The 144179-nt window shown below is 42.9% G+C and overlaps 3 protein-coding genes across 10 annotated transcripts in view; 1 reads left to right on the top strand and 2 right to left on the bottom strand.

Annotated features, from left to right (window-relative positions):
• Positions 1–3104: 3104 nt before the first annotated feature.
• On the top strand, positions 3105–24208 carry MRPS25 (mitochondrial ribosomal protein S25). Of its 3 annotated transcripts, XR_003118029.1 has the most exons (5): positions 3105–3379; positions 7067–7173; positions 13032–13119; positions 13861–16755; positions 23428–24041. XR_003118029.1 is itself a non-coding variant. In XM_025374750.1 (4 exons), the coding sequence occupies exons 1-4, from the start codon at positions 3246–3248 to the stop codon at positions 14051–14053; spliced, it is 522 nt and encodes a 173-aa protein (XP_025230535.1). In that variant the 5' UTR covers positions 3105–3245; the 3' UTR covers positions 14054–24039. The 3 variants fall into 3 exon arrangements, 2 of the variants coding, with proteins under 2 accessions (XP_025230535.1, XP_025230536.1); XM_025374750.1 differs by having other exon boundaries at positions 13861–24039; XM_025374751.1 differs by having other exon boundaries at positions 3118–3379; positions 16531–24208.
• Positions 17187–117678, bottom strand: NR2C2 (nuclear receptor subfamily 2 group C member 2). Of its 5 annotated transcripts, XM_025374748.1 has the most exons (15): positions 117308–117678; positions 61499–61609; positions 60856–60912; positions 51657–51857; positions 49173–49275; positions 44551–44730; positions 41840–41987; positions 40645–40738; positions 38123–38256; positions 36211–36388; positions 33904–34025; positions 31600–31739; positions 28286–28423; positions 27215–27320; positions 17187–23616 (listed from the first exon to the last, which is right to left on the bottom strand). In XM_025374748.1, exons 2-15 carry the CDS (start codon positions 61568–61570, stop codon positions 23442–23444), a joined length of 1848 nt encoding a protein of 615 aa, XP_025230533.1. In that variant the 5' UTR covers positions 61571–61609; positions 117308–117678; the 3' UTR covers positions 17187–23441. The 5 variants fall into 5 exon arrangements, with proteins under 5 accessions (XP_025230533.1, XP_025230534.1, XP_025230530.1 ...); XM_025374749.1 differs by lacking the exon at positions 60856–60912; XM_025374745.1 differs by lacking the exon at positions 117308–117678 and having other exon boundaries at positions 61499–61696.
• A 13920-nt stretch (positions 117679–131598) lies between these two features.
• FGD5 (FYVE, RhoGEF and PH domain containing 5) overlaps positions 131599–144179 on the bottom strand; it is a 116411-nt gene continuing 103830 nt past the window's right edge. Inside the window, exons 15-20 of one of the 2 annotated variants that reach the window (XM_025375709.1) lie at positions 143768–143905; positions 143141–143270; positions 142195–142325; positions 140137–140265; positions 133362–133519; positions 131599–132965 (exon numbers count right to left, since the gene is read on the bottom strand). In XM_025375709.1, the coding sequence (XP_025231494.1) occupies positions 132929–132965; positions 133362–133519; positions 140137–140265; positions 142195–142325; positions 143141–143270; positions 143768–143905 (723 nt within the window). In that variant the 3' untranslated portion in view covers positions 131599–132928. The remainder of the gene's footprint in view (positions 132966–133361; positions 133520–140136; positions 140266–142194; positions 142326–143140; positions 143271–143767; positions 143906–144179) is intronic. The other variant, XM_025375710.1, reaches the window with a different exon arrangement.

Below are 144179 nucleotides of genomic sequence, written 5' to 3' on the forward strand. Positions count from 1 at the left end.
ATTGCTTGAGCCCAGGAGTTGAAGACCAGTCTGGGCAATATAGCGAAACTTCATCTTTATAAAAAATACAAAAATTAACCAGGCATTGTGGCACGTGCCATAGTCCAAGCTACTCGGGACTGAGGTGGGAGAATTGCTTGAGCCTGGGAAGTAGAGGCTGCAGTGAGCTGTGATTGCACCACTGTACTGCACTCCAGCCTGGGTGATAGAACAAGACTCAAAAAAAAAAAAAAGAAAAAGAAAAAACCTTGTATAGGTCACAGCCCAAGGACACAAGCCCACTAAAATGCTGAGATTTAATCATAAGATTATAGAATGCTTCACCTCCCCCATGTTTTTCCACCATATCAACAGGACTCCAGGATAGTAACAGTGAGTTACAGCTGGAAGAGCTGCAAGACATGGACTCTCTCAGGAGGAATATCCAGGGAAGCCCAAAGGCAAGAGGAGATAAACACAAAGACACTAGAGGAACTGGAAGCTTCTGACACCTACAGCTATGGCAAACATTAAACACAGCTCTCAACTCTGAGTCAGATTAACATAAGTTCTCATTCTAGAGGCTTATTTACCCCAGTTCTTATGGCCCAATAGAGTGGATATTCTACTTTCAACAAAAAAAATTATAAGCATGCTAAAAGGCAAGGAAAAAAAATAAACCCAATAATCAGATGAAACAAAGCAAACATCAGAACCACACTCACATGTTGGAATTATCAGACAAGAAATTTAAAATGTGGTCTGTTAAGGGGTCTAATGGTAAAAGTAAACAACATACAAGAACAGATGGGTAATGTAAACAGAGATAAGAAAACTAAGAATCATGCCGGATGCAGTGGTTCACACCTATAATCCCAGCACTTTGGGAGACTGAGGCAGGCAGATCACTTGAGATCAGGAGTTTGAGACCAGCCAGGCTAACATGGTGAAACCCTGTCTCTACTAAAAATATAAAAATTAGACTGGGCACAGTGGCTCATGCCTGTAATCACAGCACTTTGGGAGAGGCCAAGGCAGGTGGATCACCTGAGGTCAGGAGTTCAAGACCAGCCTGGCCAACATGGTAAAACCCCATCTCTACTAGAAATACAAAAATTAGCTGGGTGTGTTGGTGGGCAGCTGTAATCTCAGTTACTCAGGAGGCTGAGGCAGGAGAATCACTTGAGCCCGGGAGGCAGAGGTTGCAGTGAGCCAAGATGGAGCCATTGCACTCCAGCCTGGGTGACAGCGAGACTTCGTCTCAAAAAAAAAAAAAAAAAAAAAAGCCAGGCATGGTGGTACGCACCTAGAGTCCCAACTAAGAGGCAGAGGTAGGAGAATTGCTTGAGCCCAGGAGGTAGAGGTTGCATTGAGCAGAGATTGCGCCATTGCACTCCAGCCTGGGCAACAGAGCGAGACTTTGTCTCAAAACAAACAAACAAACAAACAAACAAACACCCTAAGAATCAAAAGGAAGTGCTAGAAGTTAAAACCTTAAATGAAAAATGCCTTAATGGGCTTATCAGTAGGCTGTCCACAGCCAAAGATTCAATGAATTTGAAGATAGGTCAACAGAAACTTCCCCAGTAAACTGCAAAGAGAACCCTCATCCCCCTGCCAGAACATTCAAGAACTATGAGGCAATTTCAGAAGACATAAAATGCATTTAAGTTGAATACTAGAAAGAGAAAAGAGTGAAGAAAAAATACCTGAAGCAATAAATGGCTAAGAACTTTACAAAATTAATGAGACACGAAATCACAGATCCAGGAAGCTCAGAGAATTCCAAGCAGGACAAATACAAAACATCTACAGCTCTGCATTACCTTATTCTAACCCGGTAAACCAAACACCAAGAGAAAATTGTGAAAGAAGAAGCTAAAGGAAAAAGCCATCATACCAATAAACATAATTACAGCTAATTACTTGTTTGAAACCATGCAAGCAAAAAAAGAGTGGAGTGAAGTATTTAAATTGTTGAAAGAAAAACACCAGGATTGGGCACGGTGGCTCACGCCAGTAATCCCAGCACTTTGGGAAGCTGAGACGGGCGAATCATCTGAGGACAGGAGTTCGAGACCAGCCTGACCAACATGGAGAAACCCCGTCTCTACTGAAAATACAAAATTAGCTGGGTGTAGTGGCGCATGCCTGTAATTCCAGCTACTCAGGAGGCTGAGGCAGGAGAATCGCTTGAACCTGGGAGGCGGAGGTTGCAGTGAGCCAAGATAGCACCATCGCACTCCAGCCAGGAAGGAAGGGAGGGAGGGAAAGGAAAAACACTAACCTAGAATTCTAAATCTGGCAAAATTACTCTTCAAAAGAGAAGGAGAAATAACTTTCAGATCAAGAGTACTTCAGAAATGCACTTTTTTTTTTTTTTTTGAGATGGAGTCTTGCTCTGTCACCCAGGCTAGAGTGCAGTGGCGCGATCTTGGTTCACTGCAATCCCCGCTTCCCGGGTTCAAGCGATCCTCCCACCTCAGCCTTCTGAGTAGCTGGGACCACAGGCGCTGCCCCTACACCCGGCTGTTTTTTTGTATTTTCGGTAGACATGGGGTTTCGCCGTATTGGGCAGGCTAGTCTCGAATTCCTGACCTCAAGCACTCTTCCCGCCTCGGCCTCCCCAAAGGCTGGGTTTACAGGCAGGAGCCACCGCGCCTGGCCCTAGAAATGCATGTCACCCATAGTTTGTTTATGAGAAAATTGAGGTCCTGAGTTGTTAAGTGGCTGAACTTAGGAAGCAATTGATCCCAAACCATTTTTTTTTCTTTTGCTAAGAAGTTTAAGTCAATGTCAGAAAGTGCAGTGTGAACTCTTCATGTTAAAGCTGGAGATGTTCAGGGAGAAAAATGGACTTTAGGTTCAATAGAATGTTATCAGCTGATTTGATATCCAAACTCAGTTTTCCTGATTATTTCTTATTGCAATGTCTGACATTTAGCCTATGTAAAAATATTTTCCCGTTAGTGGATGGGGAAATTACTAACTTACAGGACGCGAAAACCTAAATCTTCCAAGCGGAAGGAGTCCTAAAGCGAAGATGCACACGCCGGCTCTCGCCGCGCCAGGTCGAAGGCCGCCTACGAGTCCCAGGGTGCTCCGCGGCGTGCACTGCCCTCCGGGAAGCGTCTCCTGTGCGTCTGAGCGGGAGGTGGAACCTGGCTCTGGGGAGAAGCGGCGTGAGATCCGCGCCGGGTGCTAGCTAGTCCTTCTCGTCGCTGTTCGGCGCGCGCAGTGGGGTCGGCCCCGCCACCGTCGCCGCCATGCCCATGAAAGGCCGCTTCCCCATCCGCCGCACCCTGCAATATCTGAGCCAGGGAAACGTGGTGTTCAAGGAGTCCGTGAAGGTCATGACAGTGAATTACAACACGCACGGGGAGCTGGGCGAGGGCGCCAGGTCAGTCGCAGCCCCGGCAGCCGTAACCTGCTACTCGTGCCAGCCTGCTGGTAACGTGAGGTCCCTAGTCGCGCTGGGCGCCCGCTCAGCCCCGGGGCGGGCCCCCCAGGTCGGCGCTGTTACCCCCATTTTACAGAGGTCGAGACTGAGGCGGACGGCGGGGCCCCCGCCAGGCCGGCTGCAGTCGTGAGGAGGTTTGCGGGGCGGAGGACAAGAACCCCCCTCCTAGATCTGCTTCCTCCGGCGCGGTGGGCGAGGCTGACCCGAGGGAGGCCACCGGTTCCCTTGGCCCCTGTGGCCAGCAAGGCAAGCGCTGGGGAGGGGCAGCCGCAGATCCTTTCGGGGTGACGGGAATGACACCCCTGCCCCAGAACGAATCTGAGAATAAAATGAGAGAAATAACAGCTGCGAACACTGATCATGTCTCGCACAGTTCTGAATGCTTCTCGCGCTTTCTCTCTTCTGATGCCTACAGAAACCCCAGCTTACCGCCACTCTAAGGCTGGGGAAGTGCACAGAGAGGTTAAATAACTTGCGGCTCCCCGAGACACCATGGCAGCCAGTGAGCGGTGAGCCGGGCTGTGTGGCCAGGAGTAAGTGAAAGCGCTTCCTTCGGGACTCAAGGTTTGGAAGTAATTAATTATGTCAGCTGTGCAGCAGCAGGCCCTACCCCGACTAGAGGGAACTATAGGGGACGCCTAGGATGTCTTTCAGCTTGGAACAGAGCAGGGACTCATTGAATGGCAGTTGGCAAGTGAAAGGTTTGGATTGACCCTGAGGCCGCGTGCCTTAGGCTCTGCAGGTATGAAGTCTACATTTATTGAGTACCCTCTGAGTGCTAGGCTGTGTGCTGTGTGCTGGCAGTTCAGCAGTGATGGGGGAGACGGCCTTAGCCCGCAGAAACTTTGGGACTGGGTGTATGTTGGATCAAAATGAGGCGTGGAGCAACTCCCTGTGGGGCATGGTCCCCTTGGTGACGGACCTTCACTGCATGGCCCTTCAGGAGAGCCGGAAGCCACTTCCTAGCCATTTGCTCTGCGCAGGTGAATCTGAGAACTTGGACCTGCTTGCCTGGAATCAGCTGGCTTGATGGCTTCCTGGAAGACTTGGTCTTGGTCTTAGGGTGAATGGGCACCCAGACACTCCTTCATAACCTACTGCACGACTGTGCACACCTCTGTCCCAGGGCAACTGCCAGGCAGATAATGGGAAGGGGTGGGGGTCTCGATGCGGCCCGCAGCGAGCTGGAGAGCACTTGCCCTATCCGGAGGGCCCTTCACTGTTTGGCACTGTGGGCTCCGTGGAGAATTTCTGATTTGTCAAGAAGCTGAAATCCAGATTTTTATGTAAATCTCTGGCTTTTAAATGGTCAGCCAATCAAAATAAGCCTGTGAGCCTCTTACATTCTCAAATATTTTAATATTCTGTAGGTAAATGGGATATAAAGAACCATTTGCTGTTTCTTTGTTCCTGGTGGTAGGGACTGGCCTGTGTCACCTGTGCCCTCTGTGATCTTGTGCCCATGGGTTGGAGTCTGTCTGCCTTGCTCTGGCTAGCCGCACTCCTCCCCCAATCCCCAGCCCTTGTTTGTTCATGTGCCCTCAGCATTTCAGCTGCCCCACTGGGACCTACCTCCATCCCAGGTGCCTGCGACCGGTATGGCCAGTCTTTGGGTACCTGCTGGGGGGAGTGGGCAGGTGCCTTATTTAGTATCTGAGGGCCAAGTCCCTACTCACCCCTGCCAGGTGTTCTACCCTTAAGAAGTGGCCCCAAGTCTCAGGGTGAATTTGATGGTGACAGAACAGTGTGATGGAAGGCCACACTAACAGCCCAGTTAGACCTGGGTCAGTTTACTTAACTTCTGACCTCAGTTTCCTTACTAATTGTAAAATCCCACCTTCTGGGGTTGGAGAGTCAGGTGCCTAGCAAAGTGTCTGGCATATACAGCAGGTGCCCAACTTAAGGTTCCTGCCATTATTTACTTTCCTCCTGTGTTTCAGCAAGAACCATTTTAAGATCTCTGTTGCATTTCTGTCCTAGTAGTTTAAAGTATGGGACCGTCTCACCTGGCTGTGTCCTGGTTTATTTGTAAAAAGTTCTGTGATGCTGGGATACTCTGCAGTGGGGTGGGAACTGATCAGAGGCTTCCTACGCCCCGGAAGGTAAATTCAGCCTTTGAGCTCCCAGGCCTGTGTGCTGTGGGGGTCTCCAAGGCCTCCATTCCTCCACTAGAGGCAGCAGTTTTCAAGGCTTGACTATTTAATTTGAGTCTTATACCCATATAGTTAATAACATCCTCAGAGAGCCACTTTTTTGTTTGTTTGTTTGAGATAGGACCTTGCTCTGTCGCCTAGGCTGGAATGTGGTGCAATCACAGCTCACTGGCTCACTGCAACCTCAAACTTCTAGGCTTAAGCGATCCTCCTTCATCAGCCTCCCAAGTAGTTGGGACCACCGGCATGTACCACTATGCCCAGCTAATTTTTTATTATTTTTTTTATAGAGACAGGGTCTCCCTATGTTGCCCAGGCTGGTATCAAACTCCTGAGCTCAAGCAGTCCTCCTGCCTGGGCTTCCCAAAGTGCTGGGGTTACAGGTGTGAGCCACTGCACCTGCCTGAGAGCTACTTCTTGTTTTGCTTTAGGCCTTATCTGTGGACTTGTCACTATGGAACGTCTCTCACCACCATTGCTACTTCTCACCCCCAAAACCTCCATACTCTTCCACCCACTCCTCCCAGTATCATTATTCCAAATTTTGTATAGGATGATATTCAGCATTCAGATTAATATTACTTTGTAAATGCTATACACAATTGAGCCAAATAGAATACTATGATTATGCATTTTTTTTTTCGCAAGGCCTTTTGTTTTCTCTGGAGTATAAATCTATGTTTAAATCTTCTAAGTTTAAAGGTGTTCCTCCACTCCTGAATTGTAAAACTGTTCCCCCATGTGTAAATACATTGGTCTCATTATTTAAAAGTTGTGGTATAACCTAGATACGGTGCACACCTGTAAGTATACTACAGCTCCATAAACTGCCACTCATGTTTATACCTTGTCTTCACCACACAAATCACGACGTAGTACCTTTCCTGGTTTCATTTTCTTTTTTTTTTTTTTTTTTTGAGACGGGGTCTTGCTCTGTCACCCAGGCTGGAGTGCAGTGGCCGGATCTCAGCTCACTGCAAGCTCCGCCTCCCGGGTTCACGCCATTCTCCTGCCTCAGCCTCCCGAGTAGCTGGGACTACAGGCGCCTGCCACCTCGCCCGGCTAGTTTTTTGTATTTTTTAGTAGAGACGGGGTTTCACTGGGTTCGCCAGGATGGTCTCGATCTCCTGACCTTGTGATCCGCCCGTCTCGGCCTCCCAAAGTGCTGGGATTACAGGCTTGAGCCACCGCGCCCGGCCCCTGGTTTCATTTTCAGTGGTGCTTTGGCATTGGTGTTAAGTTAGCTTGCGGTGCAGGTTGGGATACAGATTTCTTTCCCCTCAAATGCCTGCCCAGGAGTCCCCATGCCATTCAGGGAATCTTCTAAGAGGATCCCTGCGAGTTGTTTTTCACAGCCTTTTTGGGTCCTCTGAGAATCTGATGAAAACACTGGACTTTCTCCCTAGAAAAATACCCATGCATAAAATTTTAGGCTAAAAACTGTTTCATAGGTTTCATTTCTTCCCTTTTGCAGGAAATTTGTGTTTTTCAACATACCTCAGATTCAATACAAAAACCCTTGGGTGCAGATCATGATGTTTAAGAACATGACGCCGTCACCCTTCCTGCGATTCTACTTAGGTGAGTGGGGCCCTCGCCATGGTCCAGGGGCTGTCCAGACATTCCTGGAGAGACTGCATCCTTCCTGCGGGAGCGTCAGGACGAGCTGCAGCGCGAGCTGTCATGCTGTGTCTGTGCCTCCTGGCACCTTTGGCTTCCCCATACCTAGGCACTCAGCGGCCACTGAGGTCTGGACTCCGTTCCCTCTCCAGCCTCATCTCTTATCCTCTGCCTCACACCATGGGAGTAATTGTTCCAAAGTTCCTTGTCACACCAGACTGTGATGCCTTTGCCCAAGCTTGTTTCTGGCCTGAAATCCGCTTTCTACCTGCGTTTGCTTATTTAACTGAAAAAAAAAAAAAGTTCCTTCAGGGCTCAGTATGGGCACCACTTCTAGGAAGCCTTCCCTGCATCCGAGAGTGACCTCCCATATGCCCCCAGAAGCCCTCTGTCTTAGTGCTGTGTGTGTCCTCTCAGGACTGTGTGCACTTACACGATGCTGTTCATGTTTGGATCAGGCACTAAGTGATGTTTATTCCATTAAGTTTGGCTCCATGCTGGAAAACCAGGAGGGCAGCTGTTCTGGCCCAGCTCTCAGACACTTTGATCCTGAGCAAGTAATAGACCCATTTTAAAATCTGTCAGCTGAAGGCAAAATGTCTGCCATACATGGCTATGAGAATCAAATGAAGTGTAGGTTGGGAAATGCTTCAGGAAACAAAATGACCATGTTTTTTCATTCATTCAACAAATATGTAACACATGTTCCCTAGGACCAGGTGCTGGTCCGGAGGCTGGGATTATATCCAGCAGAGGGAGACAGAGAATGAACAAGTAATTTTAACAAAAGATTAGGGCCAGGCGTGGTGGCTCACACCTGTAATCCCATCACTTTGGGAGGCCGAGGAGGGTGGATCACGAGGTCAGGAGATCGAGACCATCCTAGCTAACACGGTGAAACCCCGTCTCTACTAAAAAAAACAATTAGCCAGGTGTGGTGGCAGGCGCCTGTAGTCCCAGCTACTCGGGAGGCTGAGGCAGGAGAATGGCTTGAACCTGGGAGGCGGAGCTTACAGTGAGCTGAGATCGTGCCCCACTGCACTCCAGCCTGGGTGACAGAGCGAGACTCCGTCTCAAAAAAAAAAAAAATTAGTGCTGTGGACCTGGCGGTGCAGTGGCTCACCCCTGCAATCCCAGCACTTTGGGAGGCTGAAGCAGGTGGATCTCGAGCTCAGGAGTTCAAGACCAATATGGGCCACATGGTGAAACCCCATCTCTACAAAAAAATATTTAGCTGGTGTGGTGGCATATGCCTGTGGTCCCAGCTACCTGGGGGGCTGAGGCAGGAGGATTGCTTGAGCCTGGGAAGCAGAGGTTGCAGTGAGCCAAGATTGCACCACTGCATGCCAGCCTGGGCAACAGAGTGAGACCTTGTCTAAAAAAAAAAAAAAAAAAAGATTAGTGCTGTGAGAAACAGGACAAACAGGCAAGGTTAGAAGGGTGGCCCTGTGGCAGTTTGTGCATGTGAGCTTTGCTTATGTTTTTAAAACCAACTTTATTGAGGTGTAATTTACCTCAGTGTGCTGGTAGTGGCACACCCAAGTAGCACGTGCACCTGGATGGGTACTGGCCGTTGTTATATACCTGTACACTTATGTACATGCCCCAAGATGCAGAATGCCCCAGGACTGCAGGAAGTTCCTTAGTGCCACTTTCTAGTTAATTTCCCTTCCACCAGAGGCAACCCGTTATCCTTCTGTCACTATAGATGCATTTTGTTTTAGAATGTCATGTAACTAGAATCTCACAGTATGTGTTCCCTTGTGCCTGGTGTCTTTTACTCATGTTTTGAGATTCACCCAGGTTACATGTTTCGTGGTTTTTCCTGTTTCTGGCTGGGTGGTATTCCATTCTGTGAACGTACCACAGCGTGTCCACTCGCCTGTTGATGACTCTTTAGGTTTTTGTAAGATGCCGAGAGAGTTAGAAGTATGACATTTATGAGAGAGAAGACCTTGAAAGAAACCGGGAGAGTGAGGAGGCCGGGCAGGGAAGGTCGCCAGAACCACAGATGAGGACGCAGCTGTGGGAGTGTTGGCCAGCGCAGCGGGACATTCTAGCCTTGTGTTGGGTACTGAAGGCCAGACCCTAGGCCCTGGCCAGGGAGAGTACGGGCTGCCCAAGTGCTGCGCAGATCCCAGCAGTACTCCACAGGGCTCTCAGCTCAGCGGCTCCTCCTGGGAGGTCCTTGCTTGAAGGGAGGTTTGAGCGGCGGCCTCCTGGCTGCCAAAAAGAAAGCTACAGTAAAGGTGCGTGTAGGCTGCGCAGGTCTCTGGACAGAGGCATTCAGGCCTCCTGGGGGTATACCTGAGTGCAACTGCCGGTCACAGAGCAGCTGTGTATTGAAGGTTCTCAGGCACTGCCTTTCCAAAGCAATTGTGCCGTGTTGCACTCCAGTCACAGGGTGGAGTTCCAGCAGCTGCACATCCTCGCTCACGCTAGTATTGTTGTATTAATGTCCCAGGGCTACTGTAACAATTAACCACCAACTTGTTGGCTTCACACAAATGTATGATCTTGCAGATCTGTGGGTTAGAAGTCCAGCATGGGCTGGAATCAGTGTCAGCAAAGCCTTCCTTTCTGGAGGCTTGAGGTGAACCCACGTCCTTGCGTTTCTTAGACTCCAGTGTCTGTCCACATTCTTTGGCTTGTGGCCTCATTCTACCATCTTCAAAGCCAGCAACCTTGCATATGCAGCCGTCCCTCCATCCTTCCACCTCCCTCTGACCACAGGTCAGGTGCTGCAGTTGTAAGGACACATGGGGTTAACCTGGGCCCGTTGGATGATCCAGGATCCTCTCCCCAACTCAAGGCCCTTAACTTGAATCACATCTGCAGAGTCCCTTTTGCTGTGTAAGGTTCTGGGGGTTAGGACGTGGACATCTCTGGGGACCATTATTCTGCCCATCAAATTGTCTTTTCAAGTTTAGCCATTCCGTTGGGTGTATATCTCATTGGAGTTTTAATTTGCATTTCCCCCAAGTTTCTTTTCCTGCGCTTATTGACCATTCAGATATTTATTTTGTAAAGAGTCTGTTTGAATCTTTTTTCCATTAAAAAAAAAAAAACAAACCGGGGCCGGGCGCGGTGGCTCAAGCCTGTAATCCCAGCACTTTGGGAGGCCGAGGTGGGCGGATCATGAGGTCAGGAGATCGAGACCATCCTGGCTAACCCGGTGAAAGCCCGTCTCTACTAAAGAAAATACAAAAAAACTAGCCAGGTGAGGTGGCGAGCGCCTGTAGTCCCAGCTACTCGGGAGGCTGAGGCAGGAGAATGGCGTAAACCCGGGAGGCGGAGCTTGCAGTGAGCTGAGATCCAGCCACTGCACTCCAGCCTGGGTGACAGAGCGAGACTCCGTCTCAAAAAAAAAAAAAAAAGAAAAAGTGGGGGGGCCGCTTTCTTATCAAGTTCTTTATGTGTTCTGGGGTGCATTTCCTTTGTCGGAGATAATGTCTCATGACTGTTTTCTCTGTTTGTGGCCTGCTTTTCATTTTCTTAGTGGTGTCTTTTGAAGAGCAGAAATTTTAATTTTGATGAATTCAGTTTATCATTAAAAAAAATTTTTTTTAAAGACGGAGTCTTACTGTTGCCGAGGTTGAGTGCAGGTGTGTTCTATCCTAAATTCACTTTTTTCCAGTAGTTTTTATTTTCTAGATTCCTTAGGATTTTCTACATGCACTGTAATAATGTCATCTGCAAATAAAGACAGTTATACTTCTTTTCCAATCTTTTTTGTTTTGCCTTAACTCACTGGCTAAAGTGGCAGTAATATTTTGCATTTCTACTCGCAACGTATGAGAGTTCCAGTTACTCTGCATCCTCACTAGCACTTGGTATTGTCTGTGCTTTTACAATTTTAGCCATTTGCATATCTTGTTGTGGTTTTAATTTGCATTTTCCTAGTGACTAACTGAGATCTCATTTCGTGTGCTTATTGTTAGCCCTTTAAAAATTTTTAGTTACATGTTTATTCAGCGATGTGGTTTGGATCTGTGTCCCCACCCAAATCTCATGTTCAGTTATAATTCCCAATATTGAGGTGGGGTGTGATGGGCCTGGTCCGGTCACCATGGGGGTGGTGTCTCATGAATGGTTTAGCACCATCCCCTTTGGTACTGTGGTTGTGATAGTGAGTTCTCTTGAGATCTGGCTGTTTAAAAGTGTGTGGCACCTCCCCCTTCTCTCTCTCGCTCCTGCTCCCACCATGTGAGACTCTTGCTCCCCCTTTGCCTTCTGCCATGATTGGAAGCTTCCTGAGGCCTCCCCAGAAGCAGAAGCTGCTGTGCTTCCTGTACATCCTGCAGAACCACGAACCAGTGAAGCCTCTTTTCTCTATAAACTGCTCAGTCTCAGGCATTTCTTTATAGCAATGTGAGAGAATGAACTAATACATTAAGATATTTCGCCCATTTTATTAGTTGGATTGTCTGAGTTGTAAGATTTTTTTTTTTATATATTCTGGATATAAGTCCTTTATCAGATATATACATATTTTCTCCCAGACTGTGGGTTATGGTGTCTTCTGAACTGTAAAATTTTTAATTTTGATTTTTCAATTTATAGAGTTTTTTTTTTCTTTTATGGATTATGTTTTTTAATGTCATCTCCAAAATATATTTGCCTAGGTAAGGTCATGACAATTTTCTCCTGTGTTCTCTTCTAGAAGTTTTATAAACGTTTGAGCACTTACATTTAGGTCCCGAATCCATTTTGAGTTTTAATTTTTTTTTCTGAGGTGGAGTCTGGCTCTGTTGCCCAGGCTGGAGTGCAGTGGCACGATCTCAGCTCACTGCAACCTCTGCCTCCAGGGTTCAAGCGATTCTCCTGCCTCAGCCTCCTGGAGTTTTACTTTTTAAAATTTTAATGTTGTGGGTAAAAGTCTAAATTCACTTATTAGCATATAGATAGCCAGTTGTCCCAGTGCCATTTGTTGAAAAGATTATCTTTCTTCATTGAATTATCTTGGTATCTTTTCTGAAAATCATTTGACCTTATAAATAAGGGTTTATTTCTAGACTCAGTTTTGTTCCATTACAGCATATGTCTATTCTTTTTTTTTTTTTTTTTTTCCCAGACAGAGTCTCGCACTGTCACCCAGGCTGGAGTGCAGTGGTGCGATCTCCGCTCAGTGCAACCTCCACCTCCTGGGTTCAAGCAATTCTCCTGCCTCCCGCTAATTTTTTTGTATTTTTAGTAGAGACGGGGTTTCACTACGTTGGTCAGGCTGGTCTTGAACTCCTGACCTCATGATCCACCCGCCCCAGCCTTCCAAAGTGCTGGAATTATAGGCTTGAACCACAGCGCCCAGCCATATTCTTATATTAGTACCACGCTGTCTCGATTATAGTAATTTCAATTTATTGTAAATTTGAAATTGGAAAGTAAACGTTCTCCCATTTTCTCATTTTTCAGAATTGTTTTGGCTCTTTTGGGTCCTTTGCATTTCCATATGAATTTTAGGCTTACCTTCTAAGTTTCTACAAAAACACCTCTTGGGATTTTGATAGGGATTGATTGAATCTATGTACATCAGTTTGGGGAGAATTGCCGTCTTAAGAATATTGGGTCTTTCTATCCATAAACATGGAATGTCTTTCTATTAAAATAGCATGCTTTTTTACATATCTAAAGCTTATGCTTGCTCGGGTCTAAAGAAAAATGGAAAAAGGAAGGGTAGTATTATGTATTATGTAAACAAATATATCTATTTTATTATTAAACTGTTTCTGCCACTAAAATCAAGTCCCAAATTACAACTTTCTGAGGCTGAGTGTGCTGAGAGTTCTGTTTCTCTTCTGCCCTGTGCTTTCCGTTTCCAGATTCTGGGGAGCAGGTCCTGGTGGATGTGGAGACCAAGAGCAATAAGGAGATCATGGAGCACATCAGAAAAATCTTGGGGAAGAATGAGTGAGTTGTTTGGTTTGACCTGGAAGGAGCAAACTTCTCAGCCCAGAGAATTTGAGGAAGAAAGGGGTGTGTGGGAAGGGTGTTGAGAGGTAAGATTCTCTGACAGTGAACCCCAGACACTACAAGAGCTGGGGCTGTAGAATCAGTTCTTTCTGATGTTGCTGTTCACCAAATCACGAAACCTCTGTAAGCTTTATCTCCCTTGGCTGTACAGTGTTGAGAAGTACCTCTCTCCCTTTTGCAGGGGACGGGAAGCTGAAATGCAGCTGACTTGTGGCCCTGTGCAGCTAACCCTTCTCTCCTGGGGATCTCAGCTTGGAGCTAGTAGATATCTAGCCCCAGAGCTCCTGGTGACAGGTCTTTCTTTCCATGAATGAGAGGAGACAGAAAGGGAGGGAAGCCGACGAAGTCTGTCTTTGAGAAACTGCACAGAGGTCTTTTCAGGCTCCTTTATCCTGTGATTGATTGTCGGCGCTGTGGGCCCCACCTGTGGCAGCAGATAGGCTGACCACACTGCGTAGGCTTGCTCCTGTGGTCTGAGGGGACAACAGCAGGCCTTCCTGCAGTCCTCTCCTCAGGGGCCAGCAGGGAGAGAGGGATAGGCTTTGGCAGTGAGGATCAGGTTAGAAGGCAGGAGATCCAGGTGTCCCTGGTGGATGGTGGGGCTGTCTCAGCTGAGAAACTGCCCTGTGCCTGCCACTCAGTCGCCAATGCTTGGTTGCCATCTGTGCACTTTGGCAGGGAAACCCTCAGGGAAGAGGAGGAGAAGAAAAAGGAGCTCTCTCACCCAGCCAACTTCGGCCCTCGAAAGTACTGCCTGCGGGAGTGCATCTGTGAAGTGGAAGGGCAGGTGCCCTGCCCCAGCCTGGTGCCATTACCCAAGGAGATGAGGGGGAAGTACAAAGCCATTCTGAAAGCCAGTGCCCAGGACTAAGGCCCATGGTCACTGTGGGCTGGAGTGATGGTGTCTGACCAGTGGGAATATTGGAATGGGATTACTCTGGCCCAGGGAAGCCCCTGGTTCTGTCCCTGGAGACTCTGGAAATCCTTTTGCATTAAAAGGACTTTACACACCTGTGTAAAAGGACATGGGAGAGGAGGGTCTGAAGCTGAGCGCTAAATGAATATCCCTGCTCCACTGGTCAATAAAACGCTTCCTAACAGCAGCTTGGTGTGTATCTGGTCCTAGTCAAGAGGAAGGCCTGTGTAGTAGAAAGGCTTTGGGCCTGGGAGGTTAAGGCCACAGCCTGTTGACACCTGTTTTGGTCCTGTGACGCTTTACTGGTCTCCACTGGCTTTGAATCTTCCTCTGGGCCCTACTCTGGAGAACATCAGGGTTGCTGTGGTTGAGTCTGGCTAGCACTGTCTGTGGTTGGCAGTGCGGACACCCCTCCATTCAGTTCCTTGGGTATTTTTCAGAAATCCAAAGGTAACCCTTTGTGCACCGCTCACTTTTGTAAGTATAATTGATGACCCTTGCCTGCTGGGGAGCCTAGCCATGGGCCAGAGATGGAAGAGCCCCAGTGGCTGACAGGCCAGCCTCACCCAGGCACGTACCTGCTGACTGCCCAGCCACTGTGTGCATTAGCAGGGAGGTTTGTAGGCCTTGGAGGAAAGGAGGAGACACCACCTGGTGGCCACATCGGGGCCTGCTGGGGGGATGGTGTCTATAGCTGGTCACCTGGCTCTGCTGGCTCCCTCAGGCCCTGCTTACCAAGCTCTGGAGGCGGGAGTGCTGCATTACTGAGCACCTTCCTTGTTCTTTCCTCATAGGACACTGATGTTACTGTCATTGTAGTTATGCTAAAGTGGAGGTTTCAGCCTCCAGAAGACAGCAGAGCCCTCTAGGGTCACCTTAAGAATAGGTTTAGCAAGGCTGGGTGTGGTGGCTCATGCCTGTAATCCCAGCACTTTGGGAGGCTGATGTGGGTAGATCAGTTGAGCCCAGGAGTTCGAGACCAGCCTAGGCAACATGGCAAGACCTTGTCTCTACAAAAAATACAAAAATTAGCTGGGTGCGGTGTTACGCGTCTGTAGTTCCAGCTATTTGGAAAGCTGCGGTGGGAGGATCTCTTGAGCTTGGAAGGTCAAGGCTTCAGTGAATCATGATCATGTGCTACTGCACTCCAGCCTGGGCCACAGAGCAAGACTGTCTCAAGAAAAACAATTTTTTAAATAGGTTTAATGATAAAGTGAAGGACCAGTTGGACCATGGCCCCCTAGAAACTCAACCAAGGAGACTTGACTTGTATCTGATACAAGGCGGCAGTGGTTAAAAGAATTAAAAAAGGATGGTGGTGCTTGGAAGAGCAGAACCAAAGTTTTCACTCCTCTACCTACTAGGGCCTTGGCCAAGTCTTAAAGCTTTCTGGGTCTGTAACTGGTTTTGTCTGTAAAATGGGGAAAAGGCTACCTTTTCTGCCACATGAACTAGCCGCCTGGTGAAATGATGTCATACTACAATGTGTTTCATTAACTGTTGGAGATTATCACATTAAATTGAGCAGATTTGGGTCTTTTACATTTGATGCTCAAGTTTGATTCTGTACCAGACCTGTGTTCGGGGTGATGGCTTGTCAGGGGTGGGAGGGGAAGGTGGGCAGAGACTGATGTATAATGGACAGGTGTTCCTTGAGTGACCACAGACTTACGAAGGGAGTGTTTAATTGCAATCTCTGCCATCAGCATTTTGGCTGGGTGGAAAAAGCTCTCCTCCACTCAGAGCCCTCCCATGTCTGCTGGTTTCAGTTCCCCACCCAACTGACTGAAGTCTTGACCTTGCCACTAGCTGCCTGGGCATTCTACTTGGCTGCAAGGGCTCTTTAGAAAGCACCTAGTTCCTTTTGGCTTTCATCTGCAGTTTAGGTCTCCATAGCTAGTGACACAGAAAGCCTTATGAGAGTATTCCTTCCCTCTAGGGCCCAAAGAGGCTACTCACCAGCAGGAATGTCCTGAACCAAAGGAGTGGTGACCCTTCTCTAGACAGAATAAATGTCTGGTCCCTAATGGGACAGAAAACTAGGGTTTGAGTTCAGGCTTGACACAGGAGTGATGGGCAGTAAGGTGGACAACCCAGACCCAGAAGGGACGTGTGTGGAGACAGCAGCATTCCTGTGGTGCAGTTACTGCTTGTGTGGCCAGCTTCACAGGCAGCAGATAATTTGTGGAAGTAACATTATTTTCTTTTTTTGTCCCCTGTAGGCTACTTGATCCTGGATAGTTTCTCTTTAAACCTTTGTCTTTCCCTATTTTGTTTAGTAGTGATGAAAGATGGGTTTAAAATATACAGAAATGGGAGAAAATTAGAGAAAATATGAAGATTTTATAATTTATACATGTTCTTAATTTTATTTGCACAAGCAGTGTTCACAGCCTTATTTTTCTGAAGTGACCACTTTTATTCTCTTTGAGGCACTACCTGGCAGCACCATCTAAACCTGTATCTGCTGTGGTCCCAGTTACTCAGGAGGCTGAGGCAGGAGGATCGCTTGAGTCCAGGAGGTTGAGGCTGCAGTAAGCCATGACTGTACCACTGCACTCCAGCCTGGGTGACAGAGTGAGGCCCTATCTGGCTGCCAGTGAGTTCTGTTGTGCATCAGACTTTGGACCTCAGAATTTTCACCTGGAACATGAGAGGTCAGATGACATAATGAGTATGTTCTAACTTTTGAAACTTCTGGAGCTTATTTTTACTCTTGATAGCACGTATCCTTAAAGAACAAGCTTGTCAGTTTAAGGCCTGTCTGTAATGGCATCTGGTGGTCCAGCAGCCTAACGGTGCTCTGCTCCAGAAACATCTGTGTGGCTTCCCTACCCCTACACCAAGGAGCTGCCCTCCTGGGTGGATGTAAAGACTGTTCTGCCAGGGTTTCCCACTAAAGGTATTAACAAGTCACATGGACCACAGAGGGCCCAATCCCCCTTGGCCGCTAAGGCTAAGGGTTGGAGCCGGAGAGCTGTAGGGACCGGACCACCAGGATGCTTCATCTCCACAAAGGAGAGTGCCGCGCTGTCTGGGGGCCGGGCGTCACTACTATCATGAAGAAAAATGAGGAGTAGGATGCATGTTAGTCTTTAATTCACTTTTAATAGTATAAACCTCATTTAGGTAGTAGTATTAAGCCACAACAATAATGCCATATTGAAATAGCATTTAATAAAATGCATAAAGCTAATTCATGCACTGCAATACTCTATATACAAACACAACAATGCAAATTCTTCTTCAAGACTGAAGACATTGATTAGATATAAAATTCAGTTTAAAAAGAACATGCTATTTTTTAAATGCCATCACATAAACAAAGTGATTTCACAGGGAGAAGAAAGCTGTATAAAGCTACAGCTTTCAACAGGTTTTAAACCTGGCATTAAAATGTAATGGCAAAACCAATATTTTCTATATTGTGAAGGGCAAAGGTTACAGAAACGGTCCCAAGAAAATCTAACACCCAAATTTTCCTTTGATAGATAAGATGCCTTTAAAAGGGCTGGTAATGCAGTTGCATTCTAACAGAGAAGTCCAAACTACAGGTAAAAACTACGGCTTGTACTGTGAAAAATGTGCAGCTTTTCAGTTATAAAACTAGTTGAACACTGGTTTATAAGACAATCCGTAGAACAGAGAGACTGTAGAAAAATATTCCAGCACTTGAGTTGTGTGTGGCAGCAGCATTTGAGTCCATGAATGCTATGGTCGTTAAAATAACTGATTATACTTTCCTAAAGAAAAGCCATTTTTTAATGCAAAGTCTACTACTTCCAAATGTTATTCCAAACATTAAATTTTAACAGTCTATCAATCAATAAATGTTGAACATTTTTTTCTATTTTGCATGTATAAATATCAAGACGCCAAAATTATTTATAGCTGGGCATTAAAAAATCTGACATTTTTCTCCCCCCAAAGATACTTTTCTTAAGCTCACACTTTGTTTTTAGACTGCTGTTAAGATAAATAGCCCCAAAGGAAACTTTTTATTTTAATTCATTTAGAGACTGTCAAGTTTCCAATTGCATTTTAACTAGAAAGCCACTTTCAATAGCGTGATTGTCACGACAGGCTGTAACAGGGAAAGGTCGCACAATCTTGTGGGATGAGGCCAGTGAAATAGAAGCTTTCTCTACATCAAAAACAGGGAAGCTGAAAGCTAAATGACCCACCATCTCACAAAAGGCACTGAGTACTATGGTCTCATAAAGTGTTTTTAAAACATTTTGATAACTTATTTTAAAAAGAAAAAGAGTAACCTGTGGATTATGTGAGTTTTTGCAGCGATCTAGTGATTCTTTCCAGCAGGCCCCTGCTTCCCAGTTCTATGAGCAACTACTGCTGGGCCAGGCCCTGGCTCTCCAGGGCTGAGTTTCAGTTTAAGGCCAGATTAAGGGGGAAAATTCATCCGAATAGACCTGGACAAGGAAAATTTGGTATCTGTAGCTTTTAAGGGCACATACATCCATAATAAAATGCAATTCTTATCTGAAAATTTAAAATCATAATTTATAGAAACGAGTTAAAGTCTGTGGATTTCATTCACATGCTTACTGTTAAGTAACTTGCTATTTGTAGCTTATATGCCGCAAAAGTTAGCCATCAACATCCATGCTTAGTTTTAAAGAATAATACTTGGTAGGTTGTTTACTTTTAACTGGGGATAGAGAGATGGAAATTACTATTTGTTCAGTCACAGGACAGTGCCCCAAATCTTGCTGACTGAGCACAGAGCAAGCCTGGGAAATTATTACCATCTTTGGGAGTCAGGCCTCACTGACACAGACCGTTCTGAATCTCTGACCGTGACGCCTGTCTCTGGGCTACTCAACAGAGCTGAATAGCTGGGAAGGCTGATGGCTCAACCCAACTGCCAAGTCCCTTCCAGGTAGTGCCATGAACAGGTGCACGAAAAGGTTAAAAATTCCCACGTAGTTTTGGATATTAAAACTGTCTTCCAGCTTCCTGGCTCTTGTCTGAACCTGGAGAATACAGGGAAATGTCACCCTGTCAGAACCTCTTCTGCCTGGAATTCTTCCTTTTGCAGAGTGGAGATTCTGACTTCATGGCCCTTCCCAGGCAGGCTCACCCAAAGGAAAATGGAGTGAAGAAAATCACCAGCAAATCTTCCCTGCTGAGGGACCTTGCAACACCCACATTAGTTTACATTAGCAACTTTATCAAAAACTCTCTTTAGAACATAAGGAAAGTCTGGATACATGTCTGTATACATAATATACATCTATGTACACATACACACACTATATACACTGTACATAGAGGATATAAACACATGTACATTCATTCAGTCTTACAGCCTAAAAACCTGTACACGCACGACGCTGCTGAAGGGACCCAGGGCCGGACATGCGAAGTGCACGCTGGTGGGAGGCACACAATGAGAAGGTCCAAACCCTGCGTACAAAAGACCCAAACCAACCCTGTCTTGATGAGAGGCTGGCTTTAAAAATTTACATCAAAGTTAAGACATTTTCAAAGAGCCACATAACCGAGAGAATGGAAGCTGGATAAAGGAAGCACGTGGGGCGTCTGCTCTGCTGGCTCAGGCATTCCCAGGGCCTAGTGGGCACTGCCCTCCCTGGGAGAAAAGTGGCTATCAGATGATGAGACTTTCCATGACCTGGACTAAGAGAAGAGTTAAAATGTTACCAATGACCCCATTGCATGTAAAGTCATTTACACTAGAAAGTGAGCAACAAACTTCCGGACTCCAATGAGATCAGGTTCCAGAACATGGATGTACAGACATGGCATGAACTACTGATTGTGGCCAGGGGCTGGAAGCCCTGCAGAGGGCGGGCTGTGAGCAAGAGTGCTCTGCAGGAAATATCCTCAAAGGACTATGAAAGTAAAAGCACTAGAAATAGCTAGAGTCCTTAGAACTTTTTGTTCCTTGCCGTAACTATCCCCCAAACAAGACAGACAGCTAAATACGTGTGTAGCGTGGCTATTGCCTTGAGATTAGGGAGCCAAACGCATCCACTGTTACCACCATGGCTGGTGTCCTAACTGCCTCAGAAGAGTCCACATTCAATACTGACAATGACAAGCTAAAAATCAGTCCCTCTTGAGGGCAATTACACATCTTAGAAGTGACTACACCTGAAATTAAATATAAAGCCCAGAACAGCAAAAGAACCTCAAACCACAGCCTTATGGCAAGGATTAGACAATAAATAATGTAACCCCTCAGGACACACATAGAAATGTCAAATTAGGAGAGTATGGTAGGTAACATACTTCCTTAAAAACACCTTCCAGGAGTAACTTGAAAAGTATTACTTGCTCAACTAATTTGGTCTTTCAAAAAATCTCTTCCTGTCCTGTTTTACGCTAATGTGTAATGATCTCCACCATTTTCAACATCTATCTGTCTTAACCCAACATTATATGAGATACTTCTGGAAAAGAGTCCACTTAACTAAGAGGTGACAGCATGTGTCTGTCCCACCTCTCTGAGCCAGCTACCTCTCCTCACTGAGGGAGGAGCGGCCAGGCCAGTAGAAGAGGGAGCATGACATGGCTCCGTGGAGTTCAGCAGCCAGAGGACAGGTCTCACTTCATGAAACCCAAAGTTTCACAAACTGCTAACAAGGGCTATAAGCCCTGTGAAAGCTGGAGCCCAAATATTTGGTTTGCATCTCTTTAAGTAATTCTTGACTTTGGGCTGACTTTCCTTAACCAACCTGATGGGAGATGAAATGGACCTGCAGTCAAAGGCTTGAAATGAGTTCAAGCAACAAGAATTCAGGTTATGCGGACATGATCCTTAAAGAAAAGGCCACTTCAAAGTAAAGCCAAGAGGATCTCAGAAACCAACCAAGAGGTGTTCAAAGCCAAAACAGTCCCTGGAATCAGCCATCACCAGCAAAGGGACTGAAAGAGCAGGCCCAGGTTAGAATCAGCACCTTTCCAAGCAAAATCATGTTTTCTGCAAGGCTGTTTCACCAGAGCCCAACACTTCCTCATCCAACGTGAGTCTAAGAGGCCTACTGGCTGCCACTGAATGACCTGGAAATGAGAGGAGGGGCTGGTGGAGACCTTTTCACCAACACCAAGAACTGGGATCTGAAAGCTATTATGCTTGTATTCCCAGGGAACTGCAACATGGCCCTCATGGTCACTCTCAAGAATCAAAATGACAGAAGGCAGGCAACAATCTGTGTTAGAGGCACGGCTGAGCTTCAGAATGCCTGCTACTAAAATCCTTCACAAACAAGAAATGAAACAAACCTGCCCTAATTCCATTGTCTCAGCTGGTTTTTTGTCTTAATTTTGAAACTGAAAACATCAGGGTTAGAAAAGTAAAAAATTACTTTAAGCTGGCAAAATTAAATCCTTCCCATCATTTTATAATGGCCACCCCCACTACTCCCCAAAATTTGTTGCCACGGCAAGAATTATAAAATGATATAATTAAATCCAAATAAGAATTTAGAAGTTGGAGACAGTGTTCTCACTTACCCTACTAACAATGACTTGCATAAAGTGCTGCTAACCCTTCAGGATCAAGCATCCTGTTCTGCCTTGAGCCTGCGGCAGCTTCCATTCTGTCCAGTGTAGCTCCACAGGGGCATCTGTAGCTGGCTAGACTGCACCCCTGTGGAGCACATGTGTGGCACCAGCCTCAGCCAGATCAGAGCCCCTGTGAGGCAGGGGAGTGTCCAGGGATCTTTTTGGATATCATCTGATTAACAAATCAAGAGGGGCAAATTTAACCCAACAGGGTGTATTTTCTTAATCTGGACTATTTAAAAAGAAAAGACAAAGCAATTGACCTGGTCTTCCACATGCCACTTTTCTCAAACAGGAAAAGCTTGCTATACATTCACATCCATGGGAATTTATGGGTGTTTGCAGTTAGACATAACTGCCTTTTAAGCACGTATTCTGTTCTTGCTATAAACTCTGGTTGCTATAATTTATGAGGAGAAAGACTATCACCGTGGAAATTAAGGGTTGTTTTTAAGGAGCAAGCAGTCTGCATTTAAAATGCTCCAGGGTAGTCGGCAGGCACACACCTGGGGGAACCAAAGTGCACAGAGTGCTGGGAACATTAACAGACTTGCCAGCAGAGATGCCAAGTCTACACACATTTTTAAAATCTCTGGTATTTAAGGTCAACAGGAAGAAACTGTCCTGAAACCTTCCATCCAGCTTTACCAGGCCCTGACCACTCTGGCCAGCCCCACAGTTCTGATGGAGCTGCAGAAACACAAGTCCTTTTCAAGGGGGCATTTGGAGTGGAAAGCCCTGGGAAGGTAACCCTCACACTCCAAGGCCACACTCCTCCATCTGGACAAACACGCAAGCACCCCCAATTGTATTGGAAGTACTGTCAAGGGCTCAAAATGCCCACCTTGCGCTTTTTGGTCACAAGGCTCCATCTGCCACGAGCAGTGGATGTGACTTGGGGATGTTTTCACTTGCTGGAGGAATTGTACATCTCATTTGGCAGTTAATGTCTGACTAGTTGCAATCCAATTCAGATAACCAGTCATCAGAGGAGAACCCCAGGTTCTAGAGGAGTCTGCAGATGCCCATCAGAGACCAGGACCAAGTAGTCAGGGAACCTGACAAGTGTCTGCTCTATGGCTAGAAGCTTCTGGACTGGGTCACCACCGACTGTGCTACCACACTCCCACTTACTGCATGATGCAAATGAGCCACGTTTCCATTCACAGAATTCAGCTCAACTCCACAACATGTGCACACAATTAGGAATGATGCCTTCTTTTCTTAAACATAAATGATTGTCTCCTGTACCCTAGTGAGTTTTCACAGAAACCATTAGCATTTCAGCAAAAGACATATACAGTTTTCCATTTGCCCTGCCCACAGGCAAGATGTTGCTAACATTACACATTGATAAGTGCTTAGAAAGTGCTAATATTATTACCCTGGTAATTAGTATCTATAATTCCAAGGACATTTTTTATATATATATACACACATACTATTCTCTTAGGTTCTTTCAGTTTTCTTTAATACTAGTCTCTGACGTTATAAAACCTTTTTTTTTTTTTGTTTTTTGCCCTTTGAGAATTTCTAAATACAAATTGAGTTAAAAGATTGCTCCAAAATCTGCTGCTTCATCAAAAGGCATTAAAACATTTCTTATGTCAGGAAAGGATCCTAACTAGTCTTTTCATTGCCATTGTCTGGGATTAACAGATAAGAAGAAACCAGACAGGAAACGGCTAACATATGGAAATATTTGCACATACCAAAATACCACTACTTTTCTTTTCTTTGTATGTGAACGGTCCCGGTAGGATTCTGTTGCTCCTTGGCAGATGTGTGGTGTGTACTATAGACTGGCTCCGGTGATCTGGCCATTATACTCTGCTGTCTCCATCTTGAGGATGTAGGGGATTATGCTGTCTATCGAAACATTGCCAATGAGGCCAGTAAAAAAAAGTTCTTCTGTTATGTTGGAGCTCATCAGCCTGAGTGCCGGCAGGCGAACGAGGATCCGGGCCAATCTGTAAAAGGGAGCGTCATTAGAAAAGGAGACTGTTTGATGCCCTTCAACCACAGCTCAGCACAGGCTCCTGGGGCCCTGTCTGTATTGCACAGAATCAAACCAAATGGATCCACCATCCACCCACCTCTTTTTTCTGATTTCAACAGTTCCTCTAATAGAAATTTATCATGAGAAAAAAACCAAACGAGTACAAAATGTATGTACAGATATGTTCCCTTCACTCTTGTTTATTCCAACTCTCCTCACCCCCACCGAAAAGAGAAAACCTGGAAATTCATCAACAGAGGACAGGTTAAAATAAACTAGGAGTCTTCATATGATGAACTGCTAAAGACTCATTTAAAAAACGATAATACAAATCTGTATTTACTGATCAGGAAAGACATCCATGACATATTGCTCAATAAAAATTTAAAGGAGATTATAAAACAGCAAGTATAGATGTGTACATAAAGTACTGGGAAAATGTTCACCACAATGCTAACAGTTGGGCTCTAGGTATTGGGATTTGAGGTGATTTTTTTCTTATTTTTTGTACTGCCCTAATTTTCAGTGTCCCTTTAGCATTATAAATAAAGCAGTAAAATAGCTTTCATTTTGAAGAAACTTGGGGTGGAGGGTGCACCACGACACTGCCCTGGAGGGCCACTGAACACTGTGTATCTCAAGTGTCCCATGTGACCAGGCCATTTCCCAGCCAGGACTGCATCCCAGGCGAACAAGTGAAGCATGTGCCAGGATGCTACTGCAGAGTCATGTGTGACAGCCCAAACTGGAAACACCCTACCGTTTCATTAGCAGGGTAATAGGAACCACAGAAAATGAAGACTCTTCGTTATTGTATATTACATGAAAAAAGGTTACAAAACCTTTGGTATTTTATGATCCCAATTATAATACATAAAAAATTTCTGGAAGTGAATACGCAAAATGTTAATAGTAGGTATCTCTGGATAGTGCTTTTTTTGTTTTTGTTTTTTATTTTGAGACAGCGTCTTGCTCTGTCATCCAGGCTGCAGTGGAGTGATGTGATCACAGTTCACTGCAACCTCAACCTCCCAGGCTCAAGTCATCCTCCCACCTCAGACTCCTGAGTAGCTGGGACTACAGGTGCACACTACTACATCTGGCTAATTTTTCATTTTTTTCTCGTAGAGATGGGGTCTCACTATGTAGCCCAGGGTGGTTTCAAAGTCCTGGGCTCAAACAATCTTGCTGCCTCAGCCTCCCAAAGTGTGGAAATTATAGGTGTGAGTCACCATGCCCTGCATGCTTTTTTAAAAAAAGTTTTTTAATAGTGCTTTTTAAAAAGTTTTCTTTTCCCTTTCTAGAACATTCTAAGTTTTTCTACAGTGAATACTACTTATTTTTAAAATGGGAAAATGTATTCATACTACGCAGGTAGCATTCCAGCATCAGCATCCATTCACTCAGCCACAATGAGTCACTGTGCTCCAATCTTGCAGGGCACACAAAGGTGTAAGAGACCTGCCATTTCAGCTGGGCCTTAGGGGCTGGCTAAGATTTCTATCAGCAGAGATACAAAGAATGGGGAGGGATGGGAGGTATTTCAGGAGGAATAATCAATATGAGAAAAGGCACAAGGATGGGGAAGAGTCAAAAATGGATATTCCAGATAGTAAATACCAAGATAAAGAGAAAAATGAATATGCAAATAGGATGGAAAACACTCTAGGGCCTTTTCTTTGAGAACTCTCTCTGAGTGAATTTCTGAGCCCTATAAGAAAGCCTCCCTTATCATTTTGGGCTCCAAGTAACCTGTCATCACCCTAACCAACCCTGGGTCCCTGACTGGACAGGAGTGACTCATGTTTTCAGACATATTATATCTACTTTCCAAGGCAACAGAATTGCTGATGTTAAAGTGATTCTAGAGCGTGCTGTGGCTCTGTCAGCAGCCCCAGAGGGCCATTTCCAGCCATCTTTTGGCCATGGGAACTGTGGGTGAGCAGGCCTGTGGCCTCCTAGGAGGACAACCTGACTGCACACTTGGCTAGATGTATAAATTCTGGGTGTGGGTGCATTCCCTGACAGTCCCATTCTCTATGTATTGAGGCTGAAGTTATTCTAGATTCATGATGAAGTCTTCGATGATTCCAGTAGAAAATGGATCTTGCTTTTGTAAAAGCCACATCTGGGCAATAGAAGTATGCCAAAAGGAGAAGCAGGCTCTTGTCTACCAGCAGGACCAGTCAGCCATAAGACACCCCCAGTCACACCAGAGAAATGGCTGGGACTATCCTGGTTTTAGCGCTGAAAGACTAAGAGCTGGTTACTCTGCTGGGGGGCAAAATCATTTCTTTTGAGAAGCACTGGGCCAAAAGGGGTAGCCCCCAGGGGCATCTCTGTTCCATGGGGCTCCTGGAGACTGAGGTCTGTGCAGAGGACACACGTCTGAGGAAGGTGGGCCCGTGTGTCTTCCCAGGCTGTCAATTTTGTTCCAGTGTTTATTTTAGGGGGACATTGGGGAGGGAAATAGGAAATACTTTACTTGAAAGGGTCTCAGAAATTCATGTAGCTTCTGGTGGGTCAGAAGTTGTCATAGGAAAGCACTCTTCCATCTTTGGCTGGAAAGCCTGCCAATGCATTCTGACCTTTGGCAGATCTGAACAATTTTCCTGCCTAAAACGGCATGAGAAAGGCTTTTTTTTTTTTTTTTTGAGACGGAGTCTCACTCTGTCGCTCAGGCTGGAGTGCAGTGGCATGATCTCAGTTCACTGCAACCTCTGCCCACCCCGCCAGGTTCAAGCGATTCTCCTGCCTCAGCCCTCCCCAGTAGCTGGGATTACAGGCGCCTGCCATGGTGCCCGGCTAATTTTTTTTTTTTTGTATTTTTAGTAGAGATGGGGTTTCACCATCTTGGCCAGGCTGGTCTTGAACTCCTGACCTCGTGATCCACCCGCCTTGGCCTCCCAAAGTGCTGGGATTACAGGCGTGAGCCATCACACCTGGCCCTAATTTTTATACATATATTTTTGCTGCACATTAATTACAAATACTACCACTAATTTTCACCCAAATAAACTTTTTTCCATCAGTTTATCTGAGGGCAAAATGACTTTATGTAACTCATCCACTCCTTTATGGGGTCAGATTTGATTTCTGTCACTAAGAACTTTTCTGTCAAGTACTCTAGCACTGCCTCTTCAATGGATGCTGACCAGAGAAGCAGACCTGTCAAACTATTCTGGACAAGGGAATCTCCATGAGAACTCAAGCCTCATGTACAGTGTTAGCCCTAGAACAGGCCACGTAGCATCTGCTCCAACTCCTCCAATTAAAGAGTAGCAATCTGAGGCCTCGCTCACAGTCACACAGCAACACTGGAATCAGCCACAGTCTTGGCCCTCCTGCTGGCACCGTCTACACTCTACACCACCTCTAGCATTCAAGAATTATCTCTAGCTCTTGGGAGCTAGGAAAAAACAAAGAAAACTCAAGAATTAGAGTGTGATCCACTGGAGGCTCTATCAGGCTGCTAAAAATGGAAAGGTTAACATAATTTATATTAGAAACTACAAACCCAGCCACATTCCTTGCGGCCCCAAGCAAGAGTGCATGCCTGAATGCCTCACCGGTAGGTGTCTTCCGAGTAGGTTTTCTGAACATAGTCCTGCAACTCCATCTGTGCCTTTTCTTGGAATTTTTCAATCTGGCTTGTGCTGGTCAAACCTGGATGATCTGAAAACAGAAAAGTACCCCCACCCAATTCCCTTTGTATTTGAAAAGTCTCATTTGCAGACTTCTTAGTATTTTTAGTCAAACATCTTAAGTATAACAAGTTGAACTCAAAGACTGATCTAATTTGGGTATTATTAGAACGCTGGCTTTTCCTCTGTTTTCTGCCCAGGCCTGAAGTTCCTGGGAGGGGGTTGGGGACCCTGAATGGATGCCAGTCTGAGCAGCCCCACATGGATGGTTCTGGACATCTGGCTTCCTACTACCTTAGAAAATACAGTTTTAAAAACTATCGCATAAAATTAGAAATTGTCATTTACTTTCTAAATATTTAATTATATAATTTGTCCCAATTTTACTAGCTATTTTGTTATTTGTGAGTGGAGGGCTGGGAAAGGACAGAAAAAGGTTAAGCTGTGTCCAACCCCTACTGTGAGGTGAACAATGAGCCTAAGTAACTTTTCTAGAGGCCTTGAGAGGAGTGAGGCTGCCTCTTCATCTCCTGTGAACATACCTTTTAGCATGCTCTGCAGCAGCTGCTGCTACTGCTATACACAGTCTGTGGGCAAACAGGTGGAGCTTCAATGTGTACTGGATTATATGCGCTAACAAAGCTTTGAAACTGGCAAAGGGCCAAAAAAAATAAATAAAAAGAAAGGACATCGGGTGGTAGCACACTTTTGTTTTATATGGTGTAATCTTGTTTGGCCAATGGTTTCATTAGGACACAGATTAAATCTATTCAGTGTGTGACATCATCAGGCACTGCAGCATATTTCTTTGGGGCTATAAAGGCAAGAATTTAAAAACGTTTATGTATTTAGCTAGCAAAACATCTATCGTAAGAACACTAGGTCACATATAATCTGCAGGCCTCTTTCTACACCACTGATGGCAACATGTTCATGTTCAGAAACATCAGTAGATACAGGTGGAAAAGGGTCATGCGTCCCCACCGCATATCTTACCGGGGCTAAAGAGAACTATAGCTTTAAGGTATGCATACTCATAGCCATCTATATCCAGCTTCGCCATGCTGTTACAGAACTCCTGCAGCTTCCAGATGTGCTCCATGACTTGCTTTATCCGGTCACCAGAAAGTTTATCTAGAAACCAATATCACAGATCCTCTGAGAAAGGCTGGTAAGAACAATAAAACCAGCTTATTTGAGGGACCACAGATGGAAAGAAATGGGACCATTTCACTTTTTAATGAAAAAGCAGTAATCTCAAGATGAACAAGAGCTTCATTTTCCAGCTGCAGGTGAAGTGACAAGATGTACCCAAATTCTGCTCCAATATGGGTTCTGCCTCAATAACGAACTCCTAGACCAGTGATTCTCCCTAGCCGTGCTGCCAGGCAGCTGGCCTGTAGGTGTACATTGTGAATTCCTTTTATTCTGTACCTGAATAACAATTTCTTTATTCTGAAGACTCACAGCTTACATACTTGGTTAGGTTTTTTAAGTCTCTGCAGGCACCTGAACATTAAATGCTGGTAATTTTTAGTTATCAAAACAATTTTTTTTTTGAGTTGGGTGTCTTACTATGTTGCCCAGGCTGAACTTGAACTCATGAGCTCAAGTGATCCTCCCACCTCAGCATCCTGAGTAGCTGGGACTACAGGTGTGCATCACCATGCCTGGCTTCAGAACAATTTTATATATTTCATTTAATCCTCATGACAATACTGGCAGTATTAGTACTATTATTCTCAGTTAAAAAAACTGGCTAGTTGTGGTGGCTCATGCCTCTAGTCCCAATGTTTCAGGAGGCCAAGGCAGGAGGACTGCTTGAGGCCAGGAGTTTGAGACTAGGTTAGGCAACATCATGAGAGTCTGTCTCTACAAAACAACAACAACAACAACAAAACACCAACACCAAAAAACAAAGAAAACTAAAGCTCATTTGTGAACAAATCTTACTTCAATAAAATGTTGTAAGGGTTTTTTGTTTTTATTTTAAGTCTCACTCTGTCCCAGGCTAGAGTGCAGTGGCACAATCTTGGCTCACTGCAGCCTCCGCCTCCCAGGTTCAAGCGATTTTCCTACCTCAGCCTCCCAAGTAGCTGGGATTACAGGCACTCACCACCACATGTCTGGCTGATTTTTGTATTTTTAGTAGAGACAGGGTTTCACCATGTTGGCTAGGCTGGTCTTGAACTCCTGACCTCAAGTGATCCACCTGCCTCAGCCTCCCAAAGTTCTTGGATTACAGGCGTAAGCCACCACACCCAGCCTGTTATAGGGTTTTTAAAACTTCACCCTTACGTAAGTATTCCAAGGAAATAACTAGAAAAACAAATGTATGACTAGGTCACTCACATTCCTAGATATCAGATACCCGGAATGCCCAATTAAAAGTGAAGTTCCAAGCCAAGGCAGCATGGCGAAACCTCATCTCTATTAAAAAAATATAAAAATTAGCTGAGTGTGATGGCACATGCCTGTAGTCCCAGCTACTTGGGAGGCTGAGGCAGGAGGATCACTTGAGCCCAGGGGTTCAAGGCTGTAGTGAGCTATGATTGCCACTGCACTCCAGCCTGGCAACACAGAGACTCTGTATCAAAAAACGAACAAACAAAAAACAACAATACTTTCCACTTCAGCTACAAGTGTAGATTTTCAGTGTTACTTTGAATTCTGGGCATGACAGCGGTCTTCAGAGTGTCGCAGACATGCTACACATGGAGAGACTACAACGGCTACCTCCTATTCCTGACACTGCTGGTGTTTTGAACACCAAATACTAGATAGTTGCCGCAGATCTCACTAGAAAAGTCATTTGTTCATTCTTAAGGAGCAGCCTGGGTGAGGTACATATGTTCTGTACTAGGGGGGCAGCATGATGCAGGCCTGTGCCCTAGTTTTTTGTTTTTTTTTGGTTTTTTGAAACAGTCTCGCTCTGTCACCCAGGCTGGAGTGCAGTGGCGTTATCTCAGCTCACTGCAACCTCTGCCTCCTGGGTTCAAGCGATTCTCATACCTCAGCCTCCTGAGTAGCTGGAATTACAGGCATGAGCCACCATGCCTGGCTCATTTTTTTTTTTTTAGAGACAGAGTTTCACTCTGTTGCCCAGGCTGCAGTGCAGTGGCACGATCTTGGCTCACTGTAACCTCCGCCTCCTAGGTTCAAACAGTTCTCCTGCCTCAGCCTCCCGAGTAGCTGGGATTACAGATGCCCACCATCACGCCTGGCTAATTTTTTGTATTTTTAGTAGAGACAGGGTTTTGCCATGTTGCCCAGGCTGGTTTCAAACTCCCGAGCTCAGGCAATCCACCTGCCTCAGCCTCCCAAAGTGCTGGGATTACAGGCATCAGCCACCGCACCCGGCCTTTTTTATTTTGTATTTTTAGTAGACAAGGGGTTTCACCATGTTGGCCAAGGCCAAGCTGGACTGTCCTGACCTCCGGCGATCCCGTCTTGGCCTCCCAAAGTGCGGGGATTACAGGTGTGAGCCACTGCACCTAGCCTGTGCCCTAGTTTTTGTATTTACTGTTTCATTTGGGGCAAGCCAGGGACCTTATCAGGGCCTCAGTTCCTCCATATGAAAAAATGAGGTAATAGTCCCTACTTTATAGGGTTGTGAGGATCTGTGAACTATTAGACATGAGAAAAGTAACTTGTGAATGTCAATGAAGATGAAATATCAGCTGTGATTATTCTGCAAACATTACTAAATGCCTAGCAAGAAGCTGACCTTTTCCATTTTTTTCTTCGTATTAATCGTATGAAGAGGACAGTTGGGCAGAAATTTACATATTCTAACTGATAAGCGTCCTGTAACATTCATTCATTCATTAAGATGAGATCTTGCTCTATTACCCAGGCTGGAGTACATGGAATGATCACAGCTCACTGCAGCCTCAAACTCTGGGCTCAAGCAATCCTCCTGCCTCAGCCTCCTGAGTATCTGGGACTATAGGCAGATGCCACCAGGCCTGGCTAATTTTTTGTACTTTTTGTAAAGACAAGGTCTCGTTATGTTGCCCAGACTGGTCTCAAACTCCTGGGCTCAAGTGATCCTCCTGCCTGGCCTAACAAAGTGTTAGGATTACAGGCGTGAGCCACCATGCCCAGCCCAAAGGTTCTATAACTTAACAGCCAAACTTCTCTCAGCCTATGGATGTTGTGGGACACTGAGGCTATCCAATTTGCTATGTTGCCAGCCTGGGTTGACAAAGGTGTCTCTGACATGGGCCTTCAACCAGGGGGCTAGGCTCTACTCCACAGCCACAAGACTAGGCCAAGACACACCCCAGCCCCAAGTCCCTGTGCCCTACCTTCCTGGATGCTGTTCTGCAGGTGGTTGACGATGGCAGCCAGGATGGTGGAGAGACTCATGACCTGGGCACACTGGGCCAGGCCGAGGGTGAAGAGCTCATTCCAGCAGGCCCGCACCAGGCTGGTGTTGCAGTCCTGCCTAGGAATATAGAGAGGGGCCTGAGTGTGGTGTGTGCTGGCATTTCTCCAAGGTTGTGGGGCATCCAGGCACTAAGTCACAGCATTTCCCGAACAGGTGAACTCAGTAAGTGTTTGTTGAAGTGCTATCCAGGATCATTCTTCAAGAAAAAGATGAAGTCTATGAATAAGTCTATGACTGTTTTAACTAAAGTCCTTCTAATGATCAACTATTCTCTTAAAAAACATCCTTTAAATAAAAAGTTTTAATAGGTATGGCCAAATCATCATTTCCTACAGTATTCTAAAGCCTCAGCATCCTGGATTGGCTCTGTCCCAGGAGATGGTATCAGTTACTTTGGTCCTGCAGCCAAGGTCACGAGAGGCTGCGGGGACCAAAAGACTAAGAGCTGAGTACAGATTCTGAAGGGCAGAAACATGCCCTCCAAACCTTGCAGGGAAGGAGGCAGGCTTTGTGCTGGATCCAAGACAGAAGCAGGGAGGATGAGGGTTCAGCTAAGGCCGCTTCCAGCCCTGCCCTGGCTAATTTCTACTCAGGTTAGTCAGTAAAGTTGGCACATCACAAAACAATACATCCTTATTCTCAGAAACTCCTAAATTGCATTCCCTCACCTGTCTCAAGATTTCAGGAGGCTGGAGAAACTGGGCTGTTTTGACAAAGCTGTTTCCTCCAGTTGCCTTAAGTGTGGCCCAGCCAGAGGAAGGCAGTGAGAACCAAGACTACTGCACTGTGTCATTCCCAAATGCCCCAGATGCACGTCTAGTATTTTACTATGATCACTGCCCTGAACAGTAACTTATGAAAAACAGTACATGAAATGTAACTGAAACCACTTTAAATGTGGTAGCTCATTTTATCTAGCCCGGACTGAGAAACTCTGTGGAGGAGGTTCCAAATTATCCAACTAGAAAAAGTACACTCAGGGCAGTGGGTGGATCATGTTTCAACCTCATTTAAAAAAATCTCAGGTACCTATCAGTACTATTAACTGTGGACTGTGGTGTTACTAAAAAAAAAAAAAAAAAAAAAATGCCTGAGGTTACACCACGTACCAGATACCAGCAAGGGGTAGGCAATTCTCCCAAAGAGCTAACAATGAAACTCCTAATACTTGTTTAGCAGTCACTACCTGTCTTGTTCTCCCTGGAGAATGAGACAATTCTCTCTGCCTTTCCTTTAATCATGGAGGGAGGTGACCATTCTAACTACTCAGGACACATCCCACACCACCTGACCCACAGAACCACACTGCCTTCTGCTGAGTCCCTTGCATGCCAGGCACTGGGTTAAAAGGTTTATAGATCTTAACTCCACGCAAGGATTCTACAACGAGAAACTGGAGGCTCAGAGAGGTAAAGTGACTTGCACAAGGCCACACAGCTGACAAGCGCTATTCTTATGCCCGACAACCAGGTCTGTTTGCCCCAAAGACAACAGTGTAAACTACTAGACAACGCTGCCCTCCATTCTAGTGTTTTCCACATATTACCTAAGGATGGTTACTCTGCAATATGCAGTAACTTTCATTGCATTTCCATTTTTGTATGGTTACTTATCTTTCAACCAGACTGCCAGTCACCTGATGGCACGATGGCAGCCGCACCAGCTGCACAGCACTTGGCACACTGGCAGAGCTGATGATGGGATTTAGAGGAGAAACATACACAAGTGGTACTCCAGAAAGCAAGAAAAGGAGGGGGTTTCCTGTAGAGATGACACCAGGGTCTGTACTACTCAATGTGCCAGTTGGCACTGTGGCTTGTGTGAGATTGTAAATCCATGTCTGAGGAAACAGCTGATTCACATTCACCTTATTAAGGCCTAGGCACAGTTCCCGGCCTGGCTTCAGTTTGTGAGTCACACTGTGCATAGCACAGTGCTGGGGACTACCCCTTGCCTTCTACATTCTTCTCCATCCCCAGCTCCCAGCAGCAAATCCTTGGTATATCTAGGAGGCTCCATAAAGGTTAGAGGAACACTGCAGAACTGGCAACTGGTAATCCTGCTACCAGTCCACTAACTATATTTAATAAGAAATTCAGGGTCCTTTGAATGAGGTCATTGGAACAGTCAAACTAGATGGGCCCTCAGAGTTCTTCCAGGTCATTCCTAGGGAGAGGAAGGCCCCTGCCCAAGGATATATGCACAGAAAGTGGCGACTTACCCAAGTGCCTGAAAGGCTGGGATTGACCGAGCCCAGTGCATTGAGAGGAAAAGCAGACGGGATGCAGACTCACAGATGTAGTGCACGTTGAGGTACTCTGGCATTGGGCTGGGCATTGTTAGCTGGAAAAGAGGAGGAACATGGCACAGGAAGTGAACGAAGGACAGGGGATGGCTTTGTCTATCAACATGTATCCCTGTCGTGCTTCAACAGCAGTGGCATCTAGAGTCACTGTCTCTGATTCTGAAGTCCCATGCAGTCGGGGAGCTTGCACAGACTCCCCATGTTTTCTTGCTCAGTGAACTAGGGTCGAAAGGGCCTTGGAATGTGGTCCATAAGCCTAAGGGGATCTTCATAGCCCACCCCCATAAAAACATACTCCTCAAGTCTTGCCTCAGCTAAACTGTTATTTGTTCTATGGCAATTCCATTTTGAGCCATAAGTTAAGGTCTAAATTAAATCTGGGGAACAGGGGCCAGGTGCAGTGGCTCATCCCTATAATCCCAGCACTTTTGAGAGGCTGAGGTAGGCTGATCACCTGATGTCAGGAGTTCAAGACCAGCCTGGGCAACACAGTGAAACCCTGTCTCTATTAAAAATACAAAAATTACCCAGGTGTAGTGGCGTGCACCTGTAGTTCCTGCTACTTGGGAGGCTGAGGCAGGAGAATCGCTTGAACCCAGGAGGTGGACGTTATGGTGAACCAAGATTGTACCACTGCACTCCAGTATGGGTGACAGTGAGACAGTCTCAAAAAAACAACAAAAAAAATCTGGGTAACCGGGGCCAACTTCATGGACTAGCAGGCATTTTGGGAGATGGTCTTAAGGTAGCAGTAACCAAGAGCCAAGCAGCTCACGTGATAGGAGGATGATATCCCATGACTAGAATGTTGTGCGAGGCTCCAGGAATTCCATTGTCTAGAAGGGGCTCCAATGCTTTTGAAGCTGGAATCACACTGGTGACCTGTCTCTTAGGCACCTTTGGGAAACTATGAGCAGGGATCTAGCTTCCTAAGTGACTGGCCATATCTCTCTAGTAAAAATACTGGGTCAGGCACAGTGGTTCACGCCTGTAATCCCAGCACTTTGGGAGGCTAAGGTGGGAGGACTGCTTGAGGCCAAGTGTTTGAGATCACCTTGGGCAATTTATCAAGGACCCCATCTCTACAAAAAATAAAAATAAAAATTAGCTGGGCATGGTGGTACATGCCTGTAGTCCTAGGTACTCGGGAGGCTGAGGCAGGAGGATCACCTGAGCCCAGAAGTTTAATCCCAGGAGTTTGAAGTTACAGTGAGCCACAATCACATCACTACACTTCAGCCTAGGTGAGTATCCATAAAAAAAAAATAAATAAAAAGAAGAAGGAAAAAAAAAAAGAAAAAATACTGAGGGAACAGGAAGACTCAGCAGTCTGGAGACCTAGAGACTGAGAGAGCTTTGGGTGCCCTCTGAGTGTCCTGTAGAAAAAGCAAGACCAGTGAATGACAGCACGGGGAAGACCCGTGAGGTCTTAACAGCACTCTTCAAGGGATCTACTTTCTGTGGCTCTAGAGGGCAGAGTAGCCAGGATCAACAGCTGGCTGCCTGCTTGTTGCAGACTTTATATGAGGGTTTCTATGACACAGAGAAGAGACAAAAGTGCCTGCCTGAGTCCATGGGGCAGCCAGGCTGTCACAGAATGGCAGAGGCAGAGCATTCAGCCCTCAGCAGTTACCACTATGTCAGCCTGTCTTAGTAATGATGGCCCACGCCTGCTTCAGGGTTACCTTCAGAGCCAAATGGCACTGTGAGCAAAAGACAAGTGAAGATGCTTTGTAATGGGAATATCATTCTGGAATACAAGATCCAGTTTGAAGTCATAATGTCCAATACCACAGTTTGAAGATGAGCTCACTCCAAAGTTTAATTTTTATTTATTTATTTATTTTTGAGGCGGAGTTTTACTGTTGTCGCTCAGGCTGGAGTGAGTGCAGTGGTATCGGCTCACAGAAACCTTTGCCTCCCAGGTTCAAGCAATTCTCATGCCTCAGCCTCCAGAGTAGGTGAGACTACAGGCATGTGCCTCCATGCCTGGCTAATTTTTGTATTTTCAGTAGAGATAGGATTTCACCATGTTGGCCAGGCTAGTCTTGAACTCCTGACCTGAAGTGATCCACATGCCTTGGCCTCCCAAAGTGCTGAGATTACAGGCATGAGCCACCCTGCCTCGTCCCAAGGTTTGATTTTTAAAACTGCAGACCAGCTTTGGTACAGAACCTCTCCCCCAGCAGGTTGGGGGCACATGGTTAGGCTGAATCCACTCACCTTAAATGTGACGTGTGTGTCTGAAAGGAGGGGGCCTTCAACCTCAATGATGGGTGTCGACTGGTCTCGGCTGATGACGTGGATGCTTCCTCCTCCACTGGTGTCTATCCCATCTGCCAGGCTTGGAGAGGAGGAGCTGTCTGTGGTATTAAGTGCTTTAGCTAAGGTATCAAATGCCCTGTAAGCAAAAATGAAGCATGTAATTGTTGTACATCTACAGCTTTTAGGGGGAACAGAATTCTAGCTGAGATACGATTTAGAAAAACTACAATGGGAAAAGATTAAATTAAATTCTACCTAGTGAGGGAAACGCTAACAATGAAAGCTTCTTTATTTTATTTTTTTGAGATAGCACAGGCTGGAGTGCAGTAGCAGGATCTACCTTCCTAGCTTCAAGCAATCCTCGTGCCTCAGCCTCCTGAGTAGCTGGAACTACAGGCACACGCCACCACACCCAGCTAATTTTTTTCATTTTTCAGAGACTGAGTCTCACTCTGTCACCCAAGCTGGAGCGTGGTGATCTTGGCTCACTGCAACCTCCGCCTCCTGGGTTCAAGTGATTCTCTTGCCTCAGCCTCCCAAGTAGCTGGGACTACACACGCTGGTGGCACACACCACCATGCCTGGCTGTATCTTTTGTATTTTTAGTAGAGATGGGGTTTCACTATGTTGGCCAGGCTGGTCTCAAACTCTTGACTACAGGTGATCTACCTGCCTTGGCCTCTCAAAGTGCTGGGATTACACACGTGAGCCACCGCATCCGGCAAACAATGAAAGCTTGTATGTATTATCAACACATCATGTTAGGCACTGAGCTATGTATTACCTAACTTCACGGACAATTTCTTTCTCTCTCTCTCTCTCTCTTTACTTTTTCAGAGATGGGTCTCAGCTAGTCTCAAACTCCTGGGATCAAGCGATCCTCCTGTCTCAGCTTGTCTAAGTGCTGGGATTATAGCTGTGAGCCACTGCAACTAGGCCCAATTTCTATTTTTCACAAGTACCCTCCAAAGGTAAAAATTCTCTTCCATTTTACAGATGTAAATGCTGAGCTTACAGTTGTTAAATAACTTTTCCAAGACCATCCATACAATAAGTGATAGAACCAGAATTCTACCTAATTCAAATCCCACCCTCTTTCCACTGGACCTAGATCTTGTTATCAGACCACAAGTTAACAAGGGACTGGAACCCCTGAATAGTCTCCAGCTTTGTATCTGGCTGGTCTGGCATGTTAGGAGCAGAGCACAAGAGCCAAACTGCAGAGAAGAAACATCCTTAGCAGCAGTTATTGATGTCTGGCATTAGCTCATACTATCTATCAGCCACTATCAATCTAGTTACCCTGGTGGATTTAAGCTCTGAATTCATTACTCAGAAAAAATATACATGAGGGTTGGGGGTGGTGGCGCACACCTGTAATCCCAGCACTTTGGGAGGCTGAGGCGGGAAGCTCACTTGAGCCCAGGAGTTCTAGACTAGCCTGGGCAACATGGCGAAACCCCATCTCTATTAAAAAATAAAAATAAAAATAAAAGAAGACGAGAAAAATAGGTTAAAATAGAAGTAGAAAAGGGAATAAACTCTTAATATGCAGATGCATTATTAAATAGTAATTAATACAAATAACTGCTGTCCACTAGAGGTTTCCCCCTACTTCTACTGATTTACTCAATTTTCTTTTCCAAGGCTGGGAATGAAAAGAAGTTTTGATTGTTTTATACTGTATAACGTAAGTGGGTCTATGTTCCCATAGTTAAAATTTGAAAGAAGACAGATGTGCAGGGTCATTGTAACAATTTTATCATCCTTAGTTAAATACAGCACAGGTACCAAAATGCTGTTTTCCACCCTCACAATAGAGGGAGGGTGTCCAGGCCAGGAGGGGGCCTCCACCCTCATAGGCTCGTACCGAGTAATCTCACTTGCAGACTGGTCCTCTGGTTGGATTTCTGAAGTGTCACCGTTGTTCAAAGATTCACTTAGGTTGGCAAGCGAGGTCACTACATTTGCCAGTGTGCCCAGAGCTCCCTGGCTTGTTTCAGCCTATTAAACAAAAAATACTGACATTAAAAATGAACACAGATATGCAAATGACTCTCAGGCCAATGAAGTTACAATGCTGGTTCAAAAACAGCTTAGAGGCGAGGGGAATGTGACTACAAAGGGGCAACATAAGGAAGATCTTTTTGGTGATTTAACAGTTCTGTATCTTGGTGTGGTGGCATTTACACAAATCTAGATATGTGACAAAGTGACAGAACAAAAACAGATAAATTACACTTCATTAAAATTAAAACTGTTGTGCTTCAAAAGAAATTGTCAAGAAAGTAAAAGCGCATAAAACAAAAGGACAATTCACAGAATGAAATATTTGCAAATCGTATGTCTGACAATGGTTTAGTAGCCAGAATATCTAAGGAACACTAACAACTCAATAATAAAAAGACAACCCAATTAAAAAATGGAAAAAGAGGCCAGGCGCAGTGGCTCATGCCTGTAATCCCAGCACTTTGGGAGGCCAAGGCAGGTGGATCACCTGAGGTCAGGAGTTCAAGACCAGCCTGGTGAATATGATGAAACCCCATCTCTACTAAAAATACAAAAAATTAGCCGGATGTGATGGCAGGTACCTGTAACCCCAGGTACGCGGGAGGCTGAAGCAGGAGAATCACTGGAACCCAGGAGGCGGAGGTTGCAGTGAGCTGAGATTGTGCCACTGCATTCCAACCTAGGCAACAGAGCAAGACTCTTACTCAAAACAAAACACACAAAATTAGCTGGGTGTGGTGGCACATGCGTATAATCCCAGATACTTGGGAGGCTGAGGCAGGAGAATTGCTTGAACTTGGGAGGCAGAAGTTGCAATGAGCCGAGGTGGCACCATTGCACTCCAGCTGGGGAAACAAGAGTGAAACTCTCTTTTTTTATAAAAAAAAAAAAAAAAAAAAAAAAAAAAGAAAAAAAAAGAGGTGCATCATTTCGCAACAAAAAGGAACGAAGTACTGATACATGCTATACATTATGACCCTTAAAAACATTACGCTAAGTGAAAGAAGCCAGCCACAAAAGACCATATACTCTATGATTTCCTTTATATCAAATGTACAGAGTTGACAAAACCATAGAGTCAGAAAGCAGATTAGTGGTTGGTAGGGTTTGAGAAGAGGGGGAAAAAAGGAGTGACTACATAATACGGTTCAGGGTTTCCTCTGAGGTGATGAAAATATTCTAAAATTAGATAGTGGAGATGGTTTGTACAACCTTGTAAATATACCAAAAATCACTACATTGCACACTAAAAGGGTGAGTTTTATGGCATGTGAATTATATTTCAATTAAAAAAGAAAGCCAGGGGTAGTGGCTCACGCCTGTAATCCCAGCATTCTAGGGGGCTGAGGTGGGTGAATTGCTTGAGTCCAGGAGTTCAAGACCAGACTGGGCAACATGGTATCTGGGCTTCACTTTCAGGCTTATGCTTTCTCTGCATTTGACCGTGCAGTCAAGAGTCACCGTCCTAGAATGTGTGCTAGTGACAAGCTAAGCCCATGTGATTCATCAGCTCCCATCATGCATATGGCCCCTGCCCAAAGACAGAAGGTGCAAGGCCCAGCCTGAGGACTAAGGCACGCAAGGCAGCTCTCCATGACAGGCAAGGCTCTAAATTTTGTCTTCTCTTTCCCAAAAGAGAATGCCCTGTGATGCCCTGTAATGCCCTGAGAACGCCCATGAATGAGACTGTGAACAGATGAGAAGGAAGCCTGCAGACTTTGCTCTGGGTCTAATGGTCACAGCAATGCCAGTGTTCTCAATTACCAAGTCACCCTCTTAGAGTTGTGACTTGCTGCTACTACTTCCTCATTACTTGGTTACATCAGGAGCACCAAGATGAGAAAAACAGTGAGTTCCCTGGCCTGGAAAAAATCCCCCTCCTTGGTTATCTTCACAGGAGCCAGCCAGTCTCCCCTCTTTGGACTGACAAACGTCTCTGTCCACAAGTTAAATCCCTATGACTGATCTGCTCTAGCAAAGTTTTGGAATTGATAGATTCCTGGCTGAGCTTCACCCTGAAGATCATCTAATAAAAAAGAATCCGGGGCTTTTGCAAAAAGGCCATTTGATAAGCAGCTCTTTCCTTGGTATGCTAGTAGTTTGCCAATGTGTATAAGAGAAAAAGAAAACTGCAACAGAAAAAAGAACCACCGAATGTCCACCAAATTGACATCCAGACTGACATGTCACAGTGATTATGACCAGCCAGCTCTGATGTGAAAAGCCATCAGCATCTCTAAACAAATCACAAGAAGACCAAGACGTAGGTCATGCTTTTGATGTGGTCTCTGAAGGCCAGGAAGAAGGTGGTGCACACAGTTAGAGAAGTGGCCTGCAATGTCAACATAAAGGATGAGAGAAAGCATGAGTAGAGAACGTCACCTTGGAATCCGTGGCCAGAAGAACTGTACCATCCTCACGTATCAAAGGCTGCTGGATGTTCACAAGCATTCCTGGATCAAGAAGACCTGTTTGTCTATTTAAGACATAAAGAAACTCAGATCAGAGTAGCTTCCAACATTTTATGCACCGTATAATCATGCTGCATTTACCTGTCCTTCCATATTTGTGAAGCTATCTGAATAGCAGAAAAGCTCTAACCAGACTCAGCCGCTTAGTGATTAAACAGAACCCCCACCCCTGTCTCTCTGCAATGAGATATACATAAAGTCGGGTTTACAGCTTGAGACAGGATGAAACACAGATGCATCCCCCAGGGCTTTCCAGGATGACTGCACACTGTGGCCATTCTCCCAAGAAAAGTTTACTTGAGGGGCCGGGCGCGGTGGCTCAAGCCTGTAATCCCAGCACTTTGGGAGGCTGAGACGGGTGGATCACGAGGTCAGGAGATCGAGACCATCCTGGCTAACACAGTGAAACCCCGTCTCTACCAAAAAATGCAAAAAACTAGCCGGGTGAGGTGGTGGGCACCTGTAGTCCCAGCTACTCGGGAGGCTGAGGCCAGAGAATGGCGTGAACCCAGGAGGAGGAGCTTGCAGTGAGCTGAGATCCGGCCACTGCACTCCAGCCTGGGCGACAAAGCGAGACTCCGTCTCAAAAAAAAAAAAAAAAAAAAAAAAAAAAAGACAAGTTAACTTGATTTTCAGAAAACCAGCAAGGCATCCTCAACTCCAGCTCTCTCTCTGATACATTTTGGATTTCTTGTTTTCCCCTCTTTCTGATCCTTTTAAAGTAAGTTCAATAGATTACATTAAAAAGAATATACCAATTAACTATAGCACTGAGACCTTATCTCACCTTAGGTCTTTTGTCTGTACTGCAGAAAAGCCCCAATCTTGAATTATAAAATAATTGTCTTCCTGTATGAATGATGCCTAAATTGCAGGACATAATCTGAATTCAAGGCTAGGAGAATTTCTGACCCCATCATAAATCAGGCATCCTCAGGCCTGTCCAGAGGTGTGACTGAACAGCTCCAGAAGGGGCAGAATTAGGCAACACAAGGTTGGAGGCTATGGCAGGTGGGTGGGAAGCCACAACAGTGCCTGTTCTGGGATGCGTCTGTGCCTCCTCCATCAGCTGCAAAGACTGACTGCAGTGAGAAAAAGGGACTGACCTCGCTCCGTCTTTGTCTGCCACAAACGTGGGAGTGGCTATCAGGGGACTTCTCAGGTCTTTCCGGATATAGATTTTCTCAGTTGAAGCAGCACAATTGCTTGGTTTCTCCCGTTGCACATCAAAGGGCTTCCGTTCACTCTGTACGGCTTAAATCACAACATAAACATTTGTGTTTAGAGAAACAATTCAAATCAATAAAAACCACATCCCTCGTGGTAAAGTAAGGTGTTTTCTTTAGTAAATCCATTACCGTAGGGAGGATGACTTTGGTGCTAGGTTCATCTAGCTCAGTTTTCACAGTGGACTTTTCGGCCAGAGAGAGGAAATCAAGCCAAACCATGCCATGTCAAATCTAAAGGCATAAAAAAGACCTCACGATGGGTGGTACTCCCTGCTAAGAAACTGCAGCACAGCACCTATGTGGCCTATGGAAGCACCCATGAGCCTTCTGGGCCATTTTGTTAATTTTATGTTATTATTTTATTGTTTTTTGTAGAGATGAAGCCTCATTATGTTGCCCACTGGACTCAGACTCCTGGGCTCAAGAAATCCACTTGCCCCAGCCTGCTAAAGTGCTGGAATTACAGGCATGAGCCACAGTGCCCAGTTGGTTTTTACTTCATGATGCTAACAAAATAGATCATTTCAAGGATAAAGAAACGCCCATCTTTGGGCCGGGGGCGGTGGCTCAAGTCTGTAATCCCAGCACTTTGGGAAGCCGAGACGGGTGGATCACTTGGCCAAAATGGCAAAACCTGGCCTCTACTAAAAATACAAAAATTAGCCAGGTGTGGTGGCAGGCACCTGTAAACCCAGCTACTTGGGAAGCTGAGGCAGGAAGAATTGCTTGAACCTGGGAGACAGAGGCTGCAGTGAGCCAAGACGTGCGCTACTGCACTCCAACCTGGGCGACAGAGTGAGACTCCGCCTCAAAAAAAAAAAAAAAGAAAAAAAAAGAAAAGAAATGTCCACCTTCAAGTAGGCCCTTAATAGAATGCATTTCCTTTGCCACAATTTGTAGAGGAACCCTTCTAATTTCCGAATCAAGTCTGAATCACTTCTGCAAACTGTTTAATGGGTGTCAATTTTACATCATGCTAGCAAACTCTCCCTTTAGCAGTCTAATATAAGAGCAAATATGCATGTTAGAAGCAACTGAAGAAAACGAAAGCTTTTTAAAGGCAAAAGTGATGAAGGTCAGGGACTAACATTCAGATACGCTGCTAATCAAACTGCTATCCAATTGAATATTGTGTTTGCAACTACAGCTGTGATCACAAGAAAACTGATTTCAGTCACTGCTCTGAGTAAAAATATTCATCATTGAGAAAAAGGAAAGCTTAGCAATATGGGCCAGTCCCACACCAAGCCAGTGACTTATTTACTCACTTTGGGGAAAGAGCAGTATCATTAGATTAAATAAAAACATCACACTAGGCAGAAATTAGGTTGATATTTCTAATTTCTCAAAAAATACATTTCCATTTATTCTCCAGTTAATTTTACAGATTCCCATTCCCAGAAACGTCAACATCAATACTGAAATATATTGGTTTTCAGTGTTCCTAGAAAACTATGCAAAAGATGACAGAACCATGCAGCATACTCAGCAGGAGCCTGCAGTCCTGGGTCCACGGCCACCAGACTTGCGAGGCTGAGCTGCATGCCTTGCCCTGCTAAGCTCCATTTTCCTACTGTGGTTTGAGCCTAACTCCACTCTCCTTGAATTTCTTTGTGCTGCCCATCTTGGGTCCTGGTCTTCATGTTTTCACCACAAGTTAGGGAAGTGACCTCCATGCTGATTGGTCCCTGAAAACTCCCAAAATTCTGGCTATGGGAGTGGAAAGGAGGGGCCTGAGACCTTCCCTGGCTGCCCCACACATCCAGAAGCAATATATTTCCCTTTAGAACCCCAGTTACACAGAGGCTTGGCAAAGGACCTTATCCCAAAAGAAAGTAGAGGGGCTAAGAAGACAAGGAGTAGGCTGATGTAATCCTCAGGAGCAATATGTAAGTAAGGTGAATAAGCAGATCACAGAAGAGGACCCTGTGGCTGAGAGGCTACGTGTGTCCTCAGGCGTCATAGCTCTCTCTCAGTGGCACACCTGGAGGTAGATTTGGTATCACCTTTCCTCCAAAGCCTGTGTTCAATCCACTCCACTAAGCTGCCTCCTGATGCATCTGGAATAAGGCTTTCCACACACACAGCAGGAGAACAGACCAATCCCCGCAGCACTGGCTCTGAATCACCTAGCTGACCCATGAGGTAAACCAAAATGAAGCTTAAGTGCGTAATTTTTCTTAAAGTATTTTAAGGCCAGGTATAGAAACCTTATTTTTTCTTGTTTACTCTCTCCCTCTGCGTTAACTCATGTGGTTTTAAAATTTTTTTTTTTTTTTTTGAGAGGGAGTCTCGGGCTGTCGCCCAGGCTGGAGTGCAGTGGCCGGATCTCGGCTCACTGCAAGCTCCGCCTCCCGGGTTTGCGCCATTCTCCTGCCTCAGCCTCCTGAGTAGCTGGGACTACAGGCGCCCACCACCTCGCCTGGCTATTTTTTTGTATATTTTTTAGTAGAGACGGGGTTTCACTGTGTTAGCCAGGATGGTCTCGATCTCCTGACCTCGTGATCCGCCCGTCTCGGCCTCCCAAAGTGCTGGGATTACAGGCTTGAGCCACTGCACCCGGCCGGTTTTAAAATATTGTTACTCACATTCCATTTTCATGCCCATCTCTAAGCATTTTTTCAGCCGGCAAAACTGACAGCGGTTCCGGTGATGTTTATTGATGATGCAGTCTTGGTTGCTCCGACAGCTGTAGGTCAAATTTTTCCTCACGCTCCTTTTGAAGAAACCTTTGCAACCTTCACAACTGACAGCCCCATAGTGACGGCCTGAAACAGGAGAAAGAATACACAAATATTTTGTGACTATATTTGTGGATTCAGTTCCTGTGCAAGTCTTAACGAAGTGATGGGTGCATACGCTGTTAGGTGCCAACAGCCACGTGGCCTGAGCATTAAGCATACTGGCCACACCCTTCAAGTAATTTCTCTACAATCTTTCAAGTAGCCTTAGGAGTTCATGATGGAAATACTGAAGCTCGGACAGGTTATATGACAGCTGGCAGATGGCATGACCTTAGTGCTCTTAGTATACAAATGGTCTGACACACAGTAGGAACTCACAGGTGACAGCTGAACTCTACTATCCACTTGAACACACCTGGGTCCTATTCCTGGAGATCTGGGCTTATGAAGTGGATCAGGTCCCCTGTCCCGCCACAAGTGGCACATAGCAGACACGTGCATGTGTGGCTTCGGCACAGAGGGTCTCACTCCTGCATTTAGCCCCTCTCTCTGATTCACGTCCTGGGCCCTAAGTCTCCCCTGGGGAAGCGGGATAGTCACAGGGAGAAGCATGGGGACTGTGACTGCCAAAGCCCACAGCAAAGGAGGATTACCATATGGCTCACATGGGCTAGCTACTCAGAGCCTTCTAGAAACATAGTTCTAGGAATGCATTTATTAAACACAGTTTATTTTTCTAATCTTGTTTTACTTTGGTGTCTCTTTTTATTTTTGATACATTGTAATTGTCCATATTTATGAGGTATAATTTGGTATTTCAATATATCCACATGTTGTATAATGATCAAATCAGGTAGAGTGACCACCACCTTATGCATTTATCATTTCTTTGTAATAAGGACATTCAAAAACCTTTCTTCTAGGTATTTTACAATATATAATACCTTATTGTTAGCTATGGCTACAGTGCAACAGAACACCAGAACTTGTTCCTACTACTTAACTGTAACTTTGTACCAGTTGGTCAGTCTTTCCCAACCATCTCTCACTTTTCCCCTCCCGCGTCTTGGTGCCATTGTTCTACTCTCTGTTTCTATGATATCATTTATTTTTTAAGGATTCCACAGGAGTGAGATAATATTTGCCTTTCTGTGTCTGGCTTATTTCACGTAACATGATGTCCTCCATGTTCATCTATGTTGTCACAAAGAGCAGGATTTCATTCAATTTTATCTATTCCACTGTGCTACATACCACATTTTCTTTAGCAATTCATCCACTGTTGGATACTTAAGCTGATTCCGCATCTTGGCCATTGTAAATAGTCATGCAGTAAACATGGGAGTGCAGATATTTCTTCAACATAATGATTTTATTTCCTTTGGATTTGGATCCAGTACTGAGATTGCTGGATCATGTGGTAGTTCTAGTTTTAATTTTTTGAAGAACCTCCATACAGTTTTCTATAGTGGCTGTACTAGTTTACAGTTCTACCAACAATGTGTAAGTGTTCCCTTTTCTCCACATCCTCCCTAGCACTTCTTTTCTTTTGTCTTTTTAATTGTAGGCATTTTTTCTTTTTTTTTTTTTTTTTGAGACAACAGTCTCAGTCACTTAAGACTGGAATGCAGTGGTGTGATTTCGGCTCGCTGCAACCTCCACCTCCTGTGTTCAAGTGATTCTTGTGTCTCAGCCTCCCGAGTAGCTGGAATTATAGGTGTGCACCACCACACTAGGCTAATTTTTTTATTTTTATAAGATTTTATAAAACAAAAATAAAATCTTATATATTTTATAAGATCTTTTTTTTTTTTTTTAAGACAAGAGTCTTGCTTTTGTCACCCAGGCTGGAGTACAGTGGTGTGATCTTGGCTTACTGCAATCTCTGCCTCTCAGGTTCAAGCGGTTCTCCTGCCTGAGCCTCCCAAGCAGCTGGGATTACAGGAACCCACCACCACACCCAGCTAATTTTTGTATTTTTAGTAGAGACGGGGTTTCACCATGTTGACCAGGCTAGTCTCGAACTCCTGACATCAGGTGATCCGCCTGCCTTGGCTTCCCAAAGTGCTCGGATTACAGACGTGAGCCACTGCACCCTGTCAAAAAATATGTATCTTATAAAAATACAAAAATTAGTAGAGATGAGGTTTTGCCACGTTGGCCAGGCTGGTCTCGAACTCCTGGCCTCATGTGATCTGCCCACCTCAAACTGCCAAAGTGCTGGATTATAGGCATGTGCCACCGCACCCAGCCTGATTACAGACATCCTACCTGGAGGTGATACCTCATGTGGTGTTGATTTGCATTTCCTTGCGGATTAGCAATGTTGAGCATTTTTTCATATAACCATTGGCCATTTGAATGTCATCTTTTGAGAAATGTCTATTAAGGTATTTTGCCCATTTTAAAATTGAGTTACTTGTTTTTTTGCTGTTAAGTTCCTTATACGTTCTGGATAGTAACCCCTTGTCAGGTGTACAGTTTGCATGGTATCTCCGACTTTTAATTATCAATGACATTAAAAAGTGGCCCTGGCCAGGCAAGGTGGCTCACGCCTGTAATCCCAGCACTTTGGGAGGCCAAGGCAGGCAGATCACCAGGTCAGGGGATCGAAACCATCCTGGCTAACATGGTGAAACCCCATCTCTACTAAAAATACAAAATTTAGCCAGGCGTGCTGGCAGATGCCTATAGTCCCAGCTACTCGGGAGGCTGAGGCAGGAGAATCACTTGAACCCAGGAGGCAGAGGTTGCAGTCAGCCGAGATCATACCACTGCACTCCAACCTGAGCAACAGAACAAGACTCCATCTCAAAAAAAAAAAAGTGTCCCCTCCATCAGTTTAGCTTTCTTATTCACAAAGTACTTTCACATACATTATGCCTCACTTGTTTCCAGCTGAGACTGACCATGGACATGCTCTTCTGATTCTGTCTTGTTTGTATAATCCAATTTCACAGCTACATTGCCAAGGAGAATACATTTCACAGGATTACCATTTATGGTGGCTACAGAGAATCCCATTGTTCTAAGCTCTAGTATGCAAAACCATTTTCCAAGTGTGCATTTGGAACAACTTGGTCTTGTTCTTTTAAGAATAGTTGTGGTAAAGTGCCTTCTATAACATCGTTTTTCCTTTCTTTGCAATATATTTCCTTGAGTTCTCTATCTCTTTGAGTGACACTAATTCAGGAGACAATGGCACAAAGAGCCTGTGACTAGGCCTTTCCTTAAGCTCAGAAGAAGACTGACAAATGGGGAAGTCGAGCAGATTTTATGGCCCTTTTGTTATGTTCGTGCTTCATTCATTTGTTCAGAAGTTTGTAGAGTGCCTTTCCTTGCTGAGCAAGAAGACAGGAATACAGAGATAGATGGTAAGACATGGTTTTTGCTTTGACATTCTGATGGGGAAGACAGGCCTGTAGAGTGAATTATATGAGTAGGCAACAACTGATTAGAGAAATCTGTAGAAAGGGCAATCAGAATCACAGGCAGCACTGTCTACCTGCCTACTGGGGTAGGTGAGGGCTTCAGAGAAGGGATAGGATGGATTGGGTTTACCAGGACAAAGGGTGGCAGGCACCATTGGCAGATAAATGGTGTCACCAGCGTGAAAGAGAAACTGGAGCTTCTGATCTTCTGTAGATGCTTGTCTGGGTCTGTCTTCCTAAGAGGCTTGGTCCAACCTCCTTTTTAAAAAACAAAACAAACAAACAAAAACCAGGACTATAGTGTCCAAAGTTCCTGTGAATTTTGTGACCACAGAAGAAAGTGGAACCAGGCAGCCATCACAGAACACAGGCCTGTGCCCTTGGCATCCCTGGTACTGTGTTCTTATAAAATACTTCTCCATTCCTTCCTGTCTGCCTCACTAACCTTCTATGGATCCCCAGTACAAGCAGGCCAGCACTTGAATTTTTGGGCCAGACATGTTCTTCAGTCTCACTTTACCCAATCGTAATCACAGAAGCCTATAAGCTCTCTCTCAAGGATACCGTGGGTATAGACCTTAAACTCTAGGCCCTGGCTGCACTTGCTGGAATGCCCTCCTCCTGCTCCAATGAACATGTACACAATCACCAAGGCTCCCACGTGTTACTGCCTCTGTGGGGCCTTTCCTGACCCTGGGACTCTAGCTGGAATCACATGCTGCCTCCTGCTTCATTACAGCAGTTATTCATAGTGGGTTATAGTAAGGGGATGATACAGACAGTTATAGTTAGGATGAAGGGGGATTATACAAATTATACATCTTGTAAAATAGCCAAGTGCTGTGCAAATGCACACTTAACCAAGATCTACAAATCACAGAAATCGTTTCTTGACTTTTCCTTTTTATGTCTAATTATTTGATAAACTACCTTACTTATTTACATCATTACCCCAATAAGAAAAGTAGAATTCATGTGTGAAACCTACAAACGTACATAAAATGGTCTTTCTAAATTAACTACCACCCCACCTCACAACAGTTACTTCATGCTGTTGGCCCGTTATAAGTGCCAGCATAACCTGGAACTACATACCGGAGGCTTTGTCGCCACAGACCACACAGTACTCTACCACCTGGGGCCGCTGGACGTCCGTCTTCCCCAGTAAACGCTCCACAGAGGCAGAATCCGTGACAATCTGAGAGAAACCAGGAAATAAACAGGGGTGCCAATTAACAACCAAATCACTGCCGGGCATGGTGGCTCACGTCTGTAATCCCAGCACTCTGGGAGGCCAAGGCGGGTGGATCACCTGAGGTCGGGAGTTTGAGATCAGCCTGGTTAACATGGTGAAACACCGTCTCTACTAAAAATATAAAATTAGTCAAATGTGGTGGCAGGCGCCTGTAATCCCCAGCTACTCCAGAGGCTGAGGCAGGAGAATTGCTTGAACCCGGGAGGCAGACATGGTAGTGAGCTGAGATCGCGCCACTGCACTCCAGCCTGGGTGACAGAGTGAGACCCCATCTCAAAAACAAACAAACAAACAAACAAACACAGACAAAAACCCAGATCACTAAGCAAAGTAATGTTTAACTATAAATTCTCAACGTTGGGTTTCTAAGCAGGAGAACTCTGGACAGAACTGGGAAAATTCCAAATGACAACTTAATCTGACACCCAGAATGGTTCTGCCACTCATCCGGACTGCTCATCAGCTGGGTGGTTTCCCAGGATCAGGTGCTGGTTTCCACTGATCTACTCTATCTGGCTACTACAACCACCCAAAATTGTGGCCCATGTGGGGAATCACACACAGACGCTACCAAATGAAGACATTTAAGATTCTTCCCATAACAACTTGAATGTATGCAAAGAGGTATATTGGCAGAGAAATAACCAAACTTTATTAATTAAATAACTAGGACTCTGACTGAGGCAGCCGGTGGTGAGATGACGAGAACAAATGACCTTTGAAACCTGCTATCTTCCCCTAATTTGTGGTGATTTTCTAGGCGACAGCAATTCATCTGGGAGAATACTATAACTGATATCAATACGTGAAAGTGAAAAATTGCTGTTATTTTAAAATGTACTTGAACTTGAGCCAACAATAAGCCTTAAAATGATTTATACACGGTGGGAACACATACAGAAATCATTAAGTAGAATCACCTCTTGTGAAACATGCAACAAAATCAACAGCCATTCTTTCACAGACAAGGAGTATTCTAAAGGAGGAGGAATTCCTTTCTGATTTCAGATGATCACAATGTACTCCGGGAAAGGAAGGATGAGACAGCATTTAGTAAGTGTGGGTAAGGTGTCTAAAAGAACAGTTCTGAAAGCTGAACACGTTGGCATTCTGATCCCAGCTCAATCAGAAGACAAAAAAATTCTTCCCTTCCTTAAGTTTCTTCATAGTAGAACCTCCCCACCCAAAACAGAGATTCTAAGCAGCATTAATTCAATAGTCAAAAGGTGGAAGCAACCTACATGTCCAACAACAGATGAAGAGAAAAAATGTGGTCTATATACAGAGTGGAATATTACTCAGCCTTTAAAAGGAATGGAATTCTGACACATGCTACGACATGGATGGGGGAAATAAGCCAGTCACACGAAGGCTGATTTCACTTATATGAGGTACCTAGAGTAGTCAAATTCATGGAGACGGAAAGTAGAATGGTGGTCACCAGGGCTGGGCGAAGGGGAGAGGAGAGTTACTGTTCTATGAGTATAGAGTTTCAGCTTAGGAAGAGGAAAAGAGTTACACAGAGCTGGACAGTGGTACAACAATGTAAATCTACTTAATGCCACTAAACTGTATACCTAAAGCTGATTAAGATGGTAAGTTTTATATTATGTATATTTTATCAAAAATTAAAAAAAAAAAATTAAACACAACCCTGACGAAGCATGCTCTGTGCTCAGCCATCATGGGATACTGACCTTGAGTTTCTGTTCTCTAAGTGTTGGATTTGGAGATTCTATGCTTCCCAGCCTCATGCTGAGCAACAACCCTGCTTTCCTTCAATGCCTGCTCTTTTCCTTGCTGTAGACTGTCCTCAACCCCATCCTGCCTTGAGAGAGCAGGAAGAACCAGGGCAGAGATAGAGACAAGAACTGAGGGGCCCAGAGTGAGCAGTACATGGTGGCAAGTAAAGACATAATGAAAAGCTGGGGCCACAGACCTGATGATCTGGACAAATCAGTTCTCGCTTGGCTACAGTCAGCCCTAGGTGGTACCTTTAAAATATCAAGGGCTGACACTTGATGGCCTTAGGTAAGAACAATTCTCCAGTAGCCTCAGGGCCGGCTTGCTCATGCCAGTCTCCTGTGGCCACTGACCTCCTTGTTGTACTTCCATCCTCTCTGAGTGTTACAGCTGACTGTCTTCTGGGCCTTGCCACTGGTTTGCTGGTTTATTACTTTGGCCAAAGCAGCAACCTGCCATGTTTGCAGGTCCCCAAAGAACCTTCCAGGGATGGATTTGGCCTCGAAGGCAGACGTAAGAACAAGTCAGGAACAAGTTCGATAGCAGAAGTGCTGAAACAAATACCTGTCCAAAGGCCTTACCTGGATCCTGCCAGGGACGAGGTTGTCTGAGGTGGTAAATATGAGTTGCTTGGCGCTGGATGTCTCTGGGGAAGCCAGGATCACCTTCCCAGTTCCAGCTCCATCTGGGCTGGTCAGGATGAACTGCTGTTTAGGGGATCCGGAGGCGTCCACTGCGGTGACTATCTGGATCTTCTGTCCTGTCTGCTGGTCTGTGACAATCTATAAGACACAACATGGAGGCCGCTCTCATGGAGTGTCACAAGACCTATGCATTTGCAGGTGGTGCTCAAAGTGGTGACCGCCAAACACCTTGAATTAATGCTGTCTAACATGCAGTTTCACTAGTCCACGGTGAATCGAGAAAAACAAAACACAATAGTGAGCTTTACAGAAACAAATTTTCATAAAGCTAATTTTAGTCTAGGACCATATCTTTCCTACTGTTTTTAGAAGTAAAATGCCCTTTCTTTTATGAAATGAAGGCAGTAATAAATAATAGATAGGTTTAACTTTTTGAAAAGTCCTTGTCCTCACGTATTAAGAAGTGTAGGCAATCCTAACTCTTGAAATGCTACTGATCCATAAAGTCCAAAAACTTGGGAACGACTGCTTCAAAGACGGCCTCTTTCTAAAAGGTCCTATAAATACCATTGCCTTAGGTTGAGAGAATACAGGGAGACCCTTGCTGACACACACTCAACTCACCACTAATTGACCACCCACCTCCTTCACTCCCACTTCCTTACTCTGAGGTCTTTAAGGATAGAAACTACATCTGATTCACTGCTATATCCCCAGGGCCAGCACAAGGCCTGGCACATAGAGAGAAGACAATAAAAGATCATAGGATGCACTGAAGGAAGTGGGCACTGACTCTGGAGAAGTCTTGACCCTTATTCCTCTGGGAGTTCCCACTCTTCAGGAGCATCACTGTCAAGACTCCACTTCTTCACACAGTCCTTGTCTAATTGCATCAGTCACAACAAAAACAGTTGCTATGACAAGAATGAACTCTCTTTTTCTTGCTCATGAAGTTCTTTAAAGTTGTTCTAACCCCCGTCCTGCCTCTCTCCTAGGCCAGATATTCCTGGCTAGCAGCACTGCCACCTTTCCCTCCAGGCGCCAGCAGACCCTTACTACAAAGAGGACTCTGGAGCTGCTGCTGCTGCTGTGTTGGCTGAGGGGAAACATGCTATGTCTCTGGCTGGAACTCAGTTTCCTACAGCACAGTACATTTATGGGCAGGTCTAGCATCTGTACCACCTCTTGACAGACTTCTGAAATGGAACTCTGGCCAGGCGCGGTGGTTCACGCCTGTAATCCCAACACTTTGGGAGGCCGAAGTGAGAGGATCACCTGAAGTCAAGAGTTCAAGACCAGCCTGGTCAACATGGTGAAGTCCCGTCTCTACTAAAAATACAAAAATTAGCTGGGCATGGTGGTGGGCGCCTGTAGTCCCAGCTACTTGGAAGGCTGAGACATGAGAATCGCTTGAACCCAGGAGGCAGAGTTTGCAGTGAGCCAAGATTGTGCCACTGCACTCCAGCCTGAGCGACAAAAGGGAAACTCCGTTCCCCCCCCCCCCCAAAAAAAGAAATGGAACTCCAAGGTTGAGACAACAAACTCACACAGTCTAACACAACAGCTTTGCTAACTGCAATATGGAAAATAAGACAATGTTGGCTGGCTCAAAATAAAATGACATAGGCAAGAAAAGATTCAATCACTTAGATGTTTACTGAGCACCCACTATGAGTCAAGCACTGTTCTAGGTACTAGGAATATGGACGTGAACAAAAAAAGGTCCCACCATCATGGAACTCAACTTCTAGTGGGGGAAACAGACCATGAACTCTGAATAAATAATATCAGTCAGTGTAAATGCCCTGGAGAAAACAAAAAGCAGAATAAACAGAAAAAGCATGACATTGGGAAGGAGACAGGGATGCAACTTTAGGAGGAGAGACATCTCTGAGTATGTGACACTAAGCAAAGACTTGAATCAAACACAAGAGGAAACTGCAAAAATGTGGCAAAGTGTGCTACAGGGCATAGCCAAGTGCAAGACCAGAGAGGACAGCAGAATAGGATGACAGATCCAAGAATGAATCCTCAGCTGATCATGGGACAAACCCCAGTATATCATCGTTTCTAATTAAAGGGGCAAAAGATGTTTAAGGCTCAAGGAGAACAGATTTGGATTACAATCTGTGGCATGCCCAGAGTCCCCCAGAAACATAAAACATGAGACAGAAAACCTTGTGAGAAGAATTATCTTTAAAAAAACTTTCCTACCCAAGGCTCAACTGAGAGACTGCAGACACAGGCTTGTTGACACACACTTCTCTCAGCTGCCACAGAAGGGATTTCTTGCCTTAAACAAGATGGCCTTTCGAAGCCCTTAACCTTGAGCTCCGTGAGTCAAATGTCCACCAATTTTTTTTTTTTTTTTTTTTTTTTTGAGACAAGAGTCTCACTTTATCACCCAGGCTGGAGTGCAGTGGCATGAGTATGGCTCACTGCAGTCTCAACCTCCTAGGCCCAAGCCATCCTTCTGCTTCAGCCTTCTGTGTAGCTGAGACCACAGGCGTGTGTCACCACACCCAGCTAATATTTTAGAAAAATTTTTTGTAGAGATGGAGTCTCATTTTGTTGCCCAGGCTGGCCTCAAATTCTTGGGCTCAAGTGATCCTGCTGCCTCGGCCTCCCAAAGTGTTAGGATTCAGGCATGAGCCACCAAGCCTGGCTCATGTCTATCAATTCTTATTTCCTTCCTAAACTGTTTTCCCTGTTAAGAAATGACATAGTTATGTGATTGAGAGGGGTCTTCAATTACCAACTAAAACCAAGGCAATACTAGTAATTCCTTTGCCTTTTTGTAATCAGAGATGACACATTCTGTACCAGAGCACACACAGATAACCAACATGTCATTTCCTTGTATGCTCTTCTCCAGTCATTGTGGTTGAGGTATGGCAAGTATAAGGTCAGGGTATGGTGTTAGAAGATAGAAGTTACTGGTTCCAGACAGGGACAGTAGCTCTTAGTGGCAGTATATAACATACTTCAAGGCTCAGAATTTTTTATTTTTTTTTGAGACAGGGTCTTGCTCTGTTACCCACGTTGGAGTGCAGTGGCATGATCCTGGCTCACTGCAGCCTCGACCTCCTGGGCTCAAGCAATCCTCCTATCTCAGCCTCCAGAGTAGCTGGGACTACAGGTAAGCACCACCATGCCTGGCATTTTTTTTTTTTTTTTTCCTCTAGAGATGGGGGTCTCACTATTTTGTCCAAGCTGGTCTTGAACATCTGGGCTCAAGTGATCCTCGTGCCTTCACCTCCCAAAAGCTGAGAACCAATGTACCTGGCTAGATTATTCTTTTCTTTTTTTCTCAAAGACTCGCGCTCATAAAAATTCAATGAATTACTTATAATTTGGGGATTTTTTGTTTATCTTCACCCTCCTAAGACATTTGTATCCTCCATTTAGAGAGAACACCTCCATGAGAAAACTAAAAATGCAGGCAGAAAAAAAAAATCTTCCAAATACCCTATTGGAACACAAGGGTGACCACTAGGCAAGACCTTGTTAACAAACACAGATAGATTCCTATTTAATGACCTAGAGGAAACATCAAATTGCAAGGATATATCCAAGCTCATTAAAATTTAAGTCGGCTGTGGAGGAGAGGTATTGTGCATAGAACTTTACTCCCTGAAAAGATACATTCCAGCCAGAATTCCCAGTATCTATTAATGTGACCTTACTTGGAAGTAGGGCCTTTGCAAATGTAATTAGGATAAGATGAGGTAATACTGCATTAGGGTGGGCCCTAATTCAATGAATGGTGTGTCCTTATAAGAAGACCACGTGGCAATGGAGGCAGAGATTGGAGTGATGCAGCTGCAAGCAAGCAAGGATTGCCAAGGACTGCTGGCACCCACCAGAAGGTAGGAGGAGACAAGGAAGGACACTCTCCTAGAACCTTAAGAGAGCATGGCCCTGCTGACACCTTGATTTCAGACTTCTGGCCACCAGAAGGTTGGGAAAATAAATTTCTATTGTTTTAAGTCACCAAGTTTGTGGTAATTTATTGTGACAGCCCTGGGAAATTAATACAAGAGGCAAATTTTATTTAATTTCTTTATTTGGAACAAAAATTTGTAACCTTCTGTCTGTAAACTATAACAAATTGGGGGGAAGGGAGTAATGTAAGAAGATAAGGGCTATTTTCTGTGATTTTTAAGGCCCTCAAGAGCCTACCTAGTCAGAGCTGCTACAATGCTTGTTGTGAAAAGGTGAATTTGTTTGAACATGATTGATATGTTGGTAAATAATTAGCATATAATGCAAATTTTGTGTTTATGCATGGTTTCTTCCATGAATAACACTAAGTAAATAGGTTAACAGAAAATGACACTGAGCTGAAGTTATCCATGCAGGGATACTCAGTGCACGTGGTATGAGTCACATTCAATCCATCTGGTGATTTCAGGTCACCCCATGTCCACCACTCACAGTAACTCATGAGACGCAATCCTCCCTACACCTACCTCCACAAAGAAACTACAGGACTTTTTCAAGGTAAAGTGCCGTATTTATTTATTTTTGAGATGGAATTTTGCTCTTGTTGCCCAGGCTGGAATGCAATGGCACGATCGATCTCAGCTCACAGTAACCGCCTCCCAGGTTCAAGCGATTCTCCTGCCTCAGCCTTCAGAGAAACTGGGATTACAGACACACGGTACCATGCCCAGCTAATTTTTTTTTATTTTTAGTGGAGATGGGGTTTCTCCATGTTGGTCAGGCTGGTCTCAAACTCCCGACCTCAGGTGATCCGTCCACCTCGGCCTCCCAAAGTGCTGGGATTACAGGCATGAGCCACCGCGCCTGACCAAGTACCATATTTATTATAGTCACTATGTATTTAACTACTTGCAGGTTTTATTAGATTCACTATCTGTTTTTTAATATGTTACTGACAAAGTTTTTGAGAATTGTGTCACTAATCTCATTTTTTTCCCCATCAGTCCTGTGGTTTTCATTGCACAATTTGGTAAAGTGTGGGAATTTTCAGGAACACATGTTACATTATAGCACAACTGACTTTACTAAGCTAAGGTCCTCTCTAGTTAAGGTCCTCTCTAGTTCTAATTCCAAAGGACCTTGAAACGATCTTATACACCACCATTCTCCCCCATGTTACCCACTCTGTTCCAGCCAGCTCAACATCTCTGTTGCAAAGAAGAGTCTGCCAATGAATGGCCTGCAGGCAAAAACCAGCCACTGGATAACTTTTGTTTGACTACCCAAAATTATTATTTTTTAATTTTTTTTCTTGAGACTAGGTCTTGTTCTGTCACCCAGGCTGGAGTGCAGTAGCATGATGTTGGCTCTTTACAACCTCCACCTCTCAGCCTCAAGTGATCCTCCCATCTCAGTCTCCCAAGTAACTGGGACTACAGACTCGTGCCACCACGCTTGGCTAATTTTTGTATTTTTTGTAGAGATGACATCTCACTATGTTGCCCAGGCTGGTCTTGAACTCCTGAGCTCAAGCGATCCACCTACATCAGCCTCCAAAGTGCTGGGATTACAGGTGTGAGCCACTGCACTCAGCCCCCTAAATATTTTTTTAAAAAACTTTGCTAACATCTAAAAATTGAGTATTTCCCATAATCAAAATCAAATTTGTAGTTCTCTTGACAAACTGGAAGCTCAGGTCATCCTGGGCTCAAGTTCTCTCCATGGTGCCAGGTGGCTGGAGATGGTGTGGGTTGGCTACCCTTTTAGATGAGGTAGCCTCTCCAGTTCATCCCTATCCTCACCTTGCCACCTCTTTCACTGTAAACACGGGAGACAGGGCTTGGTAGCTACAGACATGAATATGAATGCTTACTCTATTACTTTCCAGCTGTGTCAACTTGGAGCAGTTACACAAGCCCTTGAGCTCCATTTATGTATCTATGAAAAAGGATGACTAGGAAAGTGAAATGATACGATGTGTGTGAAACTGCTTGGTACACTGCCCAGAACATGCCAAGACCTTGGTAAAGTATTTCTTCCCTCTAAGCTCTCACATACTCCTTTCCTCACTCAGTTTTGTCTTATCCCTTTCATCTTATCAAATCGCTCCTGATGAAAAAGTCAAGACTTTTTTACCATGGCTTACTCATTCTTTCATTCATTCCTCAAATATTTACTGAGAGTCTATTCTGTCAGTGTGTTAGACAGTGGCATATGAAGATGGCTCCTGCCCTCATGAAACTTTTAGTTCAGTCGAAGAGACTGGCAATATACAAGGAAACAAACCAGTCAGTAAACAATTTCAATTTATGGTACATGTTATGAGGGAAAAGACCAGGTTGGGGTAACCCCGAATAACAAAAGTATTTAACTTTAGAAAGAGAGGTCAGGGGGCTGGGCGCAGTGGCTCATGCCTGTAATCCCAGCACTCTGGGAGGCCGAGGCGGGCAGATCACGAGGTCAGGAGATCGAGACTATCCTGTCTAACACAGTGAAAACCTGTCTCTACTAAAAATACAAAAAATTAGCCAGGCGTGGTGGCAAGCACCTGTAGTCCCAGCTACTCGGGAGGCTGAGGCAGGAGAATGGCGTGAACCCGGGAGGTGGAGGTTGCAGTGAGCCAAGATCATGCCACTACACTCTAGCCTGGGTGACACAGTGAGACTCTGCCTCAAAAAAAAAAAAAAAAAAAAAGAGAGAGAGGTCAGGGAAAACCTCCGTGACAAGGTGACATTTAAGACAAGATTTGGGCTGGGTGTCTGTAATCCCAGTACTTTGGGAAGCCAAGGCGGGCGGATCACCTGAGGTCAGGAGTTCAAGACCAGCCTGGCCAACATGGTGAAACTCTGTCTCTACTAAAAATACAAAATTAGCTGGGCGTGGTGGCGCATGTCTGTAATCCCAGCTACTTGGGAGGCTAAGGCAGAAGAATCACTTGAATCTGGGAGGTAGAAGTTGCAGTGAGCCAACACTGTGCCACTGTACTCCAGCCTGGGTGACAAGAGCGAAATGCCTTTTAAAAAAAAAAAAAAAAAAAAAAAAAAAGGTTTAAGGCTGAGGAGACAGCAGCCAGATAAATGTTTAGCATTCCAGCAAAGAGAAATGTTCTGGCATATGGAAAGCCCTGGGAGGAACAAACTCTTAGGAACTGCTATCAGGCCCATGGACAACCAGCATGGCCCAGGAACCTAAAGAGGGAGGTGGGACGGCCCTGCTGCGAGTCTGGATTTCTTTCTGAGTACAACGAGAATCCCTTCAAGGGTTTGTCCACCGACCCAACACCAACTCTTCAGATTTCCCATACTATTTATATACACATACCACCCGTCCACTCACATACCTACATATACACAATTTCCTATAACAAATATAGAATTTACATATAGAATACATATAAATTTATAAGACAGATCATATATTAGAGCATACCAAAAGATAATAGCAAAGATTATTAACTAAAAATAAAAAGGGTAGAAGGAACCTGCTTTAAAAAAGGTTTGCAAAAAGGTATTAATAAATCCTGACCTTTGCGAAAAGGTAAATAAATCTTTTACTTAAGTATAAATTTTAGCTCATATGAATAGTTCCGAATTATTATTTTAGTTTTTTGAGACAGGGTCTTGCTCTGTGGCCCAGGCTGGAGTGCAGTGGCATGATCACAGCTCACTGCAGCCTCAACCTCTGGGGCTCAAGCAACCCTTCCACCAAAGCCTCCCAAGTAGCTGGGACTACAGGAATGCATCACCATGTCTGGCTAATTTTTTAGTTTTTTTTTTGTAGAGATACAATCTCACTTTGTTGCCCAGGCTGGTCTCGAACTCTTGGGCTCAAGTGATAAGCCTTCTTCAGCCTCCATAAGTGCTGGGATTACAAGGGTGAGCCACCATACCCAGCCTAAATGGAGGATATTAATCCAAATATATCAACAATCACTTTATGAATTGATCCACATTCACAATGAAAAGACAGATTGTCAGCTGGGTAAAAAAACAAGACTCTTATGAAATTATACAGGAAGTAGGAAAAAAATGGGAAAAAATCAAGACCCCAATACATATTGCCTACAGGAGAACCATTTTATATATAAAGACACAGACAGATGCAAAATAAAGTGATGGAGTAGCTGACAGTGGTGCACATTTGTAGTCCCAACTACTTGAGAGGCTGAGGCAGAACGATAGCTTGGGCTCAGGAGTTTGAAGTTGTAGTGCTCTACAATCCTGTCTGTGAATAGTAAATGCACTCTAGCCTGGGCAACAGAGCAAGACTCTCCTAAAAAAAAAAAAAAAAAAAAAAGTTGGCCAGGCACGGTGGCTCACACCTGTAGTCCCAGCACTTTGGGAGGCTGAGGCAGGCGGATTGCTTGAGCTCAGAAGTTTGAGATCCGCCTTGGCAACATGGTGAAATCCCATCTCTATTAAAAAAAAAACAAAACAAATCGTGTCTGTGTGTGTGTGTGTGTGTGTGTGTGTGTATCCAGGCATGGTGGTATGCGCCTGTAGTCCCAGCTACTTGGGAGGCGTAGATGAGAGGATGGCTTGAGCCTGTGAGGTAGAGGCTGCAGTGAGCTGTGTTCACGCCATTGCACTCCAGCCTGGGTGACAGAGCAAGACCCTGTCTCAAAAAAAAAAAAAAAGAAAAAGTGTCAAAACATAGAGAAAGTTATACCATGCTAGCAACCAACACTAATAAAAAGAAAGCTGGAGTAACTACAGTAATTTCAGACAAAGCAGACGTCAGAACAAGGAAAATAAACATAAAGGGAAGTGGTACATAATAAGAAAGGGGTGGCTGGGCATGGTGACTCAAGCCTGTAATCCCAGCACTTTGGGATTACAAAATACTCAGCTGAGGCAGGAGTATCACTTGAGGTCAGGAGTTCAAGACCAGTCTGGGCAATACAGCAAGACCCTGTCTCAAAAATAAATAAAAAGATAGCAAGCAACCAAGAAAGCAAGCAAGAAAGTGGTTAATTCCCCAAAAAGACATAACAACATAAAACATATATGCAACTAACAACAGAGCATCAAAGTGAGGCCAAAAAAACTGATAAAACTGCAAGGAGAAAAACAGAGAAATCAACAGTTATAACTGGCTTTTTGATGCAGCTTGTTGAGATAACAATAAATCTTTGTCATCAATATATTATCCCTTCCTCCCAGCTTTTTGCCTGCAAGCTTGATACACCTACCTTCTCTTTGTTCAAAGAGGTGAAAACACTCAATGGGCCAGAGGCAGGTTCAGAGCCCTAGGGAAGACAACTTCCCATAAGTGAATATCGATTAGTTAATAACAATATTAATAATAATAATTATATAATTAGTACATATTGAACATTATTATGTGCCAGGCACCATTCTAAGCACTTTATAAGCAATATCCCTTTGATTCTTCATAATAACTTCGTGAGGCAAATAACTACTATTATGTATATTTTCCAAATGAAGAAAGTGAGGCATTAAAATGTTAATTGACCAAGGTCAAAAAAGCTAAGTGGGGCACTGGATTTGACTTCAAGTAGGGGCCCTTGCTCTTAATCACAGTACTAAGATATGCTGCCTCCCAATTTGGAAGCAAATAAGTAATAAAATGGTACTTCATCTCAATAGTTTGAAACAACAGTTCAGGCTCTTGCTTTACATGTAAGTTGGTTAAATAAATGTAAGCATTTTAAATTTTTTTTTAAAGAATCGATGAAGTTGTACTGTATTTGATGCCCAAAAGGCACAACTCCTTAGTGAAACCCTTAGGAAGGTTTGTTTTTGGAAAGAGTTCAGGAAAGGCACAGGTGCCTTTGGCAGACAGGTGGAACGAAGTGGGACTGGTGCAGGTACCTGAATGCGCTGAGGTGAGGCTACAGCAGAGTCGGTGGAGATTATCTGGATGCGTGGGGAGGGGCTGGTCATCCCTGGAGATTCCGGCCGAGAGGTCTGTGTACGTGTTACCTGTGGGCGAGAAGTGGGCTGGATCACAAGGGGGTTCAGAATGATGCTCAGAGGTGGCCTGAAGACCATGCCTCTTGCTTTCACTGTGGCCTGGAGTGATAAACTTGTGTGGTTCTGAGGTTGGACCCAGAAGGATGACAAAGGAATCAATGAGATGTTGCTACAGGGTGCCCCCCAGGAAAATACAATCTTAAAACAGCTGTTCCTAATGTTGGAAATGCAAGAAGAAACCAAAGGAATTTGCAATTCTGCTCTGCACACTTTAATAAAGTAAAAACCTACCAAAATAACATTTTAAAGATGATCTTTGAATGTTATCCCTGTCTCCAAAGCCACCTGTAAAACATTCCTTTAATATGATGGTTTCCCAAGAAAGGCTCTCACAACACACCAGGGGATGACAAACAAAACCGACATTACACTGAAAACTACTGGGATTAGTACTTATACAAGGCTTCTGGTAATTTCTCAGCCCCAGTGGGATGGAGCTAGGAAAAGCCTGTCAGGACCACAGGGTCTGAAATTTAGTCAATACTTACACCAAAGGCAAGGTTCAGGTGCTAAGTGGTCACCTGGATATTTGGAGTGGACAGATATATTTTTTCTTGATAGAAAGTGTATTGTGGCTGGGTGTGGTGGCTCACACCTAAAATCCCAGCACTTTGGGAGGCTTAGGTGGGTGGATCACTGGAGGTTAGGAGTTAGAGACCAGCCTGACCAACATGGTAAAATCCTGTCTCTACTAAAAATACAAAATTAGCCAGGCATGGTGGCGTATGCCTGTAATCCCAGCTACTAGGAAGGCTGAGACAAAATTGCTTGAATCCGGGAGGCAGAGGTTGCAGTGAGCCAAGATCGCGCCACTGCACTCCAGCCTGGGCGACAAGAGTGAAACTCTGTCTCCAAAAAAAAGAAAAAAGAAAAAAGAAAAAGAAAAAAACCCCCCAAAACAAAAACACAATAATCAATTGTATTTTTATATATTAGCAATGAGCAATCTGAAAATGAAATTAAGGAAGCCATCCCACTGACCACGCATCAAAAAGGATAATATATTTAGAAATAAAATAAATTTAACAAAAGAAATGCAAGATTTGAATACTGAAAACTATAAAATATTGCTATGAGAAATTTAAAACACCTAAATAGGCCGGGCACGGTGGCTCACGCCTGTAATCCCAGCACTTTGGGAGGCCAAGACGGGCGGATCACGAGGTCAGGAGATCGAGACCATCCTGGCTAACACAGTGAAACCCTGTCTCTACCAAAAATACAAAAAATTAGCCGGGCGAGGTGGTGGGCGCCTGTACCCCCAGCTACTAGGGAGGCTGAGGCAGGAGAATGGTGTGAACCTGGAAGGCAGAGCTTGCAGTGAGCCGACACTGCGCCACTGCACTCCAGCCTGAGCGACAGAGCAAGATTCCGTAAAAAACAGAAATAAAAACAAAAACCCTAAATAAACAGAGAGACATTTGTGTTCATGGATTGTAAAACTTAATATTGTTAAGATGGTGATATTTCCCAAATTGATCTACAGATTCAATGTAATCCCTATCAAAATTTCAGGTGTTTTTGCATAAATTGACAAAATGATCCTAAAATTAATATGGGAATGAATGGGACCTAGAATATTCAAAACAATCTTGAAAAAGAACAAAGTTGGAGGACTCACACTTCCTTATTTCAAAACTTATTTACAAAGCTACAGCAGTTAAAACCGTGTGGAATTCAGCAATCACACTTCTGGGTATTTACCCAAAAGATTTGAAATCAGTTTGTCGAAGAGATGTCTGCATTCCCATGTTCTCTGCAGCACTGTTTGCAATAGCCAAGTTACATAATCAACCAACATGTCCATCAATAGATGAATGAATAAAGAAAATGTGGTATATACATACAATGAAATACTATTCAGCCTTTAAAAAGGAGGAAATTTGGTCATTTCTGACAACACGGATGGAATTGGAGAACATTATGGTAACTGAAATAAGCCAGGCACAGAAAGACAAATACATGTTCTCACTTAAATGCAGAATCTAAAAGAATCAAACTTGGCCAGGCGCGGTGGCTCAAGCCTGTAATCCCAGCACTTTGGGAGGCCGAGACGGGAGGATCACGTGGTCAGGAGATCGAGACCATCCTGGCGAACCCGGTGAAACCCCGTCTCTACTAAAAAAAAATACAAAAAACTAGCCTGGCGAGGTGGCGGGCGCCTGTAGTCCCAGCTACTCAGGAGCGTGAGGCAGGAGAATGGCGTGAACCCAGGAGGCGGAGTTTGCAGTGAGCTGAGATTCGGCCACTGCACTCCAGCCTGGCAATAGAGCCAGACTCCGTCCAAAAAAAAAAAAAAAAAAAGAATCAAACTCATAAAACCAGAGTAAAATGGTAGTTACAGAGGCTGAGGGGCAGGGGGAATGGGGAGATGAAAGGTCAAAAGGTACAAAATCTCAGACAGGAGGAATACTTTTATTTTTTTTTTAGATCTATTGCACAGCATGGCGAATATAGTTAATAAAAGGCTAGTGTACATTTCCAAATTGCTAAGAGTAAATTTCAAATGTTCTCATGGCAAAAATAAGTATTTAAGGTGATGGATATGTTAATGAGCTTGATTTAATTTTTACACATTGTACTCATAGATCATAACATCACTCTGTACTGTAAATATATGCAATTATAAACTCAATTTGTAACTTATAAAAAAATTGCAGTACTGGTATAAAGACAAGACATACAGACCAATGGAATATAACAGAGAACGCAGAAATAAACTCTCACGTGTATGTTCAAATTTGAGAAAGGTGACACAATAATTCAATAGGCAAAGAACAGTCTTTGACAAATGGTGATGGGACAAGTGGAAATCAAACACAGGGGAACAAATCTGGATACCTACCTTGCACTATCACAAAAAAAAAAATCAAAATGGATCAAAGATCTACATGTAAGAGTTAAAACTACAAAACTCTCAGAAAACACAGGTGTAAATTTTTGTGAACTTGAATTAGGTGATTCTTAGATGACACCAAAAGCAAAAGCAGCACAAGAAAAATTAGAAAATAATCATCAAAATTAGAAACTTTTTTTTGGACAAGATCTCTTACTCTGTCACCTGTGCTGGAGTGCAGTAGTGCAATTATGGCTCACTGCAGCCTCATCCTCCTGGGCCCAAGCAATCCTCCCAACTCAGCTTCCTAAGTAGCTAGGATGACAGGTGTGTGCCACCATGCCCGGTTAATTTAATTTATTTTGTTGTTTTGTTTCTGAGACGGAGTTTCACTCTTGTTGCCCAGGCTGGAGTGCAATGGTGCAATCTCAGCTCACTGCAACCTCTGCCTCCTGGGTTCAAGTGATTCTCCTGCCTCAGCCTCCCAAGTAGCTGGGATTAAAGGCATGAGCCACCACGCCCGGATAATTTTGTATCCTTAGTAGAGACGGAGTTTCTTCATTTTGGTCAGGCTGGTCTCCAACTCCTGACCTCAAGTTATCCACCTGCCTCAGCCTCCCAAAGTGCTGAGATTACAGGTGTGAGCCACCGTGCCCGGCCTTAAAAAAATTTTTTTTTTTTTTTTTTTGAGATAAGGCCTCACTCCTGGATGCCCAGGCCAGAATGCAGGGGCATGATCTTGGTTCACTGCAGCCTCAACTTTCCAGTCTCAAGTGATCTGCCCACCTCAGGCCCCCAAGTAGCTGGGACTATGGGTGTGCACCACCTAATTTTAAATTTTTCTGCAGAGATGAGGTCTCCCTATGTTGCCCAGGCTTGTCTCCAACTCCTGGTTAAAGTGATCCTTCCTCCTTGGCCTCCCGAAGTGTTGGGATTACAGGTGTGAGCCAGCATATCTGAACCCAAATTAATGAGCTTTGTGTTTCAAAAGATACCATCGAGAAAGTGAAAAGACAACCTATAAACTGGGGGGAAAAAAGTGCAAATCATGTATCATTACAACTTAACAAAAAGACAAAAATCCCAATTTAAAAATGGGCAAAGAGTTAAGACATTTCTCCTAGAAGATATACAAATGGCCAATAAGCACAGGAAAAGATGTTTAAAGGTCATTAGTTGTTAGGGAAATGCAAATCAAGACCACGATGAGATACCACTTCATATCCACTAGGGGCTACAATATAAAAGATGGACAATAACAAGTATTGGTGAAAATGTGGAGATGGGAACCTTCATACACTGCTGGTAGTAATGTAGAATGGTACAGTTACTTTGGAAAACAGTCTGGCTGTTCCTCAAAGGGTAAACACAGAGTTGCTATAGGACCCATAATTTCACTCCTAGGTATATACTCAAGACAAAGAAAAACATATGTATACACAAAAGCTTGTATACAAATGTTCACAGCAGCATTAGTGATAACAGGTAAAAAGTAGAAACAACTCAAATATCTCTCAAATGAAGAATGGATAAATGAAACATGGTCTATCCATGTAATGGAATATTATTTGGCAATAAAAAGGAATGAAGTGCTGATACATGCTACAACATGGAAGAATCAGCCACAAAAGACCACCATATATTGCATGATTGTATTTATCTAAAATGTCCAGAATGGGCAAATCCACGGAGACAGAAAGTAGATCAGTGGTTGCCCAGGTGATAGGGGAACGGGAGTAGCAAGAATAATTGTTAAGAGATGTGGGTTTTTTAGTGGGGGCATGATAAAAATATTCTGGATTTAGACAGTGGTGATGGTTGCATACTCTTGTGAATGTACGAAAACCCACTAAGCTGTCCATTTTTAAAAAATGAATTTTATGGTATGTGAATTATTATCTCAATTTGATAAAATATTATCAATTAATTCATTACTGGGCTATTAAATTTTTTTCTTTCATAAGCATACATTTTAACAACAACAAGTTCACTACAATGAAGTCAACAGAATCCCGTATTTTTACAGTGACTTTTAGGTTAAAAAATATGGATTAGCTCTCTCTTCGCTAAGAAATAGGCAGGACAAGCACAACCATTTTATAGGAGGTATGGTGAGGTTCAGATCCTGCAAGGTATGTCTCCCAGGATCATGTACACATAATGGCTGGCTCGGTTTATTTGTAACTGAAAAGAAAAGGCTGGCCATTTTATCAGAGCATATTCATTGAATCCTTTAACAATGAACATTTACATTTTTCGTTGAGTCCATTAGTTTGCAAGTTAATTCTGCCAGTTTCAGATACACTTATGTGTTGCTTAAAGACAGGAATATGTTCTGAGAAATGTGTCATTAGGTCATTTCATCGTGTGAACATGATAGCATGTACTTACACAAACCTAGATGGTATAACCTACTACACATCTAGGCTATGTGGTATGGCCTATTGCCCCTAGGCTACAAACTTGTACAGCATGTGACTGTGGTGAATACTATAGCCAACTGTAACACAATGGTAAGTATCTGTGTATCTAAACATAGAAAAGGTACAGTCAAAATGCAGTTATAATCTTATGGGACTATCTTCCTTCCTATAGGCACTCCGGCACTGACAGAAACGTCATTATATGGTTCACATTTGGTTTGTGACTGTATTGAGAATTCTTCACTGGCAGAATAATAGGCCAAATTTTGACTTACATCCTTACTTTACTTGCAAGAAGTTTTAAAGTCATCAGCATTATTGGAGTACCCACAGGCTATGGAATCTGACAGACCTGGACTCTGAAACTTGTACTATCACCTTAAACAAGTCAGTTAAACCCCTAACCAGGCGCGGTGGCTCACGTCTGTAATCCCATCACTTTGGGAGGCCGAGGAGGGCAGATCACGAGGTCAGGAGATAGAGACCATCCTGGCTAACATGGTGAAACCCCGTCTCTACTAAAAATACAAAAAATTAGCCGGGCGTGGTGGCAGGCACCTATAGTCCCAGCTACTGGGGAAGCTGAGGCAGGAGAATGGTGTGAACCTGGGAGGCAGAGCTTGCAGCAAGCTGAGATCGCGCCACTGCACTCCACCCTGGGGGACAGAGCGAGACGCCGTCTCAAAAAATAAATAAATATATAAATAAATCTTCTAATAGCGAATATGTGAAACTTCAAAATCTCCTGAAATTCAACATGGACATATTGTTACTACTTTATGGCACTGGTGTGAAAGTTAATGAATAATAAGTTAAACATTAGTTACCTTCAGCAAATGGTAACTGATACTGTCATAAACCTGAAAATTTTTCAAAACCTAAGTTATAAACACTACATAAGTGTCTTTGGTACACATGATACAATGTGCTAATGTGTCTCTCAAACAGAAAATTCTTTGTATTTTATTTTAAAATATTAAATCCAACCTCATATCATACATAAAAATTAAAAAACACAGGTGCAAATCCTTATGACCTTGGATTAGACAATGGTTTCTTAATATATTAACACTTGAAACAAAAGCAACAACAAAATACATAAAATGGGTTTTACCAACATTAAAATCTTTTGTGCTTCAAGACAAAGTGAAAAAGAAAATGGACAGAATGGGAGAAAATAATTCTCAAATCATATATTTGATAAGGGACTTGTATTCAGAATACATATGAAGAACCCTTATAACTCAATCAGAAGAAGACAAAAACCAATTACAAATGATCAAAGGGGTTGAACAGACATTTCTCCAAAGAAGATACACAAAATGGCCAATAGGCACTTGAAAAAATATTCAACATCACTGGAAATACAAATCAAAACCACAATGAGATACTACTTCACACCCACTAGGGATGGCTACAATAAAAAAGACGCAGGATAACAAATGTTAGCAAGGTTGAGGAGAAACCAGATCCTTCATATACAGCTGGTGGGAACATAAAATGGTGCAGTCACTTTGAAAAACACTCTGGCAGTTCCTCAAAAGTTTGAAAATAGTTACTATTTGACCAGCAATTCCACAGCAATTCCACTTTTAGGTGTGTACACACACACACACACACACGTAATAAAAACGTGTTCACAGAAAAATTGGTACACAATGTTCATAGCATTATTCCTAATAGTCAAAAAGTGAAAACACCCAAGTCCGTTAAATGATGAACAGATAAAATGTGGTGTATCCGTACAATGGCATATTATTTGGCAATAATGAAGTACTGGTATATGCTACAACATGGATAAGCCTTAAAGACACTATGCTAGGTAAAATAAGCCAGTAACAAAAGACCATATATGATTCAATTTATATGAAAAGTCCAGAACAAATACAAAGATAGAAAGCAAATTAGCAGTTGCCTAGGGCTGGGGGGTGACAGCTAAGGAGTGTGGGGTGTTTTTTGACGGGGTAATGAAGATGTTCTGGAATTAGGTATTAGTGATGGCTGCACAATATTGTAAATATACTAAAAGCCACAGAATTGTACACTTTAAATAGGTGAACTGCCAGCCTGGGCAACATAGTGAAATTTGGTCTCTAGCAAACAATTAAAAAAACTAGCTGGGTTTGATGGCGTGTGTCTGTGGTCTCAGCTGCTTAGGAGGCTGAGGTGGGAGACTCACTTGAGCCCGGAGGGTCGAAGCTGCAGTGAGCTATGATTGTGCAACTTCACTCCAGCCTGGGTGACAGAATGACAACTTATCTCAAAAAAAAAAAACAAAAAAACAAAGAATTGTATGGTATATGAATTTTATCTTAATAGAGCTGTGATTTTTTTTCTTTTTTTAGAGACAGGGTCTTCCTCTGTCATCCAGGCTGAAGTGGCACAATCATAGCTCACTGCAGCCTGGAACTCCTGGGCTCAAGCGATCCTCCTATCTCAGTCTCCTGAGTAGCTGGGACTACAGGTACATTCCACCACAGCTGGCTACTTTTTTTTTTTTTTTTTTTTAAAGAATGAATAGGCTGGGCGTGGTGGCTCACATCAGTAGTCACAGCACTTTGGGAGGTTGAGGCAGGTGGATCACGAGGTCAACAGATCGAGACCATCCTGGTCAACATGGTGAAACTCCGCCTCTACTAAAAATACAAAAATTATCTGGGCGTGGTGGCATGCACCTGTAGTCCCAGCTACTCCGGAGGCTGAGGCAGGAGAATCGCTTAAACTCGGGAGGCGGAGGTTGCAGTGAGCTGAGATTGCACCACTGCACTCCAGCCTGGCAAGAGAGCAAGACTCTGTCTTAAAAAAAAGAATAAACAACAATAACAAATTCAATCCATGGTGTAAGGGGTTGGGGTAGAGGTCATCTTTAAGGAAGAGGGTGCAGGTAATGATTGGGAGAGGGGCATAAGGAGAGCTTCTGGGCTGCAGGAAATTTCTATTCTGTTCTTAACCTGGGTGGTGAGTACATGGAAATGTTTTCTCTGTGATAATTCATTGTGTTATAAGCTGATGAATTTTAAACTTAGGTATGTTATACTACAATAAAAAGTGCTTTTTTAAAAACATCAGTGCACAGATGAGTGGATAAAAAACCAAAAATTTAAAAACACTATTCAAAAAGTATTTAACATATCTCAGAAACTTTTCTATGTCATTAAGACAAAGTGACAGTGGTCTATGCTTTACTTGAACCTGGTAAGCACTCTGTGCCACGTTGGGGTTGTGTGCACAGGGCAACCAGATGTGGCCCTGCCTCTAAGCTGCTGCGGAGGACGAACAGCTACCAGAAAGCACAGGTTGGGTGCTGAGACTGCTATTCCTTGGCTTTGCTACCTTCCCTGAGCTACAGTTTAAACTCCCTGGATTTTGGCTTCCTCACCTGTTCAGCAATACACTTGCAAATTTTATTTATTCCCCTGATATGAGAAGCCCTAAAGACCCTTTACCTGAGAGGGAGCATGGGCCATATTGGCAATGGGCTCCCTGTAGGCTCAGTAATAAATTTAGATTGAGTGAACAGCCCTGAGATTCAGTGAAAAGATGATTAACTCTGGAAGTGACAGGTTAATCAGAAAATGTTTGGGAACCCCTACTCCTGAAGCCATTAGAAAAAAGGTATGTTCTAGTGGCGCCAGAGGCAGTTGAGATATGGTCTTGCATGAAGGCAAAGTGATGTTATGATGGGACTGCTAAGAAATTATTGCAGGTATGTGAATTTAGAGTCTGATAATTATGAACAGACATCAAGGCAAGAAATTTACTTTTTTTCCAGAAACTTTTTTTTTTTTTTGAGATAGCGTTTTGCTCTTTTCACCCAGGCTGGAGTGCAGTGATGCAACTTCGGCTCACTGCAACCTCCGCCTCGCAGGTTCAAGCGATTCTCCTGCCTCAGCCTCCTGAGCAGCTGGGATCACAGGCACCCACCATGATGTCCAGCTAATTTCTGTATTTTTAGTAGAGATGGGGCTTCACCACGTTGGCCAGGCTGGTGTCGAACTCTTGGTCTCAGGCGATCCGCCTGTCTTGGCCTCCCAAAGCACTAGGATTACAGATGTGAGCCACCATGCTTGGCTCTTTTTTCCAGAAATATTTTATTGAGACTCATCAGCACAGCAATAAAAAGTCAGTTTGGTAAAAAGGAAATAAAAATATTAGATGCATTTCTGACTAGTTGAAGTATCTCCTTTCTATTTTTTCCTGCCTAGCACCTCAGCGCCTAATGTCAGTCTTGGCCTTTGCCTTACCCTATTTTCTACCCCTTTAAGTCGCTCAAGTTGCAAAGGATAGGATCACTTAGTTTACACTGTATAAATGCCAGACAACACCCAGGTGTGTGTTATACCTTGGTTAGGGCCACTTTACCTTGACAGGAAAACTGCCAGTTCAAAGGACTCAATTAAAACCATGGGCAAGCTCAGTGTGAAATGTCTTTAGACAGGCCTTCCAAGGCATGGTCTCCAACTCATACTTAAAAGGGTAAAATCATCTGTTCCATTTCACATCCTTTCTAAAGGTAACCATGCTTGCCGAACACAGAAATGTTTTACTGAACACTAAAGAGTTTAATAAAAGCCATGCTCCTCTGGCCAGCCTTTCCTGACACCCCTCAGGTTAATACAAATGCCCTCCTCTGGGCTCCCACAGTCCCTGCACCTTAGTACTCTCCACAGAGCACCAGGGCATTTCCTATTTCTCTGTTTATTCCCAAGGCCAGGCACATATTAGGCCCACAATGAATGCTTAGTGAATGAACACTTAGGGAATGAATACCTTTAGGGATGAATAAGCAGTCACTGTCTTACAGTCTTTGATCCTGGGACTCCGCCTGGACTTTGCTTTGCTTTACTCTACTCTTGTGCCTGTCTGCTAATTAGATACCCTGGAGGTACAGCACAACACCTGCCTTGGTAGTTCATTATATAAACCAAGGAGTACTGGCTTCCACCGACACAGGTGGGTTTATCAGGCTGTTGAAGAAGTTCATACATTTTCATCCTGGAATGAGAACGTCCTCTATTCCATAATGGCATGACATTGCTTTGACAGCAGGGTTTTTGTTGTTGTTGTTGTTGTTTGTTTTATAAAGAAATAATTGTCAGGAAAAATTTCTGAGGCTTACATGCAATCACTTGCTGAAAAATGAACATCCAGGCTGAAGATGATGCTCACAGGCCAGGTGCAGTGGCTCACGTCTATAATCACAGCAGTTTGGGAGGGCAAGGAAGGAAGATCACTTGAAGCCAGGAGTTTGAGTACCAGCCTGGACAACACTGCAAGACCCCATCCCTACTAAAAATCAAAAACATTATCCAGGCGTGGTGGCACATGCCTGTAGTCCCAGCTGCTTAGGAGGCTGAGGCAGAAGAAGCACTTGAGCTCAGGAGTTTGAGGCTACAGTGGCAGTAAGCTACGATGGCACCACTGTGCTCCAGCGTGGGCAATGGAGCAAGACCCTATCTCAAAAAAAAAAAAAAAAAAAGGGATTAACAAAAGAAAAAGATGCTCATATCATTGAATTAATGTGCAATGTGCAATATTAAGAGTTTCTAAATCTATAATTTATTCTGGATTTTGGCTACAAAAATTCTTATGGGTTATTAATAGGATTTAATTAAGTTACACTCTGTGAAAACACAGATTGTGCAGATCTAGTGTTACAAATTTCAAACAGGAACTCAGTACTTCTTAACACTCCAGTGAAATCATGAACAATGTAAATGCTTAAGTAGGGTAAAGGGTGTCAGGCAGGAGACACCTCCAGCTTGAACTGAAATGTACCACATAACCTTCACTAGTTTATTTCAAAGGACCATTAAATAGTAAGTGTGTTGAAGGGCCAATGGGCAAAGAGATTAACCCCCTTTGTGCAGCAACTTGCATCAGCGAGAGGAATCCATAGGAGGCTGCTGGCTTTTACGTGCAGTTCCAGTCCTCAAAGGACTAGAACCTTACAATAACAGTGTAAGTAAAGAACTACTTCTCTTGATGATATATATATCCAGCTCTTCTTTACAATAAAGCCAATGAGGGAATGAAACCTAAATATTATAAACCAGCATCATTTATATCAGAATTGATTAGACAGTTTTGAATTTTACAGTTGGTAATAGAGATTTTAAAAAGATAAAACTTAGCGCTAAATTTCTTGTCACAAAAAAACAAAAATCCCGAGTCAACAACCACTCCCCACAATTATGTAAAACAATGAGATATTCAAGAGCAATATGGTTCATAAACTGTTCACAGGCCGATTAACCTGCCAAAAACAACAAACAACTTTTGCCCCACCTAAATTTACCCAGCATATTCAAATACAAGTTCCTATGAAGAAACAATTTGCTAGGAGCTTCGCACAGCAAGCCATTAAATTGAATTTCTTCAAATATACAATAGGTGTCTAAATCCACTGCTATTATACTAACTGCTGTAAAAATAAGTGCCTATTGAAATATACTGCATTACAAGGAGGCTTCTCTCAGAAACACAGGGAAAGAGAATAGACTTCGATACTGCAGTCTTGTTTTCTTTAGGACACTCACACTTACCATGCCAATGGCTCCCTGCAGCTTTATTTATATTTTTTCTCAGCAACCTCCCAGGCCAAAGGTTGGTTGAGGGAACTCACGGGCATTTGCTTTCAAACCCTGCCAGTGCAGATTCCATTCACCAAAACCAGACAGGGCTGTTTAAAGATGCCCTCTCTGTGACCCAGCTCTGCGGAAGGTCAAGTACACTATCACTGCCTGTAACCAAGGAAGCAAAATCGACGTGTTCTTGCTGTTTTGCCAGCTGCTGAAACAGTTTGTCTAATAATATGACTAATTGCTTCTAGGGAAGATGTACTCTGCTTTACAAAGTTCTCCCTTCACCTAGATTGTTGCCATTGTTAAACTCTCTCTCCCTCCACCCCTTCCCCCTTAAAGATCACCTTTCCTCAACTGAAAGTTCACAAGAATGTTACCATGGAGTCCAACCAACTCAAAACATTTTTAAACCTACAAGGAGAGGAGGGAAGACTTGGAAAGCCCAGAAACACCACATTCTGCATATAGCATCTTCAACCTAACAGTGCAGTAATCTAATATTCTTCCTTCTTTTTATTAAATAAAGACAAAGTCTGGCTCTGTCACTCAGGCTGCAGTGCCAGTGGTGCAATCATGGCTCACTACAGCCTTGACCTCCTGGGCTCAAGTGATCCTCCTGCCTCAGTCTCTCAGAGTAGCCAGGACTACAGGTATGTGCCACCACACCCAGTAATTTTTTTCTTTTTCTTTTTTTTGTTTTGAGACGGAGTCTTGCTCTTGTCGCCCAGGCTGGAGTGCAATGGTGCAATCTTGGCTCACTGCAACCTCCACCTCCCGGGTTCAAGTGATTCTCCTACCTCCACCTCTCGAGTAGCTGGGATTACAGGTGCCCGCCACCACATCCTGCTAATTTTGTATTTTTAGTAGAGATGGGGTTTCACCATGTTGGCCAGTCTGGTCTCAAGCTCCTGACCTCATGTGATCCGCCTGCCTCAGCCTCCCAAAGTGTTGGGATTACAGGTGTAAGCCACTGCGCCAGGCCAAATTTTTTCTTTAATTTAGTTTTTGTAGACACAGGGCCTCACTATGTTGCCCAGGCTGATATTCGAACTCATGTGATCCTTCCACCTGGGCCTCTCAAAGCGCTGGAATTACAGGTGTGAGCTACCATGCCTGGCCCTAATATTCTTAAAGATAGGAGGTATTTGCAAGTTCCTCTTTCACTTAAAGTGTAGGCAAGAATATACGGACTATTTTACATACAAGAGACCCACAAGAACAAAACTGGGCTCATTTAACCATATTTACCCAACATGCACCAGGCATATGAATACAGGATTGAGTTCTGGACTCAGAAGCCTCCCATTCTGGCAGGAAGATGGGCATATGTAGTCAGAGCAAATGAAGAACACTATAATAGGTCCATAGAATGACTTCAAGTCTAAGTCCCACCCCTTCCCCAAAGCCACTGAGGGGATGGAGCTCCTGAAGTCACAGTGCATTAGTGGTGAGGCTGAAACTAACACCTAGGTTCTCTGGTTTTGAGACAAGAGCACCTGCCACTAAGGTACACTGCAGCCCCCTGATGGACATGGGGACTCACTACTTGGTTTTTATAACTCAACAACTGATATGAAGTGAATGCTGACCAATCAGCAAAAACAAACAAAACAAAAGCCTAGGGGAAGAGTAGGAGGAAAGAGGTGTTACAGATATTTTACATAGGGTGGAGAAGGAGGTTGAAAGAAAAAATTTGAGAATAAATTCACGCTGCAATAAATGATGAAATTTCCACTCCAGAAGTTTGTATGCGTACTAACATAAAACAATTTATGGTGAAATAAATATGTAATTCGTTCTCAGATTCTAGCACAAACCCAGGTACTGCTATCCAAAAGAGAAAAAAAATTAATCAAGAGGGGAAAAAAAAGAGATGATTGTCCTTTGAGTAGATGAGAAATCCCTTCACCTCAAAAAACTATTTAAAGTTCTAAGAAACACAACACTTTATTCACTAGTAAGTGAATAAGTACAGCCAGTAAACGTGCTTTATGTATGTGTAAAAGGAAAGATTAATACAAGGAAGCAAAAAGTTCCAAGACTAAACCATTGAGGTCAAGAGATCTGGTCCTTTATGATCAGAATTGCTCATGTCCTCTGACCTGATAGTTATACTTCTGGGAATCCACCTTATACAAATTATCCTAAACACAGAAATGGCTTTATCAGTGTGTGGTCCTAAATTCTTTTTCTAGGAAATATAAGAATTCCCTCTCCCAGAGGTTTGGGTGAGGCAGTGCCTTTCTCTACCTGTAAAAACAGACAATGCCAGATATTTGCAATCCTGCTTCCCCTGGAAGAGAGCAGGGGGTCAATCAGATTCACTGGTCTCACAGACTTGGCACTGGAAGCTGGAGGTCCATCTCCAGGCTTTGTGGTACTGGCTGTACAGCCATGGCTTCACCAGACTGGCTCTGCAGTGTGATTTGGGGTGTTGTTCCGAGCTGCAGAGCTACTTCTCCAGTCCTCCCACTGTAAAGTTTATCTGTCTATCTATATATACATCTGTCTGTTCATCTGTGCATCTTTTCGTCCTCACGTGAATATACTATTAATTTATAATACAGAAAGATCAAAAGCAATTTATATGTCCCAAAGTAGGAGACAGTTTAGTAAATTATGCTATGTTTCCGGGATACAGAAAAACAATGATCAAAGCAGGTTATGTGGCAACCTGGGGAAAAGATGATGGTATTTATTCTGTGTAATAACATTTTATGAAAACACAAGACACAAAGGTATATGCACACTGTGATTACAACCAGATGATATGCATGTGAGAAAAGAGCAAAAGATTTATTCATTCAATAAACGTATCTTGATTGCTCACTGTGTTCCAGGCACTGTATTTTAGGCACTGGGAACACAACAGCAAATGAAACAAAGTTCTGGTCTTCCTGGAATCTACATTCTAATGTGATAAACAAATTAAGTATATATGTTTGTAGATAATGAGAAGCATTATGGAGAAAGACAAGTACGAGTAAGGAGATTAAGAAGTGACAGAGGTAGAGGTGGAAATGATTACTTTTACGCAGTATGGTAATAAATTCACAACTTTTATAATTAATTTAAAAAAACTTTGTAATACAAGGCTACCTTTTAAAACCAGCAAATATTGCTACAAATTAGCACTATGATCTTATTTTCTGCCCCACATCTGAAATTACTGGTGTCCTTCACATTTTTCTTCACTTTTAAAAGAAAAACTTGGCAGCATGGTGGCTCATACCTCTAATCCCAGCACTCTGGGAGGCCAAGGCAGGAGGATTGCTTGTGCCCCGGAGTTCAAGACCCCCTGGGTAACACAGAGAGGCCTCATCTCTACAAAAAAAAAAAAAAAAACTAGCTGGGTGTGGTGGCATGTGCCTGCAGTCCCAGCTACTTGGGAGGCTGAGGTGGGAGGACTGCTTGAGCCCAGGAGACTGAAACTGCAGGGAGCTGTGTTCCTGCCACTGCATTCCAGCCTGAGTGGCAGAGTGAGACCCTGCCTCAAATAAAATAAAAAATAAATAAAAATTTTTCTTACCCATCTAAGAAATAACACGGAAACTTTTTTTTCTTGGTAAAATGAAGTATAAAAGTCTACTTTGAAACATAATTATCAGTCTCCTTGCCTATTAAATAATTGCTACTAAAGATTTAAAAAAACCAGGCTGCTTCTGCAATTACAAAGCTAACCTGAATCATCCTGGTGGGCAGCTGATTACATGGAAACACACTACACTTAGAATTACGTTCACGTTTGGGTGGCACTCCTATTAACAATTTCCCTGGAGAAATCAAGAGCAATGCTCAACCTGTGACCCTGAGTAAGATGTTAACCTTCTCCCACAGCAGATGCTAATTTTTGATTTTTTATTCTGGTAGATAAAATGGTTTCATTTTCTAATTCTCTATTTTCTGTGACCAATAAAAGGATATGCTTTCCAAGGTCTTTTTAAAGGTATCAGACACTAAAGGTATACCTCACATACAGATTTCAAGAAAGGAGATGTTCTCTATGACACAGTGTCATTACTCTGTGGCAAGACATACTGTAACAAATCATTATGGCACAACACTTCCACGTAAGGTATAGATCTTTTGCAAGGGCATCACGCTTCCTCAATTTTCTCCTTAATAATTCCTCCTGTCAACTGTTTCCATCATATTATAAGTAAGTCCAATCTCACCTATTCTAACATTAATTCTATTTAACATTTATTCCAGCTGACTCTCTACATTTCCTCTACAAAACGGTTGTATCTTCTTAGTACCCTTATTTAAGTATGTACTTACTTAAGAAGTATGTGACTTATCTGTTATATCATCTTTAGTAGTTATGCCTGAGCATTTACATGAAATACATATTATTTCATAAGTTGCTTTCTTTTTATTTCTCCTGAATATAATTATTATATATTGATTTTTGTAAGTTATTTGCACATGAATGCTTATATTTTCTATGAATATCACCTTGGTATAGTAAAAGGGTCTTTAAAAAATACTGTTTAAAAAGGCGGCACTGAGTCTGAAGGAACTGGAATCCCCTAAGAGGAAGGATCTCACGGTATGTACTTGATGCATACCTGCTGAATTAATAACTGATCTAGTTAATGGTGCTACTTCTTGCATATGAAGTTATGTGACTGTTAAAAAACTGCTGGGGGAAAAAAAACCCTTAGAAGACACACTTTGACCCAGACAGCTTTTAATTTCAAATTCTACTTCTAGTCTAGAGAGACAGACACTCCCACATATGAGCCCAAGGAGGCATATATAAAGATGTCCGTCACAGTACTATTTATGCTTGAGAAAATCTGGGAAAAACTAAATGTGCATCTAATTGGAAAATACTTCAATGTGCAAACTTAAATGTGTGTCTTAGAGGAGTAGCTAAATAAGTATAGCTCTAATCTATAAAATATTATATGAGAGTAAAAAGGAATTATGTATATCTCTAAATCTGAGACAGTTAAAAAAATCAGCTTTCAGAACATCATAACCAGTGTGATTCCATTTTGTTTAAATTTTAAAAATCTATATATTTCTATAGCTACATAAACATGGATGTAAATACCTATAAAAATTCTGGAAGAAAACATAAACTAAAAATAAATTAAGCCAATTTCAAAGACTCAGTATCATAAAGACCAGATCCTCTGACTACATCGTGATTAAGTTAAATATAACAAAAATGTAATTAATCACAAATGTAAAACCCAAAGCTATAAAACTTTTAGTGAAAAAACAGGAGAAAAATGTGACCTTGGATTAGGCAGAGATTTTTAAATATGACATTAAAAGCATGATTCATAAAAATTTTTAAAAATCGATAAACATCAAAACAAAAAAATTCTATTCTTCAAGAGACTGCCAAGATAATGAAAATATAAGCCATAGATTGGGAGAAAAATATTTGCAAACCATATATCTCATATAGGACATGTATCTTACCCAGAATATATAAAGAACTCCCAAAACTCAAGAAAAGAAAGAACTCAATTTTAATAATAGGCAAAAGGTCTGATAAAACACTTCATCAAAGATGATATATGGATGGCAAATAATCACATGAAAAGATGTTCAACATTAGTCATTAGAGAAATGCAAATTAAAATTACAATTAAGAACTAGTACACATCTATTAGAATGCTTAAGAGTAAAAAGACGGACCATATTAAGTGTTGGCAAGGATGTAGAGCAACTAGAACTCTTCTGCACTGCTAGTAGGAATATGAACTCATACGACGACTTTGGAAAACAATTTGGCAGTCTCTTTAAAAAAAGAACCATATGATCCAGCAATTCCACTCCTAGCTATCTACCCAAGAAAAAGAAAAGCATATGTTCTCACAAAGACATACACAAATGTTCACAGCAACTTTAGTTGTAATAGTCAAAAACTGGAAGTAACCCAAATGTCCATCAACAGCTGAATGGATTAAGCATATCTACACAACAGATACAACGTAAAATACTGATATACGCAACGACATGGATGAGTCTCAAATAACTTCGCTAAATGAAAGAATCAAGACAAAAAAAGTGGACACATTGAATGATTTAATAGAAAATTCTAGAAAATGCAAATCCATCTAAAACAATTAGAAGATCAGTGGTTGCCTGGGGATAGATGTGGCTAGAGCTATACTCAGAAGACTATATATAGTCTAATGCTTATATTAGAAAAGAAGAAAGGCTGAGATATCAATAATTTGAGTATCTATCCTAAGAATTTACAAAAAGAATAGCAAAATAGGTGCAAAGAAAGTAGAAGGAAGAAAATAATAAAGACAAATTAATCAGTGATAAAACAACTCTGGTGAAAATGACCAAGAGGAAAAAAGAGAGATGACAAATAATATTAGGATCGCAAAGGAGATTATAACTGGAGATACTTCAAACATTAAAAATACAAAACAAGGCCGGGCATGGTGGCTCATGCCTGTAATCCCAGCACTTTGGGAGGCTGGAGTGGGCGGATCATCTGAGGTTGGGAGTTTGAGATCAGCCTGACCAACATGGAGAAACCTGGTCTCCACTAAAAATACAAAATTAGCCAGGTGCATGCCTGTAATCCCAGCTACTCGGGAGGCTGAGGCAGGAGAACTGCTTGAACCTGGGAGGCAGACGTTGTGGTGAGCCAAGATTGTGCCACTGCACTCCAGCCCTGGCAACGGGAGTGAAATTCCATCTCAAAAATAAAAAATAAAAATTAAAAAAAAAATACAAAACAAGGATGTTCTAAAAACTAGATGCCAATAAATTTGAAAACGTAGACAAAATGAACAAATTATTTGAAGAAGGCACAACTTACTAAAACTGAGTCAATCACAACTTGAAAATCCAGAAAGTCTTAACCATTAAAGAAATTCTATCAATAGTTAAAAATCTTTCCAAGCACCAGCAGTTTTACTGGTGTGTTCTATAAGCATTCAAGGACCAAATAATTCTCATTTTATGTACATTATTATAGGAGGCAGGAAACAAGGGAACCTTCTCCCAACTCATTTTATGAGGCTAGCATAAATTTAAGAAAAATTAAAAGTTAATCTCACTCATGAACACAGATGCAAAATTCCTAAACAAAATGTTAGCAAACTAAGAGTGTGTGTGTGTATATATATATTCTGGATTATGCTCTTTTTTATATATATTTTTATATACTTATATATATTTATATATATATATAAGAGCATAATCCAGATTAACCTATCAAGTTGAGATTAACTGCAGAATATAAGATGGGTTTAATATTACAAAGTCGAGCTAATTCACATTAACTGGTCAAAAAAGATAAATCATATGATCATCTCAGATCATTAAAAAAAGAGCATCTGACAATTGAACTCATGGAGACAGTGGAATGATGGCTATCAAGAGGCTAGGAAGGGTAGTGGGGGGAATGGTTAATGGGTACAAAAATATAGTTAGATACAATGAATAAGATCTAGTATTTGATAGCACTACAGTATAATTAGTAATAAGTTGTACCTTTCAGTATAACTGAGGGAGTACAACTGGAATGTTCATAACACAAAGAAATGATGAATGCTTGAGGTAATCGATACCCCATTTACCCTGATGTAATTATTATGCATTGTATACTTGTACCAAAATATCTCATGCCCCCTACAAATATATACACCTACTATGTATTCACAAAATTAAAAATAAAAAAAAAATTAAAAATAGCATTAGATAAAATTCAGTGTGTGCTGAATATAACAACTTTTACTCCAATGTCCACAATCGAATAAAGGCTCATAGCAAATTGCTGAAATCATTCCTTTTAAGATGAGGAACAAAGCAAGGATGTCTGCTATCAACACTTCCATTCAACACTGTACTGGAGATCTCTGCCAGAATAAGGCAAGACAAAAGCACAAGGATTGGAAAGAAAAAGATAAGACTGTCATTAAATCATAGATAACATAAAAATCTAAATGAATTTATTAGAATTCGTAAGAGCAAGATTGTTAAAAAAATCTATAAACAAAATCATTTACATTTCTACATACCAGTGAGAGAAAATAAAATTTTTGTAAGATATTTACAAATAGCATCATAGAACATAAAACACTGGGAAATCAAAGATGTGCTTAATTTTTGCAGAAAAAATCAAAGAAAATTTAAATAAATTGAAAGATTTTCCATGATGGATTGGAAGACTCAATATCATGACATCAATTCTCTCTAAATTGATTCATTTAAGTATTTGCAATTCCAATTTTAAAAAGTCAGCAGTCAACAGGTTTTTGTTTCTATATGTGTATAACCCTAACAAGTTAATTTAGAAATTTAGAATGGGCAGTTGCTCACAACTGCTTGAGCCCAGGAGTTCCAGACCAGTCTGGGCAACATAGCGAGAACTCATCTCTACAATACTAAATAAATAAATAAATAAATAGCTGGGTATGGTGGCGCACACCTGTAGTCCTAGCTACTTGGAAGGCTGAGGTGGAAGGACTGCTTGAGCCCAAGAGTTTGAGGCTGTAGTGAGCTACGACCCTGTCGTTGTACTATAACCTGGGCGACAGTGTGATGTTGATATTGAATGTCAACTTGATTGGACTGAAGGATGTAAAGTATTATTCCAGGGTGTGTCTGTGAGGGTGTTGCCAAAGGAGATTAACATTTGAGTCAGTGGACTAGGAGAGGCAGACCCACCCTCAATCTGGGTAAGCACCATCTAGTTAGCTGCCAGCCCAGCCAGGATAAAAGCAGGCAGAGGAACATGGAAGGGCTAGACTGGCTAGGTCTTCCGGCCTCCACCTTTCTCCTGTGCTGGATGCTTCCTGCCCTTGAACATCGAACTCCAAGTTTTTCAGCTTTCAGATTCTTGGACCTACACCAGTGGCTTGCCGGGGGCTCTCGGGCCTTTGGTCACAGACTGAAGGCTGCACTGTCGGCCTCCCTACTTTTGAGGTTTTGGGACTCAGACTGGCTTCCTTGCTCCTCAGCTTGCAGATGGCCTATTGTGGGACTTCACCTTGTGATCATGTGAGTCAATACTCCTTAATAAACTTCCTTGTATACATTCATCTATCCTATTAGTCCTGCCCCTCTAGAGAACCCTAATACAGACTTTGTCTCTTAAAAAAAAAAAAAAAAAAAAAGTAAAATAAATAAAAATTTGTATTGAAGATCTTTAGACCAAGTGTATTCAAGACACTCTTAAAGATGAAGAATAAAGTTAGGGAAACTTGACCTTATTATAAATCATCATCTCATATTCAAATGTCGATTCCAGGAGGCCTAAAGCGAAAACTTTAAAACTTTTGGAAGACAATTTAAGAATTACAGTCATGAGAGGACAGGTGTGGTGGCTCATGCCTGTAATCCCAGCACTTTGGGAGGCCAAGGCAGGTGGACTGCTTGAGCTCAGCAGTTCGAGACCAGCTGGGCAACATGGCAAGACCCTATCTCTAGTAAAAATTCAAAAAATGTGCTGGGCATGGTGGGCGCCTGTGGTCCCAGTCACTTTGGAGGCTTAGGTGGAAGAATTGCTTGAGCCCAGTGGGGTGGATAGAGTACTTATATATCACCACTGCACCGCACTCCAGCCTGGATAACAGAGTGAGACCCTGTCTCAAAAAAAAAAAAAAAAAGAATTATGATCATGAGGGTTTCTGAAACAAGATATAGACAGTGCAAACCATGAAAGAAATGATTAATAAATATAAAATATCACAGTGAAAAGATAAGCTATAAGAGAAAAGGTATTTGTGGCCGGGCACGGTGGCTCACATCTGTAATCCCAGCACTTTGGGAGACCAAGGTGGGCGGACTGTCTGAAGTCAGGAGTACGAGACCAGCCTGGTCAAGATGGCGCAACTCTGTCTCTACTAAAAATACAAAAAAACTAGCCAAGTGCGGTGGCGCATGTCTATAATCCCAGCTACTCGGGAGGCTGAGGCAGGAGAATTGTTTGAACCTGGGAGGTAGAGGTTGCAGTGAGCTGAGATCGTGCCACTGTACTCCAGCCTGGGCAACAGAGTGAGACTCCATCTCAAAAAAAAAAAAAAAAAAAAAATTTGCAAAGCATACAACAAACAAGCAGGTAGCAACACAAATATATAAACATTATTACTAATGAGAAAAAAACAAACCAAAACAAAAATAGGTTTAAGAATGTAATTTCTTAAGTGAGGAGGCATAAACAGTCCATAAAATACAAAAGCATGCTCAATGTCATTAATAAATGAGGAAATATAAATGAAAAGCACACTGAGCGAAAATTTCATAACCACCTGAAGGGCAAAAATCTAGAGTGAGATCACACCATGTGTTAGCAAGAATATGAAACATCAGTGACTCTTATCCATCCAGTGTTGATGGAACAGTGTATTAATTACTTTGGAAACAGTTTGGCATTATTAATGTTGAACATGTATATCCCCCACAATTAAGTGTTCCCCCCATTAGCTCTATATACCCTAAAAGAAGCTTCTGCACAAATGTACCGGGAGACATGTACAGGAATGTCTCCTGAAGCACTACTCCTAATATCACTCCCATCCTGCCACCCCCACAAAAGCACAGATGAACAATTCAAATGTCCACAAGTAATAGAATCAATACTTGATGGTATATTCATATAACAAAAAACTATTCCTAGTGAAAATAAATCGGCCGGGCACGGTGGCTCAAGCCTGTAATCCCAGCACTTTGGGAGGCCGAGACGGGTGGATCACGAGGTCAGGAGATCCAGACCATCCTGGCTAACACGGTGAAACCCTGTCTCTACTAAAAAAATACAAAAAAATTAGCCGGGCGAGGTGGCGGGTGCCTGTAGTCCCAGCTACTCGGGAGGCTGAGGCAGGAGAATGGCGGGAACCCAGGAGGCAGAGCTTGCAGTGAGCCGAGATCGTGCCACTGCACTCCAGCCTGGGGGACAGAGCGAGACTCCGTCTCAAAAAAAAAAAAAAGAAATCAACTAGGAGATTCATATATCAACATGGATAAATCTCAAAAACAATGCTGAACAAAAGATACAAGCCACAGAGAAGAATACATATAAAATAACTACTTTTAAAGTTTAAAATTAAAAAACATGTATCATTTAGGAATATATATACAGGTGGTAAAAGTCACGGGTGAAAGCAAAAAAAAAAAAAGGTTCAAGAAAATTCAGCACAACGCTGATACGCTGTTACTAAAGAATAAGAGAAACCAAACATTACAGCTAATTCAAGTTCCCTTTCTCTGCTCCTTTTTCCCTACCTTCAAAGGACCTTCCCCACCTCTATCCAATCCATATGTACATCTGAGAGCCATGGGCTTGAACTCCAACTGATAATTTATTCAATTTCATAGGAAAAAGCAGTTAAACTTACCTACTTACTTGAAAATTGATGTTTACATCCGTGAAATGTGACATGCCAGATACATACCAAATATTACAACTTGGGAGGGTTTGAGTGCTTTTGTTAGTGATTGTTTGGAAACAACTGACACTCAAACTTGCTCAAGTGAAAAGAAGAGATTTGTTGAAAGGATACTCACAGAAACCAATCTCAGTATGTACAACCAGGCTATATGGGAACTAGAGAAACTGTCAAGCAGCTTCTCTCTCCATCTTTCTGGGGCCACATGGTCCCAGAAACTCCTCTTTGCTTTCTTCTGAGAGTCTGGTTACTCTCCAGGTTTTCTCTAAAGACAAGCTCTCCTTGCTTCTATGCTCCCTAACAATTAGAACTTATATATGGTATCAACTCAAGCCCTGGTCCTGTATGATCTTACAACTTCAGTGTCCAGTGCCACCTATTGCTAAACTATGTGATGAGTAGACAACTTTTTTAACCCTTGCCTGTGCCCTAGCTTCCTTAATTATGAAAAATTATAGTACCAACAGGCTTTGTGTTTTTTGTTTTTTTTGAGATGGGGTCTCATTCTGTCACCCAGGCAGGAGTGTAGTGGTGCTATCTTGGCTCACTGGCTCACTGCAGCCTTGACTTCCTGGGCTCAAGCGATCCTCTCACCTCAGTCTCTCGAGTAGCTGGGACCACAGGTATGTGCCGCCAGGCCTGGCTAACTTTTTAATTTTTTTCATAGAGACAAGGTTTCACCATGTTGTCCAGTCTGGTCTTGAACTTCTGGGCTCAGGATATCCATCTGCCTCAGCCTCCCAAAGTGCTGGGATTATAGGTGTGAGCCACTGCACCCTGTGGCTTTATCTTAAGACTAAATAGAATGATATATGTACAGTGCTTAGCAGTGCCAAGGCACAAAGTTTAATAGCTATTATTGTTAGTATGGTATGACCTGTTGCAAAGTTAGCTCTGTAATATGAATTTGATTCTATAAAATTGTCAATAGAGACATGATGCCAGTGTAACAGTAAAAATCAGTCTGATTGACAAGTGATAGCTCTCAATTCTGTAATGCTTTGTATCACCAACTAACAGCCACAGAATGCAAAGTATACTGGCCAGAAAGCTATAGGGAACTGTGTCACACATGACGCCTATTCAACCAGGTTTTTCCTCTTTTCTCAGTCTGGCCATGTGCTGTCTTGAAAATGCTCATTGCATGGTTCCCCTCTATCTTTATGCATTTCTCCCAAAGCTTTATGCATTTATGCAATTACTCAGCATCGTTAACCTTTCTTTACAACCCCTGCCATAAAGCTACTTTCACTTCATTTTTAAGACGAAATCCTGTATTTACTCTGTTTATTAGGAATTTAACATGTCTTTTTAACTGGGTATTTAACTAGTATTCTTATTACGATTGTTACTATTTTTGTTAGTTCTCTGGTCTACTCCAAGCCCTATTTTTCCATAAGGCTTTGATTTTTAGTGGGCAGAAGTACAAGATTTTTCAGAAATGCAAGTATCACATAATAGTAGAAGCACTTGCTTTCCAATTCTTAAGAGTAGGAATTTTAGGCTGGACACAACAGCTCACACCTAAAATCCTAGCACTTTGGGAGGCTGAGACAGGAAAATGGCTCGAGGCCAGCAGTTCAAGACCAGCCTGGACAACATAGTGAGATCCTGTCTCTACCAAAAAAAAAAAGTTTTTTTTAATTAGCTGGGTGTGATGGTACACACCTGTAATCCTAGCTCATTGGAAGGCTGAGGCGGGAGGACTGCTTGAGCCCAGGAGTTCAAGGTTACAGTGAGTGTGATCATGCCTCTGCTCTTCAGCCTAGGTGACAGAGTGAGACCTTGTTCCCTAACACCCTCAACCCCAAAGCCGGAAAAGAGTAGGAATCTTAACAACTCAGCCCATGAGGTAAAAAACCAAGGAAGCCAGGGTTTACGTAGTATATAATAGAGCTACGTAGGGAAATTCTGTAGTGGGGACTATCGGTGGCAATGGTTTAAAAATAGGGAGCAACCCCAAATTTGCTCACCATCAAGGAAGACAGCTTGGTCTGTCAGGGCAGGAACTGACTGCAGCAGTTTGCATTATCAGGAGGCTTGTGATTCAAGCCCCAAAGATAGGTCATTCTCTTGCTGAAAACTCTCCAATACCTCCCCAAAATGTATTTTATGTGAAATAAAATACAAACTCTTGACCATAGCCTATAATACCCACGATGATCTGGCTGTACCTCCCATTCTGACCTCACCTCCTATCACCTTCTTCCTCCCTCCCTGTACTGCTGCCACACAGGCCTCTTCCTTATTCCTTTATTGTACCAAGCATTCTCCTCCACTTCTTCCCTGTCTGGAGTGTTCCCTACCTCTGTAACCCCCACCCCCAGACACGTACATAAATCATTCTCACTTTACTCAGGTTTCTGTTTAAATGTTACCCCCTGAAAAAAATCTGCCTGAATGTGCTTAGACAGTAATTCCTGTCACTTTTGATCCCTTCCCTTTCCTTTATCGCATTTACTGCTCTCTTGACATTTTATTTTTGTTTAGATGTTTATTGTCTGTTTCCTGACAGAATGAAAGCTTCATGTGAACAGAATATTTACTTGAAAACTATAACAATGCCTAGCACACAACACAGTAAGCACTCCTTAAACAGTTGCTGAATGGATACGTTAACGAAATATTTCTGGAATACCTTGCAGTCCATCAATGAACAATTTCAATTGGGTTTACTAATAGTAGTACTTTCCCTGAATTCCAGTTAAGTATAGAATATACTCATGCACTTATCTCTATCCCTTTACCAAGCTACATTAAACAATGAGTAAAGGAACAACAACAAAAATGTACAAACCCACACGGACAAAAAGAATAGTCAAGGACATGACAGTGGATCACAGATGCTGACATACTTTTGGAGGATGGAAAGCAGATGATGAAGTGGAAACTAATTTGGGAAAATGGACAAAGCCCCAAATGACTATCGGGGGATATTAATGAGAAGCAAGTTAATTTTCACCCCAGAACCTTGAAAAGGCTCAGCCTTTGGTCCCACAGAAACCTGGGTTGAGAAGCAGGCTAAAACTAGAGGACTGGCTGAATGTGGTACAGCCAGGTAAACTCACCATCACCACAACCTCTCATACCACTGCAGAAAAAACGAGGTATAGTCTGTGGGTAACTTGAACCGAAGAGTGAACCAAAGAGGTCCCAGCCCTGAGATATCAAACACATCTTCATATGAAGGAGCGCGGCCCTGTTCTTCGGTTTTCCCAGAATTAAAACAAGTGAAAGTGTAAGTATTGCAAGGTGAACCTCCAACCCCCATGCTGCCAACGCTATCCCCTATGCCACAGTTTTAAAACAAGCGAAGACAAAGACTGGCAACAAGACATGTAGTACCCTACAAACAGGAAACTGAAGAATTTTTGCTGGAAAAAACTGAATGGCCCCAGAAAGGAAACCTATGGACACACAGTCCTCAACTTCCAATGGTTCAGCTTACTTTATCATGGTACAAAAACAACACACATTCAGTGAAAACCGTGCTTTAAATACCTATATGACCATTCTGCTTTTCGCTTTCAGAACAGTATTTAATACTAATATGTTACATGAGATATTCAACAGTTTATTACAAAATAGGCTTTGTATTACACGATTTTGCCCAATTGTAGGCTAATATAAGTGTTCTGAGCATGTTTAAGGGATGTTAGACTAAGCTATGATGTTCTCTAGGTTAGGTGCATTCAACAGATTTTCAAGCTATAATGAGTTTATTGGGGCATAACCCCACTGCAAGTTAAGAAACATTTGTACTGAAGTTGAGGGTGTGGGTGCCTATCTAATCAATCCACGGTAAAATCAAGCCAGCTGATGAGGTTTACACATGTACAAAAAAACTTTTTTGGGGTTTTTGTTTTCAGTATTAAGTCCTTCATTCTTTTGTCTAAATGTATTTTTTTAATTTCTTGTGTCACCCAGGCTGGAGTGCAGTGGCATGATCATAGTTCCCAGCAGCTGAGCTGAAGTCTGTTACTCCTTTTTTTTTTTTGAGACAGAGTCTCACTCTGTCACTCAGGCTGGAGTGCAGTGTTACAATCTCAGCTGACTGGAACCTCTGCCTCCAGGGTTCAAGCAATGCTTGTGCCTCAGCCTTCTGAGTAGCTGGGACTACAGGCACACACCATAATACCCAGCTAGTATTTTGTATTTTAGTAGAGATGGGATTTCACCATGTTGCCCAGGCTGGTTTCAAACTCCTGAGCTCAGGCAATCCACCCGCCTCGGCCTCCCAAAGTGCTAGGATTATAGGCATAAGCCATTGTGCCTGGCTACATTACTCTTAAATATAGACCAACAATGAGGATCATTAACCATCTGAGGAAAGCTTCCATAGGAAAGAAAGGAACTAAAAGAAACAAAAATGAATTTGGATAAAAGCAACTATGTAAGAAAGAAAAAAACTAAACAGAATAAAAAACTGCAATTAACACTCTCAGAGAATTACAACAAGCTACTGTACCCATGAATAAAAAGTTGCTATAAAAATAAAGGGAGAAAGAGTTCCCAAAATTAAAAATAAGATATCAAAAATGAAAATAAAATTGAAGAAGCAATAACAGCCAGAGCTGAAAGCCATCTGCCACAATGTATTACTTTCTATGTGCTATACTCTACATGCAGTAAATCATTTAATTCTCACAATAATCCTCTAAAATGAGTTCAATAATTAACCCTACAGTTGGAGAAACTAGCACAAAGACATTAAGTAACATAATCAAGCACTAGTCAGTGATGAAGACAGACTCTAAGTCAGGAAATCGCACTAAAAGTAAAAGCTGGAGGCAGATGGAAACACAAGAGAAAATGAGAGGAGATGAAAGGATTAATTCAAGAGACCCAACATCCAACTAATCAGTTGTTCTGAAAAGAGACTAGAAAAAAACTGAGGGAAGAAATTATCTAAGAACTAGCACAAAATGATTTCCCAGAACAGTAGGACATGAACTTTGACACAAAGAACCCTCTGAGTGCACAGTATCATTTATGAAAAAATATATACAGCAGGGGACATGACTGTATATTTCATGACTATATATTTCATGAACAGAATAGAAAAGATCTTAACAACTAGAGTGGGAGGGAGAGGAAGAGAGGTCACCCATGTAGACAAGGAATGACAATGGCAGTATTATACACAAAACTAACACTAGAAAATGGAAGACAATAAAATGCCTTCAAAATTCTGAGGTAAAATTTTTCAACTTAGATTTCTATTCCTCGTCAAACTATCAATTAGCCACATACATGTAAATAACAATATGTTCGAACACATAAATTTTTGAAAATCATCTCTGATGCACGCTTTCCTAGGAAGCTAATATAGCATGCTGTCCCCCCCCCAAAAAAAACAAACAAAAACAAAAAAAAGGAAAGAAGGAAGGAAGGAAAAAACACGGACTCAAGAAAACAAAGAATACAAACAACAGAGAAGGATGACAGCTGTGCACAGCGCACAGTAAGTTCAAAGAGCAATCAATAGGGACTAGAGTAGGAGGTCAGAGGCTTTTAGAAGGAATGTTTTCACAGGAAAAAAGGAAACTAAAAATTCTTCTGATTTGTATAGAAAATAGTATCTGGAATAGTATCATAATTATATAACACAGAACACCGATTTATACAAACAGGATATAATTTTATTGGGAGGGAAGAGATGTGGGAGTATATGACACTGAATGAACACTAAAGTCTCTTCATCTAATGGGAATAAAAGTGGGGGCATTATTACAAATGTTACAGAAATAAAAGATTATAAACTAGTACTATGAACAATTATACACTGACACATTGGATAATCTAGATGAAACGGACAAATTCTCAGAAACACACAACCTACCAGGACTGCATCATGAAGGAACAGAAAATCTGGGCTGGGTGTGGTGGCTCATGCCTATAATCCCAGCAATTTGGAAGGTGGAGGTGGCAAGACTGCCTGAACCCAGGAGTTCAAGATCAGCCCGGGCAACATGGTGAAACCCTGTCTCAAAATAAAAAATAATATAATAAATAAAATAAAATAAAAATTATATTTAAAAAAAGAAAATCCAAACAGACCTATAACCAGTAAGAAGATAGAATAAGTAATCAAAAACTTTCCAAAAAAGAAAAGTCCTGGACCACATGGCTTCACTGCTAAATCCTACCAAGCATTTAAAGAAATAACATCAATCCTTCTTAAACTCTTCTAGAAACACTGAAGAGAAGGGAAACATTTCCAAACTCCCATGAAGCTAGTATTATCACACTGATACCAAAGCCAAAGACACCAAAAGAAAACTATAAACTGTTCTCTTTCCTGCGGACACTGGTGCAAAAATCCTCAACAAAATACTAGCAAACTGAATTCAGCAGCATGTTAAAATATACAAACCATTACCAACAGAGGTTTGTCCAAGAAATGCAAGAGTGGTTCAACATACGAAAACTGATCAATGTAAAGTACCTCTCATTAAGAATGAAGGGAAAAAAACACATGATCCTCTGAACTGATGGAAAAAAGTACTTGACAAAATTCAATAGCCTTTCATGATTAAAACACATAACAAAATAGGAATAGAAGGAAATTACCTCAACATAATAAAGGCCACATAAGAAAACCACCTGTTAGCTAACACCACACTTATTGATGGAAGACTGAATACTTTTCCTCTAAGATAAGGAACAAGACAAAAATGGCTACTTTTGTCACTTGTGCTAGAAGTCCTAGCCAGGGCAATTAGTCAAGAAAAATAAAAGGCATCCATAGAGGAAAGAAAGAAGTAAAATTATCCCTTATTCACAGACAACAGAACCTTATATGTAAAACTCTAAAGATGACCAAAAACTTTTAGAATAAAACAAATTCAGCAAAACTGCATGTTATTACATATAAGAATCAGTTACATTTCTTTTTTTTTTTTTTTTTTTTTTGAGACGGAGTCTCGCTGTGTCTCCCGAGCTGGAGTGCAGTGGCCGTATCTCAGCTCACTGCAAGCTCTGCCTCCCGGGTTCACGCCATTCTCCTGCCTCAGCCTCCCGAGTAGCTGGGACTACAGGCACCCGCCACCTCGCCCGGCTAGTTTTTTGTATTTTTTAGTAGAGATGGGGTTTCTCCATGTTCGCCAGGATGGTCTCAATCTCCTGACCTCGTGACCCGCCCGTCTCGGCCTCCCAAAGTGCTGAGATTACAGGCTTGAGCCACCGCGCCCGGCCACATTTCTATACATTAACACAGCACATCCCAAAAGGGAAATTAAGAAAACAATTCCATTTACAATACCATAAAAAAGAATAAAATGTTTAGGATTAAATTTAACCAAGGAAGCACAATACTTAAAACATTTAAGTATACACTTAAAACATAAGTATACACTTAAAACATAAGTATATACTAGTCGGGTGCAGTGGCTCACACCTGTAATCCCAGCACTTTGGGAGGCCAAGGTGGGGAGATCACTTGAAGTCAGGAGTTTAAGCCCAGCCTGGCCAAAATGGTGAAACCCTGTCTCTTGTAAAAATACAAAAATCAGCCAGGCATGGTGGCACATACCTGTAATCCCAGCTACTTGGGAGGCTGAGGCAGGAGAATTACTTGAACCCGGGAAGTGGAGGTTGCAGTGAGCCAAGAGCGTACCACTGCACTCCAGCCTGGGTGTGAGAGTGAGCCTCCATCCCCCCGCCAAAAAAAAAAAAAACCAACAAAAAAACCTAAGTATACACTGAAAACTATAAAACACCATGGAAAGAAATTAAAGACAGCATAAATAGTGGAAAAACATCCTGTGTTCATGGATTGAAAGACTTAATATTCTTATGATGTCAATACTAACCAAAGCCATCTACAAACTCAATGTAATCCCTATTAAAACCCCAATGATGTATTTTTACAGAAATAGAAAAATCCAATAACCTTCATATGGAATCTCAAGGGACCCTGAACAACCAAAACAATCTTGAAAAAGAACAAAGTTAGATATCTCGTACTTCCCAATTTTAAAACTTACTACAAAATTACAGTAATCCAGTGTGGTACTGGCATAAAGAGAGACATATAAACAAACAGAGAGCCTGAACCGTGAGGACATTATGCTAAGTGAAATAAACCAGTCACAAAAAGACAGGTTCTGTGTGATTCTTACAGTAGTTATCAAAAGTAGTCAAATTCATAGACAGCAGAAGAGCAGTTGTCCGGGTGGGGGAAGGGGGTATTGGGGAGTTGCTGTTTAATGTGTACAGAGTTTCAGTTTTAGCAAGACGAAAAAACTGAAGATCTGTTGTATGACAGTATGAATATACTTAAACTACTGAACTGTATACAGAGATGGTCTCTGACTTGATGATCTGACTTATAATTTTTTGACTTTATGATTGGTTTACCAGGGTATAAGATGCATTTCAGACTTGTGATGGGCTTACCTGGATGCAGCCCCACCGTAAACCAAGGAACATCTGTACTTAAAAATGGTTAAGATAGTAAATTTTATGTTATGTGGTTTTACCGATATTAGAGGAAACAAAAAAAGAATAGAGAGCCAGAAATAAGTCCCCGAATATATGTCAAATGATTGTTGACAAGGATGCCAAGACCATTCAATGAGGAAAGGATAGTTTTTTAACAAATGGCTCTGAGACAACTAGATATCCACATGCAAAAGAATGAAGTCAGATTCCTTATACAATACTATATAACTGGATCATAGACCTAAACTCTAAAATTTACTCTAAAATTTAGTACAAAATGTAGAGCTAAAACTCTAAAATTATAAGAAGCCATGCACAGTGGTTCATGCCTGTAATCCTGGCACTTTGGGAGGCCAAGGTGGGAAAATTGCTTGAGCCCAGGAGTTCAAGACCAGCCTGGGCAGCATAGCAAGACCCTGTCTAAAAAAAAAAAAAAATTAAAAAATTAGCCTGGCATGGTAGTGTACACCTGTAGTACTCAGGAGGCTGAGGCAGGAGGACTGCTTGAGCCCAGGAAGTCTATGCTGGAGTAAGCTATGTTTGTGCCACTGTATTCCTGCCTGGGTGACTGAGCAAGACCCTGCTAAAAAAAAAAAAAAATCATAGAGGAAAATCTTCATGACATTGGACTTGGCGATAATTTTTTGACTATGACACTACAAGTACAAGCAACACAAGAAAAAACAAATTAAATTTCATCAAAATTAAAATTTTTACATCAAAGGACACTATCAAGAAAATGGAAAGACAGCCCACAGATTGGAAGAAAGTACTTGCAAATCATGTATCTGTGATATGGTTTAGATCTGTGTCCCCAACCAATCTCATGTCAAATTGTAATCCCCAATGCTGGAGGTGGGGCCTGATGGGAGGTGACTGGATCATGGGAATGGAGTTTTCATGAATGGTTTAAGACCATCCCCTTGGTGCTGTTCTCATGATAGTGAGTGAGTTATCATGAGATCTGGTTGCTTACAAGTGTGTAGCACCTCCCCCACTCTCTCTTGGTCCTGCCCCTGCCATGTAAGACAACTGCTCCTGCTTTGTCTGCCATGAGTAAAGCTCTCTGAGGCCTCCCCAGAAGCAGATGCTGCCGTGCTCTCTGTACAGCCCGTGGAACTATGAGCCAATTAAACCTCTCTTCATTATAAATTACCCAGCCTCAAGTATTTCTTTATAGCAATGCAAGAATGGACTAATACAATCTAATAAGGGCTCAATATCCAGAATATATAAAGAATTCCTACAACTCAATGACAAAAAGCTTCAAACTACCCAATTAAAAAGTGGGAAAGTACTTGAATAGACATTCTCCAAAAATATATGAATGGCCAACTAGCATATGAAAAGCTGCTCAGCCTGGTGCACTGGCTCATGCCTGTAATCCCAGCACTTTGGGAGCCCCAGGCAGGTGGATGACTTGAGGTTAGGAGTTTGAGACCAGCCTGGCTGTCATGGTGAAACCCTGTCTCTACTAAAAATACAAAAATTAGTCAGGTGTGGTGGTGTGTGCCTGTAATCACAGCTATTCAGGTGGCTGAGACATGAGAATCTCTGCAATCCAGGAGGCAGAGGTTGCAGTGAGCCGAAATGGCGCCACTGCACTCCAGCCTGGGTGACAGAATGAGACACTGTCTAAACAAAACAAAACAAAACAAAACAAAAAAGAGAGAGAGAGAAAATAACGTTTTTTTCTTAATTACAAGAAATTTATGACTGGGCACAGTGCCTCATGCCTGTAATTCCAGCACTTTGGGAAGCCAAAGCAGGCAGATCACCTGAGGTCAGGAGTTCGAGACCAGCCTGACCAACATGGAGAAACCCCGTCTCTACTAAAACTGCAAAAATTAGCTGGGTGTGGTGGCACATGCTTGTAATCCCAGCTACTGGGGAGGCTGAGGCAGAAGAATCACTTGAACCCGGGGGGCGGAGGTTGCAGTGAGCCAAGATTGCCATTGCACTCTAGCCAGGGCAACAAGAGCAAAACTCTGTCTCAAAAAAAAAAAAAAAAAAAATTTATGTAAAATTAATTTTTTAATGTAAACAACAAAAAAAAGAAAAGCTGTTCAACATCACTAATCATTAGGGAAGTGCAAGTCAAAACCACAATCAAATATCATTTTACATCCATTAGGGTGGCTTTTATCAAAAAACAAAACAAATAACGTGTTGTTGAGGATGTGGAGAAATTGGAACCCTTGTGCACTGCTGGTAAGAATGTAAAATGGTTGCAGCCGCTGTGGAAAACAATATAGCAGTTTCTCAAAAATCAAATATAGAAAACGTAAGATCCAGCAATTCCACTTCTGGGTATACAGATGCTCCTTATGATGAGGTTATGTCCTGATAAACCCTTTTAAGTTGAAAATGTCATTAAGTCAAAAATGCATGTAAGACTAGGCGCAGTGGCTTATGCCTGTAATCCCAGCACTTTGGAAGGTTGGGTTGGGTGGATCACCTGGGGTCAGGAGTTTGAGACCAGCCTGGCCAACATGGTGAAACCCCCGCCTCTACTAAAAATATACAAAAATTAGCAGGGCATGGTGGTGGGCGCCTGTAATCTCAGCTACTCGGGAGGCTGAGGCAGGAGAACTCCTGAACCCAGGAGGCAAAGTGTGCAGTGAGCCAAGATGGCGCCACTGCACTCCAGCCTGGGTGACAGAGCAAGACTCTGCCTCAAAAAAATAAAAAATAAAAAAATGCATTTAATACACTTAGCCTATCAAACAGCATGGCTTAGCTGAATGTATCCTACATGCTCACAACACTCACACTAGCATACAGCTGAACAAAATCATCTAACACAAAGCTTATAATAAATTGAATTTCTCATGTAATTTATTAAATACTGTACTGAAAATGAAAAACAGAATGGTTGTATAGGTACTTTTAGTATGGCTTCTACTGAATGCATATGGCTTTTGCACCATTGCAAAGTTAAAAAATTCTAAGTTGAACCATCATAAGTTGAGTACCAACTGTATACCCCAAATAACTGAAAGCAGGGACTCAAGATACTTGTATACCTACGTTCACAGCAACATTCCTCAAAGTCAAGAGGTTGAAGCAACCCAAATGTCCACTGACAGTTGAACAGATAAAATGTGATACATAAGCAGAATATTAGTCTTAAAAAGGAAGGAAACTCTGACATACGCTGTAACATATGACACACGCTACAACATGGATTAACCTTGAGGACATTATACTAAGTGAAATAAGCCCAGTAACGAATGACAATTACACGATTCTACTTATATAAGGTACCTAGAGTAGTCAAATTCAGACACACAGAAAGAATGGTGGTTGCCAAAGGCTAGGGGAATGAGAGGAATGGCAGCTGATGCTACATGGATACAGAGTTTCAGTCTGGGAAGAAGCAAAAGTTCTAGAGATGGATGGTGGTGATGGTTATAGACCAATGTGACCAGTACTTAATGCCAAAGAACTCCACACTTACACAACTCATTACTGCTCCCCACTCCCCATCCCCGACCCCCGAAAAAGACAGTACCTAAGCCTGATAAATCAAGAATTAGAAATAGTGGGGTAAGGACATTTTTTGAAGCTGAAATTAAATACCAGAAGAAATCAAATTTAGAGGAGGCTTGGTGATAAAGGGTAAGAATGGTTCAGTAACCTACTTTCTGCTTCAAGCCTAATACTGTACTGGTCAACTTTTAAATGTATGTATATGTACCACTTTGACAAGAAAATGAAAATTTAAACATCCAATTAGAGGGCAGGATTAATCAAATTTAGTCCTAGTGAGTTAGGCACTCCAGGACACTGAAAACCCAACTTTGCTTTTTCTTTCTTGAGGACACAGCCTTGCCAATACTGCATTTTGTTCAAGAACTGGGAGAGCTCTATGTTTTTCAACATTCCCTTACATGGAAATGTTAGTGTAAGTTTTCTGCAATGATGATGCAAATCCTGTTGATAAAAAGAATAAAGGTGTCATACGAATTTGGCTATTTTCTCAGCCATGGCAGGACCTTATTTGATGGCTGAAAGCCCCTTACATAGCCCAGGGATCAGGGAAGAGTTGTAAAGCCAAATCACTTCTATTGCATAAACATACATGCAACTTATAGTTTAGGTGTATGGGTGATTTCTTCCTGCCAATCAGCAAGCACTCAAAATACTTCAGCAAGTTAACTCCTAAATTTCTCCTGACTCAAAATATGGAATTTAAAAAGTATCTTTATTGGCTGGGCATGGTGGCTTATGCCTGTAATCCTAGTACTTTGGGAGGCCAAGGTGGGTGGATCATAAGGTCAGGAGTTCGAGACCAGTCTGGCCAACACAGTGAAACCCCATCTCTACTAAAAATACAAAAATTAGCCAGGTGTGGTGGCAAGAGCCTGTAGTTCCAGCTACTCGGGAGGCTAAGGCGGGAAAATTGTTTGAACCCAGGAGGCAGAGGTTGCACTGAGCAGAGAATATACCAATGCACTCCAGCCTGGGTGACAGAGTGAGACTCTGTTTAAAAAAAAAAAAGAAAAAATAAAAAGTATCTTTATTTAGGCAATGAAAAAATACACAGCATGTGTACCTATATGTCTGCTTTAAATTTCCAGTTATAGAGGGAAATCTTTTTTTTTTGAGACGGAGTCTCGCTCTGTCACCCAGGCTGGAGTGCAGGGGCCAGATCTCAGCTCACTGCAAGCTCCACCTCCCGGGTTTACGCCATTCTCTGGCCTCAGCCTCCCGAGTAGCTGGGACTACAGGCGCCCGCCACCTCGCCCGGCTAGTTTTTTGTATTTTTTAGTAGAGACGGGGTTTCACCATGTTAGCCAGGATGGTCTCGATCTCCTGACCTCGTGATCCGCCCATCTCGGCCTCCCAAAGTGCTGGGATTACAGGCTTGGGCCACCGCACCCAGCTGGGGAAATCTTAAATGCTTAAAAAATACTGAAGCCCCTTTAGAAAATTTCATTCCTTTAATATATGAAAAGCAAAATTAATTCCAGTGTTAGACATGATTCAAGCTCTCACTGCTTTGGTTACCAATTATCATCTGCCATCTCATCTCTCCCATTCTCAGCTATTACTTTTCTAAAAAAATGAACCACATTTTTTTTTAAAATCAAGTTTTCAGTCATTTCATTGTTAATGGACATTTGGCTGACATTCCCACCAGCAATGTATGAGGTTTCCAATTTTTCCACTTCCTTTCCAATGTTTACCATCTGATTTTTATATGCTAGTCATTCTAGTGGATGTGAAATAGTATCTCACTGAGGTTTTTAACGAAAATTAATGAAACAGAAAATAGAAAAACAATAGAGAAAATCAATTAAACCAAAAAGCTGGTTTGTTGAAAAAAATCAAATTGACAAACCGTTAGCTAGATTGACCAGAAAAAGAGGGCAGACTTAAATTACTAGAATCACAAATGAAACAGGATAAATTACCACTGACCTTACAGAAATAAAAAGGATTATAAAGGAATGCTATGAAGAACTGTACACCAACAAATTAGATAGATGAAATGAACAAAGTCCCAAAAAGACAATTACTGAAACTGACTCAAGAAGAAATGGACAATATGAACAGACCTGTAACAAGTAAAGACTGAATTAGTAACCAAAAATTACCTGAAAAGAAAAGGCCAGGCCCAGATGGCTTCTCCGCTAATTCTACAAGATTTTTAAAGAAAAGTTAATACCAATTCTTTATAAACAATTCCAAAAAACAGAGAGGTCACACAGTTTTCAAGTGGCAGGGCCAGGATTTAAATCTAGGCAATCTGGCTCCAGAGTCTACACTGTTGACCACTATATTCCACTGTCTCTCTGAATAACTAAATTTGAGCACATTATAGGACATCAAGTTATTTCGTATCACCCAACTTTTGTAGTTTACCTTGGTATTTGCCCACTTAGGTCGTCTATGGAGAAAAAAGTTGAATGCAGGGACTCCAGAGAACACCATTTACACAATCCACAATGTTGCTGTATTTTATGGAGCAAAAATGCATGGCACTTACTAAGTTCATTTCTAAAAAGAGTTATTTTAGAGACAGGTTCTCACTCTGTCATCCAGGCTAGAGTGCAGTGGTATGATCATAGCTCATTGCAGTCTTGAACTCCTGGGATTAAGTGATCCTCCAACCTCAGCCTCCAGAGTAGCTGAGACTATATAGGAAGGCGCCACCACATCCAGCTGAATTTTTTGATTGCTTAATAGAGACGAAGATTTAAACCCCAATCTGTCTGATCTCATGGCTCACAATCCCACTCGATAGAGTCTCTTTCTACCATTATTCTGTCTTTTCCTATTCAACCAGTGTAGTCTATCTTGGGCTTATCCCGTTAGAGAGCTCTGGGAGAGCAAAGGCCCTGTCCTATTATCCACCAGCATATCCTCCCTGGCCTACAGGAAGAGAACAGGTATGCTCCTTCATTATCTGCTGATTGAGTAAACAATTATCCAAAACTGACTGTTAATTATCTCTCAATTTGGATACTTTATTCCCCTCCATTACTCCTTAGCATTAAAATGATGAAGTGTAGGTCCTCTCACCCATTTAGCTAATCAAATATTATACACAGTTATTATATGCAGCTTAAAATTACTAAGCTCAAAAATTCAAAGGACACAAATACATACTTATTCCTTAAAATAACACTAAGGGGCCGGGCACGGTGGCTCACACCTGTAATCACAGCACTTTGGGAGGCTGAGGCAGGCAGATAACCTGAGGTCAGGAGTTCAAGACCAGCCTTCCTGGCCAAAAAGGTGAAACCCTATCTCTACTACAAATACAAAAAATTAGCCAGGCATGCCCCACGCCTGTAATCCCAGCTACTCAGGAGGCTGAGGCAGGAGAATCGCTTGAACCTGGGAGGCGGACATTGTGGTGAGCTGAGATCATGCCATTGCACTCCAGTCTGGGCAACAAGAGCGAAACTCCATCTCAAAAAACAAAACAAAACAAACACACAGCAAGGAAATTTAGGAAACATTTTAAACAGAAGGATCGCTTTTGCATTCAAAATTGAGACTGCCTTTCATTATTTTGAGTCTCTAAAAATGCCTTTTTTTTTTTTTTTTTGCCATAGGAAACAACAGTTGTACTAAGTTAATACATGAAATTCTACTGCCTGAAGGAAATAAGGTATTTGGCAGAAAATTTTAGCTAGCAAACTTTTTGAATGCATACAGAGAACTTACATTAGCCTATATTAACCTCGTTCCTAAAGAATTAATGATGTTGCCTGATGACTTGTGATACAGAATGAAAAAGAAAGAATGATGGCCTCTTAGGGCAGCAATCTATATAGTAGTTTCCAAATCAGCCTCAAGTGGAAACACAGATATTTGAAAAATTAACAATTATTTTCAAGGTAATTATTCCTATCACAAAATAAAGCAACAAATAAATATGGGAGTCTTCAAATAATGCTGTTTCATTATAATGTTGATGAGGAAAAAAAGTGATTCCAGGCCGGGGCCACTGTCTATGGGGAGTTTGTATGTTCTCCCCATGTCTGCATGGGTTCTCTGCAGGTATTCCGGCTTCCCCTACCACATGCCAAGGATGTGCATGTGAGACGACTTGGTGTGTCTAAATTATCCCCGTCTGAGTAAGTGTATGTGTGTGAGTACACCCTGTGACAGGATGGTGTCCTGACCAGGAGGGTTTCTGCCTTGTGCCCTGAGCTGCCAGGACAGGATCCTGCCACCTATCACCCTGAACTGGAATAAGTGGGTTGGGAAATGAATATAAATTATTGTAAAATGAAAATTCATAAAGTCCACAGTAATCAAACCAAATGCATGACAATAAACTATGCAGTAAGAAGGCACTCAGTGAGGCCGGGCATGGTGGCTCACGCCTGTAATCCCAGCACTTTGGGAGGCCGAGGAGGGTGGATCACAAGGTCAAGAGATCGAGACCATCCTGGCCAACATAGTGAAACCCCGTCTCTACTAAAAATACAAAAATTATCCGGGCGTGGTGGCACATGCCTGTAATCTTAGCTACTCGGGAGGCTGAGGCAGGAGAAGTGCTTGAACCTGGGAGGCAGAGTTGCAGTGAGTCGGGATTGCGCCACTGCACTCCAGCTTGGCGACAGAGCAAGACTCTGTCTCAAAAAAAAACCACAAAAAACAAAAAACAAACAAACAAAAAAAGCAAGCACTCAGTGAGCCTGTCATACCTGTGATTGACTGCATAGTGGTAGGAGGTACTCCTGACAACTTTTGCTTTACAAACAATTATTCCTTAATATAATCCACCACCATGACTGCTGTCACTCACTGATTCACCAAAAATTGGGTAAATAATTTTGTTGTTATTAGTCTTTAATCTTAAATGTATGTATAGCTCACATTTATTTCAATATTTAATATTAGAGGTGTTCTCTATCTTTAGAAATTTGATTTTTTTTTTTACCAGAAATATGCCATAGGAACTTAACTCTTGATTAGCCTAGGGTAAAACTGGTTTTGTTATATTTGGTTTCACCTAAAGCTGGTCTCCAAGAACCCACTGATAACGTCAAATGAGGACCTGTTGTACAAGCATTTTAATCCCAATACTTGTATAACTCTGAGAGCCCATTCAAAAATATAATATTAAAATATTTGTCAAATCTTTCTTCTTTCATTTTCAGTTAATATTAACCATTATTTGCTGGGTGGGGAGGGGGGTAGGTAACTAGTTATACTGTTACCTTTAAGTTAATGGTTGATCTAAAAATCTGAAAAATCTGCTCACCATTTTTACTGGTTTAAACTGGCATATGTATACTTAGTTTTGTTTTAAAAATCCTCTATGAATGTAAATTTGTGTCTTTGCCCTAGAAATATGAGCATTATTAAAAAATGTGAATCTCAACCTTTAGGCTCCTGGTTGCAGTAGGACCCATGGTTAATCGGAGCTTTGGAAGTGAACACACCTGCATTAACATCTTGTCCTGCTACAGAGTGCCTTTGGCTAATTACCTATTTTTTGAGACTTGGTTTCCTTACCTACTAAATGGGAATACTGGTAGTACCAACCTCAGACAGTTATTGTGAGGATTAAAGCCCTAGGATAGGGCATAGTACAGAATGAATGGCCAAAGTATGCTATTAGTGTTGTAGCTTTACTATGCATTTCATGTCAAGTTGCCAGCACATACCAAGCTACTTAATGCCTACGTCCTTTTACATAGGTTTCTGACTTAGGATGCTCTCCCCAGAATCTGTCACAAAGTTCCCCGTCCCACTTACCTGGGTCTGACAAATGCTTACTCATCATGGAAAACCCACCTCCAGGATCAAATCCCTCACATGGAATTATACTTCTCAACCTATTTTATAATAACTTCTTAACCAGGCCTCGAGATCACTAAAGGAACAACCCATGACTCATTCACCCCCATATATCTCAGCACTTAGTACAATCCCTGGTCCATGGCAAATGGTCAATGACTGCTAAATGGACATAATCAGCCTTCTACTATTCCACAGTATTAACAAACAATCAAGTGTATGAGAAACTGAGAGACTTGGGAGTTTAAACTATATCTACAAGGTTCAATAAGAATCAGATTCTACCAGTTTTTGGTTCAAAGTAAAAGTTCAAGTCACCTTATTAAAAGCAGATAGGCCACCCTACTCATGCAAAAAAAAAAAAAAAGTTACAAATAAACGTTCTTGTCATTTTTTTTCTTCCATGACAGCACCCTAGGACATATCACATGCTGACCTACCTCCAAGGGACTGTTTTGAAAAAACTGAGCACACTGATTTTTCTTTCCTTTCAAAAGTGAGGGTGCCAGCTATTGTGCTAGCCCCTGTCACTCACCTCAGCCACCTGCTGGGTCCCCACTCTGTGCTGAACCAGCCCCTCCATATTTGTAGCCATGGTGAAGCAAGATCATTAGAGAACCTGTTTGGAAAGATGTAGCAACTTCTATCAGGTGGGGAGAAACCAGGCTACTTGATAAATATTAGTAATCAAAACTCATCTTTGGTACTGTCTTGTGTGGATTTTGCCCTCTGTAGCACACAGACCTAGCAGGCTAGACATAGCTGTATATACTGCACCAGCTCCTTCAGTTACAGGTACCAAAATTAATTTGTAGAAACATTTCAATTTAGAAACTTCCACTGACAAATACAGACAAAGATGAATTTGGAAATTTATCAGGTCTCCAGGGTTGTAACAGCTTGGTTTACCTCTCAGAGAGGTGGGAATCACACCTTTTTGGATAGCTCCCTGTCACACTATGCTAAATAAGGAGGTGGGTATCTGAGAAAGGTGCGACATCAACTCTGGATAGAGTCCTAGATTACTATCATCAACCATACTTCTTTTAGTAGTGGCGAAGTGAAGTAAAACCCTGCTTGGTGCTAACATACCTCACTCATAGGTTGAAAGGCAAATACTATCACTAACAAAGCAAGAAGCAAAGAGACTGCATTACTAAAGTGTGCCAACAAGAATATGGTACCCATACATATATTTATTTATATTAAATCCTCATTAAATTACAAAACTAGATAATTAGGCTTTCTACTAGCAGCAAAAATAGATTTGATGTCATTATTTGTAAAAATTTAGAAAGATCATCTAAAGATCAAAGAGTGTGCTGGTCCCCTGGGTCAAGACATTTGAGTACCAGCATTGCTGAAGGAGCAGACACCTGGTCTCTTCCGGTCATGAGACAGCTCTCCTGAATAATTCCTAAGCCCTTTCAAAGGCTCTACCACAAAGAATTCAGTAAAATCTAGACCCAATTCCTGGACAATTCACTACTGACTGTGTAGGTCCCATGGTCCACAGGAGAACAAAGCTCAAATCTATTTCCAAAATTCAGATATAAAAACTATATAGTATTACTGAGTGTGCAATATAGAAGAATACAGTTCACTTGCCTGCTCTCTCTCAATCACAAAGTGGATTATCTTGCAATGCAATTTTACAAAATATTTTTCTGTAGTTCCTATCTAAAGTATTATAAACATTGCTGTCTATGAAGCTTTTTAACTCTCTGGTAACTTTCTACATCATTCTATTTATTATTAGATAGCCACCTCTATTATGATAATTCGAATTCACATATTTTATTGCCAAAATGCTAAGAGAAAGAAACAGGAAGATGAAACTGTGACTGACAAATAAGAAAGACCTGGCTCCTGCCTTCAATGAGTCAAAATCCTTGACAGCAGATACTGTACCAACTGCTACAATGACACCAGACCACCAGTATCAGTGATTCATTTTCACAAAATATGACTAGGTCTGAAATTGAGGAGGTCATGTTTATTCTTTTAATAGATGGTAAAAACTTAACTTTTACTTGTTTCTAGAAAAAAACACAAAGACACATTTTGGTCTTTTTTTCTTGCTATAGTTTGGTTACAACTAATGGAGATGGAAGGAAAAGGCATCTTTAAGTGTACCAGAAAAGTCAACTGACTTGTTAAAAATGCAAGTATTACATGTAAAAGTCTAGAGTTCGATTCTTCCTCAAAATAGAAAATAAGAATTTTTAAAGAAATGGATAACGAAAAGGTACATTAAAAAAAATAAATCTAAACATGTGGCTGCAACTAATAATTTTTATCACTTTTAGATGTCAATAAAATTTCTCCTCTGTTATTAACAATGCAAGAAATATGTGAATTTGAATTATTACAGAAATACTGTTAAGAAAATATTATTGAATAGTATAGAAACAACAGAATACTAGAAAGGTGTATCTTTCTATTGGGTTCCCTAAAAGAGGTGGCTTGATACATCAAATTATGAGTCAAAGTGGATTTTATAGATGACAATCTGATTTAATGGAGGCCTAGTACAGAAACCTTTCTGTAATAATTCACTTTAACACTAAATTTGCAGGATCAATCAACTTCAGGTAGGGCTTAGGATCCCAAGATAAATCTAACAACAGGTGACTACAAATATTATGTCACAGAGAAGCAGCAGTAAATCTGTTTAAATTTAGAAAAGCTAAGTATTCTGGACATTAATGTTTTGTTGGTATGTTATAAATATCTTCACCCTCTCTGTGGTTCATCTGTTTACTTTAAGGCGTCTTTTGATGAATAGAAGTCCTTAAATTTAATAAGGCTAAATTTATCCCTATTTTCTTTTACAGTTTGTACTTTATGAAAATCCTGTCCTATCCCAGGAATATAATTGTATATATTTTCTTAGAAATGTGAGTTTTGCCCCTCATATTTAAGTCCTCAATCCATCTGCAAATTGATTCTTGAATTTGATGAGAAATAAGGATACAACTAATTTTTTTCCCATGTAGATAATCCATTTTCCATTTTCTGTTCAAGAAATAGTTCTGGAAAATCGATTATCTACATGGGGAAAATCTATCCTTTTCCCCACTGATCTGAAATGCCATGTCTGCCATATCTCTGTTTTTCCTATATATGTGGATATAACTGTAGGTTCTCTATTCTATTCCACTAAGTTCTCTTTGTCTTTCTCTTGGTCACCAACACTATCTTTTTACTGCAGTGTTAGCGTAAGTCTTGCTCTCTGATAGGACAAGTGCCCCCCACCTTGTTCTCCCACACCAACTTCCTGGATCATCTTAAACGCCTCTCTTTATACACTTGAATTGAGCAGCAACCTTTCTTTATACACTTGAATTCTTACAATTCTTGATCTCACTGTTGGTTTTCTGCCTTCAAAGCAGCGTCAGGCATCATCAACAGCAGCTTTGGAAGCCGCTTAAAAATGAATAAGGAGGAATGTGCACCTTCTGGAAAAACAAGCAGAAACAAAAAAATGAGACTAAGAGTGAGAGAGAAATTGAAAGAGAAACTATGTTAAAGCAAGTGCTTTCAATAAAGACTTAAATCCAATCAGAGGAGGTAGGTGAGAAGTAGTTTCAAAAAATACTTTCTATTACTTTTGAAAATAAGTCACAAACCATATCCTATTCTCATACATAAAAAAGGAAGACAGAGGCTTTTTCTTCCAGGATATCACAATGTAAGAAGTAAAACAAAATCCTCAAGTGATGTCAGGGAAGTGGGGCAGGGTGGACATTTAACTAAAATGCACCCAGACTAAAAAGGTAACATCAGGGGATAAGACTCTCACCTGAGAGCTTCTCTCACTGCTACCGCAGCCATAGGCGGTCCTAGAGACAGAAAGATCACACAGTGAGAAGGAAGGTCATACATCTTTGAAAAAGTACCACCAGACAATGGCTATCAATTAGGAGATGTCCCACTAGAATAAGAGACTCCAAGGAACAGTGGGTTGTGTCTATATGTAGTTTGAAAAACTATCTTCACTAGCACAATTTTATATGTATATATTTTTTGAGACAGAGTCTTGCTCTATTGCCAGGCTGGAGTGCAGGGGCGCGATGTCGGCTCACTGCAACCTCCGACTTCCTGGTTCAAGCAATTCTCCTGCCGCAGCTTCCGAGTAGCTGGGATTACAGGCATGCGCCACCACACCCAGCTAATGTTTGTATTTTTAGTAGAGACGGGGTTTCACCATGTTGGCCAGGATGGTCTCAATCTCCTGACCTCGTGATCCGCCCACCTCAGCCTCCCAAAGTGCTGGGATTACAGGCGTGAGCCACCACGCCCGGCCAATCTGGAAAAAAAAAGAAAAAAGAAAAACAGAAAAAAAAAAAATCCTATGTTTTGCCACTATAAAGTATAGAAATAAAGCTTTTAAAAACAACCTTCTTGGCTGGTAGAGCCAAGCATAACACTAACAGCAGTAACTAACACTAAGTGGTTACTACACACAGGCATTATATTAACAAGCACTGTGGACAGAACACTAAACTCGCTTTTGGTACAGAAACTTGAGTCTTAAAGGCTAGTACTTGACCCATTCAGTTTATCAACCCTCAAAGACTGCTTCCCACCCCCACAATAATGTTTAGGGGAAAGAACCTGATTAGCTACCAAAAGAAGTATAATACTGAGTACCTTCAGTTAAAAAAGAAAAAGTGCTACAGAAGATCTTCCTCTGGTGATTTTACTAATCAAGTCCAACCACCTCCATCAGTGCTTATTAAGTAACTGCCATGAACTTGGCACGATGAACTGACTGCTGAGAATGAACAACAACAAAGAGGAGGAAGAGGAAAATAAACAGTCCTTGTTCTTGATGAACTTATGAAGGAAACTGAAGTATCTATGCAAAGTAAATGCTATGAATGTCCCAGGGAAAACACATTTCTCTCTGCCTGTGAGAACCAATGAAAATGTTACAGGAGAGGAATTGTTTAACCTAGGTCTCGAAGGAAAAATGGAAACTTAGCAAGGAAAGACAGATGGATGACAAGAGAGTTCTAAGCAGAGAGGACAGCTCATACGAAACTGGCAGGTATGAGGAAGAATGGCCTATTTGAGGAATGGCACACAATATGGTTTGGAATTATTACAGAGACCAGGGAAGGAGAGAGGCTGACACGGTAGACAAGAGAGAATTATCAGGAGTTTGGCAGAAAAATGATGCACTCATATCTGGATCTTAAAAAAAAAAAAATTTAGACTGCAGTGTGGAAACGATAGAAAAGACAGAGACTGTAGACGGGAGGCCCGTTAGGAAGTGGTAGCAATAGTAAAGTCTAGAGATGAAGGCGGATTCTTAAAGTAGTATGTTTTTCCTGGATAGCACAAAAATGACAACAGGGCACAGTATAAAAAAACTATTTCATATCCAGCCTGGGCAACATCATGAGACCTTATCTCTAAAAAAAAAAACTGTAATACAGACCATAGAATGATAGCAGTAAATCATACTTGGCTGACCTTATGTCATAGGTTTTATAAGAAATTCTTTCAAATCCAAGTGGATCAATATCACCCTATCAACAACAAAGAAGCAGAGAACACAACAATGACTTTGAATTAGCTCTTCCAGGCTCAAAGTGATAGCTAACTAAACCTTGCAACCAGAGTTTCTTTAGTGAAGTAGGGCACAGACTTCACTGCAGTGAAAAGCTGGGCTCTGAAAACACCTGAATCTCCAGTTTCAGATAACAATGAACAAGTCCTGGGACAAGGAGACTCTGCCTTCATTAACGGGAATGAGTGAGCCTGCCTTTCCCTCCACAATCAACCGGTTCAAATCATCCATATTTATGTTACATGGCTTATAAATATAACATGCAATGTATCTACAGTCTTGGTATTTCCTTAGCTAAACAACTATATTGGGTTCTGAGGCTCAGGCACTAAGCCAATTTCTCAGATACTGACCATATGAGGTTACCATGAAGATTAGATCTTAAATGTGTATGCGTTGTGCTTGGGACATAGAAATGCAACACATGGTAGCTATTATTGGTGAAAGGTGATGGTGCCACTTTTCCTTTCTCAAAGAAATCTGAAAGTAACTCAAACTGTAAAACGTGTATTATGATTAGGAATAGGTCTCTCATTTTGACATAAGGCTCACGTGAAATTTAACTATATACACATGGAAGTAGTGTAAACACACACATACAGCCAGGCACAGGGGCTCACATCTGTAATCCCAGCATTCTGGGAGGCCGAGGCAGGTGGATTACCTGAGGTCAGGAGCTCGAGAACAGCCTGACCAACATGGAGAAGCTCCATCTCTACTAAAAATACAAAATGAGCCAGGCATGGTGGCATATGCCTGTAATCCCAGCTGTTTGAGGCTGAGGCAGGAGAATGGCTTGAACCCAGGAGGCAGAGGTTGCAGTGAGCTGAGATTGAGCCACTGCACTTCAGCCTGGGCAACAAGAGTAAAACTCTGTCTCAAAAAATAAATTAAAAAACACACACACACACACACACACACACACACACAAAGCATTTGTAATTTGCCCTGTTAAACCGTACAACTGGGTAAAACAATGGGGCTAAATTTGGATAAAATCTTACAAATATTTAAAAATAAACCAATACCTAATAACTACTTGCAAAATAGTACTGGGCATAAAACTTTTGATAGGTACAAGGTATTCAGTATAAGTCTAATTATTCTGATTGTCAGAAGTCTGTTCATATTCATGGGAGAATAAAAATGGAAGGATTTAGACAGCCTGAGAGAGGATAAAAAATAAGAAATACATAGCTTGAAACTTGCAATCATAGATCAAGACTTCAAAGTAGAAAATGAAATTCAAGTGGCAAGTTTAGTGTAATACAAATGTTCATCAACAGAAAAGATACTCACTGGGATGCCTCTAAGGTTAAGTTTAGCTATACTTCCTGTCAATGGAAAGCCAGCTATTATTTAGACTCAAAGTTTACTTAGCTTTAGGGTCAGGTAGTTTCTTGTCCATTGTGCCCCTCCATAGGACAGTTATTTCTTCCATATCCAAAGTCTGAACTGTAAAACAGGGCAGCAATGATATGTATATGCTAGAAGTGGCAAGGCGGGGTGAGTGACTAGTAGGGAAGAGAAGTGGCTTTCACCTAAATGAAGTTCTTACATATTTATAGTACCAGGGCAGTTCTACGATTTTCTGTGTGGATACCTCCCCCAAAAAAGTCACTGTATACTGTGGATGATATTTTCTCATCCTACCAAGAGCCCAAGTGTAAGGGTGTTGTGGACTTTCTTCATATCTATCAGTAAGAGCCAGGGTAGATGGATGGAAGGAAAGCAGGATAAATTCACTGGGTATCTATGATGTGCTTTAAATCAAACTAGGCATGATTTAATCCTTAGCATACCTTCTGAGTATGTAGTATTGGCTCACCAATGAAGACGGAAAAAACTGAGACTCAGCACTTACAACCTGTTTCAAATCATCCAGCTAGTAAGTGATGGAGCTAGGATTCCAACTCAGGCCTCTCTGACTCTAAAATTGCAGCATTCCCTCTAGATCACAGTGCCCTTCAAAATAATTTCCCAGAAAAAAGGAAGTTAAGGAGGGAATGAAAAAAAAAAAGTGACAGGAAAGAATTATCTATGGGAACAAACTGCTTACATCAATAAGCTAGATCATTTAACAACTGATATACACAACCACTAAGTCCTAATATGTGACTTATGTTTCAGTATTGCTAAGGATATTTTTGAGGCTGCTCCACCCAGGTAGTACCATGGCAGTTCTTTTAGAACCTTGAACGCATTCTTCCCTTAAAACTTAACCTACATGATAATCACATTAATTAAAATAGTGAAGATAATTTTACTATCTTAAGTAAAACTTTTTACTTAACTACAACACGCAAATACAAAAGGGCACAAATCACCCAGGCTCAGTGGCTCCTGCCTGTAATCCTAGCACTTTGGGAGGCCGAGGTGGGTGGATTGCCTGAGCTCAGGAGTTCAAGACCAGCCTGGGCAACATGGTGAAAACCTGTCTCTACTAAAATACAAAAATTAGCTGGGCATGGTGGCACACGCGTGTAGTTCCAGCTACTCAGGAGGCTATGGCACGAGAATCCTTTGAACCTGGGAGGCGGAGATTGCAGTGAATCAAGATCGCACCACTGCACTCCGACCTGGGCAGCAGAGGGAGACTCCATTCCAAAAAACAAAAACAAAAAAGGCACAAATCATAAATGAACAGTTTGATAAATTTTCACTAACTGAACACACAGAACACACATGTAAATGCCACTCAGATCAGAAAACAAGACATTACCAATACCCCCAAAAGTCCCTCTCACACCCCTTCCCATAGTCATTGACTTCTCTTCTCTCTCCTGACTTTTATACTATTGGCATTACTTTATAATAACACTGCACTGTTTATAATACACTTTTTGGTGTGTCTGGCTTCCTTTGCCCAACATTATTTTTGTAATAACCATGAGAAGTGAATCCGTTTTCACTGTTGTACAGTATTCTAATATATGAATATGCTCAATTTATTTCTCCATTCTATAGCTGATGAACATTTAGATTGTTTCTAGTTTGGAGTCCGTACGATTAGTGCTCCTATGAGCATTTTCACACATGCCTTTTGATGCACTATCTTTTCTTTGTTTGAAAATTTTACTATTTTTAACAATTAACTGCTTTACTTTTATCTATTTTTAATTTTTATTCTCAAGAAAGTACATTGCTTACTTCTTTAGAAAAGAGATATATTACAAATTTACATTTTATTTTTAAAAATCTGTATTATATTAAATAAGTCAACAACACAGTCTAATTATTAGCCTTTCCAGTTAAGAGCTGATATATACTTTGTGACATCTGCTTTTAGTCTTGGTAAAGCAATCAATTAAAAGACGATTTTTCAGTAATTCCAGGGTTAGTCCATCTTATCGGCCTAATAAAAAGATGTATCATTACAGACACCATAGTGGGGGGAAAGGGGAAAAGAACGAGTGTGGTACAAATGACATACCCAAAATGTTCTAGAAATAATACCTAATCAGACTCACTATACAACAAACACCACTGGAGGAAAATCAGCATGAAGCCTGCTAGTATTGTGTAACTTCTCAAGAGCCATCCAGCCTCAGCTTTTTTTTTTTTTTTTTTGAGATGAAGTCTCGCACTGTCGCCCAGCTGGAGTGCAGTGGTGTCATCTCAGCTCACTGCAACCTCCACCTCCCAGGTTCAAGCGATTCTCCTGCCTCAGCCTCCCGAGTAGCTGGGATTACAGGTGCCCGCCACCACGCCCTGCTAATTTTTTGTACTTTTAGTAGAGACAGGGTTTCACTATGTTGGCCAGGCTGGTCTTGAACTCCTGACCTAGTGATCCACCTGCCTTGGCCTCCCAAAGTGCTGGGATTACAGGGGTGAGCCACCATGCCAGGCCGTACATGTATCTTTCTTTTCAAGAAACATCAGTGGGCAGTCAGGTAGGAAACTTTTCTCCCCTGCATAGCTTTTATCAATATATGAACAACAAAGGTAAACAAAGCGGCTCCCTGTAAAACCAGGAAGCCTTCAAGCTTGAGTCTAGCCCTACCAGCCTCTCATTTCTCCTCTTCAGTTTTCAGTAGCCGTGAGACCTTTTCTCATACCTCTCACTAACCCAAACAGGGGGAAATATTCTTTTACACTTGGGCTCTTGGAATGAAATTTCTCTCCATCTATATGTTAACATTTCAGGGATTAAAATCTTTGGGGTTATTGTTATTATGGAATAGAAACTTTCACCTCCTATTAAAGGACTTCATGCCTCTTATTATAGTGGAGGAAGTACTTTTTATTGCCCCTAAAAAATCACGCTTTGCCCCTGAGGCTGACTTTTATCATTACAGGCCAACTGGAGTCCAAGGGTAACTCAGAAAAAACAGTTAAGTGTCTGAGCTAGCCTATTCCCTTTCTGTCCTTAACAATTCACCTCCCATCCTTCTATTCTAAGACTTCCAGGTACCAGGGGTCTGCATCTGCATTTATTGTCCCCTTAACAAATGCCTATGCCAATGTCCTGATCTGGCTTTCATCCCTCTACTCATTCCCACTCCCCATCATTTTTGAGCTGTGCTAGTTGAGCTGCTCCCAGGCAGTTCTTCCGTTTGGTATAGAGCTCCTGCTGCTTTACTCTCCAGCGCTCAGGACCTGACGTGAGCAAGGGGAGTATGCCTGCTACCTCGGGTAGCAGTAGTGGGATATGGGGAAAGAATGGCGGGATGGGAGAGAATGACAGAGAATCTCAGCCTCTGGCATGTTAGGTTGAAGACAAGCAAACCTCCAACGAATAAGGAAGAACATATCTTTTACAATGTGTAACAGGAGCACAAATGTATCCATTAGGTTAAAGATGATGATCACACAGGGAAGAAAAAAGGCATCATTTAAGGCCCTCATAATTAGCAATAAAGTAAAAAGAGGTAAACGAAAATCTAGCAGAGGATTCTTACGTCAAGCATGAGGCTGGACTTGAGGTCTAAGACCACTCCCAATTCTGAGATTCTAGGATTCCTTCATAGACTCCCCCTGTGTGGTATTTATTAAGATGATACTTGTATAGGAGATGCTTTGGGACTAAAGGAGCATATGGCTTATAGATAAGAGAACTCAACAACAAAAATCCCAACGGAGGGCCCTCGATACGTGGAGACACTCAGGCAGCTAGACACAGGAGCCCAGTGGCTCAGTGCCACGGCTGAAGACAGGGCTGCTCCACAAAGACTTATCTCCCTTGTTCTCAGAGTCATTCAGACAACAAGTATCCACTATCCTTGGCCCCAAACTCAATGCTAGCTCCCACCTCCCTGTTTGACAAATGGAGAATTACAAGCCTCAGAGAGGCTACCAACTCCAGGTTCTGAAGCCAGGCCTTTCTGCCTTCATAGCACAAGCTCTGTCACTGCACCGCCCTGCCACGTCACTCCTTGAAAGTCACTGTGAATACAACTACTGAAAGCAATAAATAACTTAATGGTGTAAGACAATACATAGCTGTTTTACTAAACTAGCAGTTATTTGGTTACCCTGAGTAATTAGCTCAAGGAATCCAAGTGTTGAATTGAAAAAGTGATACCAAAAATCTTTGAGCAAGACAGAAAAAAAAATCCAAAAATAAATAGTTAAACTATTATTATTTTTAAAATACCATAACAATATCTTATTTTAAAAGTTTTACAATATAAATTAAGTTAATACAAATGTTTTATTTACCACACTTTCAAGTACAAACTTGACGTATACTTAACAAAATTGGCTTTTTACCTTGGTAAAGCAATTAAAAAGCGATTTTCAATAATTTCATTAAATGAATCAATTTATCTTTAGAAAGATAAACATCCCAAATTAATGGCTACAGAGACTTTCAATTCCCAACTCCCTGCGAACCCACTGAAGGCTTCTTCCTTGCTCTCCAATCCCCTGTGATGGTGAGACAAAAATCAGAATATTTGATTTCAAGTAAATTATGTTAGCTTGGTGCTTTGTTTCTTCAGTTAAAGTAAATAACATAATTATGTTTGGGTTATTTATTTCTTCACATATGAACTTACTAACTTTCATGTAGTTAAACTTGTAATTCAATCATAAAAAAATTAGTGGGAAAAATTATTGAAATGGGTCATTTTATCCATAGTTATGCCTCCAGGCAGTGGCATATCTGTCAGAAATCACTTCCTAAATTCAACCAAATATCATAACATGCTTATTATTGCTGGCAGTGCTATCTGAATTGCCAAAGAGGCTCACATAAAAGGTATCCATCAATACACACCAATTTAGTTATCAATGACATCATAAATTATCAACAATTCATTCAACAAATAGTACCAGGCACTCTTCTAAGTGCTGGATAAGTAATGGTGAACAAAATGTATTCCTGCTCTCACAACTTACAGTGTGGTGAGGACAGACATTAATCAAATAATCACAGAGTGTGTAATTACAAAGTGAGATAAAGGTTATAAAGAAAAGAAACAATAAAAAGAATCTGATCTAGACTGGCAATGGGGATTAGGGAGGACTTCCCTGAAGAAGCGATGCTTGAACCAATAGCTGAGGTAGGGTGGGGGTAGGGGGTAAGCTTACACTGTCAGTTACACTGGTCAAGGAAGTTGAAGGCAGGCCAGTGTGTCTAGAGCACAGGGAGCCAGGCACCACAGAAAAGAAAATAATGAAAAGCGTTGGAAAGATTTTTAAACATGGAACAGGAAGCCTCTGCCATTACGTGGGTTCTGGTGGGGCCTGAACGACATACTGCCTGTAAGACAGTTTTATAAATCATAAAGCACCCTATACTTTGGTTAGTACTATTTAGCTCCACTATTTTGTTTTCTAAACTTTTGTCCTGGATGCCATGTAACTAACTGAAAGCATAGAGCCAAAACTATTATCTCGGTGTTCGAATCTATTGCTTTTGCTCCTACACCACACTGCATAAAAATTTCATTGTTTGTATCACTTAGCGCAATGTCTATACCAGTACTTCATAATGACAATAACTCTATTTACACAGTATTTACTACACGTCAGGCACTTTTCTAAGCTCTATTATTTACATTAACTCATTTAATCTTCAGTTCTAGAAGGAAGGTTCTATTATTGTCCAGATGAGGACAGCGAGGCTAGGAAAGGTAGCTTTCCTAGCAAAATCACACTGCTACTAAAAGTTGGGAGTTGCTAACCACAACACTAAAACATTTTATGTCTGTGTATGTATGTGTATACATATCTCTATCTCGAGAGAGAGAGACAACTCACACACAGAGAATTATATTCAACTCCAGCCTGGGCGACAGAGTGAGACTCTGGTCTCAATCAATCAATCAATCATATTCACGTTTGAGGACCAGTGTCTTAGTCATTTTTGTATTCCCAGCCTAGCACATAGTGCCTAGAGTATTCGTAGCACTCAGGAAATACTGATGAATTGAAAATATATATAAGAGGCTGACGAAGGATTTGAATCTGGAAGTAAAGTGAGTTTCTGAGGCCCTCCTCCCAAGTCTTGTATTCATCAGCAAATCATATGAAGGTTGTATCTTTATCGACTTTCTTATTATTATATTGAAGATTTGTTTCTCACTACCGTTGCTATTATTTCACAGCCTTTGGCCTGGAGACAGAGTGGGATAATGGACAATTACTAGTTTCAACCAACTCTCCAGCCACAAGCAGCCAGTTCTCGTCACATCAAATGATCTTCCTCCAGGGCCGTTACATGGGCTGTCCTGTCTGGAATGCCATTCCTTCCTCAGGTTCCTCTGTTCAAACATCAATTGCTCAGAGAGGCCACCCTGACCATTCCATCTAAATTAATGCCTCAGGTCTTCTTCAGCAGGTCATTTGGCTTCTTTTCTTTCACAGAACTTATGACTCTCTGGAATTATTTCTTTGTCTATTCACCTCCCAGCCCCCAACTCTAGTAAGGGCAGGAGTCTTGTACAGCTGGTTCTCCAGATGTACCCTCAGTGCCTTAAAAACTAAGTCAACATGTATTCAGTGAACGAATGAGAAGAGAATCACCCCCGAATTGTGCTCTCTCAAACCCTAAATACCCTTAAGCTTGCCTCCCTTGGTGGCGTAATCCCATTTTTAACAATAACACCATTTCCAAGTGACTCTGAGGCTCGCAAAGCAGCGTTGACTCCATTTTCTGAGAACAGCCCCACAAACAATGCTCAGAAGGGAGGTCCGGCCTGGCAAGAACGCCCATGCTACCCATTTACAGTAGATAACATTGAGCTTCATTAGGGGATGCGCCAAGGCCGCGCCGAAATGACGAGCAGGAGCCCTGAAAGGTGTCCTGGTTCCGAAAACCTCTTCCCATGAGAGCGCATCGTGGACTCGAAATGCTTCATCACCTTTATTACTATTGTTCTTCTGTACTCATTCTGGACGCGTTCCAGGCGGAGGGAAGCCGCCCACCTCCAGACCCAGGGCCGGCGGGTGCCGGCCTCTCCACCCGGCCGCGCCCCTCGCGCCCCGCCCCCGGCCCCGCCCCCGCCGACCCGGCCCCACTCCGCGCCCTGGCCTCTACTCCCGCCCCGCCAGGGCTCCCGCGCCCCACAAGGACCGCCCCCTTCCGCCATAGCCAATCAGCAAAGATCAGGGGGGCGGTGCCACAGGGCCCGACCCTCCTACCCGGGCGCCAATTGGTCAGCCCATCAGTCGCTCACGAGGTCGCGCCTCGCACCCGCCTTCCTCCTTTTCCTTTACCCTCCCCTTCAGAAAAAACGGCGGTTGGGCTCAGGCGGCCGCCAAAAGCGGACTAGAAGCGGAGGGGTGAAAAGCCCGGGAGAGAGGGAAGAAGGGACTGCAGGAGGGAGGAGGAGAATAAGGAGGAAGGGAGCCCGCCCAGCCGGAGCCATCTCCGTCGAGAACAAAATGGCGGCGCTGGCGGAGGGCCAACTGTGAGGCGGGGCCGCGGCCATTCCCCCTCCGCCCCCACCCTTGCGCCGGCCGGGCCGGTCAGGGGGAACCCGCTCGCTTCGCCCGGCCGCGGGCGGGGAGGGGAGGGGAGCGGCCCGGCCCACTATGCAAAGCGCCGGGCGCCGCCGCCGCCGCCACCCCGTGGCAAAGGTAAAAGGGTCAGGTTCAGCCGCCGCCGCGGCGCCTCCATGTCCGCGCGCCAGGCCCGCCCCCTCCGCCGTCGCCCCGGGCCCGCCCGACCCTCCTTCAATTTTACCTCAGGATTTGGCGCCAAAGCGGCCTCGAAGCGGGTCCCGTGTCTGCGGCGGGCGGCCCCCGGCGCGGAGGGCAGGGCGAGGGGAGCCCGGGCTCCCGGCGTCGGCGGATGGCGGGAGCCCGGCGGCCGCGGGCTCACGGAGCAGCGGGCGAGAGACGAGACGTCGAGGTGGGAGCGGGGTGGCGGGGACGGGCCCGGGGCGCCGCCGGGGTCGCGGAGAAGGGGGGGTTTGTTATTGTTTTTGTCAGTGAAAGGTCAGAGTTCGTGACCCCGGTGCCGCCGCCGCCGCCGCCCGCGCGCTGGTAGGAGGAGGGCGAATGTTCTTCTTCCTCTTCCCAGCGCCAGCCTCGCCGCGGCGGCGGGGGGCGGGCGAGCACGCGATTGGCTGAGGCGCGCGCGCGCACCGGAACGCCGCGGCCGGCGCTCGGTCCATCCGGCCCGTGGGCTGCGGGGCCCCGGGCAGCGGTGACTGCGGCCGGGCGGGCGGATGTGTGGCTTAAATGGCGCAGGCGTCGGGGCCTAGAGGCTGAAGGGCTGGTCGTCTTAAAAACTCGTGGACGTCGCGCACGGTTCCCCGGAAGCGGGCCCGCCCCTCCGGGTAACCGCGAGCTTCTCGCGGCTGGATGGGGATCGTCCTCGCAGTGGCGGCCTCCACACTGGCCTCCCGCTTAGCCGAGGCTTCTGGAAGGCTCGCAAAGTGTCTGTTGATGGAAGAAGCCGGGCCCTGACTGGCGCGACGGATTCCCGCAGCCGCTCAGCAGAGCGTCTGTAGGTCGGAAGTGGGGGTTATATTGGGTGGGTATTGAGCTCTTCGGCCCTTCCTCGGTACAGAGTTTTTAATTTAGCTTCTAATGGACTAAAGATGCGCCCGCTCTGGCCATCTCAGGTGAAGTGTTGAAACGTCCCAGAACCTGTAATTTTTGGTTTCTTAGTAAATATACGGTCCAGATCTTGTGTAAGTCCATGCCCCTCCTCAAGATTTGGAAGTAGTGAATGGTAATAGGTAGGGATGTGTAAAGCAGCTTTTAGCAGCATCATTTATATTTATATGAAGAAAAAGGCCTGTTTTGATCTTAAACTTTTGGGCTGTAGGTTTTCCTTACATATTTCTCTCTTTTATGTTGTGGTTTTAACTTGCCTGGGAAGGTGCAGCGCTTAGTTATCCTAAATGCCTGGAAGTGTTTAGGCTACAGCCTGCAGATCTTGTACTAACTGATTTTTTTTCTTCAGTTTTCTTTCTTATTAAGAATAAATATTGACTCCAGAATGGATGTTTTTGTTTGTTTGTTTCACACAGTATTCGTTTGGTTTTTTATCAGGATGACTCCAGCTTTTAGTATTTTTTTTTTCCATAGTCTTATAATATTTCTATTTGGTAAGAAATGTTTTAAACACACCTATTTCCCCTTCCTCCTTTTTCTTACCTTGAAAAATTGGGAAAATAACTGGGTTCGTTTTGTCATGGTGAAGCACGGATCTTGAAATTGGAAGGGGCCTTAAGAGAATGCGGTCAAATTTTTTTGTTGCGGAAAGCTTTTCCGATTTTAGGGGTGAAGTGGGTGAGAACTAGAAAGGTCAAGTGATGTGCCTGAGATGCAAAAGCAATTGCAGTTTTTGCATTGTTGAAATTTGCTGTTTGATATTGGAATACATTCTTAAATGTGGATCATTTTAATGCACATTTCTCACTTTATTTTTTTTGCTAATGACTTATTACTTGCTGTTTATTTTAGAATATGCTTTTTGTTTGACATCAAAAAATTGGAGCAGTTTTCTTATTCGAGTTCAAAATGGGTCATAAAGCAGCGAAGACAACTCAAAACATCAGTAACACATTTGGCCCAGGAACTGCTAACAAACATACAGTTCAGTGGTGACTTAAGAAGTTTTGCAAAGGAGAGAGCCTTGAAAATGAGGAACATGATGGCGAGCCATGGGAAGTTGACAACGACCAATTGAGAGCAATCATAGAACTACATGAAAAATCGCAGAAGAACTCAGCGTTTACTCTTCTGGGGTCATTAGGGTTGTTTGGCATTTGAAGCAAATTGGAAAGGTGAAAAAGCTTGATAAATGGGTGCCTCATGAGCTGAGTGAAAATCAAAACTATTGTTTTGAAGTGTAGTCTTTTATCCTGTGCAACAACAGCAGACCATTTCTCAATCGGATTGTGACATGCAATGAAAAGTGGATTTTATACGACAGCCAGTTCAGTGGTTGGACCAAGAAGCAGCTCCAAAGCAGTTCCCAAAGCCAAACTTGCACCAAAAAAAGGTCATGGTCACTGTTTGGTGGTCTGCTGCCAGTCTGATCCACTACAGTTTTCTGAATCCTGGCGAAACTATTACATCTGAGAAGTATGCTCAGCAAATTGATAAGATGCACCGAAAACTGCAATGCCTGCAGCAGCATTGGTCGACAGAAAGGGCCCAATTCGACAACACCTGACTGCATGGCCCACAACCAACGCTTCAAAAGTTGAAGGAATTGAGCTACGAAGTTTTGCCTCATCCTTTATATTCACCTGACCTTTCGCCAACTGACTACCACTTCTTCTAGCATCTTGACAACTTTTTGCAGGGAAAACACTTCAGCAGGATGCAGAAAATGCTTTCCAAGAGTTTCTCAAATCCTGAAGCATGGATCTTTATGCTACAGGGATAAATAAACATTTCTCATTGGCAAAAGTGTGTTGACTGTAATGGTTCCTGTTTTCATTAATAAAATATGTTTGAGCCTAGTTACAATGATTTAAAATTCGCAGTCTGGAAATTGACTTTTGCACCAACCTAATATTTCGATGGTAAATCCTTGCAAACATGGAAACTGCATTTGGCCCAGTGGTTGTGTATTCTTCCTTTTTTTAATAGATGGCATTGGCTGAGCATGGTGGCTCACGCCTGTAATCCCAGCACTTTGGGAGGGTGAGGTGGATGGATCACCTGAGGTCAGGAGTTCAAGACCAACCTGGCCAGCATGATAAAACCCCATCTCTACTAAAAATATAAAACAAAATTGCTACACGTGGTGGCAGGCATCTGTAATTCCAGCTACTTTCGGAGGCTGCAACAGGAGAATCATTTGAACCTAGGAGGTGGATGTTGCAGTGAGCTGAGATGGCACCATTGCACTCCAGCCTGGGTGACAAGTGAAATTCTGTCTCAAAAAAAAAAAAAAAAAAAAGTTGGGGTCTCGCTGTGTTGACCAGGCTGGTCTCGAACTCCTGGCCTCAAATGATCCTCCCATCTTGGCCTCCCAAAGTGTTAGGATTACAGGCGTGAGCCACCGCACCCTGCCTGGTTGTATACTCCTTCAAAACTTAAGTTTTTAATGTTAAATCCTGCTTCTAGATACATTGTAAAAATTCACCTATCAATGAGTTTTTTTATTAAAAACATTGCAATTATACTGGACTTTAAATACTAAGCAATAATTAAGGCTTCGATGTTGGTTTATAGTTTTCTCATTTCTTTCATTTAATAGCTCTGTAAAATGAAGCAGTTACTTCCATTTTCCTGAGGTGCAGAAACTGTGGCCCAGATAAGTTGAGCGACCTGTACAGTGTTACAGGTCCAATAGGTGAGACTGGGGCTCTGATCTAGTCCCTTTGACATTAAAGTTTGTGCGGTAAACCAGCTATGTCAGTTTGCCACATCTGTAATAGTGTTCAATAAATTTTCACTTAAAGGTTTAATATTAAAATAGTAGCAAGAATTCATAATCTTAATTGGCTTTAACAGCTTTTTTTCCCCTGAAAACAGATGCATATGTACACATGCACACAGATTGCTTGCAATACCAGCACATAGGCCTTTGCACGTTGAAGTCAGCACTCCTGTGGTGCCTTTTTTGGGCGGGGGTGGGGGGGGCTGGCTTTTTTGACTGCAAGTCTTTTTGGATAGAACTTTATAGTTAGAAAGTAGCTTTCTAACACTTGGATGGGTTTTATAGGCACAAAAAACAAGTCTTATACTAGCTGTACTTTATTTTTTGAGTTCTTATTAATGGGCATCCATTTTTGCATTGACAGTGGTTTCAAGATTGCTTCATCAGCCTTTAAAGGATTCTTGGGCTAGGCGTGCACATCAGAACTGCAAGGTCCTCTGTTTCTGAAGCAGTAAGCTTTGGGTGTCTCGCATCAGCACTTTGACTGAGTTTCACAGATAATTCTGATGCATACTCCAGACCTGAACCACTGATCAGTTTGAAACCTGCATAACAAAGCCGAAAAAGTTTTGTTGCACCTTTTGAAATACAGTTAACTCTTTTACCATGCCGAAGATTATTCATTCAGAGAGACAGGTCCTTGCTTTGGAGCGATGATATATATCTGGCAGTACCCAGCCCTTGTGTGTGTGCATTAGCTCAGCACCTGCCCACACTACAAGCCCCCGTAGGATGTGTCTTGTCCTTCCCTGTTTCAGCCCTTAACACAATACGTGGTATAGAGTATGTAGTGGGCATTTGTTGAATGAATGCTTTTCCCAGTAGCAGTGTATTCATACAATATTAATAAAATTGTCCTCTGGTTTACAGATAAAAGTGAAAGCACTAAGTGCCCAGTGAGTAAGACCCAGGTGTTCTTCCTCCACCCCTAGTGGTCCCCTGGGCAGGTCTTTTTTTTGTGTGACACTCATGTAGTCAATCACTGATTTAACTTGTCTGTGAACTTGAGAGCAGGAACTGTTCCATAGTTTCATTAGCACAGAGTAAACATGTTTGCCATGCAAAGTTATTTTGCATCTGCATTTAAGTGATGTTGAGTCAATGAAAAGTTTTGATTAAGCAATAGTTGTAGATGTGCTAAGTTTTTCAAATTACTAATATCAAGCGGAGATTATTTTTACTTGTAAAGGTATTGCTTTTGTGATAGCATAAATAATGGTTTTCCTTTTTTGTAATGTAAATTAATTGCTGGAAACTTTTGTATTCCCATAGACTGGGGAAGCTTAATTGCCTTTATAAGTACTTATGTACAACTTTGTATCAAATTTTCTGTAATAATTTATGCTTTATTACTATATATGTACTAATAATTTTATCTGACTTCTGTTTATATCATTTGTACAATTACATGGTTGTAAAATAAACTTTTAAACCTCACGTACTTGCTGTTAGCCACCCATCCCCTACCCCCTTTATTTAACTGTGGAATCTTAGCCAGGTACGGTGGCTCACGCCTGTAATCCCAGTGCTTTGGAAGACTGAGGCAGGTGGATTGCCTGAGTTTGAGACCAGCATGGGCAACAGGGCGAAACACCGTCTCCACTAAAAAATACAAAAATTAGTTGGGGGTAGCCTGCCCCTGTAGTTTCAGCTACTCAGGAGGCTGAGATAGGAGGATTGCTTGAGGCTAGGGAGGTAGGGAGGTCAAGGCTGCAGTAAGCCATGGTTGTGCCACTGCACTCCAGCCTGGGTGACAGAGCAAGACCCTGTCTCAGGAAAAAAAAAAAAAAAAGTATGGAATCTGGACAGATAGATATAATCTCTGAACACCAGATTGCATATTCCTTACACTTAACACTTTACCCTGTTTAATCTTATAATAACCTTATGAAGTAGATGGTATTATCCTGTTTTTACAGCTAAATGGACCGAGACCTAAACAGAGGATGACTCCTCCAAAGTTGCCTGGCTAGCAAGGGGTGGAACATTTATTGATAGCTCTTTCTGTTTGTTTCTTCTTTTCTGTCCTTGAGGGCTCTGAGAGGAAGAAAACTCTTCTACCTACCTCCATGCTCTGTCAAAGTCAAGCTCTAGCACAGCCTACCAGGCTATTTGGGGAGTCCTCAACTTCTATATAAATGGCCCTTCTTCCCAAGAGGAGAATAGAGAACGGCTGTTTTCCCTGTGGTGGATTAATGGTATGAGAATGCAGCAACACCAATAATGCATTTCCTAGCCTCTTCCTGAACTGCTTTTTTGAGACTCACACCCCTTTAGTCTCTGGGGCTTCCTGGGCCTTGAAAAAGTGTTACTTGCAAGTTGTACTTGGCTCAAATATCTAGAGTGGTAGTTCTGTCCTTTGAGATAGGCATGAACCTCTTTGAGAATCGGATGGAAAGTTATATTCTCAGAAAAATGCACTGACCTTTGATCCCTGTTTTTAGAGTATGTGTTGTTCCAAGGGATGTTTTTTGTTTTTTAAATGTTACCTAACTAGGAACTGTCTGTGTCAATCTTAAGGATAAGAGGTGGAAGGGAGAGTTCTACTGGTGAGCATGTAGACTCTTAGCCATTTGTTTTCAGTTAAGTATCATAACCTTGGTCTTAGCCATGCATGTGTCACTGAATCCCCAGCCTCTTCCAGTTCTTTTGTTCCCCTCCATCGCCCCTCCATCCCCCTACCAGAAAGAAAACTTATTTTCTGCTAGCGTGGGGCTAGGGAATCTTAGGATGTCATGATACCTCACAGAGATTCCTAACTGATCCTCCTGTCTTCAGTCCCACCCTGGCCTTCCAAGACACCTGTGCCTCCAGTTTGTGAGCCTCCAGGGGCAGAAGCCCTTTTGTGTCTTCACTGGCATCCTCATCTGAGGCACTTTGGTGATTATTTTCTCTGTGTCTGCATGTTATATCTTCCAAAAATGGGTTGACATTTTCTATACACTGTCTCCTCTGGAACTCTATCCTTTGGGTTATATCTTTTTATTCATTTGCTGGCTTTAGTGGATTTGAAGAGGCATCTAAGAAATGCATGTTTTCTAGTCTATTGCATAATTTATGCATAATCTATTGCATAATTAATCACACCCAAACTCAATGACCTAAAGACTCAACGGTCACTTTTTTTTTTTTTTTTTTTTAATGAAAATCTTTCTGGGCAAGGACTTCATGTCTAAAACACCAAAAGCAATGGCAAAAAAGCCAAAATTGACAAGTGGGATCTAATTAAAGAGCTTTTGCACAGCAAAAGAAACTACCATCAGAGTGAACAGGCAACCTACAGAATGGGAGAAAATTTTTGCAATCTACTCATCTGACAAAGGGCTAATATCCAGAATCTACAAAAAACTCAAACAAATTTACAAGAAAAAAACAACCCCATCAAAAAGCGGGCAAAGGATATGAACAGACACTTCTCAAAAGAAGACATTTATGCAGCCAACAAACACACGAAAAAATGCTCATCATCACTGGCCATCAGACAAATGCAAATCAAAACCACAATGAGATACCATCTTACACCAGTTAGAATGGCGATCATTAAAAAGTCAGGAAACAACAGGTGCTGGAGAGGATGTGGAGAAATAGGAACACTTTTACATTGTTGGCGGGACTGTAAACTAGTTCAACCATTGTGGAAGACAGTGTGGCGATTCCTCAAGGATCTAGAACTAGAAATACCATTTGACCCAGCCATCCCATTACTGGGTATATACCCAAAGGATTATAAATCATGCTGCTATAAAGACACATGCACACGTATGTTTATTGCGGCAGTAGTCACTATAGGGAACCAACCCAAATGTCCATCAATGATAGACTGGATTAAGAAAATGTGGCAAATATACACCATGGAATACTATGCAGCCACAAAAAAGGATGAGTTCATGTCCTTTGTAGGGACAGCGATGAAGCTGGAAACCATCATTCTCAGCAAACTGTCGCAAGGACAGAAAACAAAACACCACATGTTCTCACTCATAGGTGGGAATTGAACAATGAGATCACTTGGACACAGGGTGGGGAACATCACACACCGGAGCCTGTTGTGGGGTGGGGGGAGGGGGGAGGGATAGCATTAGGAGATATACCTAATGTAAATGAGGAGTTAATGGGTGCAGCACACCAACATGGCACATGTATACATGTGTAACAAACCTGCACATTGTGCACGTGTATCCTAGAACTTAAAGTATAATAAAAAAATAAATTCTTAAACCAAAAAGTAAAAAAAAAAAAGAAAATCTTTCAGTTCTAAGGGAGTCAAGTTGTTCTCTCTTGGCATCTCTCATAGTCACATCACTGGAGTCATCGGAACATCTCCCTTATACATCTGGGATTAATACTTGCTGTCAGTGTGAACACTGACATGTGGCACAAAATAAGATTCAGGGTCACATTGAGTAGTACTATAGCTGCATTTTAAAAAGAGCTAATTTTATGCCTATAATAACTTTCATAACTATATATGTTGGAATAATCAAGTCTTATGCTTTAGGGCATAGCTAATTACTGTAGCCTTCAAGAAGTCATTTATTTTTTTATGTATGCTGCTCACAACAGGATAGCTCCAATACACATTCATGAATTCTAGTGTGGCATTGTTAAGGGCTGGTAAGTACAGGCCACTGGATTTGAAGGGCCACAGACTTACTGGAGATGACAATTATTGAACATCCTGGTCTCCCACTTATATCTGTTACTTAGTTCTAAGGAGCATAGGGCTTATTGACTACACTTTATCACAAGATAGATTTTTGGATACAGCTGTTGATGAACATTCCAAAGATGAGATTTGAATATTGATGAGAACGAGGTCATTTAGGGCAGTTTACACTTGAGTGGGTAATCTTTATATATAAACAAGGGTAGTCATCACTGTTGAAAACATGCTTTAGGGCCACCTGGCATGAAACGTTTTAAAGTTCTACAATAGAATCTGAAAGAACTCTCAGTTCTGGGCCGGGCACGGTGGCTCACGCCTGTAATCCCAGCACTTTGGGAGGCCGAGACGGGCGGATCACGAGGTCAGGAGATCGAGACCATCCTGGCTAACACGGTGAAACCGCGTCTCTACTAAAAATACAAAAAACTAGCCGGGTGTGGTGGCGGGTGCCTGTAGTCCCAGCAACACAGGAGGCTGAGGCAGGAGAATGGCGCTAACCCGGGAGGCAGAGCTTGCAGTGAGCCGAGACTGCGCCACTGCATTCCAGCCTGGGCGACAGAGCGAGAGTCCGTCTAAAAAAAAAAAAAAACTCTCAGTTCTTGAAGGATTTTTATAATGTATAATTTATAAATACAGATAAATGGGGTTTTCTTTTAATTGCTACAGTATCCATTTCCGAATCAGAAGAATTTGTGTAAACTTTACCATGCTTTTTATATCTTTTTCCAAAACCTTGTTACAGTTTTGAAGCCAGCCAAAAAATAAAACTGGAAACATATTACATTTCCATCAATTTTGCAACCCATTTCCAGAGTTTGAAAAACATCGCTCCAAGCGGAGAAAAAAAAACCAAAAAACTTGTTTTCAGCTTTCTTCATACAGATTTTATTTTGTGCAAGCCTCTCTTTTGCTCTTGTAGAAGTGCTGCCTCTCTACACTGGCTCTGTCACAACAGCAGCATGAAAGACAATCAAAATTAGAGAATGAGGCATGTCGTCATTCTGCTGTCAACACAGAATGTCCCTTCCAGTATGACAGCTCCAAATGATCTGTACAAGGAAGATCCCAAGTCCATGTAGAGAATTTGTTCTGCAGAATCTCTCATGTGATCACTGAGATATTATGAGGGTGGTCATAGGGTCATCAAGCTTCTCCAGAGGAGTTTTGTGGAAGGGGATGTTTAACCAGCTGGGTGCCACGTTGGTGGTAGTCCTCTGTCTACCTCAGACTGGTTTTCCTCCTCAAATATTACCGTGGGCGTGTATTTCTCCTGTAACGTTTGGCATAGTGTCATAGTCTAAAAGGCTTCTTGTAATCTTGTCTGATGGTACCAGTGCCAGTTCTCATGCCTTATAACATTTTCAGATACTCTTGGGTCTCACTTTCTTCAGCTAAGGATCTGAATATTCACTGCAGATAACACCTGTAAACTGCCACTTCTACCACAGACTCAGTCTGGTGACAAACTGAGGTCACTGCCAATATCTGAACTAAGTTTTTATTTGTTATTCACGGTGGCTGAGCTACCACCTCCTCTATCCTTCCTCCTACCTCCCTCCATCCTGCCTGTGCACATTATCTCCTGAGGTGCTTGTAGAAACTGAAGATGCCTGGGCCCCACCCCAGACTACCTACCCACAGGGAACCCCAGGAGGTGAGGTGTGGGCCACAGGAGGAGCCTTGAGGAAGTCCCCTCTGGCTCTCGTAGAGGAGCAGCCAGAGAGCCAGAGGGGACTTCCTCAAGGCTTCTCCTGTGGCAGGGAGGAGCACTCTTGGTAGAGTGGGGCACTACCAAGGATGGGACAGCTTTGGTAGAGTGGTCTCATTCTGTATGTTGCAAATTTGTGATCTCTCACCCCAGACACACTGCTCTGACTTCACATGACCCACAGGCTCTGGAGTGTGCACTGCTTGCATTGCCTTATGCTTCTGAAAATAGTCCCCCTCCCCTGGAGGTGCATCCCCTAGGACACAGAGGTGTTCTGTGAACATGCACACACTCTTTTTCTTGGAACTGGTGCAGCAAGGGTATGATGGCTGCCTTCCCAATACAAGACTTGGCAATTCACATAGAACACATGTTAACCATAACCTTCAGACTTGTCATATATGATACAGATTTAATGATTTTTGCTTGGATAATGAAATGCAAAATTGAGTTTGTCTTAGTGTCCTATTTATTCTGACTTCAGAGGAAAAGGTCCTACTGATTGATCCTCTGCAGCCAGAGATTTCTGTCAAATTTAGGAAATAATTCACATTGCAGGTGTCAGAGAATTGCTCCCAGTATCAGCTTATACACGTTCGAAAGAGACATTATAGTGAAGCAGTTACAAAGGTGGACTTTGCCAATTTTGTGTGTGACCCTGGACCGGTGACTTCATGTTTCTAATCCCATTTCCTTATGTGCAAAATAGGGGTAATAACTCAACTTACCTCAACAGGTCCCTGGGAGAATTAAATGAAATAACAGGGTTAAAGTGCTAAACATTTCTTTGTTGCTAATAATCATACAAAGGTCTGCTATGAGCCTGAGAGGTCAGTACTGTTTTGCTACTGATTTAACAATTGTGTTTGATTAGGAGCCTAAAAGATCAATGATTATCAAATCAGTTTTCCCTGTGCCACTTACCTTAATACTTAGCAAACATATATAATAGATGCCTAAATAATTGCCCTGTAAATATTGTTACAGATCATACCCAAAATACAGGAAAAAGCATAGCCCTTGCATGCTGTTAATCCAAACTATAGTCTTTCCGGAAGATTTGGTGCAGAGAGTGGACACTGGTGAATCCCCAGCAGCTGCACCCACAGCTGACTGTTCAGTGCCAATCATGGTGGTCCCTCTTACAGAGATTAGGCTCAGGAGTTGGCAGGTGTAAGTGTGAACCTGGAGAACAGGAAGGGCCTGTGGGTGCTTCTAAGAAAAATCTAGCTACAAGAAGCCAAGCTGTCCCTCCTTGGTGGCTGTCAACAGGGAGTTTTATAGTGTAGCCCCAACCATCAATGGCAGTCAGCAATAAACTGCTTGGGAACCAAACCTGGAATCAAGCTGACACTGCATGGCAAGTCAGAATAACCAAATCCTCCTGCTTTTGGATTTCCTTTTAACTGATTTCCAAATTGTGTAAACCAGATTGAGATTGGTTTCCATTTACTTGCTGCTGAAAATAGACTTCTTAGTGTATATATATCTGTCCTCTCCACTGACCATTAATGTGTGGAGGCACAGAAGCTTCCATGATCACAGAAACCACAAAACAGGCTGGGGGATGTGGCTCATGCCTGTAATCCCTGTATTTTGGGAGACCAAGGCAGGTAGATTGCTTGAGCCTAGAAGTTCAAGACCAGCCTGGACAACATAGTGAGACCCAATCTCTACAAAAAAAATAGCTGGGCGTGGTGGCACATGCCTGTGGGCACAGCTACTTTGGAAGGCTGAGGCGGGAGGATCGCTTGAGCCTGGGAGGTCGAGGCTACAGCGAGCCATGACTGCACCACTGCACTCCAGCCTGGGTGACAGAGAGAGACCCCATCTCAAAAAAAAAAAAAAAAAAAAGAAAGAAAGAAGAAAAGAAAAAAAGAAAAACCAAGAAATACAGGCTGAATCAACAGAAGAATATTCCAGCACGTTGTTGACTGTCCTGCATCAGAAAGAAACTCAGGTTCCAAGCCTGGTCCTACCACCTTAGCCCAGGTGGCCTCAGTCCCCATCTAGGGCTTGCTTCTGTGTTCAATGTATACTGCTGCTGAAAACAGAGCACACGAAAGGCTGGACTAGAGGAAAAAAGGACTCTGTCACCCTTCAGTTGCTGCAGCAGGGTTGCTGGGGTCCTCAGCACTGGCCTGCATGGTGCATGCCCAAAGATCAGAGCAAGCATCAGCCCGTCAGGCCACACATTTTCCCAGAACCAGGCTGCATACAAGGGAGAGTAAGTCTATTAGCTAGTCAGCCTGCTCAGAAAAACTTAAAGCATATTTCTGATATGTAAAGGAATTATTATTATTAGAGACCGGGACTTGCTCTGTTGCTCAGGCTGGAGAGCAGTGGCGTCAACCTCCTAGGCTCAAGTGATCCTGCCTCAGCCTCCCAAGTAGCTGGGACTACAGACGTACATCACCACACCTGGCTACTTTTTGTATTTTTAGTAGAGACAGAGTTTCGCCATGTTGCCCAAGCTGGTCTTGAACCCCTGGGCACAAGCAATCCGCCTGCCTTGGCCTCCCAAAGTGTTGGGATTACAGGCGTGAGCCACTGTGCTCAGCCAAAAGAATTATTAGGACCCAGGAACACACACTACTGTGTATGTTTCTGGTGTGCTTTGTATTAGTAATAAGGAACAAAATTCTTCCTACTTACTAAGACCAATCCAGACTGAAGAAACACATTCAATCTGCAGGGAAAGTGTAAAGCCAGTATTCATGTGAAATAGGTGCTGCTTGTTTTCAGTAAAACTTTTGAGTTTTATTATAAACCTTTATTGATTCTGAGAAGCAGGCAGAGGCCAACCCTGCAAAGGTCTGTGCTTTCCTGAGGTAATTAAAATGAAAGAGAAGATTAGATTCCATGACCAGTTTAACCTTACTGTGTTAGGGTTTCTCTTCCTTGCCATTTTCTTTTCTTTTCTTTTCTTTTCTTTTCTTTTCTTTTTTTGAGACATGATCTCATTGGGTCACCAGGGTAGAGTGCAGTGTCATGATCATAACTCACTGTAGTCGTGACCTCCTGGGCTCAAGCAATCCTCCTGTCTCAGCCTCCTAAGTAGCTAGGACTATAGGCATGAGCCACTATGCCTGGCTGATTTTTAATTTAGAGATGGGGTCTCACTATATTGCCCAGGCTGGTCTAGAACTCCGAGGCTCAAACAGTCCTCCTGCCTCAGCCTTCCAAAGTGCTGGGATTACAGGCATGAGCCACCATACCTGGCCCCAATTTTCATGGATAAGGAAAAAGGTCTTCTGTGTATTGTCTTCATTTTGTACTGTTAAAGAGCAGGGCCCACTTTAACAAACTTTAATAAACTTTAATAAACCAGTGGGGAAGGGCATGGTGTTATTATACAAAGTAAAAGTAAAGTTATGGGCTCTGCTCTTTTCAGACCGCTTTCACAAACATTCCATTTGTGCCTTTTCCCCTGAACCTGTGGGAGAAGCTAGAATGAGCTCCATGTAATAGAAGACACCAAAGCTCAGAGCAACTTGAGTGGCTTGTCTGTGCTGCTTCTTCCTGATAAACATGGCCTTTGCCGGGGGTGCACAGTGAAGGGGCTGCTCTGTGCCCAGGGAGCAGAGGGGCAGAGCAGGTATTACGGGGGACTTCGAGCAGCATCTCCATGGTGTCATGGCTGGTTATTTCCCCAGCATCTGGATCCAGTGGGAAGGAGCACCCTCTGACCAGGTGGGGTGGCTTCATCCCCAGTAGAAAAGGTAGTAGAAATTACACTGAAATGAGTACACAAAGAACCACAAGAAGGACACGTAATACAAGGTCCAGATAAAAGGTGATCCCTTGCCCAGTCACACATGAGCCCCTGCCAGCTTCCTTTTACAAAACCCATCCAGTGTGTTTTTCATCTATAACCCAGACATTTTTATTAGGGTAACTATTCACTGAGAAATAAAAGCCCTATTACCTCTTTACAGGGCATCCAAAATAGGATAATACAAAGTAAAAGAGGCCTTCTGATGACTTTCAGACCCGTAATTCTATCTGGAACTCAGAAACTGACCATGGGCGGCGACATAAGCAGACCGGGGAAACTACCCCTGCCTGGTACTGAAGTCCTGCTCTGCTCAACAGCCCTAGAAAGCCCATTTCAGTGTCTGATGATGAAAATGATTCAGTTGGAACTAAGCCCTCAAAAATTAACAAAAATACTGTCTAATCACTTAGTTTGAATCATTAGTTATATGTTTAATGCAAACATTTTAAAACAACTGCAAACTGGAAAAAAGATTTCCCCTGAAAATATTTAATGCAAGTAAGTCCTGGAGATGGTGCTTTTTATAAAAAGTTTGTCAGCAAATGCCCTTTTTTGTAGGGGACAGGGCAGCAACAGAATGGGGACAGGATATCAGACAATTGATTTTTATTGCAATAAGAGTAACAAGGAATCCCACCCCTCACATGCTCTTTGCTTTATGTAAAAACCTGTCCAGCAGAATGAGCAACAGTCACCCTGTTGCTCCAATTTAGCCCCAAGTGCCCATAGAACAGCCTCAGGCCACAACTTCTGTGCTCCCTCGCTATGTCCAGAGCTATCTGCCAAGACCAGGAATTCACCTTTGGAGTCTAACTTGTTTTCTCTTTTTTTCACCTCTCAAAAAATAAAAAGCCTTCAGTAATACAGCCCAAGGATTACCATGTGTCTAAAAGAAGGATAGATTCCCATAAACAATGTTGTCAGCTTGAGTGAGGTAAACACAGGAAGGCACACAATAAATTAAAGCAGACCCTGACTCTTCAGAGGCTCTGCGGTGACCTCTGGGGGCCAGATCTGCCAGTGGCTGCGTTTCCAGCGCTGACATAGTGTTGAGGACTGCTCTGGGGAGGCGGGACCCCTCCTTTTATAAGTTACGTTAGTATACAGGTCGCAAGGTCAGCTGGAGGAGAAAATCCTTCCCCTCCTATCTGGTGGGGCGCAGCCCCTCTAAAGTGATGTGTGCTTGCACACCAGCAAGCCACAGCCAGGTCTGCACAAATCAATTTTATGTACACCCTCATTAGAAAACTGATGGCACATTAGTCCACAGGATTCCATCTGTTATTGACTTAAGTAAATCACTTAGAAAACACAAAATTGGAGGTTGCAGCTCCGTAAAATAATAAAGTGCTTTCGATGAGAGTAGCTGTTACTGATAGCTTCTCATTTCACCTGAGGCACCACAATCCATTTTTGAAAGGTGATTATCATGAGTAAAAACTGTAAGAGCTTCTTTCTACTAAAAAGCCTGCATTTCTAAATGTACTTTTCTATTGGTTTCCACATCTTCATCTTACTAAATTTTAACTCACTGTGGGTAAGGAAATAGTTTATTACCGGGTGGCGGGTGGGGGTGGCGGTGGAAAACACAGAAAAGGAGAGGTCCATAAATATCCCTTAAGGGCTCCACTCATGAAGATGTTGGCAAGGGAAGGAGAGTGGTGGGGAGGTTATAGCAAAAAAGGTCAGGCCTCATTGCTGAATCCAGGTGTGTGTCCGGATGAGTTGAGCCACAGCTTAGCTTCTAAAAGCATTCACATATTGACCTAAGAATTTGTTACAAGTCCACATGCTTGATAACTGCTATAACACACTCGCATCTTCCATGACCTCGATCCACCTATAAAACAGAACAGAGAGGACATTTGGTTTTGTGGCTCTGCCTATGACTCTGCTCACAGAACCTAGAAATGACTGGACTAGATTCCTCTTAGTTTGAAGTCAAGGACCATGTCGTATTCATACTTGTTTCTCAAACATGTTTTCCATATTTAGCAAAAGGCCTGGAACACAGTGCAAAAGTTTACTGAATCAATGCATGCTTGATTCATGAATGAATCATGACAGTCTAAACATGATTGTGACAAAGAACAGGTAGTTCTGCAGTTCTGCTATGGCCCAAAGGGACCTAATGGGATAGGGTGAATGGAGCAGAACAGAAGCCAAAGCCCCAAGAAACGACTTGTTTCCTTCTGAGAGAACAAAAAGGTATAAGACTAATTAGTTATTTTGGTACCTCTGAGCTGAATTGGTATCTTCTGCTTTGAAGCTATAAAATAGGGTTTTCTTGTGGTAAAGGTGAAAAATAGGTCCTACTTCACTGCTGCTGCCCTCTTCCTTTTCTGGAGCAATGGTGAAACCTAGCAGAGGCATACTCTCCATGGCCACTTTGTCCTGCAGAGGACAGAAGGAAAAACTGACATTAAACACCGCACTCTGCATAGTCATTTACTGTTATCTCCAATCTGAGATGCGTGAAGAGTGCCTCTGTGTGGGATGTGCTTTGGCACCTGGGGGTTAACACCAACAAACTGTTGACCCTCACTTCCCTCCAGGGCCAGCCCTGAGGAAGGAAAGAAACTCAACACTGGCTGGGCATGGTGGCTCATGCCTGTAATCCCAGCACTTTGGGAGGCCGAGGCGGGTGGATCACCTGAGGTCAGGAGTTCGAGACCAGCCTGGCCAACACGGTAAAATCCCATCTCTACTTAAAAATACAAAAATTAGCTGGGTGTGGTGGCAGGTGCCTGTAATCCCAGCTACTTGGGAGGCTGAGGCAGAAGAATGGCTTGAACCTGGGAGGCAGAGGTTGCAGTGAGCCGAGATCGCACCATTGCACCCCAGCCTGGGGGGCAGAGTGAGACTGTCTCCAAAAAGAAAAAAAAAAAAAAGAAACTCAACATACTGTGACAGTTTATCAGGGACCAGGCAGTTACATTTCATTATCTTTAATCTTCACAACAATCATATAATGTGTCACTCCCATTCTAAGAAGAAACCAAGGCTCAAAAAAGGTTAACTGCCCAAGATCACACAGCCATTAAGGAGCAGATCCAGAATTTGCACTCATGACCACCTTCTAACCCCACATTTTTTCCATAGATTTATCAGTCAGTGACTCAGTTTTGAAGTTACTTCTGATCACATATTCTGTACTCAGTCCTCCAAAACCTCATTTACAGTATTTCGATATGGAGCACTTACATTGTGCTATAAAGTTGCTAACAATTTGATGAGATGTACCCAAAGAACACAGATGGCTCTTACACATATAGTGCTCAGTGGAATAAGATTTTTATATATAGGTAAAGACATTTTTATGCACACTTATGTAAAAACATACATGTTCATAAACAATACGGACTTTGTAAAAACACATAAAGAGATGTAATTAAGCATATTAGAATGGTGGTGGGAGGAAGAAGAAGGGGACTACAGTTTGTGTATAGAAGAGAATCAAGCTGGGCACAGTGGCATGTACCTGTAGGCCCAGCTACACTCGAGTCCAAGGCAGGAGGACTGCTTGAGGCCAAGAATTTGAGTCCAGCCTGGACAACATAGCAAGACCTCATCCCTACAACCCCAGAAAACTAAGAAAAAAAATATTTTTTTAAAATAAAGGGAATCCTCAAAGATTGCTAGATCAGAAAAAATCTATGACAAAATTCAATGTCCATTCATGGTAAAAACAAAAACAGAAAAGCACAAACCTCTTAGCAAACTAGAGTAGAAGGAAACTTCATTAACTAACAAAGGGCATCTATAAAATACCTACAGCTAACATCATACTTAATAGTGAAACACCAAATGCTTTTCCCTTAAAATTGGAAACAAGGCAAGAGTGGTGTTCACTCTCATCAATTCAATTCAACATTGTACTGGAGGCCCTAACTATTATATTAAGGAAAGAAAAAGACAGACATATAGATGAGAAAAGAAGTAGAACTATTTGTGCTTGCAAAAAAACACAAAACTACTAGAACTAAAAATCAATTTAGAAAGGTCACAAGACAATCAGTTTTTATGTGTATATAGTAGCAGCAAACAACTAGAAAATAAACTCCTTTCAAAATGGCATCAAAAAAAGAGAAAATATTTAAAGATGTCTACACTAAAAACTACAAAACATTAAAAGATAATTCAAGGCTTAAATAAATGAAAATTTATGTACCATGTTCATGGACTGAAAGATTCAATATTACAATGCCAGCTCTCCCCAAATTGGTCTATAGATTCCATAATCACTATCATAGAAATTGATAAGTTTATATGAAAACGCAAAAGACCTAGAATGCCCAAAACATTCTGTTTGTTTGTTTTGTTTTTGAGACAGAGCCTGGGAAAAAAAAGTCTGGAGTGCAGTGATGTGATCTCAGCTCACTGCAACCTCTGCTTGCTGTGTTCAAGCGATTCTCACACCTCAGCTTCACAAGTAGCTGAGATTACAGGTATGCACCACCACACCTCCCTAATTTTTTCTATTTTTAGTAGAGACGGGGTTTCATTGTGTTGGCCAGGCTGGTCTTGAACTCTTGGCCTCAAGTGATCTGCCTGCCTTGGTCTCCCCCAAGTACTGGCAGTACAGGTGTAGGCACCTTTCCAGCCTCGAAACAGCCTTAAAAAAGAACCTGACTTCAAGTTATAGTATTTGAGACAGTTTGGTACTGGCATAACGATTGGTAAATATATGAATGGAACACAATGGAATGTCCAGAAATGGACCTCTATTTAGTCAATCATTTGAGATTTAACAAAGACACTGAAGCAATCCAATAGGGAGAGGCAAGTCTTTTCAACAAATGGTGCTGGAACAACTGGATATCCATAATGAAAAAAAGGACCCTCAACTCCCATGTCATACCATACACAAAAGTTAATTTGAGATAGACCTAGAAGTAAAAGCTAAAACATTAATGCTTTCAGAAAATAATAGAGGAAAATAACTTTGTAGCTTGCAATAGACAAAAATGCCTTAGCACACAAAAAGCAACGATCATAAAAGGAAACACTGACAAATAGACTTCCTCAAAGTTATAAACTGCTGTTCATCAAAAGATTCATTCATTCATTCATTTATTAGAAAATGAACAAGCAAGTCATGGACAGGGAGAGAATATTTGTAAAACATTTATCTGACAAAAGCCTGGTATACAGGATACAGAAAGAACTCCTATAACTCAATAACAGGTACAACCTACTTAAAAAAAATTAACAAGAGATCTGAATAGACACTTCTCAAATGGAAATGAGTGGCCAATAAGCACATGAAAGCAATCGTGTGCTTAATATCATTAGTTACTAGGGAAATCTAAATTAAAACCACATTGACTTACCTCAACACTCCCCACCGGAATGGCTAAAATTTTAAAGCCTGACAATACCAAGTGTTAGCAATGATGTGGAGCAACCAGAACTCAAATTCACACACTTTGTTGGGGGAGTGTAAAATGGCACACCACTTTGGAAAAAGGTCTTGCAATTCCTTATAAACCAAATATATGCCTGCCTTATGATCCATCAATTCCAATCCTAGGTAATGATCCAAATGAAATAAAAATTTATGTTCCTGCAAATACCGGTATGAAAATGTTTAAAGCAGGCCGGGCGCGGTGGCTCAAGCCTGTAATCCCAGCACTTTGGGAGGCCGAGACGGGCGGATCATGAGGTCAGGAGATCGAGACCATCCTGGCTAACACGGTGAAACCCCGTCTCTATTAAGAAATACAAAAAACTAGCCGGGCGAGGTGGCGGGCGCCTGTAGTCCCAGCTACTCGGGAGGCTGAGGCCAGAGAATGGCGTGAACCCGGGAGGCGGAGCTTGCAGTGAGCTGAGATCCGGCCACTGCACTCCAGCCTGGGTGACAGAGCCAGACTCCGTCTCAAAAAAAAAAAAAAAAAAAAGAAAATGTTTAAAGCAGCTTTATTCATAATCACCAAAGCCTAGAAGCAATCCAAATGTTCTTTGACTGGTGAACAGCTAAACAAAACTGGTATAGTCACAACATGGAAGACTACTCAGCCATAAAAAGAAGTGAACTACTGCTATATGCAACAACGTAAATGAATCTCAAAAACATCATGGTGAATAGAAGTCACACATGATTCCATCTGTTTGAGGATCAAGAAGCAAACCTAATCTATGGCAGAAAAAAAATTGGAACAGGGTGTTGCTTCTGGGGACGGGATGATAGTGGCAATTTGTAGGTGTGTGCATTAATCAAAACTCACCAAATAGTATATTTGAGATTTGTGTACTTCACTATATATAAATTAGACCACAAAAGGAAAAAAAAAAAAAGTACAAAAACATTGAATTCTTAGGGGAAAGTATATTTTGAAAAACATCAAAAAGTAAAAGGTATAGAAGGATGAATAGAGAGGTACTTGATAAAAGAAAAGTAGAAAATGTTAATTGTACAATCCAGTTAATGGTCATACGATAGTTCACTGTACAATTCTTTTTTTTTTTTTTTAAGACAGTCTCGCTCTGTCGCCCAGGCTGGAGTGCAGTGGTGTGATCTTGGCTCACTGCAACCTCCACCTCCTGGGTTCAAAACGACTCTCCTGCCTCAGCCTCCTGAGTAGTTGAGACTACAGGTGTGTGCCACCACCATGCCCGGCTAATTTTTGTATTTTTAGTAGAGACGAGATTTCGCCATGTAGGCCAGGCTGGTTTCAAGCTCCTGACCTCAAGTCATCCTCCTGCCTCAGCCTCTCAAAGTGCTGGGATTACAGGCATGAGCCACCATGCCCTGCCAGTTCACTGTAAAATTTTTTCAACATTCCTTTATGTTTGAAAATTTTTATAAACAATAAATATAATAAAGAAATAATAAAATGTTGGAAAAAATAGGCTGGGCACAGTGGCTCACACCTGTAATCTCAACACTTTGGGAGGCCAACATGGGAGGATCACTTGAGGCCAATAGTTCGAGAACAGCCTGGGCAATACAGTGAGACTGCCTCTACAAAAAATAAAAAAATTGGCTGGGCGTGGTGGCTCACACCTGTAATCCCAGCACTTTGGAAGCCATGGTGGGTGGATCATGAGGTGAAGAGATCGAGACCATCCTGGCCAACATGGTGAAACCCCATCTCTACTAAAAATACAAAAATTAGCCAGGCATGGTGGTAGGTGCCTGTAGTCCCACCTACTGGGGAGGTTGAGGCAGGAGAATCACTTGAACCTGGGAGGCAGAGGCTGCAGTGAGCCGAGATTGTGCCACTGCACTCCAGCCTGGCAACAGAGCAAGTCTCCATCTCAAAAAAAAAAAAAAAAAAAAAATTCAAATTCAAATTAAAAAAAATTAGCTGGGCATGGTGTCACACACTTGTGGTCCCAGCTTCTTGGGAGGCTGAGTTGGGAGGATGGCTTGAGCCCAGGAGTTAAAAGCTGCAGTGAACAGTGATCACACCACTGCACTCCAGCCTTGGGCAACAGAGCAAGACCCTGTCTTGAAACAACAGAAAATGTTGGAAAAAATAAAGATTCCAATGTATTTTTGATAGTCGCTTTCTCCCAGGACTGTTACTAAACAGCAAGTTGGATCAGCTTTGGGCCACCTCCGGGTGCATGACAGCGGTGCATGGTGGTGTAGACAGTGCAAGCCAGCTATCCACTTCATCAGAACCTTTTTTTCTTTGATGGGATTTGAAAGCTATGTCCCATGGCTGGAACAGGTTTATTGAAAAATTATGTAAATTCCTCTTTCTAGAAGAAACTGCTTTGGAGTCATACTTAAGTCCATAATTCATTCATTTTAATTTTCGTCAAGATAAGGTTTTACTATGTTGCTCCGGCTGGTCTCAAACTCTTGGCCTCAAGAGATCCTCAGCCTCCCAAAGACCTGGGATTACAGGCTTGAACCACCGTGCCAGGCCCCTAAATCTACCTTTTAAAATAAGCTTATGCTGTCACTTACATGACAACTGTTCAGTTTGTTTTGGAAAGATAAAAATCCCCACAGTGTGGAAGGCCCCACCTGTGGACATAGGCAAAGGCCCCTCAGGGTGGGGTGTGGCTCACAGGGTGCCCAAGCCACTCAGGCCTATGGCAGATCCCCTGTCTGCCTGCTTTGCTTAGAGTAAACAGATGTGGGGCCTTGCTAAGTGTTTAAGTATGGCTCCAAAGCAATTTCTTCTAGAAAGTCATCCTCTGTGATCCCTGGGGACGGGCACACTGCAACCTTCACAGTTGCAGGTCCTTCCAGAGGGAAGCTTCATGCCACAAAGAAGGAAATGCCTTTTGCACATTTGCTAGCATCTGTGGCCAGGGGAGAAGGGCCAGCCCTATCTGACATGCACATCCCAGTGGGGCAAAGCAGCCACCCTCTGCAGCTCATCAGAATACATTTAACTCCCATTTTCAAAGCTGAAACTATGCCTGACCACCTAGAAGCCACCAGCTGGTGGAGCGTGGAGATAGAAATGTTTCACATTATCCAACAGGTTCAGCCTGGGTCGGGGCCAGATAGCACCCTGCTACACAACCACAGCCACACATCTGTCTACTCTGGAAGTAAACTTGATTTCCAAGGTTCTCTCGCCTAAAATAAGATATTCTATAAAATACAGATTTCAGTTTTCTTTAGAAGAGTTACCAGAGTTACCCTATAAAAGAAATGGATGGACAAAAAGGGAGTAGCTTCCTCCACACTGCTGAATTTTGCCCCAAGCAATCTAAGTAGACAGTAGGAAGGCATTTTCTTTTGTGGCATGGCTGGCTTGTCCCGTCTTTGTCCCAGATGCTGGGCCTGTGACATTTAAACACTTTGCGGCACAGGTTGGCATGTCCATACCTTCTTATCTCCACAAAGAAACTGCAAATTCCTTAGATTTTGAAGTGGTGAGTGGTTGTGTAGCCACAGCAACATTGAGCACATGGCATTGCTCACTAAAGACTTGACTGCCACGAGAACTGGCTCAGCAGCCAGGACTCACACAGCCTTGCAGGTGTGCAGGCCCCAGGGGGCCATTTCACAGGAGAGGGGAAAGAGTGCAGATCACTACTACCTCACTGGCCATGTAGGTGTAGAGAACTTTGCCTTTGATGACAAACCAGAGCTTCTTCCAGTGCCGCTTGCCCCTCTTACACCGGCTGAGATAGCCGCTGATGGCAGAGCCCTCTCCAGAGGCAGCCACCTGGCAGGAGGGAAGCAGAGCGGTCAGGCCACCCCAGTGGTCGGGCACAGTTCAAACAGCACAATTCAAAATGACACTGCAAACCATTTGGCTGACTACTTATAGTGCTTTGACATTGGATAAGGTCTCAGGATCCACCCAATACCAAAGTCAGCAAGATAGTGCTTCATGCTTTGAGAAACAGGATTTAATGAATGGACCCAGATGACTTTGGGAATGCTGATGCTGCCCCCTAGTGCTGTTTCAGATTCTTGGTTCCCTTTCCCAACCTCAGCCCCTTGACTCAAGAAACTTCGTTCAGGTACTTAGGGGAAAGGTTCTTCCTTCTAAAATTAACTCTTGCACTTTCAACTTATCTCTTCTTCACATTTAGGAAGGGATCCTCTTTGAATTGTGGCCTAAAAGGTTTTATAGTCTCCTGCCTAGTGGGGTGTGTGCAGCGTTAAGTCCTTTTATTATTATTACTACTCTTTGTGGTGGCAGGGGGTAGTAATATTCTGTCCACAGGCTTTATGTGGTGAGGAACACAGGACTGCAGTAATACCGACCTGGGATTTCCCATCCAGGCTCTACCAATTACTAGGTGGTTAATGATGAGCAATTTGCTGACTACTTCTAAGTCTCAATTTCCTTACTAGTAAAAGAGGAATGAAATGTAAAAAATGTGAGCTTTATACATATATGTGATTATGAAATGATCTCTAAGACAAATTAAGTGGAGAAAACAGAAGAGATTCTGTATAATATATTGTCTTTTGGGTAGAAAAAGAAGATATATGAATGTACATCTGTATTATGTATGTGCATGAAAATTTCTAGAAGGATCCATAAGAAACTTGATGGCGGTGGGACTATGGGACGCTGGGAAGGATGAGAGACTCACTTTTCATCATATGTGCTGTTTTGTACTTTTTTGGGAAAAATGTTTAACCACGTATGTGTTCTTTTTTTTTTTTGAGACAGTCTCGCTTTGTCTCCAGGCTGGTGTGCAGCAGCGGCATCTCAGCTCACTGCAACCTTCGCCTCCCGGAGATTCAAGCAATTCTCCTGCCTCAGCCTCCCGCGTAGCTGGGACTATAGGCGCGTGACACCATGCCCGACTAATTTTTGTATTTTTAGTAGAGATGGGTTTTCACCGTGTTAGCCAGGATGGTCTCGATCTCCTGACCTCGTGATCTGCCCATCTTGGCCTCCCCAAGTGCTGGGATTACAGGCGTGAGCCACCGCACCCTGTGTGTTATTTCCAAGATTTTTAATTTGCAAAAGGAACAAGTTAATGGATAAAACTGTACCTATTTAAATTTTCCATTCCCTAACACTTTTTTAAACTCTTGCTACCCGCTACTTGATATTAATGGACTAACTTGGAAGCAGCTGATCACACTTGTGGACCCCTTGTGTATTCACAGGCATACATTGGTCTGTGGTTGTGATTGGAAATACAGACATACAATCTGGTCCTATTTGCGGGATACAATTGAGTTTAGCCAATTCTGAAGTTTCCTGCGGAGCCCATGGCCTCCAGGGACATCAATGCCTGAGCTGGGTTGGGACCCCTAGGATGAGGGGACAGTGCAGCTCAGAGGCCTGACATGGAAGGACCAACCCAGGAATTTGGCTCCTTTAGACTGAAGAGCCCCTGTGATCTGTGCAGTCTCCTTGAGTACTACATCTAGGCTATGGGGCAGGAGAAAAAGGAGAGAAAAGAAAGAGAAGGAGAGGAGAGGTAGAGAGAAGGATGGGAAAGATGTCTCCTAGCACCATCACTGTCAAGTCAGTCCTCGTAGCTGGGATGCTTCCATTAGGAATGCTCTGTCCCGAAGAGACTGGTCAGGCTGGGACAGGGCAGGGTCTGACCCCGTTTACCCAGGAGGACCATGAACCTTCCAAATCCCCTACTTCCCGCTTGGGTAGCCCTGCCTACTTTACCTCTGTCAGGGCTGAAGGGACTTTCTTCTGCTTCTTGAAGGTTGAGGGGTTAATGCTCTGGAAGACGGATGAAAAGGCACTGCCTGAGAAGCGGGGTGCAGACAGTGGGAAGCTCATGCTCACAGGCCGCTCTGTAACCGAAAGAAGCCGTGGGGAAGGGAGGTGAGAGGCGTGCCTGTGGCTTGTCTTTGGAACGCTGATTCCTGTAAAATCCCTCTAGGAATGTGAGCCATGGGGGTTAAGTGGGATCTGAAAGTCAAGCACTCTTGCAGGAACAGACAAAGGCTATGGGGGATGGGGAGGGGATGCTTTTCCAGGGCGCTGGACAGCCCTTCACCTCCAGGCCTCCAGGTAGCAGGGACTGGGCTGTCTTCTCTGATGACCTCAGTCTAGCCCCATGGAGTGGAGGCAAGGGAAAGACTTTAGTTTTAGGCCCAAGATACACCTGCTCTCCTTCCTGGGAACTTCACCCTGCTAGGGCAAGGCCTGTCCTTTCAGCACTGACCAGGTCTCTCAAGGGCCGGCTCAGCTTCCCAAGGCTCCTGTGTGGAACAGCCTCGCCCCTCTCTGACCCCAGCTCCTTTGCTACCAGGCTCATATAGTCCTTAGTCCCAGAAAGGTGCCACAGGACACAGGCCCATAGGACACTTGAGAGGGCCTCTGTGGTAAAGGACACAGGAGTTCCCTGCCTCTGTCCCCTTACAGACACACTGACTCCTAAGCTTAGCTACAGAGCTCTTCTTCTGGGGACACCGATCAGTTTTGCACATCTTGGGAGATGGTGCCCTGGTGTGAGCTCGAACCTCTATTTCCTCCCTCCATGGAGTGAACAACTCCCTCCAGGGAAAGCGGTTTCCAGCATGAACCATGGACCACAGAGAAGCCACTGGAGCCTGGGGAGAAGCCACCAGGCCACTTGGAAGAAGGCAAGTGGTCCCCAGGTTACCTCTCATCAGGCCTGGGACAGTCCTGCCCCGCTTCTTCAGCTCCCCGAAGCAGCCGTCGCAGACCTTGGCCATCCTGTCCTTCAGGTACTTCAGCGGGTACTTGTTCCGTGAACAGTTCCGGCACACGATCTGCAGGCCCAGGTGGGAAGATTCTCACCCCTCTCAGTGCGTGCAAAGGAGACCTGCATCCCTCCCCTCCACTCCCTCTGCTAATCCACCCACAACTGCCCTTAGGGAGCCCCAGGTTCTGATCATGGAGCTGTGTGTGGCCTCTACTTTTCCAGCAAGGCTTCATCTTGTTTCTGAGCCAGCGCCTATCTGCTTTTCTGATGAACCTATGCCCTTAACCACTACACGATACTTTTTTCTCCAAGCACAATAGCCATGTATGCTATGGTTTTCTGTTGAACACATGGTGGTGTGGAAGGGGCCTGGGACTTGGAGCTCTGGTCTGACGATCTATGAAATGGGAATTAGCAATCTGTACCTCTCGGGTTGGTGTGAACACACCTCACTCTGGGGCTTGCAGTAGCTGCTGGATATCCCTGAGCCCCCGGCTGGGCAGGGACACGCCCTTCCCCCACCCCACCCCCATGCACACACTCACCCCAGATGGAGCAACTCACCTTGCCACAGGCATGACAGTGATGACGTCGCAGGGTGAGGGAGAAGTCACAGCCGCAGTTCATGCACATCATGACGTGTGTGACAGGCACCAGGGTCGGGGGCCTCTCCCCAAGGCTAACCCCCAGCCTCTCTCGTATCTGCAGCAACATAATTGGCTGAGTAATGTGGAATGTGGCCAGGAGACCAGCCAGATGCATAGCCCAGTAAGCCCTGCCCTGCTTCTCTGTACAGGGTGTGTGCATGTGTGGGTGAGTGGGTCTGATGCTGAAGGCCTCTCCTGCACCCTCCAGGATGCTCACCCTTGGTTGGGAAACAGCCAGACTGTGAGAACGGGATTGGGGGTGCTGGGCTCCTAAGTTGCACGGAGGCCGCCCCTGACTAGGGTGGGAGCATGGAGGGGGGTGGGGGGAG

This window comes from Theropithecus gelada, chromosome 2 (genome assembly GCF_003255815.1).
Source record: "Theropithecus gelada isolate Dixy chromosome 2, Tgel_1.0, whole genome shotgun sequence".
In the NCBI taxonomy this organism is placed as follows: domain Eukaryota; kingdom Metazoa; phylum Chordata; class Mammalia; order Primates; family Cercopithecidae; genus Theropithecus; species Theropithecus gelada.

Bases quoted from the DNA above. Each gene is read 5' to 3' on its own strand.
- MRPS25 (XM_025374750.1), top strand. From the start codon at position 3,246: ATGCCCATGAAAGGCCGCTTCCCCATCCGCCGCACCCTGCAATATCTG. The intron at 3,380-7,066 runs GTCAGTCGCAGC...TCCCTTTTGCAG, and splicing joins GAGCTGGGCGAGGGCGCCAG to GAAATTTGTGTTTTTCAACA. The intron at 13,120-13,860 runs GTGAGTTGTTTG...GCACTTTGGCAG, and splicing joins AAAATCTTGGGGAAGAATGA to GGAAACCCTCAGGGAAGAGG.
- NR2C2 (XM_025374746.1), bottom strand. From the start codon at position 61,678: ATGGTCTTCAGGCCACCTCTGAGCATCATTCTGAACCCCCTTGTGATC. The intron at 60,913-61,498 runs GTACCTGCACCA...TGTCTTCCCTAG, and splicing joins CCTCACCTCAGCGCATTCAG to GGCTCTGAACCTGCCTCTGG. The intron at 40,739-41,839 runs GTCAGTCCCTTT...TGTCTTAAATAG, and splicing joins GCAGACAAAGACGGAGCGAG to ACAAACAGGTCTTCTTGATC.